The sequence below is a fragment of the Homarus americanus genome, unplaced genomic scaffold (assembly GCF_018991925.1).
Source record: "Homarus americanus isolate GMGI-L3 unplaced genomic scaffold, GMGI_Hamer_2.0 scaffold49667, whole genome shotgun sequence".
Taxonomy (NCBI): Eukaryota; Metazoa; Arthropoda; class Malacostraca; order Decapoda; family Nephropidae; genus Homarus; species Homarus americanus.
In genome coordinates this window covers 9,842,964-9,987,142 of record NW_024738608.1, presented here as the reverse complement: position 1 = coordinate 9,987,142, position 144,179 = coordinate 9,842,964, and the positions used below count along the sequence as shown (strand labels likewise).

The 144,179-nt window shown below is 40.3% G+C and overlaps 3 protein-coding genes across 3 annotated transcripts; 1 reads left to right on the top strand and 2 right to left on the bottom strand.

Annotated features, from left to right (window-relative positions):
- Positions 1 to 15,086: 15,086 nt before the first annotated feature.
- LOC121874272 lies at positions 15,087 to 32,992 on the bottom strand. Its single transcript, XM_042378380.1, has 9 exons — positions 32,580 to 32,992; positions 30,411 to 30,610; positions 29,492 to 29,622; positions 28,709 to 28,799; positions 26,722 to 26,875; positions 24,403 to 24,563; positions 22,980 to 23,159; positions 20,691 to 20,775; positions 15,087 to 19,464 (listed from the first exon to the last, which is right to left on the bottom strand). Exons 1-9 carry the CDS (start codon positions 32,767 to 32,769, stop codon positions 17,705 to 17,707), a joined length of 2,952 nt encoding a protein of 983 aa, XP_042234314.1. The 5' UTR covers positions 32,770 to 32,992; the 3' UTR covers positions 15,087 to 17,704.
- Positions 32,993 to 37,730: 4,738 nt separating this feature from the next.
- LOC121874273 (lysosomal aspartic protease-like) lies at positions 37,731 to 53,854 on the top strand. Its single transcript, XM_042378381.1, has 9 exons — positions 37,731 to 37,890; positions 39,363 to 39,489; positions 40,051 to 40,174; positions 42,198 to 42,316; positions 44,571 to 44,770; positions 45,227 to 45,349; positions 49,018 to 49,135; positions 50,011 to 50,139; positions 52,832 to 53,854. The coding sequence occupies exons 1-9, from the start codon at positions 37,835 to 37,837 to the stop codon at positions 52,991 to 52,993; spliced, it is 1,158 nt and encodes a 385-aa protein (XP_042234315.1). The 5' UTR covers positions 37,731 to 37,834; the 3' UTR covers positions 52,994 to 53,854.
- Positions 53,855 to 67,595: 13,741 nt separating this feature from the next.
- On the bottom strand, positions 67,596 to 122,431 carry LOC121874271 (protein Wnt-4-like). The gene is made up of 7 exons (XM_042378379.1): positions 121,172 to 122,431; positions 93,498 to 94,004; positions 89,612 to 89,757; positions 72,261 to 72,367; positions 71,317 to 71,466; positions 70,114 to 70,316; positions 67,596 to 69,793 (listed from the first exon to the last, which is right to left on the bottom strand). The coding sequence occupies exons 1-7, from the start codon at positions 121,243 to 121,245 to the stop codon at positions 69,523 to 69,525; spliced, it is 1,458 nt and encodes a 485-aa protein (XP_042234313.1). The 5' UTR covers positions 121,246 to 122,431; the 3' UTR covers positions 67,596 to 69,522.
- Positions 122,432 to 144,179: the final 21,748 nt, after the last annotated feature.

Below are 144,179 nucleotides of genomic sequence, written 5' to 3'. Positions count from 1 at the left end.
GAAAGTAGTTATCGACTTTTGAGAGTAGATTATCGGCTTTGGGAAATATTACCTAATTTTCTGAAGTAGATTATCATAGAAAACGGAAATTTGTATCACAGAAATGAAATATCTACTTTCTGGGAAAGTTGGTCATCTACTTATCATGAAAACGGGAAATTTGTATCATAGAAAATGGGAAATATCTACTTTCCGGGAAAGTTGGTTATCTACTTTTCGGAAAGTAGATTATCTACTTTCAGGAAAGTAGATGACCAACTTTCCCAGAAAGTAGATATTTCCCATTTTCTGTGATACAAATTTCCCGTTTTCTGATAATCGACTTCCGAAAAATTTGGTAATATTTTCACAAAAGTCGATAATCTACCTCCCAAAAAGTCGATAATCTACTTTCCGAAAAGTAGATAATCTACTTTCCGAAAAGTAGATGACCAACTTTCCCAGAAAGTAGATATTTCCCATTCTGTGATATTCCGTTTGAATTCGGTATAATTCCAAGTGTCTACTTTGAGTATAACCAATTATTTATCTAATTTCCCGATTTCCTATGATAATCTACTTCGAAATGGGTAGGAATTTCCCGAAAGGTCGATAATCTACCTCCCCAAAGGTCGATAATCTACTTTTCCGAAAAGTGAATAATCTACTTTCCCGAAAAAGTAGATAATAACTTTCGGAAAGTAGATATTTCCCATTTTCATGATACAAATTTTCCCGTTTTCTATGATAGTGAATGACCAACTTTCCCGAAGATAGATATTTCCATTTTTAATTTCCGTTTCTATGATATCTACCAAGAATTAGGTAAATTTCCCAAAGTCGATAATCTACCTCCCCAAAAAGTCGATAATCTACTTTCCCGAAAAGTAGATAATCTACTTTCCGAAAGTAGATAACCAACTTTCCCGGTATTTCCCATTTTCTATGATGCAAATTTCCGATTTTCTATGATAAGTAGATAACCAACTTTCCCGAAAGTGATACCATTTTCTGTGATACGTTTTCATAGATAATCTACTTCGAAAAATAGGTAACATTCCCCAAAAGTCGATAATCTTCCCCAAAAGTCGATAATCTACTTTCGAAAGTAGATAATCCTGGGAAGTAGACCAGAGAAAGTAGATATTTCCCATTTCAAATTTCCGTTTTTCTTGATAAGTGAATGACCTTTTCAGAATATTTCCCATTTTCTGTGATACAAATTTCCGGTTTCTATGATAATCTACTTCAGAAAATTGGTAACATTTCCCCAAAAGTCGATAATCTACTTCAAAAGTCGATAATCTTTCCCGAAATAGATAATCTACTTTTCGGGAAGTAAGATTTCCAATTCTTCATTATGACAAATTTCCGTTTTCTATGAAGTGAATGAACTCTTTCCCGAGAGGTATATTCCCATTTTCTGTGATACGCGGATAATCTCTTCGAAAAGAATAGTTAGGCCTCCAAAAGTCGATAATCCTCCGAAGTCGATATCTTCGAAGATAGATAATCTACTTCGGTAGCTTTTCCCGGAAAGTAGATATTTCCCATTTTCTATGATGCAAATTTCCCGTTTTCTATGATAAGTAGATAACCAACTTTCCCAGAAAGTAGATATTTCCCATTTTCTGTGATACAAATTTCCCGTTTTCTATGATAATCTACTTCGGAAAATTTGGTAATATTTCCACAAAAGTCGATAATATACTTTCCCGAAAAGTAGTTAATCTACTTTTCAGGAAAGTAGATAACCAACTTTCCCGGAAAGTAGATATTTCCCATTTTCTATGATACAAATTTCCCGTTTTCTATGATAAGTAGATGACCAACTTTCCCAGAAAGTAGATATTTCCCATTTTCTGTGATACAAATTTCCCGTTTTCTATGATAATCTACTTCAGAAAATTAGGTAAAATTTCCCCAAAAGTCGATAATCTACCTCCCCAAAAAGTCGATAATCTACTTTCCCGAAAAGTAGATAATCTACTTTCCCGAAAAGTAGATAATCTACTTTCCCGAAAAGTAGATAACCAACTTTCCCGGAAAGTAGATATTTCCCATTTTCTATGATACAAATTTCCCGTTTTCTAAGATAAGTAGATGACCAACTTTCCCAGAAAGTAGATATTTCCCATTTTCCGTGATACAAATTTCCCGTTTTCTATGATAATCTACTTAAGAAAATTAGGTAATATTTCCCCAAAAGTCGATAATCTACTTCCCCAAAAAGTCGATAATCTACTTTCCCGAAAAGTAGATAATCTACTTTTCGGGAAAGTAGATAACCAACTTTCCCGGAAAGTAGATATTTCCCATTTTCTATGATACAAATTTCCCGTTTTTTATGATAAGTAGATGACCAACTTACCCAGAAAGTAGATATTTCCCGTTTTCTGTGATACAAATTTCCCGTTTTCTATGATAATCTTCTTCAGAAAATTTGGTAATATTTCCCAAAAAGTCGATAATCTACTGTAGGTGTGCATGATCCAGGTGAGAAGGTTGGGTCATCTTACCCTGACCTGACTACCGACTGCTGTAATGCTTTTTGAAGATTAGTAGGGTCATTACCTGATACCTGACCATTGTGGACTTGATCTCACCCTCCTGTGTGTATATATATATATATATATATATATATATATATATATATATATATATATGAGGCATATATGGGATATATAGATATATAGATATAGGTATATATATATATAGAGATATATATATATATATATATATATATGGATATATAGATATAGTTATATATATATATATATATATATATATATATATATATATGGTGCAAGAGGAAGAGTGCCAACACCTTATTGTACTTCTTAGTCTCACTCACCCCCTGAAGATGTGAATTAAGCAGGAAAGCGCATGGGAACCCTGTGTTTTCTTTTTCCTTGTGGTTACTGCTATTACAATGCTTTTGAAGATTAGAAATAGCTAATTTGATACTCCGACCATTGTGGACTTGATTCACCTCCTGTATATATATATATATATATATATATATATATATATATATATATATATATATATATATATATATATATACCTTATTATGCACTTCTTAGTCTGTACTCACCCCTGAAGATGTGTGTTACACGAAAGTGCTTGGGAACTTCGTGTTTTCTTTTTCCTTGTGGTTATCAGCATATATATATATATATATATATAGTATTTATTTCCACAGGACCCCAGCACATGGATCACAGAGACCTATCCATGGCCCCCAGGCACACATGCTGGACCACAAGCCCTCTTATCCCTGCGGCCTGAAGATGTGGGCTATGATGCCTTGGCTCCAACTGTTGCCACAGCTACACAGGACAAGTTTAAGAGTGACAACCAGGGAGAAAATGACCCATTGGTAAGTAGTTTTATCATTATTTTGAACATAAAATCTTCACAAATTTGGGTTTTGTTTGGTTTGGTTAAGCTCTTCTCATAGGGTATTTTGTACTACACTTGGCCATTTAAATTATATCAAGACAGATGTTAAGCTGGGAATCATTAGTTTGTAGGTTTATATTTAAAATGTCTCGAAGTACTGTATACCACATGTGTTGAAGCCAGTTCCAAATCTGGTCAAACATTATTAAATCATCGTATTAATTTTATACTTTAAATTTACCTTCCTATTTACCTCACTTACATTACCGGTAAGTCTTGAATGACACCCTTTGTTCTGTCACTCTTGTCACAGTAGTTATGTTATGAGGCAAGCAGCCCGGTGTCACTTGTAATACAATAACAGTCACGGACTTGACAGCATATGATAATCCTGGTTGTGAACTGCTGCTCACATTTTTGTGAACTACCACACCAAATATAATTGGTCACCTGTTCATTCTGAACCCCTGGCTATGACAAGTCTTGGATACAAACTTTGGATCATGGCTGTACATAGATTGCAAGTATAATAGCCCTAAATAAGCATGCACTGTAAGTTGTATTTGTGCCGAATGATCTATGCATGATGTCACGGGTAATGCCAGAGCAAATCCTCAACTCCATCATCTTGGTTCTACTTTTGAGACCAAATTTCAAAGCTATCTACTCCTGCAAGCTTTGCCATTTGTAGTGGCTGTGAATACAGGCCAAAATTTAGCATAATTTTAGCAGATATGACAATCTAAAAATGGCATATAGACTGATCTACAAAATTATTCTTATATAGTTGAGCCATTGATATTTGAACAGTGTTTCTGCCAACCACACTGTCAGGGAGGGGTTAGCTGAATGCCCAGCTCTTCTGCTATTTGTGACAAATTATAACCATGGTAGATTGGTACCATAGTATACAGTATACAGTATCTAAAATCACCCTTAATAAAAATGACAATTATCTAACACAACGGTATTGCACTGCCCTGGTATAAAATCATCGAGCTGTGACACAAGAAACTTGATATAAAATCGTGATACCACAACAAAATCATGTCAATTTCTTAAAAAAAAAAAAAATCACACGGGAAAATGGAAACAACGGAGCACCTTAGCTTTCGTCTTTATTCAAGACATCTTCAGAGGCAACTGGATTACATGGACAGAGAGAGGCTTAAATATACAGGGTGACCTTATTAATCATGAGGTCAGGTCATAATGATGTCATCCACTAATCCCCACACCAACACACACGTAGAGGAGCTTAAGAGAAGTGGGTGACGTGACTAGTCAGGTCAGGTCAAAAATAAGGGACCCACTAAATAACTATCATACATCTAGATCAAAGGTTTTCAAAGCACTTTTAACCTTGGGTCTGTGACAAATAAATTTATGTAACATATTATCAGTTTTGAACTGACCATCACTAAGGTTTATTGATTTTAATTACTTAATCAAACTAGCTTCAACCAGAAGTCTTTCTGTGACACAAGATGATTTAAATACTTCTAAGCTTTTTTCCCAAGCAATGGGATGATTATTATTCCTAACATGAACGAACAAGGCACTGCTTTCAGATGCTGTTCTGATATTGTACTTATGTTGTTTGATTCTGAGCTGCAGTGTTTTTCCTGTCTGTCCTACATAATTACAATTACATTTGCTACATGGAATACAATAAGATCACCCTGTATATTTAAGCCTCTCTCTGTCCATGTAATCCAGTTGCCTCTGAAGATGTCTTGAATAAAGACGAAAGCTAAGGTGCTCCGTTGTTTCCCTTTTCCCGTGTTATTTTATCAAGATTTATCTTATCCACGTTTTCATTGTGGATCTACACGAGATATATATATATATATATATATATATATATATATATATATATATATATATATATATATATATATATATATATATATATATATATATGTGTATGTATATATATATATATATATATATATATATATATATATATATATATATATATATATATATATATATATATATATGTGTGTATATATATATATATATATATATATATATATATATATATATATATATATATATATATATATATATATATATATATATATATATATATATATATATATATATATATACAGTGGCCCCTCGGTTAACGAACTCAATCCGTTCAGAAGGTGGATTCGTTAACCGCGTTCGTTAACCGAAACCATTGTTTCAATGGGTTTTTGGGTAATTGGTTCCAGCTCACCGAAAATTTCCTAAATTCAACAAAAATGGTAGAAAAGTTCACTTACTTTGAGGTGTGTATGTAGAAGGCTCCTGGATGATGATGATGATGATGGGATTTAGAATGGGGGTGGAGGAGAAGGAAGAAGAGAAGGCATTGGGGTGGAAGAGAAGTCACCCCATGGTGCCATTTCACCCATAAAATTTTAGCTCTCTGGTTTAATTCAAGATTATTTTCTTTAAATCAATGCTGCACTGCATTATATATTGTCAATATATAAAATATATTTCAAAATGACCAATAATTTGCTTGGAAACACAGACAAAAAGCATTTAGTTGAAGAGAGTCTCAAGCAAGATGTTACCTCCAGTGAAAACAGAGAGAGACTGACGCCTGTTTGCTGTGTTAAGAGGCTGGATGCCGCGCATTAAACTAGTCACTTTACCTTCAATTTCGTTCAATAATTGTTAAAATGACTAAAAAATTGAATATTAAACTTTTAAAATTATTGAATAGTATAAACTTCTTGATATTTACTAAAATAGTAAGGAATTTAAGCCCTAGAACCGATTAATGTATTGGCGGACTGATACTAAAGCTGGTTGCCCGGTCAGTGCAAGCGAAAACATGTTGAGGTCGGTTCGTAAGAACTTCGTTAAGCGAATTTTTTTCGTTAACGAATTGAAGATCCTTATGGAAGGCAGTTCGTTAATCGAAATTACGTTAACCGAGGTGTTCGTTAAACGAGGGGTCACTGTATATATATATATATATATATATATATATATATATATATATATATATATATATATATATATATATATATATATATATATATATATACGGGCATAAAAGCTAGAGGTCGCATTCTGGATTGAACAAAAATAACAATTGTGTAATGATTATTAGTAATCGTGAAAATTAACATGACTAACATTTTAGAGGCATTAGATTGTGATGAAATTTGAATATTTTGATATAGGATACTCATGTACAGTCGGGGTCAAAAGTCTTGAACACTTAGCAATATCTGGCATCTACTTCTGAGTTATACATATATGATTGGGATATATTAATAACACTACTTACCTCACATTATGCCTGAACCACAAAATGGGATAAAACTCTCCTTAATACCTAAGATCTTAGGGTACTTACATGCCAAATACTGTCAATTGTTCAAGACTTTTAACCCTGACTGTACATCATATTTAATCATAATTAGTACTGGACATGTCTAAGAGATTATAGTAATCACCTTAACCTCATTTTCGGGCAAAAATAGATGCACGTGTTGGAAATAAAGATATGGTAATACAAACAAAGATTATTGTCAGCAAAATAATGTACACACAGGATCACATGAAATTTAATTAATGAGCCTGTCACTCACTGTTTAGAGCCCTCAGAATAACCAGTAATCTTGGAGGATATTTTTTTTCCCAGGCTATATTCATGGCTAAAATATTGTCAAATATTTATGCAAATGATGCCTTCCTGCATGAAAAGGGCTGGGAAATTATATGAAACCATCAAAAATAAAATAAACATATCCATTTTAGAGAGTACTGTACTGTATAAGTGAAAAGTGCAAATTTACTGTTGATTTCTCTTCGTGCTGTACCCACATCATTGCATCAGTCATTATAAAATGCACATGACAAGAAAGAGTAAATCATGAGGAAGACAATGGTGTGATCAGAAAAAAAGATATTGTAAAATGTAACAGAGTTACAGAATAAAAAGTAAAAATAAGTGATGGTTAGGCGCACAGTCGCCGAAATGTTTATACATTTTTTTCCTTGCTAGTTTTTTTGTTGAAATCTTTCGAAAGATATTCACTAACAATACGAGTCACAAGATCAGTATTGAAGAAAATCATAACACTTTTGCAATAAATAATCACAATCCCAAGAAAACAGGACATGTGCAAAACATAAATACAGTACAGGTAGTTTGATATTTATGGAAATATCCTGCAACAAACTGTATTAGTTTTCATGAACTAAAAAAAACTATCATACAATAATATCTATTAGTATGTTGCTAAACCATATGTTTGTCTTACACACTCACAAACTGTACAGAGAGAGGAGTTTGTTACTAAGCAAGAAAATAGCTCAGCAAATTATAATAATTTTTTGAAACATAAGTGATACTGTAGAGGCATCTTTATCTCTCCTCTACTTCTCCCACCCCAGCCTCCTTTCCTTTTGTTGCATCTTCTTCAAAGGCTTCCTTTTTGTAAGTGACACATCATATCACAGAATCAAAAATATATATTATTTGCATTGATGATTGTTCTTTCTATTATCGATATACAAATACTGGCAAAAACAAATACCTGTAATAGGAAACAACCCTATCACTCAGTTCCCTAGCCACACAAGAGTGCGACTTTGCTCCATGAACAAGGAAGGCTTGGTAGGGGGTAGCATTACACCTGAAGGCGACTGTACTGTAAACGAGTACAGTATATATGGTATACTGTACTGTAAACGAGTACAGTACATATAGTATATACTGTACTGTAAACGAGTACAGTATATATGGTATATACTGTACTGTAAACGAGTACAGTATATATGGTATATACAGTATACTAATTTCTACACTCTCTACTTAAGGTGTACTGTATCAACATTGCCACCCTTAACAGTGTGGAAATTACTTCACTTTCATTCTAGTTATGATTTCAGAAATGGAAAATCAGAATAAAAAAGAAAGACATTGGTTGTAACATTGAATGTTTTTTAAAGCATGCTACTTATTAATATATTATCCTTTTCCAGTTGAGCATGCTTATGAGACTGCAAGAAGCTGCCAATTATTCAAGCCCACAACAGGACTCTGACACGACATCACTTGACAATATGGAAAACCCTCTTGAGTCAACAATTTGAAATAATGTGCTGCTCTGTAAATGTGAAATGGATGACTAAAAGGACCTGATGGGTCAAAATAGATTTTAGTTTAGTTAATTCCAGGAGTCCTTAAATTTTTATTGACATAAAACGGGGCGAGTCCATTAACAGCTTGAGAAGTCACGGGTAATTATAGGGATCTAGTCAAGCCTGGTAATTTATTATCAGGAAGGAATATGGTAGTGCTGTAGGCACATGTTTTTGTAATGAAAATTGAGCCATCAAACATCTGATTAAGAATATTTTTTTTTTATCAGGAGTAAAGTGTAGCAGAATTGAGAGATATAGCAGGATGCAAGGTTAGTCAGTTTTGTCATTTATATTGTTGATGTTTGTAACTACTCGCTACAAGCTGTATGAAAATCAAGCGAACTCTTGTCTACTACACTGTAGTTTAAGATAGCCAGCATTTGCTAATTGTGTCCACTCATTTTGAGTATAGAGCATGGCATGGTTCCTACTCTGTACATTGTTGGCATCTATGCATGATGGGACCTGGACTGTGAGCTTACTATGATAGTATCAAGAGACTCACTGTTCCCCATCAGCATTCATATTTTATGAATTTATGGTAGCTCAAAGTAATTTTTTTTTCTTTTTTTCTCTCTAATGTTTGTGCTCGTTTATAATATATATGCTGTCCTGTAGGACAATTTATTTTAGATTTGATACAATTTTCAGAGCTCTGTATTACATTTTATGCACAAATATATTTGTGGAGGAATAGAACTTCCATATTCAGGTTCTTCCAGTTTTTTTTTTTTTTTTTTTTATAAAGAAGAATGTAAATACTTATGGGTGGGTAAAGTGCTGAAAGCTTTAATGTGGTGTAAATGTGTACTACTTGTGGTAGATTCATGTTTTTGATTGCTTAATGACATGAAGCTTCTGCAGATAAGATTTGGAGCTTGAATGACAATACAGTACTATAATAAATGCTCCACATTGTTCAGATCTTTGGTTTCTGACATGGTGTATAGAGATCTCTGTAAATGTTAATTTTAAACCAAAGCCAAGCATACCAGTGTCCTTAGCTTGTGTGCCTGAGAGCTAAAATAGCAGTAGCAATTATTGCTCCAAGGCATATGGATATAAAGTTATCTATTTTTCCCGTTTATTTCCCTTCTTCAAGCTCTTGAAATTGTGGCTTGATATTTTAGCCTTTATGCCCAAAGTTGCCAAATTCTATATTGTTACTGCCTTTCTCTTTTTTAAAATGATGTATATATTGTATATATTTGGTATGTGGAGTCTGACTTGCTGTTTGAAAACAGTTGCGTGTACTTTGCAATATACAATATTGAATGGACCATGTGTATGTTGTCAAGAATGTATAATTTAATACAGATTTTGATGGGGGTATTATGGGAAGTTTGTGATACCAACAACAATTTTTAATTATTGAGGGTGTTTGACAACCTTAACCTCCACATTGTAAGTAAAGCATTTTATTGGTGTTGATATCACAATGACCATGATAGAATCCACCATATGCAGGGATTCAACATTCATATTACCACCACACTTTTGTTAAATGTACATGGAGGAAGAGGCCACAGTTCCCTCATTTCCATTTTTATACATACAAAACAGCATTTTTAAATATATTTCTTTCAAAATATGCAGTTGTTTTATTCTCTCTCAAAACCAGTAATTCAATGAAGGCACAGAAGGGGATTTTTTTGGTTTACATTGTTTCATGTCTTATGTTGTTGAAAGCCCCCAACCAGGGCTGTGCAAACTGTGGCCTGAGAGCCACATGCGGCCCTCTGTCAATACGGCCCACTTCTGAAATTACCATGAACCCTGTCTGCGGCCCCCACACCCAAGGCTTAACATTCAATAGTGGGGTATGCTATAACGAACGGATCCTACTACGAATATTCCTATAACGAACGGTTTTACCTATAAAATTGAGAATGCTATAACGAACGAAACTCCTACAACGAACATTATTTAATTTTTTTTTACTAATTTATTGTTTTTTTATTACAAGAATTAATGATATTCTATATTTCAGGGGTTTAGATGCATATTTATGCACTTTTTTACAATTTTTACACTTTTATATTATATTTTTCAGTGTTAAGTGGTTGTATTTGGGGGCCTGGAACGGATTAATCCTATAACGAACAAGGTTCTAGAACAAATTAGATTCGTTATAGCATACCCCACTGTATATTGGCCTGCATGATCACCTCTACAACCTGTAAAGCAGGGGCGTACAAACTGTTTGCAGAGAGCCACGATAAAAACCATATGATGCATGATGGGCCATACACTCACTATATTGCTTTTAAAATTCAGACTTAATGATAAATTTAAAATCTAAAACAAAATTATTACAAGTGTTTGTTGACTGAATCGAGTTGTTAATGGGATGGGTCCTACTGATAGTTCCCGTGGCTGGCATAGAAGTGGTGCATGGCAGGCCAAAATCTTAGACAACTGGGGAAATCCTTAAGTTTACACACATGGAATTTCTCCATTCCTACCTGAAGAAACACATCCCTCCATGCGTGGTGGAAGATGTTCTCAACGGGCTGAGGCCCTCATACACCAGACCTGTACCAGTCATGCTGGAAGAAATTCCAGAGCTTTCTCAAGAAAATTCGTTGTCAGATGTGATGGAGGGAGTTGTCTTTCAATTCCTATCCTCCTTCACGAGAAAAGACAGGCGGTACTTCCCAACTCTTAACACTTAACTCTCTGGTCATGGTCTGACATCTCAACCCCTCATAGTCTTTTGAAGCAAATAGTGTTGTTTAGAATCTCACCCCTCGCAGTCTTTTGACACAGGTTGTGATGGTAACAGGAACTGTGTTTCACTTTTAGTAAACATTTGGAAGAGCAATCCAGACAAATTGCATCCTTAGAGACCTATTTACCAGTCTGTAAGGCTAGTGGGAGGAACTTAGGTGGTAGATAGGGACAGTCCACTGTACCAGCATTTCTGCTTATAGGAAGGGTGCTCTTAATGAGATATGGCTGAGCAGGAAGGGTTGGATCCTGCACTGGAGCAATCAGCGACGCAATCTGTGTCGAAAGACCACAAGAGGATTAACAGCACTGGCAGACCCCTTCCACTATGGATTCAGGATTACAGTGCACCAGCACTAGGTCCAACTTCTAAAGAGGAGCTTCTTTATTCAACATTTTCCACCACGCTCAGAATGCCCCTTCTGGTCCTTCCAGAAAGTTCTCTCCTTCCTTCAAAGGGCCAAGTTTTAGGGCAATTCCACAAAAGCAGACAGGCTTCACAAGACCCTGCTCCTCACTGCACTAAAGGGCTTATCAGCTGGCGACTTAAGCTCGCTACCCCAATTTGACCTGCTTTGCCATAAACCTGTTGCAGGTCCCCCATTCCTGAGGAAAAAAATGAGATAAGACCATAGACTTCATCTGGTAGTTCCCCTTGCATGGAAGAAAGAGTTTGGACACTGATTTCTGCCTTATAGCAGGCATACACGGCTACCTGGAGGCTACTAAAAGGGCATGACTACGAGTTGTGCACTCCTCCCCACATTGCTCTTATCATTAACCGAGTGATAGAGCAAGTAGATCCCAGCAAACTACCTAGGGCTCAAGAGGTCCAGGGGAAGGCAGAGACTGGGATAGGTGAATGAAATTAAAAACCGAATCCCAGAGATACAATATCTTGGAGGATTGGTAAAAACAGCCTGGAAACATTTAGAGTGGACAATTGTGGTTGCCTCTGATATGAGGACGGTACACTGATCGATTGATTGATTGATCGACTCGTCCATATAAGATGTTTGTGAAAGATTTTAAAAACATTTTCTCATTTATTAACAAAAAAGTATAAACATACACAATCATGTGCTAGAGTTCATCAAATACTCAAAATCTTTAGCAACAAGCAACCAGTGAATATAAAATGTGGCAATGATTCAAGGATTACGAATCTTTTAAACATAGGATAATTACTTACATAAAGAAGAGAGAGAAAATTAAACAAATTAAAGAGCTTCAATTATGCTAAATCATTCCCACAGTTTTATGAATACTGGCATATTAACACTATACATGGCCAAGCTTCTCACTTACAATATATATATATATATATATATATATATATATATATATATATATATATATATATATATATATATATATATATATATATATATATATATATATATATATATATATATATATATATATATAAGGGATACAAAACACATATTCCTTCTGATAATTCCCATTGAAACAATAGTGTTAAAACTATTCACAGTCCCATAGTTAACAAGTACATTACTGTCATGTGTTCAAAATAAAAAAAATGTAAATTCATATAAAAAAAAGCCAAATACCTGCTCTTATATCTTTCAATATTGAGATGTGATATTCTTGCCAGTTAAGATGGACACCTTAACGTACATACTCGCGTATACTGTAAACTGATCTCGTATATACATCCTAGTTCGATACCTGATTTTTTATATAAAAAGGCTTGAGTTTTTCACATACCTCTTGTATATAGCTTTTGAAAAATGCTATGGATAATCCTAGACACCAGATTCACACCAACGTGACTTGGCCGTAACCACCACCACCACAACAGTTGATGCTATGATATGAAAAATTTGACCAACTCTGAAAATGAATTCCTGCCAATTAACAACTCCTATGAGGAATAAGATAAAATAATATATATCAGTAAATGTGAGGAATACATTGAATAATACCAAGAAGTTAAAAAATAAACAAAAAATACTGTACAGGCCCCCCCAAGTTCGCGGATTTTTACTTCGCGGATGACACTGGATGTACCAAGAATGTCTGAGGGTAGTTTTAAAGTTGCCGGCATTTTTGAGGCTGGGACAAATTTATTAAAAATGTGACAGTCTACCCTCAAGTCCGTGCTCTATTACAGAACTACAGTACTATATTAATAGAGCAAGAACTTGAGGGTAGACTCGCATTTTAATAAATTTGTTTCGGAGAGGATTTTCCAATTATTATTTATTTGTACGTGTTTGTGTGTAGTAAGTGTGAGTGTGTATGTGTCTACACACATATACTGTACAATACTACAGGTAAAAGAAATAATTGTCTAAAGGGCAAACACAAAGGGAATACAGGAAACATTTCTTTGTACTGTACACAAGTAAAAGTGCAATCACCCCCTCCCCCCCCTGTCCGCAAATGTTATTCGCGGATTTGGCGATTAGTGGTCATGGCCATTTTGAGTACCTAACCCCTGCGAATTTGGGGGGCCCCCTGTATTACCATTTGGCTGCTGGACGATGGCATTTGTCAGTCGTTTCTCTCCACAGAAGACAGCTCAGAACAGCTGAAATCCTCACTTCCCCCTCTCAGTGTGAACTCTGAACACCTAAAATAATTATTCCCTTTTATCTTTTTGACCATATGATAATTATCATTACTTATTTTTTTGCACATTTTTTATGTAAGATTGTGTGGGCCTGGAGTGGTATGGATAGAGCTAAAAGGATGTGGTTATAGTGACAAGTCTTATTACAAATACAAAAATTATATATAAAATACTGAAAAACAAGCAACACTACAAAAAACGTAAGGAATATTATCACAGATGTAAAGTATCAGCCTACATAGTAAGTCAAAAGGATGAAGCAAACTCATAACTCCCTGTACCTCCTTTCCCAGTGTTCATAAACCATACCACCTACCTTTCTTATATTTTTGAACAACTGTGCTACTTCAAACATTTGTGTACAATCTAGTTGAAAAAAATGCAGCTAAAACCATTAAGGAAAGCTAAATGATAGTTTAACACACCTGCTATTTGCAGACTGCTTGGACTCAACACTCGCCAAAGAAACTCAGCCCAGCCGCTTAGCAATTGGGCTCCTACACTCTGCTATCTCCCCTATTCAGCCTGCTAACTCTCAAGTGCAAAGAAATGTTTATTCCCTTTATGCATTTGACCTTTTGATAATTATTTATTTTCATTCTTTTTGCACAATAAAGTATGTATGCAAGATTGTGCATGCATGGAACTACTTGTACTTAAAAAATACATGAATGTGTATCTACCAGAAATTACAAGTTGAAGAATAACCATAACACCTTGCAGCTCGGCCTGGTAGCAACAGGGCTTGAAGGAAGTGGCTACAGTGATGAGTCTAACTTAGCAACAATACTGCCACCAATGCTAACAGACGCATATCTTCATTTATATCAGGAATTTGTAGATTTAAGGCAGAAACATAGGATAATATATTTTCAGAATTCTTAAAGTGAGAAGTTATATGTGATAATGGAAGATTAAAAGATAATGGTAAGGTAATATCAAATGTATGTTATGCAGATGATACTGCTCTTATCACAGATAGTAAAGAAGCATTACAAAAATGCATTATCAGATTAGTGGAAAAAGGTGAAAATTATGGGTTAAGAGTTAATTCTCTAATGACTAAAGTAATTGTTTTCAAATTAGAAATAAATCTTAAAATAAAAAATATGGTAAACAACAGGGAACTTAAACAAGTCGAAAATTTTGTTCCAGTATTTGGGAAGTCGCATTAGCTGTGATGGTAGATGTATGGAAGAAATCAAAACAAGAATTGAGCAACCAAGCACAGCATTTAATAATCGAAAGACCTAATGAAAAGTCACATAACTTCAATTTGAGAAAAAAGCTGCTCAAAGGCTTTACCTGGCAAGGACTGATATATGGGTTAAAAGCGTGGACACTTTCAGCAGACACCAGAAAGAGGTTCGAGTCCTTTGCAATGTGGTGTTATAGGCAAATGTTAAGAAGAAGCTACACTGAGAGGAAAACAAATGAAGAAGTACTAAGATTAGTAAAAACTTCAAGAGAAATACTTAAAATGTACAGAAAAAGAAAATTTTGATAATTTGGTCAGATAATTAGGGATGAGGGGAGAACAGAAATATTAATGGGCAAAGTTGAGGGTAGGAGAGCCGGGGGAAAGCAGAAACTGGGTTAGGGAATGAAATTAATAAGAAGGCCCCCAGAGAGATACATAACCATAGAGGATTAAAAACAACCAGAAAAAGTTTAGAGTGGAGGAATGTGGTCGCCAACTCTGCATGATTTAGTGAATAAGGTTCTGCTTTTCATGCAGCAACATAAAGAGAGAATCTAGAAGTATGGTAGGCAAATCCAGGATAAAAGCACTTACTGGCAAAGTTAACCTACCACGAGCATGTACTGGGTAACTACTGGTCACCGTAAATGACCCACAAAAATGCAAAAATTTTAACAGCTCAAAAATACTATGCTTATATAGATTGACCCCCTACTTTGAGGAAAAACAAAAAACAAATCAAATAAACTCAAACTGTATTCGAGCATATACGTTAGGCATCATGAAGCTTCAGAGTAAGAGTGAGACCTACCCTTTGCACACCATACCAAATAACTGACCAACTTAGCTCAGCATCAAGCCATACTTTCTCTCAATGAATTACATGATAATTTTTTCACGCACAAACACCAGTAATACAGTATAAAAACATATCGTGCAAATGCCACTTCACCCTTGCCAAAAAGAGTAAAAATATATATACTGTATATTTTTACCGAAACAAACAAACAAACAATGATATCTCCATTAGCTGGAGCAATTGGTGCAGAGCACTTCTGAGAATGAAAGATTTGGGTAACGAAATGACTCTCAAAGCCGGAAAAAAATTCCCCCTTCCCTGGAATTTTCTAGGTAACGGAAAAATTTTCTCGGAAGTTCCAGAAAATACACCCTATTTTATCTCTCAAACCCGGAAAAAATCCCCCATCCCCGGAATTTTCCTTGCACCGGGAAAAATTTCTCAATTTTCTGGAAAATATACCCCTCGGAAAATCGTTCCTAAAGACAGAATTTTCCGAGAAAATTTCAATTCCGGCTATTGGAGATATTAACAGTACTGTAAATGTTTGAGACATATACCTGTAACCTAGAGTTCTCCAAGATTAAATTAAGTAGATATAAAAAAGTTACAGTATATTCATATTGTCAAATGTTCATCTGCTACATCCTTCTCACACGGTAAAATCTCCGTTAGCCGGAATCCCTCAAACCTGGAACTCTGACAGCCGGAATTATATTCATCTTGGAAAATCATTCCCAAAGCCAAAATTTTTGGGGAAATTATGGCTTTGGAAACAATTTTCCGATGGGCACATTTTCTGGAAAATTCCAAGAATTTTTTTCCAGTTCCCAGAATATTTGGGAAAATTCTGGGGATGGGGGATTTTTTTTATTTATTTTTTTCCGGGCACCAGAAAATGCCGGGGATGGGGCATATCTTTCCGAGTTCAAGAGATGATGTAATGCGCAATTTCTGGAACTTCCGAGATGGTTTTTCCATTACCCGGATAATTCCGGGGAAGAGGGATTTTTTTCCGGCTTTGAGAGTCGTCTCGTTACCCGGAAATCTCTCGTTCCTGGAAGTGCTCTGCACCAATTGTTCCAGCTATCAGAGATATCACTTAACACAGAGAATACCATTATAAACAAGGTGGTACATTATCTTTATTAAAAGTAAATAAAGCAAATTATGGATATTTATTAAAATAAAAAATTTAAATGATTCTTAATTTACCAAACAGAATTTTGGGATATATAAAATACTGTACTACGATAAGTGTTATGTACTGTACTTACAATAAGCTGGCAAGGAAAACCTTTGATCTCAATGCAGTACTGTAGCTGAAGAGAACACAAATGGTGGATAATAAAGTTTTTATAATTTTATTAGCAAGTTTTAACACAGAGCAGTGGTGATTATAAAACTACTAAGATAAACTGCATATCATAATGAAAGAGCTAATATAGCTGTAAATCTTCCTGATAAATGGACTTAATGTGTTCTACCATTAAGGGAATTCTTGATTCACTATTATGTTCAACATTAATTAAACACATTGCATTTATCAAATAAAATCTCCATTACCCATAAAGACAACCTAAAACATATGTTTTAAGGTTCACATTTTATACTTGGCATATAAGATTTCCCCAAGGTTGGGGGAAATATTTTATAAAGTTTCAAAGGTTGTCTTTTATGCCAGTATATACAGTAAGGAATTCTAATACTAAATCCTCAAATACAGTTCTAGAAATTTCTTTTTGAACGCAACTTCCCTCATAACGTATAAGACGCTTGCCAATAAGGCGCTCGTGATCCTGTGATGCTGAATACTACATCTGGGTTAACTTTATGCGTTTTCCTTTGAATTACTGAAAACCCATGCATAAACACGATACACACCATTTACTGGGTACCAATACCACTTGGCATCTCGATCAGAGTCTTTATCACAGATATTTTTACTGACAAGGTTTTCATCTACTTTCATTTGCAGCTTATTTCCCTGTTCACCATGATCCTCAATGATAAATTTTGTTTCAGTATGAAAGATCCAGCCAAGGCCAACAATATACCAAACTTGTGCAGTGAAAGACTTCGAGTTAGTTTCATTGTACATATCATTTGTGCTCTGTTTATCAGCATCATCTGCACTTGTGCTTCCATTTGTGCATACTTTGTTACCCGAATTCCATAAAGCTGAAATATTGGGAATATAAATCCATGAAGACCATGAGTTCAAAACTTCAGATTCATTTTCAGTGAAATTAGCTTCATTTCTTTGGTTGCTGTAAGCTGCAATATCTGCGTTTGTTGTGGTGCCTACCCCTTCTGGTGGCAATTCCAGTGTTCCTGAAGAAGACAATCCACCCGAGTCATGGGGAGGAGGAGGAGGCTGATCAGGAGGCTGTGAATCTTTATTTCCACTTTGTTTTTGTTCTCCCTTGTCTGAAGTTAACTGCAAGTCTTTTTCACCATTTGGTGTTGCTGAATCTTTTCCACGAGTTTCAGGATGTCTCGAGTTGTCAAGATCTTGCGAGTGTGTGTAGGATTTTGAGGATTCTGTACTTGCAGAATTTTGTTTATCAGTATCAGGTAGATCCTTTTCTTCATGTTCTGCATACACGCCCATGAGGCCTTTGCCGGTACGAAGGTCTTTGTCGGCCCGAAGGACATCTCTCATTGCCTGAAAAAGCATCTCAAGATGTTTTAGGGTCTTTTCATCTGCACCAGAATGATGATAATGGTCTCGGTGTGCTAATTCCTCCATTTTCTTCATGGACTTCTCTTTTTTTTTTAGTGCATGTTCCTGAAACAATTTTATCATATTCTTTATATCTTTTACTTTTGTCATGACTAAATTATGATTTCCAAAATCACTGCATGTGTCTGCTTTTATTTTCTCAATTTTCTTGAGCAAGAGAGACTCACTTTCTAGATCTGGAGCAACTACTTCCATTCCTTCTAATAAGTCCACTGCAACATTCTTGTTACCCAAATGTACATGAAGAACTCTGTCAGATGTAGATGAAGGCATTTTGCCAATCTTATCATTGTTTTTCATAAAAGTATCACTCTCCCTAACAGCAGGAATATCTTTCTCAACAGCCTCTTCACTTGTAATTATGACCTGTAAAGACATTTTGCTTGGTTCTTCCACATGTATCTCTGATTTATGATTGCTCTGTGTTGTTTTAAGGGACTCAAACAAGTCTTCCTTATGATACTTGGTACTTGATGAATCTTCCGTAATATCTTGAACTTTCACACTGTCTAGTATCTGAGTAACAGCTTTCAAACTTAAATCTTTGTCTGTTTGGATATCTAAATCTTTCCCGACTACTAAGTTTTCTTGATTACTTAGGAGTTCACATTTCAGCTCGCTGTCATCAACTTTCAATTCAGTATCTTCAGTTGAAGAGACAGATAATTCCAACTCTTTACTTATAGTAGCAGTGGGTTCTGAAGGTCTCTCTAAAATCGGTTCCCTCTTTGGCTTGGGATGCCTCAATTCTTTTGGAAGACTAACATAAACATCATCTCCCTTTTCATGAACTGCCTGAAGAGTGAGAGCAGCTTTATGAACTTTTCTCAAGAAGTTAGGAAATCCTGAAATTAGACGTTTTATTGAGAAATCATTCAGCTTAGAAAAAAGTACATGCAGGGTGACAATTAATTCATGGACACATTACAACTATTAACATTTCGATATGTCAAATGTAAATTTTTAGTGTTACAGGCAATGTTATGGACTAAGCTTTGTAACAATGAACCACACCATCACAACTGAAAAGAAAAGGAACATGGTGCGAAGAACCACTACTGTTGAGCTCTATTTTGTCAATAAATACTCTTTGTGGACAAGTTCCAAATGGAATTCAATACTGTGCTATGTTAAAGCACACAGGGCAACTGGCAGTGTAGCAGATACAAAAATGTCAGGGCAAAGTAAATCATTAAGAAATAAAAAAACAATTGAATGAGTGAGAGAATAAGTCCAACAGAGCCTACTAAAATGAAGTCTCAAGAGCTCAGCATTACCAGAAACTATGCATACAATTGTTAAGAAGGATATCAGTTCATACCCCTAAAAATTGCAAGTGATACAACAAGTGAGACTGGCAGTGTACGGTACACACAATCTGAAGAATTTAGTGACGTAAACCAAATCTCAGCAAAAACTTAATAATATCTGAAGAAGCACATTTTGACTTATTGGAATATGTCAACAAAGAGAACTGTCAGATATGGAACTGGATAAATCCTCATGAAATCCTTTACATTACATAGCCAGATAGTTGCCTTGTAGTTTACCATCACCAAATCTTCTGAAAATGAATGGAGGAAAACCATGAATGTGAATGGTAATTATTACAATACGCCAGGATAATTCACTGATTTTTATTTTGCGGTCCTCTATTATTCACGGAAGGCACCTGGATGTACCCAAGAATATCCAAGGGTAGTTTTAAAGTTGCCGGCATTTTTGCGGCCGGGGCAGGAAGCCATTTGCTCTAGTATTAGTAATTTCCTTTCCTGTACAGTATTGTATATATGTGTGTGTGTGTATTTGTAGACACACACTCACACAAAACACATTCAAATAAATAATAATGGGAAAAACCTCTCAAATAATCAGAAACAAATTTATCAAAAATGTGACAGTCTGCCCTCAAGTATACTCCGTGCTTAATTAATAGGAAAGCACGGTACTTAATTCCTTTCATTGCCTTTTTTCATCATCTGTACCTTCAACTATCAAAATTCATTTACACTTCCCTGTGTTTGGTATGGGCATAAGACTCAAGATATACAAAAAAAAATTTCATAATTACCAGTAGCAGCTATAAAATTTGTCAGTCTTTGTGGTAAGCTGGTTCCAGGGTTGTCAAAGTAGGTGAGGGTGTATTCAAGACCCGGCTGTGAAAATCAATTATGTATCATCAATTATTATTACTATTATAAACTTTCATAGTAATAATTCTCTTAAAAAGAAAGGATTCTCATCCGTCAAATACATGATGAATAGTTGTTCACATGCACTTACACTAAACCTTCACTAATTCAATACAGTACAGTACTCACAATTCAATATTTGTGGATAATCCAACATTATTTTCCCGGTAGAATTAGTGACAAGATTTCATAATTTGGGGGAAAAATATCAAATTATACATAACCTCACATAATCAGCCTCTTGATACCATACCCTATTTTTTCCATATGATACACTATTGAATTGAGTACAGTATTTGTGAATTCAAGATTTGTAACGATTTCGAAGAACGTAATCCTCACGAATACGTGTGTGTGTGTGTCCAGATATCCCTCGAGATACGAATGTTTATGATACAAAAGCTTCCCTGCTTATACGAATTTGGGTCCGGGCAAAAATTCAAATTGCACACCCCCAGGAGTCAACTGGGGTGGCCACATCCCCCTAGCACTTTCCTTACCAGGCTGAAGGTACAGGTACAGGTATTAATAAGCACAGATTATTACAGTAAAAAAATTTTTATTAAATAATAAATCAAAAACAAATTAAATATTACAATGGGAATGGCAGGCATGGGGAGGAGTAGAAGACGACGAACCTTTTTAGGGAGTATGCGGTCAGTTCCCCTCTCTCCCACCCTTTTGCTCCATACCGAATTTAATATTTTATCAATGATAAAACCTACTCCATAAGAGGCTGATCATATGAGAATATATAATAAATGTTGGAGGTGTGTGTATCACTGTATTGGCCCTTTTCTTGAAATGTATAAAATACATTAATGAAAATTAGAATCAATAGATTTATAAACTGCAAAAAGTTGGATAATCCATCATCGTTGCATTTTTCCTATAAATACTGTATACTTACATACTGTATATTCAAAAAATTCCCTGGAACTCTCTTGATTTTATACCTATTACTCATTAATGAGTCATCCATCTTGCGACAAGTTGATTTGTGTTTCATGAACTATACACATACAGTATATGTAATGATCTCTTGGTGAGGGGGGGGTGTGCAGTCAGTACCTCCTACAATACCATATGGACAGGACTGATTCCCGTCTGCTTACAGTTGCCATATAGGGATTTTTCTAAAGCAATTATCCAATAGTATTTGGGAAGCAATGAGTGGGTATTAGAGCTTATTGTATTGATTTTGTGTACATTAAAGCCTTGACTAATGATGGTTGTAGATGTAGTAAAATTAATGTAAAAAATACTGTATGTATCTTTTAATTACTGTCATGTAATGTATGTACAATAGAAGTGACCAATGAATTGGTAGAGAAATAAGTGAGTCTGCGCAGAAGGCCAACATATGTACGTATGCACTCGTGGAAACTGTGTCATTTATCTTATGTACACACACACACACACACACACAACCTCCCCCCACACACACATACATACATCCTTGATCACCGAAGGGTCAAGACGTACCTGGTGCTCCTCTGGGAGCAGCCAGGTCAACTGTTATGTTGGCCCATACCAACTCCCTCCCCTGAACCCTCCTCCCCACCGGAACATCAACAAGTTCTCGCCAGAAGTTACAATTTCATTTAGGAAAGGAATGGAACCAGTGTTGAACAGAGGTGAACAATGGTGAACAGTGCTTAAGTCAGTGAGAACAAGTTAACATTCACACAGTGTGGTCCCAGGTACCCAGTGATAACTGCCCGTGAGACCCAACAACAACCAGTGATGTGTTAATCCGTCTAAGATAGGAAGGCCTGGGACCACACCTCACTCCTATAACACCATCTGTGAGGGAATTACTACACCACGTCAGGTCCCTCATAACACCATCTTATAAGATAGTGATTAATTTGAATATAAACATGCTATAGTTTGCACTTGACAAAACATTTATTAATCATTTAGTATATTAATTTGAGTACATGTACAGTACGGCTTTGCCCTTAGGACAGTGTAACATAAGGCGCAAAATTGTAAATATGATGCGCCAGATTGACTCCCGCAAAATAGGAAAGATTCGCTTTAAATTAAAACTTTGTCCTTAATTGTGGGTGTCGCTTTAAATCAATAATCTTAAATTGAATCGCTTTAAATCGACGTCCTACTGTAAAAAAATTGGGGTTTGGCTGTACATATAAATATCATACCTTGTGAACATCTTCACGAGCCCTAATGACCATTGTTGACCAGTATTCATTCACACGATGAACACCTGCTTCTTCTGGTACATAGTCAGGTTTTATTGCTTCACTCATTATCACAACCTCCTTCTCTTCATTCACAGTGAAGCGGCGTTTAAATAAGTAGTCACGATTAGCGAAAAAATGCTGGAGGAAAAAAGAAACCTTGAGCAATAATCAACAGTGACAAACATAACTTATCCTTCTTTTAAAAATGCATGGCTTAATTAGAGATCATAATCTCTTATAAAAATATAAGACAAAAGATTCTTCAATTTGTCTTTCCAATAAAATTTAGAAAGATGATCATAGTAGCTTTCTCATTTATAATGCTAATCCTTCAGTGGCGTGTGCAACGACCAGTAACAGAAAGTGTACCCAATAGGGTAATATGCATTTTATTGCTAGGTGTGTGTGATGAAAGAAAATATGTACAGTTGCCCCCACATAAACATGCCACGGCATGGGAATGCGTGAGAACACAAGTATGAGATGTGGCTTTGCAGCACCGTAGTTATGGATGGAAAACCATGGATTACACTGTTTGTCGATTCCCTGTAGTTCAGTCCTAGTCACTCAGTCATGGTTACACAACAATGCTGCATAACAAACAAATAAAGCATCCATGTGATAAGTTTTTCAGCAATGATGTGTGGCCAAGCAAACAGGGTAATTTCACTGTTTCACACCCATTCATTCAGCCCTGACAATGGCGCTGCATTGCCACATCTCGTACCCAAGCCCTTACACACTCCCAGGCCATGGCATGTTCATATGGACGCAACTGTACATCAACTACAGTGCAGTATACTGTATGATAAACTTTCTGGAAATTTAAGCAAAGCTAATTTGTCTGCGAGATGAACACTCAGTTGTAATGACATTTATATAGTGATATCTCCGTTAGCTAGAACAATTGGTACAGAGCACTTCCTGGAATGAGAGATTTCCAGGTAACATGGCAACTCTTTCAAAGCCAGAAAAAAATCCCTCACCCCCGGAATTTTCCAGGTACTGGAAAAATTTTCTTGGAAGTCCGAGAAATTGCACATTACATCATCCCTCGAACCTGGAAAGAAATCCCCCATCCCCAGAATTTTTCAGAATAATGCATTTGAGAACGATTTTCCATGAAAATTCAATTCCAGCTATCAGAGAGTTCCGGTTAAGAGGCATACCGGCTAACGGAGATATTACTACACTGTATTCAGAAAATAATTGAGCGGTCACTCCGATTTTTTGGGGGGCATAAAATGCATCAATGTTTAAAAAGTTGGTGAAAAGATTGGTTGATTTTTTTAAATTCCTACACATTTAGCCTTTTACTCATTTAAATGTACAGTATCATGAAAAGAATAATTTAAAATTTCACAATATCTTTTATACTTACAGGGAATTTAACAAGCCAGTAAAGCAAATCAGAGTTACTGTCTTGATCTGAATCCAAAACACGCAGCTGAAGAGCAGTGTCATCCCAGTCTGTTCTGAAGTTACTGTTCAGCTGTACCTCCACAAAGGCACTGAGGCTTACATCATCATATGTACCATATACTGAGAAATATTAAAAATACACAATAAATAATACAAAAATATCCTATAAAGTATATATATGACAAATACTGTATACTACATGCACGTAAAAATCCATTTTCTGTGGTAACAATTACTTCCAGACTCTGCAGAAAAGAATGAACAATATCCCAAGATGCCAATTCATTATCAGTTTTGGGAAAATTATATATACAGTATTGAAGGGGTGTCTATTGTGCAAATGCTGATGATCTTGGTGTTGGCTGGATGGATACAGTATTACTGATGACCTGGGAAGGCAGCTGAGCCAACTAGAGCCCTACATCACAGCCACACATCCCATCCTTCTCCTGCACTCGAGAGATAATTGTTATCATAAAATATATATTTTTACACACTGTACAGTACATGTTAAGGTCATCGTTATTATCTGCAATGCATCATATAGGGCATTTTATTTACTTCTGAAAGCCATGTATTATACTGCTGTATTAAGAGTGTTTAACTAAGCTAAAAATAAATTAATTTTGTTGTGTTTTAGTTATCATACCTCACAAGATTGTTATGTGATGCAGTGGCAAGATGTTGACTCAAGATGCTTTAATTGTAGGAACACTGATATGTTTTGTATCCAAGAGTTTGATCTGATGTCAATGGAAAGAAGAAAATGTTAAATGAAGAAGTTTAGCATTTCTTCTTCAGTTAAAACCTCATCAAAAACCAAATCCAGTGAAAACAAAGCATCTCAAATGTCTGTGATAGTCGGAACATGCCTAAATTCCTTTAGTGATCGATGTAGATATTTGATTTCATTGGGAGTTAAAAGCTTGTGTTTACTGGTGTTGATTCATGTTGGGAATTTGGGGATACCGGTACCCAAAAATACGCATTGAAAAACAGCCGTAACACCTCACAGCTTGGCCCAGTAGCCTGGTGGTTGCAATGACGAGTCTAACCTGGCTACAATGCCATGATTAATCGCTATTAAGCATTATTATATCAGTAAACACTCATAATAACAATAAATCCAGTGAAATACGGGGGGGGAGGGAGGGGAATTAAGTGCAGACGACACTCGACTAGCAGTCATTTGACTCGCTCCCCTTACCCGCTCCCATTGTCCGGAATACGATTGAAATACGTATGGAAGAAATACTTATCTTTTAGTCTAATTTGATGACGGGCAGAGTGATAAACAAATTATATAAATGGCCTTGAGTTGCCAACTGTCTCCAGCAGTGTTCGAAGAATCTTGAACAAGACTGTACCTGTAAAAGTGTGTCAAGCAACATTGCGGCAAAGAGAAAGGGAAGAAAGATTATCAACTAAAGTAGGAGAGTTAATAAGACAAAAGGCCTTTGATGCCACCCTATCTAACAGTTGGACAGAAGAGGAGCCACCCCAGACATGAGAGCAGTACTCCAAGTTAGGACGAATGAGTCCCTTATATACTTGAACCAACTGCTCAGGAGTGAAGTAGCTACGACATCTGTACAGCATTCCCAGCTTTTGGGAGGCAGCTTTAGCAATGTTAAGGATGAGTGGCTTCCATGACATATTAGAGGAAATATTGAGGCCTAGCATACCTATTTTAGAATTTGGCAGAATGATTGCGTCCTGAAATGTGATCGGTGGGAGATCATCTAATTTGGAAATTGTAATTGGTAAATACTGTATTTTATTACCATTGAATTTAACCAAGTTTCTACCTCCCCATTCGGAGATGCTGCACAGATCCAGATCGATAGATGAAATGATATCAGCTCTAGAAACAGAATGGATAGAATTAGTCGTAGTGTGAAGTAAATCATTGATAAAAAGAAGGAAGAGAGTAGGTGAAAGAACAGAACCCTGTGGGACACCACTATTGATAGAGAAAGAGCGAGAGATCGGTGCCTCAACAACAACTGCCATGGATCATTTCTCAAGTACGCTAGAAATTAGAGAACACAGTGGGGTAGAGAAACCATAAGAGGGAAGTTTATAGAAAGCAATGACTTGTGCCATACCCTGTCACATGCTTTGGAGATGTCGAAGGCTACGACAAAAGTTTCCCCATAATTCCTAAGAGAGGATGACCAGAGATGGGTGCAGTAGGAGAGCAGATCACCAGTAGATCTTGCCTGGCAAAAGCCATACTGGTGATCTGACAAAAGAGAATTTTTTGGTTGTAACTCACCTTTGTAAGCATACAAATGCTTGTGAATGTGATGTCTCTGACGCCATACAATGTGATGCTCACGTTCAATAAATGGCTCCCAGGAATCATATACACGAGATGAGTTTGTATATCCTAAACTCCCACTACATTTGCAGTAATCTATATTGGCCATCTGAAAGCAAATACAATCACAAATTTTTAAAACGGAAACCATTTTGGGGGGTTAGTGTTTAAACAGCCATTTGTTAATCAGATTCTATTAGAACATTCCAATTGAGGTAAGCACTGAGTAAATTGAGTCGGGTAGCTTATTTTGATTCTCTTGCTTTCTGCCATGTTCTCCTTATCTAATTTTTATGTTTTTGTGTAATATTCAAGTTCCTAAATTGGTTTCATTTAATTCTCAGTCAGTCCATCCTGTTTTTCCATTTTTTCAATTATCTTTGGTTCCTACATATTATATGTTCCCTAGTTATTACCTATGTTTTCTTAAGTTTCCTAATACACTAATCCTCTATATTCCACAGCACACTATTCTACTTTTTTAGATTCACTGACATTCCCCCATGCTAATTAATGTTCTCATCCTCCTCCCTGTTTACTAATGTTTAATACAGTACACTTGGTCATTTACAGGAGCAAGTTAGTGATAGTTATTAGTTCATAACCAGGCTTAATTACAGCCTGCCTAAAAAAATTTGTTAAGAAAATAAAATCTGTCAATGGTTAATGAAAGCTTTGGCATAAACTATGAAATATTAAGGCTAAGATCAGAATTTACTATCAAGAATAACTCTACATCTTATGTCTCAAACAATGATGCCATTCATAATTGTACATAATGTATATGGAAAATAAGCTTTGTTATACACTGTACTCCTTCATTTAACAATGTTTTCCTAAGTTTTCTTTACGCTTGAAGATTTACATAAACAGCCGTCACCATGCACCTCATGCTGGCTAACAATAATATCCCGTTGTGGGTCGTTTGACCTGTGCCCGGGTGGGCTAATTCCCGTAAAAAAAAAAAATCACTTCAATATTATTTTAAGTTATTAAGTTCTTCACTCAAGATAAATTCAAACACAGCATCACTCAACCCACAGACTTGGTGCTTGCCTCAACAAGTACACCAAGATAAACTCTGAACTAGTTGACTATGACTAGGGATGTACCAGAAAGTAAATTTTATTATCTGACTAGATACCAGATTTGCAATAAGGTTTAAAAAATTCAGCCCAAATTATCTAGCTGGACAGTATACAGAAGTTTGTGTTGCCTTCTGTATAGAGTAAATAGGATCTGCTAACTGCAACCCTACATCTAAACTCATACAGTATTTTAATATCTTAGGTATCTTTCACTCATTTGGCCATTCATACGATTAAGTCTCTATTTATATTTTCGTCCATGAAGCATTCAAATTTACAAGAAATACAATTAACATTATCTACTCCACCATCATTCTTAAAATTAATGTTCCACAGCAGCCATGCTCCATTATGAAGGGACAGAGATAAAGATGATTTTTATAGCTATGGAGTCCAAAACTATAAAATCTTCTTTATCGCTTATCATACTCTTTATGTATACAGTGCTGTACTTTACTCTTTATATAAATCTTATATTTATTATCTTCTCAGGTATTTTTTTTATTTACTTGCCAAAGACAGGCTTTTGGTAAAGTCACAAAAATTGTTTTGTTTGGCTGCATTAGAATGTAGGCTAATAAGAAGCAGTGTCAAGGAGTGCCCTGGTGCACCTCTTGGCTTTCAAAGCATTCACATTGTAGGGTTGAAACCTGCTTCAAAAACCCTAGTTTGACTGAGCGAGTTTTCATTTGTCTAACATTTGCACTGTATCTACTGATCTAAAGCAGATAGCTTCATGGATAAGGCAGTTTTTCCAGGGAATGTTCTAGGAATCCCAAGCCACCTTTTGCATGATCAAGAGACTAAAAAATCATTAACTTCTAATAACTCACTATAGCAAACATATACATTACCTGTTGATCAATCACTTGTCTTTTCCTACAAGTTTCACATTCAACAGTAGCCCTGCACAGTTCTCCAACACTGTCAAGATCTTCAACAGCTCTGAAAATCAAAACATCATATGTTTATCAAGCAATACTGCATCTACCAGTGCTTAGTAAATCACTAAATAATCTATAAAACGATGCATGACACAATGTCTGATGAAAAATATTATAAGTTCAACAACCTCAAAGTTGTACAAGAACAAGAATTCACATTATACATTCCTTCCACATTGAAGCTGTAATTCTTTGTTTTATCATATACTGTACTGTAATGTACTTTGCACGGAAGAAAGAAAGGAAAAAGGGAATAAATCACACTGGAAGTAAAGAATAATAAGTACAGTACCCCTGAAAATTTTCTTTCAAAAGAATATGAGACATTAAAGCAATGTTAGATGTTTGTCTAGATAATAGAGATAGTGGGCAAGACCAAATAGTTACAGGGAGAAAAAAGGGGGAATACTTCCATGTAAAATTTTTTTTGGGAAAAGGAAGTGCTGTATGAGCAACTACAATACATACAGATTCAAAACACAGAAGGCAATATTGAATATATAAATCAACTGCAAAGTTTAAGTATATCAGAACCCGTATGTACACATATAAATCAATGTAAACGAAAGGCTAAAGACTGATACTGTACCGATGGAGTTCAACAGTGGATGTACAAAATACGAGTTATACATTACAGTACTGTACTTGTTAATACCAAAACCTCAATACACTTCATAATATTTGTACCCTTACCTCTGCAAACTTTCATCAGGTATCCTCTCCTTATTCCAGTTAAAATTTGAGAAGCAAACTGCAGAGAGAAGCATGTGCCGTCCCCGAGACATCAGTATTCGTCGAAAGTTTGCAAGCATAGCCCGAGCAGCCTTGAATAAGGATAGGGTAATAAAAATTATTTTAGTTGACAGAGGTGTGTGGAAAAGATGAAACACTAGAAATATAGTGAGAAAATATGAAAAACAAGGCAATATCATGGGATTTGCAAGAACATGTGATCAGGAGGAAGAACTGACAACAAGAGTAATGTAACGTATACTGTACTGATAGTGTTTTAGCTTACATCCAGTGCAATGTGTCATAGTGTATTTACAGCGTATCACAAAGCTTTTAAAATCTCATATGAGGCACACTATGTCCAAATGGTAATACTGTAATCAGAAATTAATCAAGTTTTCAAGAGTGGCTCAGGATGTCTGAGGACCAATAAGGTCTCCCAGTAGCTCTATGCAATGGTTCAATTACAATAAACTTCTTGCCACAAGGCAAAAATTTATCAACTTAAGGTTTCACAAAAATTATAATATTTACCAAATTTATTTTTTCCAGGATCTCCCATTTCAGCTGGTAGCAGATACAGATTAGGACAGATAACTATGAGGTATATAATAACTATCAGGTGGCTTAAGACAAATTTAAAAACCCTAGTACAGTATTAATAGCGAACTACAGTACTGTACATTCAAACGGACCCACCTGTACTGTACAGTAACCAGGTGCTAGTTTTGAACTTGTAAGAGAAAATAACTAATGAAATTGCTTTTATCATTTACTGTATTCAATTGATGATTACACATTTCAGCATAATCTACAGCATTATGATTCTTCTGTAGAAATATAAATACTGTACCTATATAATAAAAATAAAAGGTCTCACCTCTTCCCCCCACATGCGAGAATATGCAGAGTGAAGTTGCAGCCCACGGCGGAATTTTTGTGCTGCGTGGACCTCGCATTGTCGAACGATTGTGCGATAAAGATAACAAGTGATTTCCTTTAGCCTCTCCAGCACTTGTGACTGTCGGCTCTGACCCACCAATATCACAAGTAAGCTCCAACTCATCACCCCAGTACTCCCTGAAAATGGTGAATTATATTACAAACAACTTGATATTTTGCAAACTGCATCACATTTTTCCATCTGAGGAAAATATGTAGATCTTTTACAATCCTACATCTAAGTCCCTGATACAAATTAGAAGACGCCCATGGGTGAGATGGGTTAACATATGAGGGAGGTGGCCGTAACTATAAATTCAGTCTCATTGTGTGTGTGTGTGAACCAAATAACCAAAATAATAAAACATGCTTCTAAAATTCATTACTAACATATACAGTACTGTATAATAGACTGATTCTGAAAGCCTTTCTTAAAACTGAGACAAGAGTAGGTGGCTTCTGTTAAATAACCAGCTAAGCTTACAAGGTTGTACAGTAGCTAAAACAACTATCTGTGCAGGTGGGGGTCGATATGCTCCAAAACTTTACGTTGACTAGTGACAGCCCTCATATACCAAAATTTATCATCCATGGTCTCATATTGTTTCCCACAAAGTATGCACAGATAGTTGTTTTAGCTACTGTACATATTCTTAAATTAATGTTTGAAATGTTAAGTGTGGTAGTGGTTGGAACTAATTTAATTATTAATTTTAACCGATCTAAACACACAAATACACTAGAAAAGCATATTTTTTACTTTCTAACAGAGTTGTGTGCACTTATGCAAATTTACCCAAATAAAAAGTAAGATAATAGTAAAACAAATAACTACAGTAGTCCGAGGATTAGTCAATGTTAACCATCACTTGTTTTTGAGATAGCCCCCTTCACTACCATATTGGTTGAAAATGTAACACCCAAAGAACAACTGTAGTAAATATGGTCGGAATATATAAACATGCTCAGGTACATAAAAACATAAGAATGGAGGAAACTGCAGCGGGCCTATTGGCCCATACTGGGCAGTCCCATTTACACCCAACCCCTATTGCTCATATGAGCATCCAACCTATGTTTGAAGCTATCCAGCGTATTCGAGTTAATGATGATATTTGGTAACTTGTTCCATTCATCCACTACTCTGTTTCCAAACCAGTGTTTACCTATTTCGCGCCTAAATCTAAATTTGTCTAATTTAAAACCATTGTTACGAGTTCGCTCCTGGTTGGATAGTTTGAGTACCTTTGTAATGTCCCCTTTGTTCAACCCTGACTTCCATTTATACACCTCCATCATGTCGCCCCTCACTCTACTTCTCTCGAGGGAGTGCAAATTAAGATGCTTTAACCTGTCTCTGTACTCAAGGTTCCTAATGCCCGGGATTAGTCTTGTCATTCTCCTCTGAATTCTTTCCAAGGATTCTATATCCATTCTGCAATAAGGTGACCAGAATTGAACTGCGTAATCCAGGTGAGGTCTCACAAGCTCAAGATATAGTTTTAGGATGACCTCACTAGTCTTGTAACTAACACTCCTTTGTATGAACCCAAGTACTTTATTAGCCTTGTTACGAGCAAATACACATTGTTTACTTGGCTTAAGGTTCCTACTTATCATTACTCCTAAAGCTCTCTCGCAGTCGGATTTCTCAATGGCATCGTTGTTCATCTGGTATCTGGTTTCCCTGTTTACATCTCCTATACTGAGTACTTTACATTTGTCCACGTTGAATTTCATCTGCCATTTTTCAGACCATTCGAAAAAAATGTTTTGCTCCACCTTTACCCAATAAAGTAACAACCACATCTCTAACTCTCACTAAGCGCAACATAACCATAAACTTGAACCCTTAAATCGGTAAAATTGTCGTTTCGGTCATCCAACTATTTTAAGTTGTTCAAAACACAAAATAACCATTGGAAAAACATAAGTTCAATCTAACATAACCCATCCAAACCTAACTTAACCTGACCTGACCTTAACTTAAGACCCTATCAAATTCGCTGAATGACCTAAACTATAATACAGTACCCTTAAATCAGCAAATCTTAATATCTGTGATGGCATACAAGACCTAAAAGAAAAAATACTTGTAAATATTTACTTTTAGATCTTGTGGTGTGAAGTGCTTTAACTTGGTGAGAGGCAGATGAAGGCCCACGGACAGTTTGTCTTATGGCTACAGGTGGTCTGTGCCTGGGCCGCAACACCTGATGCCCAAAAGGCCTTCTACACACCGCTGCCAGGCCATTACGGTAAGCAGTGAGTAGGCCTGGCCAAGCACCAGTGATCATCCTGCACCCGCCGGCTCAACTCTCTTACCATATCATTAACAGCAATTCATCTGTAAGTTCTAACTGATTTCTTAAAGATGCTGTAAGCTACACCATCTTGAAGTGCTTGTCACTCTAGGCTAAGGGTTTGTTGGACAAGGTGTTATCCAGACCACACGACCGGTCACTGTTTGACTTTAACAACACCAACACGCAGACGACACGTGTCCGATACCACACCGGGAGACCTTCACCTTACTTAAACTACATTTTAATTGAGGTTAACACAAATTTTTAGTCAAATTAATTTGAAATTATTTTAAAAATAATTACTAGTTTTTTTTATAAACAGAATACTGCTTGTTCATCTTGACGGTTATATAGTATGAAATATAAGACAGTGACTGAGTAAATCGAACGCAGCCATTGTAAGAGAAGGCCGATATGAGTTAAACATTACAGTATTGTTTGTAATATGATTTTTACCTATTACATATTATTTAAAACCATAGATTACTAGTTTTAATTGTCCCGCTATTGAAGTTTTAGAAAATAGTCTTATAGACAGGAACTACGCAAATTATTTCCTTTGATGACAAACTATATACAGTAGTTTAAGAACGAAAGTTGATGCGAAATTATTTGGTCTTAATAAAAATTTATATTTAGTCATCCAGATGGTGTTCTTAGGGCCAACATTACTTAAATTTGCACATGAGGATAGATGAAGTGCCATTTCTTGGTATTTATTTTTCAAACTACAATATTGTCAATAGCAAAATGTATTCCTAAGCAGTAGGAATGGTTAAACTGTAAATGTCTATGAAAATAGTCTATGATAGGTTCACTAGGTGACGAGATAAGGAGACTTGACACACACACACACACTGCTGTTGCCAAGCTGGGTATGGCGGTCGGCGTCTAACCTAAATAGCCTTACAAGAGTGCAGATCTTTCTACAAATTAGGTAAAATAAACTACAGTATCTTTGATCGTGTCCATTCAGACTAACATGCAGTATGTCTGAATGATGGTAATTCTGCTTTAGATAAATCCTAGAAAGTAAGACCGGCATCAAAGATGCTAAATTTTGATAAGGTCAATTTCTCAAGACATTTATCAGCAATATTGTAAACCCTTTAAGGAGTACAGTAGTAATGCACATATATGAATTATAGTGCAGCACTTACGTTATTTTATTCTGGCTAACGCAAGACAAATTTTATTAGCTGTACTTTTTCACTTTATCCTCTTCGCCACTGATGGCTCCAGGATATTAGTCCAGTCAGGCTTTGCACTAACACTTTCGGAAATAAGTTATGGTGCTTGAAGTTTGACACAATTGTTTAACAGTTAGACATCAAAGCTTTCAAATTCACTTAGTGAATTTGAAAGTGAATTTCACGGTTAGACTTGATTTAGAGGAGTCGCCTGCTGGGGGGAGGGGGGGGTCCTTGTCCAAAATGGCCGTCAGTACACATGGGAAAACTAGTGTTCAATGCATTCACACTTTATCCTAACCTACTTAGTCAGAAGTATGTGCAATATGAGATTGTGGGGCAAGGGCGGATCCAGGTATATCAAAAGGGGGGTCCAAGAAGTTGTGGGTGGGGTAACATGGCGAGCGCAGCGAGCCCACCCATTTTTTGGGGGGTGGGGGGGTCTGTAAGTCTCCCCCTTCCCCCCGAATATTTTGTTTTGAAATTTGAGGCCATTTAGAAGCCATGCGCACATGATATTACGTTTACTTTTATTCTCTTCACCACTGATCGGCTCGTTAGCCGCTTGGGCGATCGGTCACGTCTCTGATTGGCAAGTACTGGGTGTGCACTGGCTCCTGAATGTATCTGAACCTGCTCCAGTGTTTATAAAGACTGGTCTTGAAAGAGCTCACACTCTGTGCCGTCACTACACTCTGGCATATTGTTCCAAGAGTTCACAACTCTCACTCCGAAAATGTTACACCTCAGTTTTTTTGACTTGCGGCTTCTCCAACCTTGAGCATTGACCCCTTGTGGGGCGAGCGTCCGCCAGCTCCAGGTAAGGACTCAATGTGGGTCAGTGCTGTATCAAACCGTCTGTCCTCAAACGCAGGTAGGTTAATCGCATCCTCTCTTGTGAACACGGAAGAAAAGAAACTGTTCAATGCCTCAGCTTTGTCCTGGTCAGAATGTGCGTAAATACCATTTTCAAGCCTCAGGTCCGACACTCCCTACTCGCGTTTTTAACTTCGACTTTGCATAGCGGTTAAACGCCTTTGGGTTTTACCAGACCTCGCTTGCAGCCAGCCTCTGGAACTCCTTTTCAGCCCTTTCTCTGACATTGATGTAGTCAATGAGATGCCAGTGTTTGGATCGTGGGTGTTGCCACGAACCCTTGAACAATGCGTTTATCATCATGAATTTGACGGTGATTCTATTGTGTTATGCTTATCATAGGAAAGGGAGGGAGGAATGTGGGTGAGGAGTGAAAGGAAGATTTGACATCGACGGAAGAAATATTTTAAATGGAGGAATTAATAATGAATTGACAGGCTATGATGAAGGCAAGGGGAGGAGGAATACAGGGAAAGTGGAGTGATATGGTACAGGAGGGTGGAGGGATTATTTGTCAGGCACTAGGGCGCTGGGTGGAGGGAATATTTGACAAGGAAGGTAAAGGGAAGATTTGGCTGATAGGATGGGCAGATTATATGATAGGGAGAAGGTGGGGGAATATCTGACAGCAGAGGGGATAATTGGCAGGGTGGATTCCATGTGTAGAGGGATGGTTGAATAGGGAGGATGGATCGAAAGGACAAAAACAGAGAATAAAACGAGAATGGGAAAGGGAGAAAAGAAAAAGGAATGAGAGAGAGAGAGAGAAAGCAGTATAATCATTCATAATCTGCCCAGGCGATAAGCATCTATCAGGAAGATAACGCAGATATCAAGATGACTTTGTTACTGATTGTACAGGATGACCTCTTGTGTTTACTGATTGTATTAGGATCACTTGTATTTACTGCTTAAACATAGGAGCTTTAGAGAAATTAATGTAGAATATATGTCATACAACATGGAATGTTCTTCGTATATAAAACACCTCTGATGTAAGAAAAAATATTAACTCAAACTAATCAAAATAATCCGGAGAGAGTTATACAAGTATAAGAGAGCAAAAACAAATCTTAATGTAAGAAAATTATAAACAATTTATCACAGTTACGTAATCAGAATGAACTTAGGAAATTCATACAAAATCTAAGACCTAAAATACTTCAGTTTGAGCGGTATTCATGAATATAGACAACATGCAATACCGATTAACAATATTCAAAAGAAACCAATTCACACAAGTTCGTATGTTAAAATATACTCACAAACCAATGATGATATGAAGAGACGTACTTCACTTGGCTCATGAAGGATATCACAATGCAAACGTCCAAAATGATGTCGAAATCCCAATGATACACTGCAGAAACGAAATATGCTCTAGTACTGTATAGCTCTACCTATTATAAAGAAAACTGATGATCGTTTTGAAAATTCGACACAAGATTCTTGTATCTGCCCCTCCAGCACTAGCAGCCAAACAATGCTGGATAACATACAAGCGTGCTTCAAAAATCATAAAATATTGTGTTGTAGGATTCGGTGGTAGGACGCACGAGTTAAGATAGACTGTGGGATACGACTTGTTTGGGTTCACACTCAGGATGGGATGGAGAAAGGAAACTCACAATGTGCTCCCTGTATACATATTGTATTGGATGTATAATGCAGCTTGGTGCTGGGAAGGCAGCATGGTTACAAGCGTTGAGTAGAGAGAGCTGGTTGGCGAGGGTGGTCAGAGGAGGACCAGCTTGTGGGTCGCCATGCTCGCCGGCGGGAGCGAGGGCCGCCAGGCAGGATGAGGAGGAGGTGTTGCTGGCTGGTTGGTGTAGGTCGAAAGAGAGAGGTCACCACGAGGTCAGGTCTTATATAGTGGAGGTAAGCGTGGCTTAATAGTTGACCTCCGTCATGTAAGGCGGCGCTGGTTGACCTAGACCACGAGGCATACATGGAGGAATTCGCGGGGTCGGCCACTCAGCGACAAACAGCGTTTGTAGGGGAGGTATCCACTACAAGACAATAGATGAATCAGGTATATAATTCAATTCATATACTGTACTGTCTATCTTAACTTGTGCGTCCTGCCACCGAATCCTACAACACAATATTTGATGATTTTTGAAGCATGCTTGTATGTGTCAGTCATTTCCATATATATATATATATATATATATATATATATATATATATATATATATATATATATATATATATATATATATATAATTAATAAATATTGAAGTGATAACCTTGGTAACATTATGAGATGTTCTTATTACCACCATGCTATTGTAGTATTCCAGATAATGCTAAATGTTACATAGTACTTCCTTGAGATAAATGTATAGTATATATCAGGTGCCTAAAAGAGAGCTCAGGTTCTCAACTGGCTCAGCCATGTTAATATTGTTATTATTATCCACTTTGCATCTGTGTTTTTCTGGCTAAATAAACTTTCAATTCATTTCAAAATGAGCCAACTCAACTTTGTTGATGTCATCCTCCTAGCCGAGACCGCAAGTGTTACCCGCCACTGGTGTTAAATTATGTAATGATACTTTTAGCTTTTTTATGATACACATTTTCCCAGAGAGAGATACATTAACCTGCGTTCTATCAACCTGGCAGTTGATACTCGTTATCAAAACTAATTCACTACTGTACTGTTGACTCATAATAAAAATGAATTAGTCTAAAAAGAATACGTTTTTGTGTTATGTAAGGAACGTTACGAAGTCGAGGAAATTTAATTATATTAATTACAAAAAGATCGATTACAGTATTTGACTGACAATAAGAGGCGCAAGCCGATCAGTGGCGAAGAGGATAAAAAAAAAAAATATAGCTTGTAAGATTATCACGAGACGCGCCTGTGAGTCACTGCACCCGTCACATGACCGTCCCCCAGCCCGGCTCCATCAGCTGACACCACAGCTTCACGACGCACTAGCTCACTGTCCTGCCACCAGAAGGGAGGACGCATCTGCACCATGAGACATTTAATTTTCCTAGTTATTGTGGCTCTTGCTACTGCGGAGTTACCCAGGTGAGAGAATTATATCTTTGTGTGGAAAAGGTTGGAGATGTTAAATAGATAACGTACTGTTCATTGCTATGGTAACTGTATCCAGGGAAGTACTGTACTGTCAACAAACATTCCTGGTGTTTTCCATTATTTCACTTCTGTTTGAGACTACAGTATACATAATAGATTTTATAGTCGCTAAAAACATTAAGAAAGATGCAGTATAGTGGTTGTCACACTGATAGTCGTAAATTTAACAAGGGTATTTTGTAGATGTTTATTGGTGACCAACCCAAGTCCACATGAGTACACCCAGCACTAGTACCCTTTGGCTCCCAGGTTAGATGCATAAATGCCTCTCTCGGGTGGCTTGAATTTCTTCCCCATATAGACCTGTAATGTCTTAATGAGTACGTATTTAGGGTCAAACTTACAGTATCTTAGAGGTGTATAGTGGGGGTTAAGGAAGTACAGAGTGAGCCAGTTTAGCAAAGCTGGATTTTTGTTGAACTAAAAAGTTAAAACTCTCAGACAAGATTTCCAGTTATTAGATCTTCAGAGCACACTAGGGAGCAGAACAGGTGGGGGGGTTACATTTTTTTTTAGGTCCAGTAGTTTATTTAAGATTTAGAGTTTTACAGTACAGTACTGTACAGGTTACAGTACTAATTTTGGTAATGTCTGAGAACAGCACTACCACAAGAGGTAGTAGTTGTTGTTGTTGTTGTTGTTCTATTTTGTTAATTTTTTCCACAGATGCTCATTGTGATTGTAAATAATAAAAACGAAACAATGCCCATAACCTAATAGAACCTGGCCTAAGCCAACCAAAGAAACCGAACTAACCCTACTTAACTTCCGAGCCAGAGGGCTATGTCCCCAGACTCCCCACCATAGTAAACAGAGTGTACTTATTTTGATGTCTGGCACAGTACCAATGAAAGCAACGTTGTTGAAGCATCATAGTGTAATTTTACGTTTTTTGTGGATGTGAGAGTATGCTCGGCCTGAGTGGGTCTGTTGTTAACAAACAGACAACATGTGACTCGGCAGATTTTCCGAGGAGTATTTATGGTAACCAATTAATTCATTCACATACAAAGCATACAGAGACATAATTTTAGTGTCATTTGATCAGTTTTTCACTGTTTTACCCTGCAATTTCCATCATCATTCATGTTCTGTCCACTACAGGTGATTTATGATTGTAGATATAGAAAAAAAAATACAATTAAAATAAACAGTTGCTGCCCCTTTAACATACTTGCTATAATGATAAAAACATGTGTTAAATGAATGAAATTAAAAAACTATTCTGGTGGTAGTGCTGTTCTCAGAAATTACCTTGATTTTTAGTGTACAGTACAGTACATGTACTGTATTTGTAAATTCAATTACCGTACTTTATAAATGAAGCATGTTGCAATACTGTACCACATAATATCCACAAATTCAGTTGAAAATATGAATTGATCATTTTTTCTCCCCATTAGGATCCCTCTTCATAAGATCAAGTCTGTCCGCCGTACTCTACAAGAAGTTGACACTGCTGTGACTCGGGCACACCGAAAATGGGGAAATCGAGGACCAATGCCAGAGCCTCTTTCAAACTACATGGATGTAATTTTTTTTTTTTTTTTTGTTGAATTCTTATTCAGTGCAGTATTTAAATTAGGATGATTTGGTTGGTAATACAGGGAACGCCCTTTGTATGTCAATTTATAGAAAACTTTTGTTTACAGGACTGCCCGGTAACCACCAAATTCCACTCCATCATGCACTTCTAATACAAAAAGAATGTAATATCCACCTTAGTCACCAGGGTTTATGACATTAGCTCAGATTACTGTAAACTTCATCTAGAATTACATTCCCTTAGGAAAACATTAAATCTCAATGGTTTCTTGCTTAACTTCATTGATACTTACAGAGTGAAACAACTGCAAATTACTGCACATTTGAAGATGCATTAACTTTTGCTAAAGAAATACTGTATGCAGTAAAGGTCCTACTAGTGCCCCTGGTTTTTAAGTACTGTGCAGATAGTACAGTAGTGTACCTGTATATCTTAATTTATTTTTTTTCAGTTTTAGTATAAATACAGTGTAAAGACTTAATTATTTTATTTTATTTGTTTTTCAAAATCAAAGGGAAATTTACTCAAATGTTGATTGTTTTCAGGCACAGTACTATGGACCCATTTCCATTGGCACTCCCCCACAATCCTTCAGAGTGGTCTTTGACACAGGGTCCTCCAATCTTTGGGTGCCTTCCAAGCAGTGTCACTACACAAATATTGCCTGTAGTAAGTAATAACAACTGTTCACTGATCTTTATTTGTGAAGTTCTTTTGACCGATAAGTCAGAGTAGTTTAGCAAAATATATTTTGTAAGCTTTTGTAAAATGTTAAGAATATTCTGGATGCTGGCATGAAAAACCATTTTATTCCCATATTTGTACAGCATGTGGCTAAATTTAAAGAGTTTACATTGCTCATGTCTATCATTGAAAAAGTTGGTCATTTCCATCCTGTGTGTGTGTGTTTGTGTACCTCCCTCTGGGGTAGGAACTCCAGTTGTCCTCCTACCTTCAACCATTCCTTTCCAGTTCATTATTGAAAACTAAATGAGAGATATGATGTGTGTTATTTTAACATTGTAATGGACAAGGACAATAAATGATGAATACAAAGGAACAAAGGCAAGTTTGAATTATGTTGCTCTTATCATATGTTTTGCTTGTTGTAAGAAGGGTTTTGGATGACCATATTCAGTTTAGTACTGTACTGTCATACCATAGTGGAAGCAGTAGTAGCAAATCCTAAACTTCAGGGACTTGTGGAGGGAAAGTGGGACAACTCACTAGTGCATACTGTATACAGTATAGTAATGACAATTATAGAGCACTTAAAAAAAATTACATATACGTCACCAACTTTTGTGTTTTTATTCTCTGGAAGGTAGTACAGTACAATACTGTACTTAACATGTTTGTAGCAAATTGATAACATATGGTACGGTACGTAACACTTGATAGTGGACTCCAGTGGCAGGATACAGGGGATGGAACACGTGATCATGAGAAGCCACAAAAGTTTTCTTCGTGTATTATAGTTTATTTAAAAGAGAAAAGTAGTAATTCTAAGTGTAAGGTGCTACATATAGTAACTGCAAAAATTAAAACGTACAGAGATATGTTAAATAGTAAGTAAAAGATATGATGTAATTTGGAGCTGTGACAGTAACTTGTGTGGCTTCCAGTGTCTGCACTTGGTATTGATTTTGGCTGAGTGTGGCCATGTAAGGAGTTCTGTATACAGTTGTTAATTTTTTTCAGCCTACATACTGTACTACAGTACAGTATACTGTATATGATTTACCTAAAAATACAAGTACAGTACTGTATATTGTACTTTGACTATAACACTAAGTATATTTAAAAATAATCATATTTTTAAAGTGGTGTACAATACTGTAATCATTTGGATTAAGCATACTCAACATGTATTAAATGATATTTTCAAAATGATGAAATTCATCCTAAAACAAGGTTACTTTAAGTTTGGATTCTAGAGAAGGCGTAACCTTAGTGGCATGACTCACATCCTGTACTGTACTGGATTGACAACATGTTTACTGTGGTTAAAACGATTCCTTGGGACATAATTAATATTTCTGAAACCAAGACAGAGATGTGGGTCAAGTACTGTGTACTGAATACTTGTTGGCTTGGAAAAACTTATATTTTTTAATAACCTTAAGCCGGGAAATGTTAATGATACAACTTTGATAACTGCAATGCTTGAATTTCACCTCGAGTGCAGTCTACTTTTCTTGTGCAGTAAACCTCTGCTTTCCAGTGCAGTATTACGCTATTTGTGTATCATGTTTGACAATTCTTAGGCAAGCGAATTATGGAATTACAATTTATTTTATCACTGGGATGTTTGAATTATTTAAGTCAGTGACTTTGTATCATCTCACTGAGGAATTGAGGTTTCATTTTCACTCTTGGCTGCAGCTATCTGGGTGTTTTGATCACATCAAAATTAGTGTTCCCCAACTTGAAATTTAGTTACAAAATATTTGTTTAATTTCAACTTGTAACATATACGGTAAGAACAAGAAAATGTTTTTATAAACATCTCGCATTATTATTCTTCAAATAATAATAATTTCTCACCAGCCAATCAGTCGGCTGGTTTTGCATAAAGTAGTTTTAGCTTTCCTGCCTTTTTTATACAGTATTGTTTTCTACTGTGAAGGAAAGTCTGCTCTATAAAATTTCTTATACGTACTGTATAATAATTTTACTGTCTTTATTCCAGTGATTCACAATAAGTATGATGCACGTAAATCTTCAACATATAAGAAAAATGGAACTGATTTTGCCATCCAGTATGGGTCTGGTTCACTCTCAGGATATTTGTCCACTGACACTGTAGCAGTAAGTATGAATGTCTTGTTTTTAAATGGCCAAGACTTTTGGTATATATAATAATTTTTTTGTTTTTTTTTCATAAGCACATTTACTGTACAATACTACAAAATTCAGGTCAGGCATTAGCTGTTGTAAAGTTTGCCCATGGAAATAGTGAAAAGACTGAACATATTCATTCAGTGCTATTGGGGTCAATGTGATTCAAGGCTTTCCAAGCAATGTTACTCAACTCGTTTCTGAACGGTTTGTAGTTCTACATCCGTGACCTTTGAGCATGAATGAGTAAGCAAGTTTTCGAATGATACATAATTAATATAGCTTAATGGATTTTTTTTTATATTGAAGTATCTAGTATACCATACAAGGATGACTCCCTCCCTCAATCCTACCCCTATCTCTAGCTGATATGGTGAGCAGGCATACCAATTTATGATGACGCACTGGGGATCATATCAAAGCATTTCATCTCACTTTTCAAATTGTAGCAGTATACAGTAATATCCCTGATAACCAGTACAATTGGTGTAGAATATTTCCATGTTTGAGAGATTTCTGGGCATTGAGAAATTAATTTCCCTGAAAAAAATCTTAGAACAAAGGATTTACAGAGTTTTCTGGCCATTGGTGACAGTTTCTGAGTCTAAACTACGCAACTGGCATGGAGCACCGTTGCAAAGGATGCTTCACTGCAATCGGACAGCCACAGAGCTGTATTCATTTTATTCATTTATGCAAACACTACTATATACGTGAAGTAGATTGTAAATAAACTAAATATACCACTGTATACACTATACTGTACACTCCAGCAAATCCTGTCTTATTGAGTTTGTGATACAGGCAAGCCAAATGCTGATATAATACAGAATTGCCTGCATTTGTCCTGTACCATGCACCAGGTTTTCTTTGACATATTTCACATCATAAATGGTAGACATATCCACTCCATATTCCCCCATTAACACTTTTACAGGCATATGTTTTTCTAGTTTGATCAGAATGTCTAATTTTTCTTTTATGGTCGTTTGTTTTTGCTGTGCCTCTCCTCTACCCCTTGGTGCTACTGTTTTTATCTGGAGCTTTCAGCATTGCACACATGTTGTATTCTGTACACACCCTCTACAGTCTACACCATAACCTACATTAGGCTTACACTGTTCACTCTACTATGTACAGTACTGTACTTGTACACTTACTGAATGTACAGTACTGTACAGGTGTACCCTGATAACCAATGCATATAAGGACCAGGAAAAGGCGTTGGTTAGTGAATCAATGATTATCGAAGCAATTAATCCCATAAGAGCATAAAAAATTCAGTGGGCTACGAACTGGCCAACGTCCCAAAACTTCCATCTACCTTTGATACAGTACATCTTTGTCGTACACACTATCAAGCAAGAAAATAAAGCAGACAAAGCAAACATAATAAGCCTTAACCCTTACGTCTCGGGTGACACTCCAGAACGCCAGACTAGCGCGCCCCGGGTGACGTTCCAGAATGCTCGCCTTTTCCCACCACTGTTTAAATGCCAGCCCGGGTTATCAGGTTTCATGGTGACTATTTGCCTGTCACGCCACAAGCTCGGTCACAGGGAAACTTCCTGAACGTAATTATCTACCTTTGTTTGTTTCACTTTCATTGTTTGTCCATTTTATCATGTTGTATCAAAGTCATATTGCTAAAAGAAGTTTAGTTGTATTGTAGTGTAGTATTACTGGAAAATACTGCTATGGTTATGTTATAAATGTATTTAATTGTGGAATTATTATTTTATGCATTACTTGCCGAGTACCGGTACTTTTTATGAAAATAATGCAAATAAAATATTCTAAATGAATTATTTATAGCAAATAAATATTATGATCAGTAAATATGTGTATTATTGGCCACCTCGGATACAAAGGTAAGCTACAAATAGCTGGTAAGTGAGTAGGTGACCACGAGCTGAGCTGACAAAAAACAACAGACTCCTGATATCCCTTCACATATATATAGATGATGTTAGTGCAGTATAGTTATGTTGACAGAAGATTATAAAATACTTGGAGATGATTCAGATGTTGTTTATGTATGAATATGGCCACAGCCTGTTAGATAAAAAAAAATCCCTGTGAAGCTGATTATGAGAGTGACCACATAATTTTAGGGTTAAGTACTAGGTGCTTAGTATTATTCAAGGTACTAAATAGGTACTCAAAATTACCCCAGGTGATAGGGGTAAGCCTTTCCTCTGATGACCCTAGTGTTGCTTTTCAGGTTGGTTCTTTGGCTGTGAGGCAACAGACTTTCGCAGAGGCTTTAAGTGAGCCCGGTTTGGCTTTTGTTGCTGCAAAGTTTGATGGTATTCTTGGAATGGGATTTGATAACATTGCTGTGGATGGTGTCACTCCAGTTTTCTACAATATGGTCAAGCAGAGCTTAATACCTGCTCCTGTCTTCAGTTTTTATCTCAACAGGTATAAAATTAGGAAACTTTGCTGTTGACTGGGAGAAATTTTGAAAGCATAATAAATTCATGTCCATGACAGCTTGGAATATTAATTTTTTTAATGTTGGAATACACGGAATTTGAATTGTGTACCGGTATGTGCTTTTTCATCCTCTGGCCAATTTTGCCTTAGGGTATCATCTGCAGATCTTTAGTATTCACTAGAAACTTGTCAGTGCTTTTGAGTTGCTTGTGTGTGGCCTTGCAAAAGTATTTCAATGTCGGTTAATATATCAGACAATCAGTTAATTGATTTTGATGAACTGTGGTTGATGGGACAGGACTTTAGTAAAGAAATTACTTAATTTGGATATAGTAGGTCACAGGTTTATAGTTAATTTTCTTTCTTTATAGGGAGTTTAGAAATATTTAAAGGTTTGTATTTTTAAACCTTGTATAAATTGGTTTGAACTTTCTTTCAAAGAGACCCATCTAGTCCTGAGGGTGGGGAGCTAATCCTTGGTGGCTCAGACCCTAATTACTACTCTGGAAACTTCACCTACATACCTGTGGATCGCAAGGGCTACTGGCAGATTAAGATGGATGGGTAAGTATGAGTAGTTAGTATTTTGCACTCTTTTGCTTTTCCTTGGGTGCCCTGTCACCCAAGGAAATTCCTATTCCCTTTAATGGAGTGGATGAAGTGGGGTTGTGATTTTTAGAGAAAAAATAAGACTTCTGTAATACATTGTACACCATATATTGTTGTGTCCTGTTTCATGTTTAAATGCACCAGTTGATATTACTGGACTGAATATGGAACACACCTTGGATGGGCCCCACTGATCGGGAAGGTTGTGGACCCCAGGGCAGACCTGATCACCATCAAACTACTGGGGCCTCAACTGATGTCATCGCAGTTACTAGAGGATTGTCTTTTTTTTTTACACTTCATTTTTCCAACATTTGTGGCCTGAGATCCAATTTTCCTTCTGTGAAGTACCATATATTACCTCTTCCCCCGACCTCTTACTACTATCTGAACTTCAACTGACCAAATGAGCTTCACCCAAACCTTTTCAAGTCTCCAACTACAACGTTATACCTCTTTCCATTCTAATGGAAGTGTATGCACCGACTGCAACACACGTACACCTATAGCTCGACTCAAGGATCTTGAATCTTCTCTTTATGATGTCATCTGGCTCAAAACATTTCTACCAACTATGACTATTTTCTTTGTTTCTTATACAGTTCTCCAAACTCTGCCAATTATTTGGAGCTCTTTGACTATCTCACTTCTTGCTACGAGTTGTTGCTATCTACACACCCTAACAGAGGGATCCTCTACCTAGGGAATTTCAATGTACATCACAGAGAGTGGCTTCGCTCTGCAAAGGATGACCCAGGTGGAGCCGAGGCACTCTTTCCTTGCTTAATGATCTATAACAAATAATTAAACCCCCTACACGTGTTCCTGATCGTCACCCATCAACTTATAACATTCTTGATCTTTGTTTTACCTCTAACCCCTCACACTATTCATACTCAATTTCTGCACCCTTATGGTCTTCTGATCACAATCTTATTTCTATTAAATCAAACTAGGCACGACCGCATTCCCCACCCCCCTTCTAAACGTCAACTATGGCACTATCGGAGGGCAAACTGGCAATCCTTGCGAGAATTCTTCTCTGACTTCCCTTGGGATGAATGTTGCTTTTCCACTCGGGACGCCTCAGTATGTGCTGACAGCATTGCTGGGGTTATACTGGGTGGTATGAGGGCTTTTATCCCATCTTCTACCAAAACTTTCACTTTGCAATTATGGTTTGATCGCTCCTGTTTCCGATTATTTGCGAAAGGAGTTTCCAATTATTTATTTGTATGTGTTTTGTGTGTCTACACACAAACACACATTTTTACAATACAGGTAAGGGAAATTACTGTCTCTAGAACAAATGGCTCCCTGTCCCAGCTGCAAAAATGATGGCAACTTTAAAACTACCCACAGACATTCTTGGGTACATCCAGGGTGTCATCCGAGAATAACCGAGAACCACAAAGTAAAAATCTGCCAACTTGGGGGGCGGGAGCTGTACTCTATAGTAACAAGCCAGCCTCTTCTCTAAGAGTGAAATATGGTACCACTGTGAGGTGGTGGCACAGGTATGGATTGGCAGCAGCATTTCTCCCAGATGATCAATATTTGAATTTCAAACGTCAACTTCAGTCATCATAAATGTATTATCATATGACTGTACATCTTTGGTTATCAATACTTGGTATATTTTGTTGTCTTATTCTATTAAGATTTTTTTTAACTGGGAATAGTCCACCCGGGCACAGGTTCATTGACCCACAACGGGGCTTATGGGGCAAAAAAAAAAATAAGAGTAAAAAGAAATTTAAAAGAAAAAGATTATATTAATCTACACCACGAAGATGCCGGAAAACCAGCTTTTTAAGTGAGATAGATCGTATGAGTATGGAAACACAGAAGAAGGCAGAGAATTCCACAGTTTGGCTGTGCGAGGAAAGAAGGATGCACTATAACGGGTTATTCTAGTGTGACCGACATCCACAGAGAAACTGTGGGCACCACGGGCAAGACGTGTGTTACGAGCCCATGGCCTTGCCGCCGGTACACAGGATGCCAAATCCACCGAACATTGCCCACAAAACTCTCATTTTTAAGCTTGCCAGCCATTTTAAAGTGAATTACAATATTTGTATAACGCGACTTGTTTGCTATAACGCGATTTTTGCTTACTATTTCTCCAATTTTGTGGTATTAACTGTGAATATGGTAAAGAAGAATATCTCCAAAAAGCTGATGATAGAATTCCCGGTGATTATCGTAAAAGAAAGGATATAACACTTGAAGAGAAGCGATGTTATCAACCTCAAAATCACCCTTCTCCCCCATCAAGTTACATTCATATTTTTTCAAGGTAAAGTGTTAAATTTACTGTATGATTTCATTATTAGATATGAATGTAACATTTATTTAGACTGTGCTATCCTTTGTGTTAGGCTAACTACTAAATTTTTTCGATTTCGAGTAATCTGCACCTAACCCTATTTTCTCCATAAGCCCTGTTATTTCTATTACGCGATTTTCTATAACACGATATTTTACAAGAACACAATTATCGCGTTATAGCAGAACTACCTGTAGGTTGTAAGTCGAGGAGTGGTTGTACTTTATGTAAAAGAAACACACTGCACATGTCTCGGTACCTTTACTGTCTCATTTTCCTCATCCCATCCATCATTTTCTTTATCACACAACATTTCAAATTCATATTCACTTATAACTGAACTAATGCTATTTTCTTCAGTAATCATAATTTCAATTGATATCAATGATTACCACCAATAAAAAGTTCTTAGTTGTGCACAATTCAAATAACACAATGGCTAAAATAACCCTGCCTTCTCACTTTCACACCTGCAGCGATTCGAATTACTGAATACTGTACACCTAAAAAGTAGATAAATCCAGTATCTTTTGTCCTATCTTCTCGTTTATTGGTTGATTTTGGCTATGGTGTAACAACATTCCAGACTCTGACGGCGATGATAACACTGGCCGAGCTGCTGCAGGCCAGCCAGCTTTCCCAGGCGCTTGCATTGTTTACGACTTTACATCACATTCGTGTAAACTTTGACAAAATCCAGGTGCATTACCTGAATATACCGTAACTGCATTTTTAACAACAAATATTACAAGTAATTGCTCTAGTAATGTTTGTAAGAAACCATAGTTAACACAAAGATATTTTAATGTTTTGATAGGTGGTGGTATGACTAGTATAAACACTGACCTTAGGCCGAGTTCATTAACAGTTATCCTTCTGGAAAAATGCCAGTTAGGTTAAAGTTGTTTGTGAGTGCTGGAAATTAAGTGACAGTATGGTAAAGTGAAAATCTAATGTTTGTGGTGGAGCGTACTTAGAGGTTGATATTTTATACCTGTTGTATAAGATATCTTCTACTGGGTGGCGAGTCGGCCAGTCAGGCAATCTGGCGACAGAATTACGTGCCACATCCTTGAATATTATTCTTCCTTTAGGATATTATTTCTCGTTTTCCCTTCTTTTAGTGTTCTTTTTCACCTAGCGAATGGGTTTTCAGGGACGCATCCTGATCGCTAAATGAGGGATACCTATAAAGGTGAAATTTGTTTAGAATGTATAATTGTATACCTATCATTTGTTCATTACATGGATTATAAAGATTATGGGAATTTATTGTCTTCTAATTTACCAGGATTCAGATGAATGGGGCAAGGGTACCTTTCTGTGAAGGTGGATGTGAAGCCATAGCCGACACAGGAACCTCCCTGATTGCTGCACCAGTAGAGGAAGCTCGTAGTATAAACAAGAAGGTACAGTACAGTTATCACTACATGTATTGTACAGTATTATACTCCATGTCATGATATCACTTCAGCAAGGATGCCACCCACTTAAATAAAAAAAATCAATACCTACTTTATTTATGTACAGTACAGCTTTGCCCCTAGGACAGTGTAGCATGCCCAAAGAAATATTAGGCGCAAAATTTTAAATATGATGCGCCAGATACTCGCGCAAAATAGGAAATATCCGCTTTAAATTGAAACATTGTCCTTAATTGTGGGTGTCGCTTTAAATCAATAATCTTAAATCAATTTGCGTTAAATCGACGTTCTACTGTACGAGTTTAAGCAAATTCATTTGTACAAAGAAATTAGAAAAAGTTGACAGTGGAATCTAATAATATTTATCTAAATTGTAAATAAGTACATACAGTACTGTATGGTGTAAATACAGTGGTCTCCAACCTGGCACGTAAACCATATTATGGAGCCCAACGGATTTATTAGAAAATTTTGAATTATTTGGGATTACTGTAAGAGTGAAATTAATGAAAATATGTAATAACTTGATACAAACTTTATATGTAGCTCATTTTAAGAATGATGCATAATCCAAAATTAATATAAAGAGTATGTAACTCGTAACAGTAGGACTTGTAAAACTTCAAATAACTGTATACTGTATATGATATTTTTTTCTTGAATGTGGATCCTAAGTTTTGGCACCCTCCACTATACTTATATTGATAAATGTGGCCCAGAGTCTACAAAAGGTTGGGGAACATTAGTATAAAAGAACTCTCACAGGAGAAAGAACTCTTAATATGTAGGGCTTCTTTGAACAACTCGGATCATATATTTTAAAGTTTTTAGGATCATTTTCTATATTTGTTTTCTTTCAGATTGGTGCAAAGCCAATTGCAGGTGGAGAATGGTCAGTGGACTGCAGTCTGATCCCTCACCTTCCAAAGATTTCATTTGTTCTCAATGGACAGCCTTTCACATTGGAGGGCAAAGATTACATTCTCAAGGTAAGTACTGTATGAGGATTCATGTCTTGAACATTTGTCCGAAGTAACTTAACAATCCCACCAAGGAAACCCTAAAGCCTTTGCACCCGATATGTAAGTCCAATGATATCACACTAGCTTGTGATGTAGGCATGTATTAGCCCCTGTCAAACAGATAGTAATACAGTAAAACTTAGTAATATCCCCCTAAACCTTGATAAAATGGACTTAAATATTTAAATATATCAGAATTCTCTTTTTCCAGACTAGAGATGCTCTGGTCACTAGAAATACTTAAAAAAATAAATAAAATAAATAAAAGGGGAAAATGGAATATTTTTTTTTATGAAATGAACAACACTTACTGAATACTGTACAGTGGTCTAATCAGATTTGCTGTAGACCTACTGAGAACTAAGACACGAGTATGTAAGCTGGTTGGGGCTGATCAGGTGCTGCCACATTCGTCAGGTTTGTTTATTTATTTATTGATTCAGTATTATATTCTCATGATTGGCCTCTCTTAGGGTTTATGGTTCATCAAGATTAATACAACATCTTCAGTAATAGAAAAAAATACAATACTGTATGTAATATGACTTGAAAATGAAAGGATAATGTGTATCAGAAGGTTATTTACTTAAGATGCATTCGTGTGAAAGCTTTCAGTAGACCAGCTTACAACAGGCATTACTATAACACAGTGTACGTATAGTGGTTTTAACATTAAGCGGATCCAGCGGTAGCACATGCTTTCAGAGAGCAGCTCAAACATGGGCTGATAAACAACCCGACAACAAATAACCCAAATTCCAGTGCCGAATGGTATTTTCTCGACATTGTCATGACAAAAACTTGCAGAGACCCTCGGCCAGATCGAAAGAATACACCAGGATTGGTTTGATGAAAATGACCCGGCAATCAATGTACCCGTCGATGATAAAAGTGCTGCATTAACTGACTGACAGAACAACCCTCGGTCTCAGACCAAAGCAGATGCCTTCCACAAGAAGAAAGCGGTTGCCCAGCGGGAACTTTGCAATCTAAAGAACGACTGGTTTAAAAATAAAGCATGTGAAACAAAAAATAGCAGATCAGCACAAGATGTACGAATTTTTCAATTCCACCAAAACATTTTATGGGCCAATCACTTGTGGCACAGCCCACCTCCGCTTATCCGATGGTAACAACCTGATTAAAGACGACGAAGGCATCCTTCAGCGCTGGAAAGAGCACTACCATTCACTGCTCAACGGAAACACCAATGTGGATGTCCTGACTACCCAGCTGGTCCCTCAGCATCCAGTGCTCACCCACCTCAGCTATCCTCCATCCCTGGATGAGGTAGCTACTGCCATCAAACAGATGAAAAATAACAAAGCCTCAGGGCCTGATGGAACCCCAGGCGACGTGTATAAAGCAGGAGGACCTCTGCTTACCAGCCGTCTCCACTCTCCTGGAGAATATATGGGAAAAAGAGGAAATCCCCCCCCTCCCACATATATTCGCTTTTTTTGGACTGGGATCTGCCCTAATTAGTCCGATTTATCGAGGTTCAACTGTACTTATATAAAAGTGGGCTACATACATTGTTTATATAATTCCATCACCCATGGTAACTAGACTATGAGCAGCGAGTAGTCATATTGTAATTGTACGCGTGACAGTGTTTTTCCACTGATCGCCCCCACACCTTGAATGTGTGGGTCATCAATTAAGTAGCCGGTTTCTGACCAGTCTGTACCAGTCTCTCGCCCATGTCAAAGGTGTTTTCACGAAGCTCATTATGCATACGCCTCATCCTTTATTAACGCTCACAGCATTAATTATAGTTATATCCTAGTTATTGTGCAGTAATTTATTTTACTATTAAATGGAGAAAGACCATTTGGGTTTCAAAACTTAACCCAAAAACATTCATTTATGTCACTTCTTGTGTACACTCGGAAAAAAAAATACCGTACAGGTGGGGTCCGATGATTTTCCAGCTGAATATTCCTGTTGTATTGCGAGTGTTTGCAGGCCGAAATTAGCTAGTTCATTGATAATATTGAATTACTGTACTTTGTTACAATATGACTGGAGAATGTTAGTATATCCAGAGAAGTTAAACTGTATGTTCTATTAAATGTTCCTCACACCGTGGACTACAGTAACCATGGAAGTGGATGAGTTACCATATAGGAGTGGATTATATGTTTGGCAGAATCAGTGGATATAGTAAAGGTATAAGATTATTTTGCACCCAAATTTTGAATCTATTTGTATTGCTACTTCACTTTGGGCTAATGCCACATTATGTCATTCTTTATTTGTATTGGAAAATATACCAAGCTGTTCCGAAACATATGAATAGCTCCACAGTTTCGCATGTCATCATAATGGAACCCGGCCCAACACTTCGTTTGTAGTGTCAGTTTGTTTTGCTCAGGAATAGTAACGGTAGTTTTCTACCGAGTGTACCTTTAATACTGACTACAGAATCTTCATCAGTGATTACAACAGGTAAACTGAAGGTAACAGGCAGGTCAAATGGTGATGTGATACAGATAACTGAAAATAGTGTGTGTTGTTGCAGTAGCTATTTGAATAATGTATTTTATGTAAATTATAAGTAAGTGTTTTTACTGATGGTTTTCAGGAACTGTTGGCTGTCCGTAATTTTTATGTAATCTAAAGGAAGATGTCTATTTATTCTTAAATTTCTTTGCAGGTGAGTGTGTTTGGAAGGGAAGAGTGTGTTTCTGGATTTATTGGACTTGATGTCCCACCTCCCATGGGCCCCCTCTGGATCTTAGGAGACACCTTCATTGGTCGTTTTTACACAGAATTTGATTTGGGAAACAATCGAGTTGGCTTTGCTATAGCCAAGTAGATGAAAGAGGATATACATACTGTAATGGGTAATGACAAGAAATAGTCAAGTTCAGTTGTAATGACCTGAGCAAATTTAATTTCAACTTTTGAACTAATTAATGTTTGATGCATTAGAAATTATGAATCTACAGCTGGAGTTGTACTGTTTATATATTTGGGAGGTATGATACCTATGTTAGACAAAATACAAAATTGAACATCTCGTACTGCTTGTTGAATGCTGAACACCAATTTATGATGTTGCTACTTGATGTAAAGTATTATCCCAACTTGTGGTATTAATTTATGCATTTACCTATAGTTAATTACCATTGATGAGCAAAGTTTACCACATTCCCTTAGGTTATCACAGTACAGTACATACTGAAGAATTTTAGAATTAACATATATACTGGTGTTTCATGTTAATAATACTCGATGTAATCTTAGAGAACTTGGGTAACTTTTTTTTTTTGCCTTTTTAAATGATTACAGGAATAAATATACCAATATAGCCTTGCCTGACATCACTTGCGTTAAGTTTATTAAAACCTGAGATGTGTCATTCTTTGCTGCCTGCTGTAAATTTTAGGTGGATCAAAATTTTAAGTTTCAATTTGCATTTGCATTGCTAAAGAAATGTTAGATTAATTAAATTGTGATGAAACGTGTAGGGCAACCTTACTACAGTCATTGTACCTCGGATGTGGATTATATCGTATGAGATTTTACTATATGTACTATTAAGGCCATATTGTTATGTTCCGAGTCTTGTAAAGTGTAATGTTTCAATTTCTAAATTTTTCTTTTAATACAAACCAAAAAAATTTGTTTGATCCATGACAAATAATAAAATATATGATATAAACCATAAAAATAAGTTAGCACATTTTATATTCCTGTTATTGAAAAAATAAAATAAGAACTCTGCAATGAAACTTATGGAATAATCCCTTTTGTTGGTGCGACTATTATGGGCATGAACTACAGGTATACTGAAATTAAATTAACTTGGCAGCTATGCCCTGCCCCTGAGCATGACAGGGTGAACATGATTGGTTGGCGGTGGGTGGAGTGCCTGGGAAGTTAAACCCTTCACTACAGGGACACCACTTTTAATTTCTTTCTTGGCTAACACCAGATGATTTTATTCAGCACAGAGGGGACCCTGTACACAAATGGTTAAGTCATATTGGTCACAATTCCCAGATGAAATCCCTGTGGAAACCTTTCTCTTTGTATAATTTAATGGTTATAAACAATATCCTAAGGTTATTTAGATGGTCAAACCAAATACTGAAATTGTGCATTTCATATTAGTCACTTTAAAAATGATTTTTTTTTTCGGGAATTAGCCCACCCAGGCACAGGTCATTGACCCACATCGGGGCCTGGGGGGCGAAAATGTAATAATAATAATAATAATAATAATAATAATAATAATAATAATAATAATAATAATAATAATAAAGAACCACAAAAATACAAAATGAAAAAAAAATCAAAAGTGAGGAACAATATATGTATGTTGTGTTGTTAATAGTAAGAGAACCAATTGAGACCCTGCAATTGTGTGTAAATGAAGCAGAAAGTCAGATCAGCAACCTGGGACTTGGTCACAATTTTCGTGATGCCATGTGGCAGCAAGATCTACCATAGACAACACATTATGCTTCCAATATCTTCCCAGGCGGTAGTACCTCCCTGTTTGGTAGCTGCCTATTACCTGAATTAGACCACCGATTTATCAGTATATCATGTTGTTGGGTTAGGAGTCATGTTGATGACACGGATTCCAGATGAACATAACACCGAAAGTTGATCATCACTTTGTATCACTTTTTACTTTCTCTAATATTTCCATTATTAAGAAGCTCAAAGCACTAATTTTTGCCTCTTCACTTTTGGACATAGAGTATGCCGTATCGGTCAGGTGCGGGTAGTGCCGTGTTGCATCTCTAACAAAGCGTGGTGGCACTTGGGCTTTCGTTGCCGAGCGGCTGCAATTGGACAGTGATTGCGTAAGAGCATCAAGATCGTCTTAGTGATGTGAAACTAAATCAATGTAGGATTTTTAATGTTATTCGCAATTATATATTGAAAAATAACTCTACTGACTGGAGAAATAGGCCAGGAGGTATGCAACCACAAAATCATTGTCATATGACAAGATTTATTCAAAAAATTTTATACGAGTTGCATTCATGGCTGTGATTGACCATCAAAAGGCTGATCAGAGTAGTATTGTGCACTTTAGCTTAGACAGTCCATAGTGATAAAAGGCTGAAAATAAATTGAAGTGAAAAACAAACGATCAGGCACTGGTGCCTGGAAGTAACCAAGACATATTATTGGTGCCACAAAGAAAGTTTTTCTTTTGTGTGTGTTCTCGAAGGCTGTAATTGTGCTTACGATCCACCATTCAAAGGGAGATACAGTGAACATAGTAATAATACATAGAGATAATTCGGTGATGAGAAATGGAAAAGAGAACATAAGTAAATAATAGTTAAAAATAAAACAAAACGAGCCTAACTGTATTGAACGGCATTATTGCCGCCACACAAAGTATTTTTTTCTGTGTTTTCTAGAGGACTGTGATTGTGCAAATGATCCACCATTCATACGGAGATACAGTGTACATGGTGATAGCACATAGCGATATCAACAACTCGTCGAGAAGAACTTAAAAAAAAATTGAAAACAAGTCGAACAGTCTTGGACGGCAACACCGGACGAAAGAGGGTGCCAGCGAAGTCAAGACCGGCAGGGCAGCGTGTTTTTTTTTTTTATAAATAATATTAGTCTGCCACAATACCCTCATCACTCCCACATCTAAGTTCACTTAGATTACAATTAGTGGGTGTGATTATAAAGGAAGTCATCCCAGTGAGGGGTAAATTTCTTCATCAGAATAAAGTGGAAGATTACGAAGGTGACATCATTCCTTTCCCCCCAACACACCAGACATGAGGCCTACTGTGGGAACACTGCCGAGTCGTGGAGCTTTAAAAGGCCATTGACACATACGCCTTGACAGAAAGGCACAAAAGCACTTATCATAGCAACGCTAATAAGTATCATTAAACTAAGTAGAATTAGATCACATCGTAAACTGGGCTTAAGACTTAAGAAGATTCTTACAGAGTCTGGACATCCCCCTCACTAGCTCCCCTCCGGATTGATAATGGCGACAGCTGTCAAGCACTGCATGCCCCATAGGTGTAAGTATATAAAAGGAAGATGACAGTTTGTGACAGGACACGTATAGACTTGGGGAACCAGGGGTTAAAACCCCAGGGTCACCAAGTAGCTTGCCGACATGCAATTACTGCAAGGGGACGGCAAAAAGGTTGTTGCTGTTACTGCCCTGACTGCATAACCAAAGTAACAAGGCTATTGTAGATCATCATAAAGGAATGAGAAACTTAAGAGACGAAAATAGATGAAGCTGGAGCCATGCTGGTTGCCAAACTAGAGCAAACTAAGACGAGGAGGTAACGGCTAGAATGAAGGGAGTAGTGAAGAAGTTTTGCTCAGGCTTTAGCAGGACCACAGAAGGTGACGGAGAGTATTGAAGGATCCGAACAGGTCCTTCAGCAACTAGGGACTCTGCAGAAGTGTGTTGAAAAGATGGCAGCTAGCAGACTGATAGGGGCGAAGAGGAACAATGGGAACGGTTCGAGCGCAGGATCAACATAATAGTGGAGTCCCCGAGAGCCAGTCAGAGGAAGCTGAGAGTAGGAAAACACATGATACGTAGCAGGGCGAGAGCTTTTGTACAGAGCCAGCCAGAGCTCGAGAGAGCCAGCCACGGTTGGCACCCCATCCTGAGACAGATGTACCCCATCCCTAGCATAAAGGTCCCTTCTGCCGTAAAAGTTGTCCCAGTTGTCAATGAATGGGACGGATATTCTCTTGCAATATGTCAAGACGGCCGTTGACACCAACTGTCCTTGACAACCATTCATTACCAACTCTCCTAGGTAGGACACCACATAGGATAGGGATCCCTCCCTTCACCCTAATACAGTCAATAGCTGTCTTGAACTTATCAAGGAGCTCCTCACTCCTACACCAGCAAATATCATTGCCTCCTGCACTGAGGCAGATAATGGGTATGTTCCCATTCCCAGACAAGACATTGTCCATCCTGCCAACTTTATCTTCCACTCCAGCTCCTGGTAAGCACACCCTCATCGTATTTTTATTTCTACCACAAAAAGCTCTATCCAGGTACCGTACCTGGGAATCACCAACAATTAAGGTTTTCATACCTTCTCTGTCACCCCTGTCGCTTTTGTCGTTTCCTTGGTGTCCTTTCTCACCACCAGTTTGGTCATTCCTCTCCTCACAACCTTCCATTCATCTGTCTACATCAGACACAGGCTATCCTTGTCTCATATCTTCTTCCTTCATCCTCACAATCACTTCCTTTAATTTCAAGTTTTCGTCCTTTACCTTCACTAACTCAGCCACTAGCTCGGCTCTCAGAAGGGCACAGCCCTGCTCACAAGTAGCACTAGCCATTACTGACAATTAATCCCCGTGAGCTAAGTCTGCTGTGAACCTTCCTCTAGCGAGGTCAGAACACACCCTGCAAGGTGAGATAACAAGAGTTATGACCACGTGACAAGGGTTACCTCCACTGACACCGTTTAGATGGACGTAAGTGATCTGCGAGTTGATATAATAAATTTGATTGTTTTAAGATGTTCATTTAACTTTTCCCAGATAAAAATCCCAGCAAGCAAATTTCTTCCAACAAATTGTCAGGGTAAGTCCAATAAAAGAAAATATCCAGATAGGTAAATTTCAAGTCACTTGTCTGAGACAAGTAAATGTTCCAGTAGGTTGATAAGGTAAAGTATATTTTCAACTCTCGGAGCAGAAAAATGGCTTTCACCATTAAATAATCTATGCATAATCATGGTATTAACCATCACGTTTAGAACCATCCTAAATTCTACAGCGGATGCACTCTGTGTATGGCCACCACTTCAACCAATCACCTCGACTCAGCTAGGTGGACAGCCCACCTATTATTACTCCCTACTACTTTACTTCCCGTTTCTAATCTTTCCTTCTCTCTTTCCTCTCCTCTCTCATAGCAAAGTCATTTACCACTTTATTTCATCATCATAGGAGAGAAGTCGCCCGTTTCTGCACAGACTGTTCAGTACAAGCCTAGTGACAGCTAAAGAACATGTGTTCAAGTATTGTGGAATTGGTACTTTTTTATTTTTATCCTCTTCGCCACTGTTCGGCTCGTTAGCCGCTTGGGCGGATGGTCGCGTCTCTTGTTACTCACTGTTGGCAAGTACTGGGCATGTACTGTTTCCTGTATCCAAACCCACTCCAGTGTTGGCCAAGTCTGGTCTTGAAACAGCTAACACTCGGTGCCGTCAAAGCACTCTCTGGCAGGTTGTTCAAGAGTTCACAATTCTCACTCCGAAAAAGTTAGCCCTCACAGTTTTCTGGACTTTTAGCTTTTTCAACCTTGAGCTGTAGCCCCTTGTGGGGCGGCGTCCGCCAGCTCCAGGTATGGACACTCGACTGAGTAGTACTCTCGAGATATTTATACACCTCAATTAGGTCACCCCTTGCCTGCCTGTAGTATAAGCTAGGCAGTTGCAGGCGCTCAAATCTCTGGATAGCCGAGGTGCCAAAATGCAGGCACTAGTCCGGTGGCCCACCTTTAGACATTTCCAATTAACGGACAGTCCCTAGCATATCTCGGGGGCCAAACGGAGAAGCACCTTACTCTTGAAGATCGTTAACAGGGACTGTCTAAATATCTGAACGACCTTCTTAAAAGACCTAATAATTTAGTTGTTTGATTCACCTTCTCACAATGGCCCGAGAACTTCAGTTAATTGTCATCATACACACCCAGGTCCTTTTAACATTGTCTCCATTAATGCAATTTATTCATCCCGTTGGGACATGATGCGCCTCCTTACCGTTGGTACGACCCAGGTGCATCTTCTTCCACTTCATGACATTGAATCTTAGCAGCCATTTTCTCGACCATTCTTGAAGCTCGGAGATCTTTCTGCAGCTCTTTGCAGTCGGTTGGTATCATCCGCAAACATTTGTATGGAGGAGTGTACAGCTTCCAGCATGTCATTTATGATACAAACAACAATGGGCCCAATGCACTGCCTTGTGGTACCCCGCTTGTCAAAGGTACACAACGATTTTGTACCATTAATCACCACACACTGCCTCCGGTCATGCAGAAAGTTTTCTGATCCACGCTAGGACACTTTCCCAAATCCCGTAACCTTCCAGTTTAATTCTCAGCTTTTCACGGGGTATGCTGTCGTTAATCTTGGCAAAATCAAGGTATATCTTGTCGATATTGCCACGGTGTTCCAGAATTTGGGTCCAAACATCCAGTACCTTGAGTAATTGTGTTAAACAGGAGCGTCCCGGCATAAAGCCGTTTTGGCACTCCTTTACAAGGTAGTTTCGTGGTAGATGTTCTATCATGGCATCTCTTATAATGCTCTCAAGTACTTTACATACTATGCTGGTCAGGCTCACTGGTCTATAATTATTCGTTGAGTGACGATCGCCCTTGAAAAAACTACACAAGGCATTTTCCAAATACTGGAGACCCTTTGATCATCCAGGCATCTACAGAACACGATACTTAGGGGCTCAGCATGCTCGTGAGTGATATAAAGTGAAAAGACTAAGGAATTGTACACTGGTAGTGTGCCGACTGTATTCGAAGCGAGAAGTTCAGTTGTAAGGACAAATCCTGTGAACAGTTTTGTGAAGATTTTGTGATTATTAAAGAAGACTACTGTTCACAAGTGTGTTCCTGTGACGGTGGAAATCTACCTGCCTGTTTGTCTGCACACTGATACCGATCGTCGGGAAATTAACGGAGACTGAGGCGGGAGAGCTAGTCGTAATTCGAAGACACATGTGATATATCTACTGCTTCTGTATAAACGACATGACCGTTGGTAACCAGCGGTGGAAGCTGGTAAGCGGCGAAAGGGGATGGTAACACTGGAATTGTTGTGAGCGATATAAAGTGAAAAGACTAAGGAATTGTACACTGGTAGTGTGCTGACTGTACATATTCGACGTAAGAAGTCCAGTTGTGAAGACATACCCTGTGAACAGTGTTATGAAGATTTAGTGACTTAAAAGGCTACAGTTCACAAGTGTGTTTGAGAACTGGTGGAAATCTATCTAATTAGTATAGGTTTTGAATGTTTTCTTGGGTAATTAAACTAAACTATCCAAAAGTAACGATTTTTCGACAGGCTCAAAAATGACCTTAACTATTACCCAGTGTTGGGCTCACAGCCACAACGGGGTCTCATAAGAACATAAGAATGGAGGAAACTGCAGCCGGCCTCTTAGCCCATACTAGGCAGCCCCGTATATCCGTCCAACCTATATTTGAAGCGACCCAGCGTGTTCGAGTTAATGATAATGCTTCATGTTCCGTAACTTGTTCCACTCATCCACTACTCTATTTCCAAACCAGTGTTCCCTATCTCGCTATCAAATCTAAATTTATTTTTTAACCATTGCTATGAGTTCGCTACTGGTTGGATATATCTAGTACCTTTGTTATCTCACATTTGTTTAACCCTGACTTCCATTTATACACCTCAATCATACCGCGCCTCACTCTACGTCTCTCAAAGGAGTGCAAATTCAGATGCTTTAATCTGGCCCTATACTCAAGATTCCCAATGGCGGGATTAGTCTTGAATTCCTCCTCCGAATGCTTTCTAGGGATTCGATATCCATTATGTAGTACAATAACACTACGTGACTGTATAGTGGTTATTGGTGTTATTATCACCCCTTCAGTTACGCCGGGGAGTATCACGACTATAGTAACCCTACCGTAGCTGCGAATAGCAGTTGTGGATGTTACACTCAAGATTTTGAGTGGAACATTACCGAACGGTAATGTTCCACGCAATAACCAGCAGCATACGCCAGCGTCCAACAGCGTCTACACCCGTCAGCACGTAGTAACCACCAGCAAAAGCATTCAGCAACAGCAGTGCCCGTCAGTCAGCAGCGGTCATCCAGCTGCACTAGCCGTGCACACTACACATTCTGGCGTGCCGGCACGTGTCACAACTCACAAGTTCACTGTTGGGCTTCGAGGTGTGTGATTGAAGCCTCGATTCACGCACACTGAACCAAGAACTATCAGAATTCCGGTTTACTAACGAAGATTAAACATTATTACTCAATCATTAGCGAGAAATTAACAGCTTTCAGTGAGGATAATCAATCACATAACTTAACCAAGTGAAATCATTGAGAAGTCGATTCAAAGTCATGACGTCATCAGTCGGGAGGGTTAAACGAGGTATTTGGATAATCAATTGGCTGTTTTGTATGCCTGTATTTGTCATTTACATGGCCGGCTCTAGCTTCTGAGGGGCCTTATGCAAAATAATGGTTGGGGCTCCATTCCTTATACAACCCTCCCATCATGCCCAGTCCCTCACCCACATACAGTATGTTCCTGATTTTCTGAGACCATCATCTTCATAAAATATAACAGGAAGGTAAATCAGTATCAGTTGCCGGGTTTTTATAAACAAACCGCCAAGCCCAGTGTTATGGGACACACTTGTCTAAGAGTTGTTAAAATGTTCCACATAATGAAAAAAAACAAGATAAGATAAACGGGAATATTCATAATACTCTAAAAACTGCTGTGATATATTAAATATTAAAACATATTTACACTCTATACACAAAAAGGTGAAAACGAAAGTACATCAACTATAATTGAGAACTAGCACATGGAATAAGTGTTACGCATCACAATACACACTATAAATGGGTCCGACTAATTACCCAAATGAACCCAAATGTACCCGCAATGAAGTCAAATAATGGTCCTACATGAATAAATCGGACTGCCAATCACTTCTTGACTAGTATTTGGTGTCACAAAAAATTGGTAAACTTAATTTAATCTGAGTTAATAGATCGAGTGCATGTACCTAACCTAACCTAACTCAGATTAAATTAAGTTTACCAATTTTTTGTGACTTTGACACCAAATACTAATCAAGAAGTGTGTAGTGGACGTCTCCCCTACAAACTGCGTAGCAGCCACCACCTGCTATCACATTCCAACGTGCCGTTGCCTAGCAACCAAGCGAGAGCTGTCCCCAGATGTTACTGTATCTTAGCAACGGAACTAGTCACCGGCGACTTCTCGGGTTTTCCCAACATGACTCATAGAGGACTGGCGGCTGCTGCTGGGTGTATATAAGCTCTGTCTCTCCATTGAGAATTCATTCTGACCATTCTTCTTGAACCAGCAACACCTCCTCCTCCTCCTCCGCCGCTGCCTGGCTGCCTTAGCTCCTCCTCGCCTGCCTGGCGGTCCTCGCTCCCGCCAGCGAGCATGGCGACCCACCAGCTGTCCTTCTCTGAGCTTCCTCACCAACCAACTCTCATTCTGCCCATTTTCCTGAACAAGCAACACCTCCTCCAGCAAGCTCCTAGCTGTTAACATTTATTTCAACCAGGAGGCCAGCAACAGGCAACATCTTCTCTAACGAAGCTCCTGCACATCTACCTCCTTCAACACGCTACTCACCGAACGTCTTCTACTGAGCAGCTCCCCACCACACGGCATCTCCAGCACCAGACTGTCTATCATATAACTTATATTATATAAGAAAACCACATTAGAGTTTCTATCCATCCTGAGTGCTAGACAACATTAATATCTCGATACCCCTACAAGTGATTCACAGCCCGATTTACGCTTGTATGACCATCATTTGACTTCATTGTGGCTACATTTGGGTTCATTTGGGTAATTAGTGGGACCGCTATACTATAAATATATTCCTAATACATGTAAACAAAGTAAACTTAGCTGTGAGGTGACCACTCGGTCGCACAAACACAAAACGCTCAGAACACCAGATACCCGTACACAGCGCAGGGCGGAGACGGTCAGGAAGGTGAGTGAGTCTCAGCCTCTGGTGCACCGGACAGAGTTGCCAGGTTGTTTATTACTCACTACAAGAATGTAAACATTAACACAAATAATACTTAATTTACAAGACAACAATGTACTATATAACCTACAACAATACATATTACAACAAAACATAATACAAACCTAACATAACACATGCTAAATGAGAAAGAATAAACATAATGAATAACTCGTTCCTTAAACGAGGTGACTACCTGGTTGCCATCACACCTTCCACCTTAGATAAAATTACTAGGTTAATTTTACAAGAATGAGTATACTGTATATACTATTCGCAAATTACACTGGACATACAGTCAGCTAAAAGGTTGACCTTCCCTTTTACTCGTATGTGTCGTATTTCTAGGTTAAATTGCTGCAACATGAGTGACCATCGCATAAGTCTCTGATTTCGATTTTTCATCGTCCAAAAATTTGAGTGGGTTGTAATCGCTATACACAATCACTGGTTGAGCAGCATGACACAAATATACGTTAAACTTTTCTAAAGCAATCATCAGTGCAAGCAATTCTTTTTCAATTGTTGAATAGTTTTTCTGGTGTTTCTTGACTTTTGGAAGATAAATAACACACAGGGTGGAGTATGTTATCAGCAGATCCAGTTTGTAGTAATACAGCACCGGTTCCACTATCACTGGCGTCAATGTGCAGACAAAACTGATTTTCAAAATCAGGGGTGTGTAACACAGGAGCACTGGACAGCAGCGACTGGACTCGCTCGAAAGATGTTTGATACTCTGAGGTCCACTTGAACCGTTTCCTAGGGCTGGCTAGGTTTGTGAGGAGCGCTGTTATTTGTCCAAAGTTTGGGCCAAACTTGCTGTAATATCAAACCATTCCCAGGAAACGTAGTAGAGATGTGCTGTCTGAATGCCTTGGGAACTGCTGAATGGCTTCCATCTTCGCATCGACAGGTGCGAGTGAACCTTGGCTAACGACATGACCAAGCAAGAGCCACAGTGGTATGTCCAAACTCAGTCTTGGCGAGATTAACAGTCAACTCCGCATCTTCCAACCTAATGAAGAGGGCCCTCAATTTTGGCACGTGTTCTTCCCAACTGGATGATACCACCACCAAGTCATCAAGATATGCTTGTACCCCTTCTAAACCTGTGATGACAGAGTTGACGAGGCGCTGGGAGGTGGCAGTGGCGTTACGCATGCCAAACGTCATGGCACAATACTGGTAAAGGCCATCTGGAATCAAGAACGCGGATATTCTCTTTGCCCTCTCCGTCAACTCCACCTGATAGTAACCTTTGAGTAAATCCAACTTCGTGACGAATTCTGCTTGGCCGATACCGTCGATAATATCATCCAGTCTGGGCAGTGGAAAACTGTCCGGAAGGGTGATAGCGTTGACCTTGCGGTAATCAGTGGAAAGCCTTTGACTACAGTCAGGCTTTGGCACCAGCAAGCACGGCGACGATCATTCACTGTTGGTCGGCTCCGCCAAACAATTTACGAGAAGGAAGTCCACCTCCTCTCGCAGCTTCACCTTCGTGGGGTTCATCCGGTAATAGGGTTGTTTGACAGGAGCCGCACTGTCAACCAGGAGGACATTGTGTTGGACGATCCGGCAGATCCCTCGGAAGTCGTCGAGTAAACCCTTCAACTCCAAGGACTGCAATGGCGTCAGATGCTGCAATTTAAACTCAATATTAGCCACAACGCCACTATTACGCAACTTGACAGGATTTGTCCAGGCAGTAATCTTCAGGCACAACTTCATTGTCTGGCACTTGATCCTGGATTAGTACTGCCTCTGATTCTCTAATGTGATGTGGATTTAACAGATTAACGTGAACCAGACGCTCAGTTCTCTCTAGTTTCCATCACATTAGATGGCTGAAACGCACTCTTCTGCGGTTTTGATATGCATACGCCACACGACACATCAGAATTGACATACAAATCTACTAAACAAATATATTGTATTCGGGAGGGGCTACCCTAAGTGATGGGGGCCCTGTGCAGCCTTACAGACCGTACTTAGCTGGTGCCGGTCCTGATAATACAACATATACCAAATTTATTTCCTTCGGGATCTTCACTTAGATGTTTGCTTTAATACAAGGCAGTGGCTAAATTACCGGTCACGGCAATAGCTGACAAAATGTTTTAACGTTTTATTTTGTAACCTGTATTATAACAATAACCATGCTTATTTAGCATCCCTTGTCTGGCTTCTATTATGAGGTTCCTTAGGCCCAATCCAAGAGTTTTACTATGATGTAAACAAACACATATCTGCCACATCTTACAAAACGCGGTAACCAGTTAACAGATGTACATGGGATGTGAGAAAAAAACGAAGTCAGTATCGTAATGGTACTTTAAATGGCTAAGGAAACTAAATTTTGGAAGAGTAGTGATAAGATATTTGACCCAAAATATCAATTAAGCATTATGGAAATATGACCCCTCTCCAACTTGATTGTGGGGTAAAAACACGCAACAAACTGACCAAACCAAATGTAACGAAACCTGACCTAATATAACCTAAAGTGGCAGCACACTTTCTTCCAAACATGTTGCCCGTTTTGCTAGCCGCTGAGCTTTTGCTGGCCGGGTTAGTGCGCAAATGAGCTTCATATTAGGTGTTAAGTATTCATGAAAAAATTGAAATAAATCACGAAACAATAATAATTTAAAATGACATATAAAACGGTGACATGTTTCTATTTATTCGTCACTTTAAATTTTTTTGGTGTCATTAAATCATTATTCAGAGTCTTCTTTGACAAGCCAGCCGCCGCCACTTTTAAAGAAAGTTTACGACGCATTCATTATATTTTCTTTAGCTTTTGCAGACGCCTCACTTGGTTCAGCAATTATTGAAGAACAATCCTGCAAGGCCTCAACTGTAGTAACGAGATCCATGGCGAACCTCGTCTAGACGTTTTGTTGTGGTTTTCGTTGAGTTGGGCAGAAGCGCCAACAAAACATCCCAGTGTGATGCAAACGTCTCTGTTTTGCTGGCCGGACCGTGTTTGCCAAACATGTTGGGAGGAAAAGTGCCCAGAGTGCAGCCGCTTTAACCTAAACTTACCTAATTATCAAGGCGATTTCTTTTTCTAGAAGATTTTGGGTGGTTTCATGCAAAACCAAACGTGTCTGTCTTCAGGGTTAATGACAATCTGCACCACACTTTAGAGTTTAAGAAGTCTGCAGAACATCATAGGCCTTGAAAATATCAACTGAGAGAGACTTCATTTTCAAAAACACGTTGAATGATTTGTCATTCTGAGAGAGAACACCTTCACACAGAGAAGCCATCTTACAACTGACCAATTCGAATTCAAAACAGGGGCGGATCCAGGGATATCAAAAGGGGGTCCAAGAGTTTGTGGGTGGGGGGACATGGTGAGCACAGTGAGCCCACCCAACTGGGGAGGGGATGGGAGGGGGGGGGGGACTGTAAACCCCCCCCCTTCCAGATTTTTGTTTGAAATCTGACCAAATATCATGACCAATTTGAAGCCATTTTGAAACCATGTGCACTTGACATTAGGAGATATTCTGAGGTCAATAGTAATTACTTTTTACTATACAAAAGCGCCTAGGTACAATACTGCATTACAGAAAAGGTATTGGAATTTTCTGATGAAAAAAAGGGGTCAGGAACCCCAGGACCCCCCCTCCCCGTCCCTGCAAAAGCTTGATCATGCACTGGAGTATCATGTGAATTTTCTTGTAAACTGTAGCCAATCAATTGTTTTTGTGGTTATATGCGTTTCCAGCACCCCAAAATCCATAAAGGGAAAACCATTTTATCTCCAAAGCACAAAATTTGTAGACCAGTGAATCAAGAAGTGAAGGAAACTGGAGAAATATGTAGTATCATTAAAGTAAATGCAAATGGAGAGAAATTGATAGAATGTGCGTCGAGAATGAGTTGATAGTAGAGAATGTGTAATTAAAAAAGATAATAAATCCAAAAGTGGAGACGGTAGAGAGGTGTTAGGGTATGTATGTGTAAGAAATTAGAATGCTATGGAAGTTGACGGATGTAAATATTCAACGAAAAACGGTGCAAGGGGTGACTGTCCACGACTTGGCAGGATATCGATTAGTAGAGAATGAAAAAATTCAGTTTGAAAGAAGTTCAGAGTAAGTCTATGAGCTGAAAGTAAGATAATGTAAGTGGAAAATTCAAAGAAATGATCGAGACAGTGAGTACAAGTAAAAAGAGACGGGGATGAATGGGAACAGTTAAAAATGTAGTATGCGACGGTGCAGCTAAACCGTGTGGGTAAAAGAAAAAGGAAATGAAAAAAAGAAGAAGAAACAGTGATGGGACGAAAGATATATAAAGTTCCTATTAGAGAAAAGGAATACATCAATTTGCATATAATAATTCATTTCACCCTGTCTCTTGGTTAATTATAATACCCGAGTAAATATTCCACTTCTTCAGTGCCAAGTTGAACGCTTTCTCATCTTATCAACATCCAGATAACAGCGTTTGCAGCTAATGAGTTAAAATCATCAAGTCCTCATCAAATCACAGTAAAGTTGCTCGCTTACCATCCAGACACCTCCAGCGGACCCTTGGCGAAATTTTTATTTATTTAGTACTGTATAGTGAAAAGTGCACATTTATTGTAATTTATTGTATTCAAGAACAGTAGGCTCGTAATTTAGTCATTTTGCACTAACAGCAAGGAGGTTCTGACAGATTCAGTGCCTTGGGTCGCTAGGTTAGTGAGATCAGTGCAGAGAAAAGCATATTATGAAATTTTAAGTACCTATAAAACACGTTGACACACACACACACACAAAATAAACATACACAGGAAAAACAAGGCAAACACACAGGCAGATACACTTCAGCACACACAAATACTCGTAAATGCACCAACATCACAAAAACACAAAGGGACAAAAACATATAAATATAAACAGACATGTTATTGACATATATACAAACATACAGATACACAAACAAAGCATGAACATTGGTAGAGACAAAAATCCAAATAGGTAATGTACGGTTCTCTTCCCCAATCACTCTCTCTCTCTCTCACACACACACACAATCATTTCTGCTATATTCACTGAAGTAAAAGAATACTTATTCATTTGCGAATTTGTATGTTTGGAACATTGCTTTTCTTTATATTAATCGCGGATGGAGCTTTATTTTTTAATGTAAATCTTAGTTAATAAATAAATCCTGTACAGTATTTCACATTATCATCCAACAGACAATGAGGAAAATAACTCAATAATTATTTCTGATCGACATTTTACAGTGATACAGAGCAAAAAAGGAACATTTCTTATACGGTCAAAATAATCCTATGATACAATAAATAAACACTATGCAACATTTACTGTTTATACACAACTAAGATTATCTCATAAAAATGGACAAAATGACTGTAGAACATAAAAAAAAGTTTAAAATACATTTAAAATAGTAAAAAAGAAAAAAGACCTCCACAGTGGTATTCAATGTACACAAACACACACTATAGGACTGGTGGGTGCGACCTATCAGTGAATAAAAGCCTATTTCTTTCTTGTAAATTATTGCTTTTCTGCTTATTCATCTTTGATTTGTTTTAGGAAATATTTATTTATTTTTTTACTAATTTGTATTATCTTTTCTGTTGGCTGCACTGTGTTCGCTCTAAACAAGGGAGTTTGAATGAAATTTATTTAAATGTGGAGTTCTTTTTTTGTACGGATACAGAATACCGTTCTTTTACGTCAACTGCAATTAATTCTATACAGTATATCGTTCATTTACGTTCACTGTAATCAATTTCATACAGTATGTCGTGTATTTTACGTTCACTGCAACGAATTCCATTGTCGTCTGATCCAGTTCTTGGCGATTCATTCATTGATAAAATTAAGTTCAAGACACTGACATTCACACCTATTTTTCACAAGCAAATACAACACTTCCACATTGAAACAGTTTATAAAATATACAATCCATAAAGTTTTGTTGTACAGTATTTTATGTAATATAAACAAATTCTTTTCTGGAAAATTCGTCATCACTCACGGCTCAAAGGCTTGTGGGTTACAACATTCCAGTTTGTGCTCGTCATTATGCGGATTACCTTAGCTTCAAGTCATCAACAGTTTCCAGCAACACAAAACAAGCACACATGTTTACAATGCATCTTATGTCTATGGTCTTGTATAGCATTCAATTGCCTTCACTGCTGAGGTCTGTCAACACATCCTTCCCACATAATCAACAATGGTCCAGCCATATATCATCTTATTTTTTACAGTATTATGCAGCATATTTCCAGTGCTGCCACACATTGTTGTACATCAAGTTTTCTGACTCGAGCAGCTGAGAGGACACTTCGCTTCCTGTAGTTCAAGTAATTTCCTTGTAAAAAAAAAGTACCCATAGTAACTATATAATGAAGGCCCTTATGAGATCAACACAAAAGACTTCATAATTATGCCAATCATTCCTGAGTCTACAGTATTACAAAGAAGGTGTGACTCCAGAACAAACGTGTAGCGACGTCAGGTCTTGTTATTCTCGGCCTTCATTTGCAAACAGAAATCCACTTCTCCACGGAGCAGTCGTGACAGCTGACCTTACAGCACCACTTGAAGCGGCAGTGACACTTGCTGGTGGCTGTCTCCCGCCTCTGGTCGTACCCCCTCCCGCAGCAGAGTGTGTCGCACGAGTCTGGTCCCGTGGAGGTCCTATTGCAGTGCCGACCCCTCGTCCCCGCTACGTCCAAACGACCATCCACATCACAAAACGTCGGCGACTTCTCTACATAGAGCAGCGGCGAGTCCGGACTGATCTCTCTGTGCGAGGGAGGAGATATTTAGGCTTCACACATTAAAGCTGTCATGAAGGAAGGCAGGAACTGTGACGTAAACTGTTTGCAGGAAGTGAGAGAAAAATAGAGAGATACAGAGTAGAGTATTAACGTGGAACAACTGACAGTGAAGGGATGAAGGAAGACAATAACCTGGAGGCCTGCCAAGGAAATAGTAATTCGAATTGTTGCAATATACCAGTAATCTTAATGTTACCCTTACTGAGGATTATTTTTATTATACTTTTTACCACCCCAGAGTCTATGGCACCATTACAACGACCAGTAGACGGTAGCGGCACTTACCTTCTGACAGGCCGATACTTGCGGGCAGTGTTGGCGGAGTTGCCGAAGACCTCGACGGCTGCGGATTTGGCCTCGCGGTACTTCTTCTTGAGCATGTCGCCCACCCGCCGGAAGTCTGGGGCCGCCTTCCAGCAGGTCCTCACCTCACATGACCCGGACATACCGTGACACTTACACCGCACCTCACGGTTCCTCCTCACCACCTAGGGGAGGGAAGGAGGATAAGCAGATTGGTCGAGGAAGGAGAAGCGGAAGAGTTGAGATACATAAAGGGAAGAGAGAGAGAGAGAAAGTGAGAGATATACTATCACATAATATTAGACTTTATATTTCATAAAAGCATTTTTTTTTACGGGGAATAGCGACAAAATATCAGTAAACATTAAAAATAAAAAAATAAAAATGATATTAATCTACACCACGAAGATGCCGGAAAACCAGCTTTTTGAAGTGAGACAGATTGTATGAGTATGGAAACACAAAAGGCAGAGCATTCCACAGTTTAGCTGTGTGGAGAAAGAAGGATGTACTATAACGGGTTATTCTAGTTTGACCGACATCCACAGAGAAACGGTGGGCACCGCGGGCAAGACGCGTGTTACAAGCCCACGGCCTTGCCGGCGGTACACAGAACGCCAAATCCATTGAACATTGCCCGTTAAAGTACCTGTAAAAGAGAGAGAGAGTGAAACAACATTGCGGCGAAGAGGAAGGGAAGAAAGATTATCAACTAAAGGAGGAAAGTTAATAAGACTAAATGCCTTTGATTCCACCCTATCTAGTAGTTGGGCAGAAGAAGAGCCACCCCAGATATGAGAGCAGTACTCCAAGTTAGGACGAATGAATCCCTTATATACTTGAAGCAACTGCTCAGGAGTGAAGTAGCTACGGCACCTGTACAGCATTCCCAGAAAACATGACCAACTTCTTCACCTTACCTCACCCGCCCCTACTTTTCTTCACCTCCAACCATCCCCTCTTTTCTTACCTCCCTTCATCTTCCTCCACTAACACCATCGTCTTCCCTCACCTTCCCCATCCTCTTCCTTTGCCTCTAACCACCCCCCCCCCCGTTTATTTCCCTGTATTTTCATTATCTTCAGTTCCTCTACCTTCCCCTCACTACCCTTCCGTCTCCCTCCACTGCCTAGTGCCTACCTCAACCCTTCCTCATTCTCACTTCCCCCTCTCCCTCACACTCACCTTCCTGCCGACCTCGTTATTGTAGAGGTGTGTGAAGGAGATCATGTCCTTGGCTCGCTCCCTCACATCCAGGAACTTGCGGGAGTAACGAGCCCCAAATCTGGTGTTGTCGTGGCATCCGCTCCACTTCCACGCTCTCTTGCCACGAACCTGCCGGAGACCACGAAGGAGGGTTATAATTTGGGGAAAGGAGAGAAGGGAAGGAGGGGGTTATACCTTGTACGGGAGGGAGAGAAGGAGGGGAGGGAATAAAGTAGGGTAAAATCTTGTGATGTGGGAAGGAGAGAAAGGAAGGAGGCAGACGTAGATAGTGGGAAGGAAAATTGATAAAGAAGGAAGATAACGTAGGGAAGGAGACTTATAACCAAAGTTAAAAACATATACGCAAGGGTTGTCCTTGTGTGTGTGAGAGAGAGAGAGAGAGAGAGAGAGAGAGAGAGAGAGAGAGATACAAATAAGAAGCAAAATTACCAGTTACTGTTCTCCCCTTTTATCTCATTATGTTATTAAATAAATCTGTCCTTCCATATAATCAATCATCAGGTACTGAGCTCACACACACTATTCAAAGTAACTGAAGCTAAATTCTTCGGAGATAATTGTATGTGAAACTGTATTCTTTAAAGCTCATTATAAGTGAAACTACACACTTTTCAAGACCATTAAGTTAAGCTGTACTTTATTGTACTGTACTTTAAGGACTGAAGATTGTGAAAGACGTGATGGATTTCCTCTTAGCCTTTCAATATACTGATTTTTTGATGTGATGATTTTTCAACTTGTCAATATAGCGAGGATTTTTTTTTCTATTTTTTTTATGTAGTGATGAATATCTTTATTTTATTTTTATATTACAAAGCAAAACCTACTAATGAAGACCTCGACTGTCTGTGGGAAGATAATGGACCTCAAATGACTAGGCAGGACAGAACAAGACGTCTCACCATGCCGCAGGAGCAGTTATAGAGGCGACCAGCTGCGCAGGCGCGGGCTACACTGTGAGTCACTCCCGCTGCTGTGATGGCGTGTCCGAATGCGCTCTCGCTGTAACCTGAAAGACGACGTTGATGTTAAGACTGTTAGTTATGTATTAATGCATTTCAACAACAAAGGTGCTTAAATGCGTATTCTAAATTAGTAAATGCTGATCACAGGAAGATTAGCGACCCTTAACATTATTTCGCCTGATGATTAAACACCCTTCTCGTGAGCCGTCAACACCCTAAATCTCTTTTTCTTTACAACAACAACTGGCCATAAATCCTTTTATACTGTGAACGAGAGGGAATCAGAAACCCCTAACTGAAGCAAAAGGAAAAACTGGGATAATACAACTGGCGGTCAAACAGAATTACAACTTTTGACTTGAGTGTAAGGAGAGAAATTATGGTGTTTGGGCGAGTGTGTGTGTGTGTGTGTGTGTGTGTGTGTGTTGTATCGAAAAAGAGCGAGTGAGAGAGAAATTGGGTGGTCCACTCTTACTCCAACCATTCATCATGAACAACACATCAAAGCTGCCGTGTTGTCATTCATAAAGGTGATAGAGGAGTCCTGGAGTTATGTTCCAATGATTACCTTCTCTCTCTAACATTATCAAGAGCTGGGTCATAACATTCTCCCTACCCACACACTTATCCTCCCCTAAACACCTACCCTCCCCCACCCCCTCCCCTAAACACCTACCTCTCCTAACCTCCCCTAAACACCTCTCCCCACCCCTCCCCTAAACACCACCCTCCCTACCCCCTTCCCTAAAACACCTACTCTCCCACCCCCACCCTAAACACCACCCTCCCACTTTTCCCCCACACACCCCACCCTCCCCCCCCTCCCCTAAACACCTACCCTCCCCCACCACCACCCAAACACCTATCCCACCCCTACCTAAACACCCACCTCCCCCACCCCCCTACCTAAACACCTACCCCCTACCCCCTCCCCTAAACACCTACCCTCCCCCACCCCCTCCCCTAAACACCTACTCTCCCCTACCCCCCTCCCCTAAACACCTACCCCTCCACCCCCTTCCTCCACATACACGCCCTGTTAGCCAATGAAAGCCGTTTAGGGCGGGGCGAATACTGATAACACAAACAGATATGATATCAACCAGCCAATGAGAACGATTAAGAGTACCTGATATACCAAAGCTCGTCACCCAATCACAGAGAAGCATTACAGGTACTATAAATTACCTACTGTGAAATAATTAATCAGAAGATATAATTATACGTTACTCCAAGAAATATGCAAATCAGTTCAACAAATAAATAAATAAATCAGACTGCCACTGCCAAAAAATAATTACAGTGTACCAGAGATAAGTCAAGTGATATATTGTTGTTGTTTTTCTTTTATTGTTGTTTTTTTTATCTACTGTTAACTGTGTATATAGATTTATCTTTCTCCAACGTGGACTGTTATTGTGCCGAAATTAATTTATTATTATTATTATTATTATTATTATTATTATTATTATTATTATTATTATTATTATTATTATTATTGAAATTATTTATCATTAGTTATATTATGTTATTTCTATTCACCATCATCTCTCTCTCTCCTGTGTACACGAGGCAGTTCAGGGCGGCTGCCGAATGTGTGTGTATGTCAGGTTACAGCAACTCAGTGTATGTCGGTAATATATTATATCAGCTGGCATAATCTTGGCATAGAGACTGACCTTGATACACCCTCAGGAGACAAAGGTTAAAGGTGAGTTGGTAAGTCAATTTTTACGATACTACTGTACTGGGTGTTGATAGGAGTGAAATTATTCTCGTTATGTCCGCAGAGTTTCACACAATATATTATAACTGCTGAGGAAATTTCATGAGGCTATTGTAATCACCCAACTGGCAGATAATTATTGTTTTTCTTAACTTCATATCAAACCCTGGAATATTCAGTTGTGTTTTTTTTAACCTTCAAAATTCCTTCACAAAAATCTAAATAAATCTAGTTGAAGTGTTGTCAACAAGTCTTGTTTTATCTTAGTATTTACCATTGTTATTTTATTTCTATCTAGAACATATCGGTCTATCTAAATTCAAAATCCTACCACCTGACCCACTCCTATCCTACCACCTGACCCACTCCTATCCTACCACCTGACCCATCCCTATCCTACCACCTGACCCACTCCTATCCTACCACCTGACCCACTCCTATCCTACCACTTGACCCACTCCTATCCTACCACCTGACCCAATTCCCTATCCTACCACCTGACCCACCCCTATCCACCACCTGACCCACTCCTATCCTACCACCTGACCCACCCCTATCCTACCACCTGACCCACCCCTATCCTACCACCTGACCCACTCCTATCCTACCACCTGACCCACCCCTATCCTACCACCTGACCCACTCCTATCCTGCCACCTGACCCACCGCTGCCCCACCACCCACAGGCCGCCCTTTACTTGAGAGTACTATGGTCGGCTTTGCTAATTGATAGAGTCATTACCACCCCACTGGCGTCCTGACCACTGGCCACCCAGGAGACTCCTCCTCCCCGTCCCTTCCACCAGGAGACTCCTCCGTCCCGTCCACCAGAAGACTCCTCCGCCCCGTCCTGGCTACCAGGAGACTCCTCCGTCCCGTCCACCAGGAGACTCTTCCGTCCCGTCCCGTCCCGTTCCGTCCACCAGGAGACTCCCCTGACCCGCCCGGACCACCAGGAGACTCCCCCAACCCGCCCCGACCACCAGGAGACTCCTCCGCCCCGACCACCGGGAGACTCCCCCGCCCCGACCACCGGGAGACTCCCCCGCCCCAGCAGGAGGTTCACCAACACAATCTCCCACTCCCTCACCCCTCCCACCCCACCCCACCCCCCGGGCAGACAATCCTGGTCAATTAAAGGTTTCTTACTATTCCCAGGTGGTTCTCTCTGCCTCTCCTCGCGGTGGGTTTCTTTTGCATACCCGAGCGGGAACTATGGATTAGGGACGGTCGCCAGGGTGTATGGTGTGAGGGAAGGACACCCGCCAGGCTGCTCACCACCATCACCACTTTCAAAGCTCAATCATTCCCCTCGACCCCCAACGAGTGGTGGGGGTGAGGAGGAGTGGGGAGGTAGAGGGAGGCAGAGGTGGGGAGGTGAGGGAAGCAGGGGAACACTAGGGTGGGGAGGTAAGGGGGCATGGATGGGGGAAGAGAGAGGCAAAAATGGGGAGGTGAAAGAGGCAGGGGTGGAGAGGTGACGGAGGCAAGGGTGGAAGAGGCAGGGGAAGACGGTGGTGAAGAGGTGTGGAAGGCAGGTTGGGGAGGTGAGGTGAGGTGAGGGTGGCAGGGGAAGGAAGGAGTGAGGAAGGTGAGGGAGACAGGCGCGGGGAGGTGAGAGAGGCAGGGGTGGGAAGGTGAGGGGGTGGGTATGGTGGCACAAAACTATTAGATATAAACAAAAAAACCCGGAATCAGACCAAACGTTTGTTATAGAAACGCGGTGGTGTACACTGGTGAGGTATGTGGTTAGCTTAACTTAGTTAGGATAGGGTTAGGTTAGGTTAGGTTAGGTTAGGTTAGGTTAGGTTAGGTTACCTTTGATTAGGTTAGTTTAGGAATACGTTTAAGTTACGCTCATATCACATTAAATTAGTGCAAGTCAGCTTAGGTAAAGCATACGACAGATTTGACTAAATTCCGGTTCCGGGTCTGAGTATTAGCAAATCCTGCCGTGGTGCCTGAGTGGCGAGCCAGCCAAGTAGCCTCGTGGTGGTGCGGTGTGGAGGCTAAGATCATTTATTAGTGTAATGGACGGAGTTATATTGACCGCCTCTGAATATGTGAGTAAGGCGAGCCAGTGGACCGAGCGAGAGAAGACCACTGATGAAGATGGATAGGCAAGAGGTAGAAAGGGTTAATACCTGAAGGATGTGTTGATTCTGATAGTGATGTGAGCTTAGGACGATGTGTGAAGGATGTGTTAGGTTGAGTCTGGTTTATGTGTGAGTTTAGGGTGATGTGTAAAGGAAGTAAGTTAATTCTTATTTTTCTTGTTAATAATCGAATGTGTGTGTGTGTGTGTGTGTGTGTGTGTGTGTGTGTGTGTGTGTGTGTGTGCGCGTTTATGTGTGTGTGTGTGTGTGTGTTACTCTCTAAAGCAGGTGTTGACGTCATCCATACCCACCAGAAGGCTCACCAAGAGGGCCCCTCCACACTCCACACACGACCTCACAAGCCTCATGGCGGGTGATTTACGGAGGTGAATTAATAAGCACACAACCGGTTCAGGGAAATGAAAACATTACAGAAGCAGAGGTAAGGTAGGAGCGATGTAAGTAATGGCCGCCCACCTACCTGAGAGCCGGGAGATGTGTTAAGGCTCCCGGCTTATAAAGACGTAACAGAACCAGAAGTGGCTCTGTAAAGTCGCGCTCCCTTGGTCGCACTAGAAACTCTGACACACACACGCACACACGCACGAACAAAATGATGGCCGTCGGGATATAAAAGGAGCTACGGTAACACTACGATCATTGTCACCGTTTAGCAAGGTGTCGCGGGTAGCCTCGTCCCAGTACACCAACCCCACAGTGGTCACCGCCTGCCAGTATCTCACAACTCACATGTCATGCAGGGTCTCTAGGGGAGTGTTCCTGGCCCTCACGTGTTCCAGGCTTGCTATGACATGTCACTGAGGAACGGGCGTAAATCCTCTTACGGGTGTTAATAGAGCTATAAAGGCCGTCTTGTCGCGGTCTCCTTTCGCGTCGCCATCAATTTCCTTCTCCTCTGGTGCGCGACACACTTCACATTTTACAGATTTAGTTTTTTTTCATTTATCTGAGTTACAGTGTCAATATAAGTTATATTAGCAGGAGCAATACTGTACCATATTTGAAAACTGGATCAACGATTTTTTTAATATATTTTTTTAACCCCTTCACTACTGGGACACCACTTTTAATACTTTATTTGGTTAAAGACAGACGATTTCATTCAGCTCAGAGGGGTCCTCATACACAATGAGTTAGTAGACTATCTGCACCAATAGGAATATCACAAGTACACAAACGCACTTGAGGGTATTATTGCTTTCTACCATTTATGGATTTAGCCCAGTCTTAAAAAACCCATAACCAATATCATGGTGACTGAAAATGATAAGGAATGAAAACAAAACAGAACAAAACAACAACAATGGCAAAAACAGACGAATTTTTCTTTCATTTATCCAAAAATAATCAAAATGTTGCCAATATCGCCAGACACAAGGCTAGACGGCGCGCAACTGGAGGTATAGTCCATTACCAACACACGGTATATCAGCTCTATAAGGAACTATTTAACAATAAACTAACCTTCAAATTAACTAACAAAGGATTAAGTGAACGTAGAGTGAGTGTCGACCCCCCTGTGAGTTTGCTGATTGTTTCTCATAGATAAGACAAGAGTTAGTTACTTCGTTCACTTAATACTGACCTCGAAGTCTTGTTCTAACTCGGGTCTATAGGCTCGGCTATCCAGTACATACCGTTTGGGCTTGATTATGGGAGTTGAAAGATTGTGCTATTCAGATAGACATGACAATGAAATATATTTTACGAGCAAACTGTATTGGATATAACAAAGAAGTTTTATAAATAATCAAATTATGTTTGTGTACAGGATTAGTTTAGGTGTGTAGTGTCTATGCCTTTGTTTACTTTATGCTCGTAAGACCATGGACGAAGCACTTCCGCTGGCAGCGAATGTCAACACGGAGAGGACGACACCACGTCTAGGTTCTACGCCGGAAAATACAAAATATGTGACGCGAGTGAACACGGTGGCTGCTAAGGATATAAAGTTTGGTGATAGACCTTGCCAACGAGAAGGGGGGTGGGGGGCAGAAGGGTGTGGCAACTATCTTGGCAGGACGCACTAAGAAGCAGGGGAGAAGGTTACCTTGACAACGGCACCAGCCTCCCCCTCTTCCTTGATGCTTACGTTGCTCCTCGATATGGAGTTCCCACTTCAGAGGTGAGGAGGAGGTGCAAGGGTCGAGGGGGGATAAACATGAGTTCCCAAGACCTGGGTACGTATAAAGAATATATAAAACATACCATGGTACAAATAATGTTAAGTATATACAGTACATGTATCTCACACGCGAGAAACAAGCAACAACAGGGGTGACAGAGGGCGCCAAAGGGGATGGCAGGGAGCGGCAGCAGGGGGTGGCAGAGGGTGGCAACAGGAGGTTGTAGAGGGCGACAGCAGGGGATGGTAGAGACAACAGAGCGACAACAGGGGGTGGCAGAGGGTGGCAGCAGGAGGTGGCAGAGAGCAACAACAGGGGTGACAGAGGGCGGCAAAAGGGGATGGCAGGGAGCGGCAGCAGGAGGTGGTAGAGGGCGACAGCAGGGGATGGTAGAGAACAACGACAGGGGGTGACAGAGAGCGACAACAGGGGGTGGCAGAGGGTGGCAGCAGGAGGTGGCAGAGAGCAACAACAGTGGCGGCAGGCGGGCAGGCAGGTAGCAGCAACAGGTGTGGACACTAGCACACAGGTAAGGCGAGAGTTCACTTCAACAAACTCAATATTCCAGCTCTCACTGACGCGTTCAAGTGGTAAGCCGATCACCAGACGCATTTTATTAACTCTCTTTCTCTCCTCTGTCTCTGTCTGTCTCTTCATATTCCGTTTTATACACCTGTCTGTCTTTTAGGTCTCCGTCTCTCTGTCTTTAACCTTTCATTTCCACACACAGCTTTACTGTCAGTGTATACGTGATTGAAGTTTCTATTTTTAAACGCTACAGGATGTTCCATATGTCAACAATTTAGTTTTCAAACAGGAATTAGTGTTTTATATGTAGCATTAGCATGATGATATGATGTTGCATTCAGGGAGAGAGAGAGAGAGGAAGGTTCTCTATTGATCATGAGAGGTCAAAGGTCAAGTTATTAATGCTAAAAACAGAATATCAGTTGCCATGTGATAACGCCATCTCACAACCCGCACGTCCAGAAATGAGGTTGTTTTGTGTCCCCTTATTAACAATGTTGATTAATTCTCTTCAGACTATAAATATACAACTACAAATACCTTTCAAATTTCTCTTACCTGTGTTCTTATTTATTATACTTTTTTTGAATATCTTTGAGTTATTATTTATTATCATATCTATTGTTTATCAAATGAAGGTCGTCTTTTATTTAGTGTAATATTCAAGTGATTAATGTATGACAGGAGGCTGACCATGACCGCCGCCATACTGCCAGCGGGAGTATCAGTGACATTCTATTATTTATCTACCAGCAGCGGCCGTCCATAAGACAGAGGACCTCTACTGCCCTTCACCTGTCACTGTCTACCCCACGGCCTGGATAGTCGCCATTACTCGCCACTAGTCCTTCATTTCACGGATGAGTCGCCATTACTCGACATTCGTTCTTCACTTTATGGGAGAATCGTCCTTACTCGTCACTCGTTCTTACTTCATGAGAGTCATCATTACTCGCCACTCGGTCTTACTTCATGAGAGTCATCATTACTCGCCACTCGTTCTTCACTTCATGGGACAACCGCCATTACTCGCCAGCTACTAAATAACGCGTCGCTCATAACCCAATCTACATGCGTGAAATGCAAATGGCGGCGATTATGACTCTGGGTCGGGTTGATACATAGTGTAATTATCATCACCACAGGAGGCGCCCAGAGACACTGCATCTGGATACTGTGGAGAGATGCAGGGATTAGGACACTGGAGGGATAGAGGGATTAGGACACTGATTGAGATACTGTACAGGTACTCGGGCACTCAATGGGGGGAAGGCCTCGTTGTCATCATGGTATGGTTAATGACTCTACTCCATTAGGCCAGGTAGTATACGATACAAAAAATCAAACCCGAGACCTCAAGGTGAAGCAAACTAGCAGGTGTGTTAACGACGTCCAAGCCACCACCAACACACCTGTATTTACCTCTATATTCACTGACAAGACCTGATGAGTGGAGTCTGCATTAATCCACATATCTATCTCACTCCTTACCTTCACTCATCACCTTAAACGAGTAGACAACTTCAACTCGATCCAATCAACCTGATTCGAATAGGATAGCAAGACCTGACCCGCACGACGTACCCAGCAAGGTCACTGAGGTGCTTGCCGACCCGGACTAGGAGAGTTGCACTAATAATGTAAACTGCGGTACTCTCCTTGAAGTGTTAAACTGGGGAAGTCTCTAAAGCCTTTGTCACCAGTTAGATTGAATAGGGAAGAGCAAAGTTGGCGTGACGACTATCGCCGAGTGTCAGCTGGAGAGGCTGAAGCAAAGTGACCGATTGATCCTGAAATCTAGATGGAGACCTGTGGCTGGCGGCGAGTGTGTACTGAATGAGAAAACGCGAATTGGAAATAGATCTCCCGGACCTACAGTAGAGGATAATATTTACATCTACAGTAGTGTCTCTCTTCTGAGAGTGACGTGTGGGACGGCAAGGGATAGACGAAAGATTTGTCCCTAACCACACTGAGGACCGAGGCTCAGTGATGTACAACACCCACAAAAGGTGTGAGCAGTAATGGGAGCGCCAGGCCGAGGACATGTAGTGTGGCGACACGCGAGGGAGAGGAGGAAACAACGCAAGGCACGAGCAGTGTTTAAGGCAGCGCTAGTGAGTGTCGTCACCAGCGAACAACAACATAAAACTGACAATTAAAATATTTGTGAATGAATATAGGAAAAATATTCAAGGATAAATAAGTCACAGGAAAAAGAGAATTTTAAGCTAACCTTACCGAACTTTATTAGACTATTCGAAAACTGTGACTATATCCCGTTACTTTTTTTTTCCAAGACAAAACTGACTTTTCTTTGACATTTTTTCTGCGACTTATACAGCACACGGAGTGACAGGCTACTTTATTTTATTTCCTCATTAGTTTTCCTCTACTATCATTGGTCATATCAAAGGCATTTCTATTACCTGTAACTAAACTGTAGCCATTTTCACTTTATTACCCCTGGTTATTACTTAAGTGAGAGGCAATATGGGTAACATCACACGAAAATTTAACCTTTCCGAAAAAAATAATAATAGTTACAACGAGAGTAAGTATACACAGAAACGGGGCGTTTATTCACAGTGGTGGGGTGTGTATTCACAGAAGCAGAGGGATGGATATACCGTATTACATACAGCCAACGCGCCGTGAAACTTCAGTGCGAGGCAACGTTGGTGTTGGAAGAATACCCTCACCATGGCAACGCTCCCTGCTCCTCCACGTCAACATGTAAACAAGATCAGGGGGGAGGTGTGTTGCCATGGTCGCTTGTGAAGGCTGGGGATATTCCCTAATCAACTAGTGATATCTTGATCCACACCGAGTTGTTCTGTGATATTAACTCTATATATGATTCTACCCAAATTTACAAGGGAAGTAAGAGGTACACCCAAAGGCTATTTCCTTTTCATCAGTACGACGTAGCACGGGGGATGTTTTAGTTAAGACAACCGCGATGATGAATGGTGCAAAATATGGCTCAATGTCTTTAAAATTCGCTAAAAGACAAATATAAACTTCGCCAGACATTAACAGACATTAACAGCCCATACCATAATAAGGTTCTTAGGCAAATGTGTACTGTGAATGATGCTTCTTAACAACAGTGAGTTAATAGAGCTGAACAGACCACCAACTGTGTTAACAATTACATAGCTCAGTCAGCAGTTGAGACAGGACAGGAGTAGTGGTAGTATAGTAGTAATAGTAGTCGTAGCAATAGCTGTAGCTGGTGGTGGTGGTAGCGGGAGGGAGTGGTGGTGATGATGGTAGGGAGTGGTGGTGATGATGGTAGGGAGTGGTGGTGATGATGGTAGGGAGTGGTGGTGATGATGGTAGGGAGTGGTGGTGATGATGGTAGGGAGTGGTGGTGATGGTGGTAGGGAGTGGTGGTGATGATGGTAGGGAGTGGTGGTGATGATGGTAGAAGTGGTGAGTATCATTAAGAGTGGTGGTGTGTGGTGGTGTGAGTCGTGGTGGTGGGGTGAAGGATGTAGTGTTGGATGATGATAGTGGTGGTGGAGGGGTGAGTGGTGATGGGTGATGATGAGTAGTGGTAGGTGGTGAGTGGTGGTAGGGTGAGATGATGAAGGGTTGTGAGTGGTGATGAGTAGTTGTGATAAGTGGTGGTGATGAGTGGTGGCGATGAGAGGTGGTGATGATGAGTGGTGGTGATGAGTAATGGGTGATGGGTGGTGGTGATAGGTGATGGTGGTGAAAATAGGTGGTGATGATATGTGGTGGTGATGAGCGGTGATGATGATAGGTGGTGGTGATGGGTAGTGGTGATGAGTGATGGTGGGTGGTGGTAAGTGTCTCGCCTGCCCGGCCCGCGCTAAATAATAGCTTTCTGTAAAATGACATAATTAGCACGAAGATCTTTATTGCCCTACAGGTAAGCTGGGCCACAAATTAGCGCCGTGAATGTGTGAGGGAAAATGTGGAAAATGAGTGGTTTTATTGCGGTAATTTAGGCTTATTCGCACGTACACTCCTCTTAATACAACCTTGTTTTTCCCAATGAACATTCCTACCACCAGCGTCTGAGCAGTGGACAGTGGGGCCGCCATAAAGGTAGGGTGGTTGGTGGTGGTTGTGATGGTGGTGGTGTGGTAGTGGTGGTGGTTGTGATGATGGTGGTGTGGTAGTGGTGGTGGATGTACTGACGGTGTTGATGTTAGTGGCTGTAGTGGTAATAAAAATAATATCTGTAGCAGTAAATACAGTTCTTATAAATGGATCTGGAGGAGATTAGTGGTCAATGCAACGTCACACACACACACACACACACACACACACACACACACACACACACACATACGTTGCAACTACGATCCAACAAGACTTAAACCTTTCTGAAGTAACTAATGTAAATACATCTTGTAACTTCATTTAAATAATAACAAAAAGTTATTCGTATCCCCATCATCAATAACTTGCTGTAGGTCCGAGAGCACAAGTACAGTGGTAGATGTACAGTGCAGCTTCATAGTGTTCAGTCAGCACACCAGGGTTGCCGCTCCAGTGTGTACAAGGTCAGGCTATAATTATACTGTAATCTATAGTCTACAGTTAAGAACACGACTTGGGAGGTAACACACAACAAAACTTATATGGGTAAAGTAATTACACTGCCAAATAATATAACAGCCTAAATATAATCGTAGTATCAAGGAATATAATCATTGTGTCAAGATAAAATAATCACAGTCTAATTACAATCGCAGTATCAAGGTAGTATAACCACAATGTCAAGGTAAAATAATCATAGTGTCTAGGTAAAATTATAAGTTTCTAGCCAAAATAATCAGACTTAGTATAATCATAGTATAAAGGTAACATAATCAAAGTCTCAAGGTAAAATAATCACAGCATTAAAAATCATAATCATGGTCGCAAGGTAAAATAATCATTCTTATTATTATCACAGTCTCAGTAAATCTCAAACGGTGACAATTTTCGAATAAATGAAAATTGTGTTAAGGTTCTCCAAGAAAATAAAAATAAAAATAATAATAGCAAAATAATAATTTTCTCCAATATGTCCGGTTTTCTCGCTACACAGACCTTCCCCTGACTCGGTGTCAATTGTTTACTCTCATACAAATAAGACTATAATTACGACCTTCCAGGATATGGCAGGTGACATTATGAGAGATGAAATATTCAGGGGTAGAGGGAGGGAGAGGAAGGGCGTCCCGAGCACCATGATAAAGGTCAGTGTGGAGAGGGGGACACGTACCCGGGATGACACCACCAGCATAACACATCATTCTCTAATAATTCCTTTTGCTTATATTTAGTCAGGCCAATTTCCACCTTAAACTGACTTGACTGATGGATGTTTTCATGTGGAGCTCAAGACTCATGAGTGAGAGACACCCGTCAGTAAGACGTGATTTTTTTTCCAGGTGCAGCTTGACGAAACAAACGATCAAATCTTAGTTGCAAATGTATTTTATCTGTTATCTATTTTTTCTGATTATTTTGTTTCGTTTAGGCTGTTTACTGTCCGTATATCATTCAAATAAATGTAAAAATAAGAACAAATTGATTGGAAGCCAGCGACTAACACGAGTGTGAAACGAAGGGGAGTAATTCCAGAAATTGTTGACAGGAGCGCCGGACAGATACTGTATTTCAACATGACGTGGACTGACGTCAGAAGAGGAGGCTAGCCGGCGCCTGTGGTGGTGGTGTTGGTGCAGCTTTGACAAGAACTAATAATAACACGAGATATTCATCATGACACCTGAGCCCCACCCGGAGCTACGTGACACACTCCACTCAAAAATCTAAATTCATTACAACGTGACGTATTACACCTAATAAAAGACAAATATAACTCTTTAGTCAACATACGTTCAGCTAAACATATTCTTCATATAATACAAGAACACCTGCAACTTAACTCTTCATAAATTCACTGCCAAGAGGTATCAAACAGCAGTATCTTAGAGGCACCCGAGGAAGACATTCACACAACCCCGTATAAGGCAGGCTGGGGAGTTAACACGCGCATTCTATGTCAACAAACCACTTATAGGGCTGGGCTGCACGGGCTTTGTCTGGCAATACGCTGGGATCAATAAAATGGTGTGATGTTGACGATACACTGCAGGAGTGACACAAGCGCCATACACCCACTTGGATATACGAACAAGAGAGAGAGAGAGAGAGAGAGAGAGAGAGAGAGAGAGAGAGAGAGAGAGAGAGAGAGGTCAAAGTTCAATCAACATCCTATCTTGTCACTCCGAACATCTATCAATATCAAAATCACTGACTACAAAATAAAGGCCATGCATGAGAGCAGTAAAGTCTAGGTTTTATATTAACAGTAACGTCCACTACCTCTCTGTTATAAATTTTCGTCAGTGTTCAGTAATTAAAAACAGCACTTTTATATAATTTATCAATGTAACTTCGGAGAACATATTACCAAAGTCGATTATAAGAGTGATGACGCCTGCCTGTTGCTGGTGTGATATTCTCCTCGATTTAATAACTTCTGCGGTTATTTCATTTTCCATTAAAGGATATTACTTACGTGTGTTTCATAGGTCGCGCACCATACACAAATTTATTTACAGTATATATGTTTTCAGGTGAGGGAATATTGGTAGCTGAGGACCTGTCAAAACCGCTGCAGAGGTTCCCAGAACTCATACCCGTCTTTCACCTCACCTGCCCTACGTCTTCACTTATTTTCACAATTAATCGACCATAAAACCGAGGTTAACTTCACCCACTTAGACCACACAGTTCTTTCAGAGCCAGTAACACATGCCATTTATAGGGTATGCATTTGTTTGCATACACAATTACTCACAGGGAAAAGTGGTGTTGATTCTCATTCTGACGAGGAATAATTAACATTTAATCAATCAAATGATATTACGGCGCCTTCAAGACTTAACGTGTCAATTTGGAAGATAATATCAGGGTAGGATGGACGCTGGGAGTGGGTGGAGGAGAGGTTAAGATGGAGGGTAGGGGGAGGGTAAGATGGAAGGCAGGGCAGGGTGGGGTAAGGTAGGGGAGAGGTCCTTAGCCCATCACAGCAAAATACATATTATCTCTGACCCTCCCCTCCTTAGCGACCCTCCGCCTACAGGTTCACGCCCCACACAGCTCACGTATGATGAATGATGTGTGGGATAATTTCGTCTTATTATTCAATGAGTGTTTCTTACATTCCATCTAACTAGTAACACTTTCCTCTTATGAACAAGGACTTGGCTTATCTGTTTTACGTTGACTTATAATATCTATTTCACACTATCTGTTTCACCCATTGTAAATTAAGGAAAAATATCAGTTGACAAGGTAAAAAATAATAATTTGACGTGATGATTAACAGTAAATAATATCAACCGGCTAAAACAAAAAACAACGAATCTATAAATAAAGAAACCAACGTCCAGTCTCAGGTGATGTGAAGGTAAACACAAGCGAGATATAATGATTACCTGAGGAACACATCTTACCTGGTATCTCACGAAGCCGGGTCATTATATCAGATTTGGTGAGCTATTAAGATTACCTCACCGATTGAGAGAGGAGATATATCGCCCATCTCTCTTCACGGACCAGACCCACGAAATCATAAGGTATAGGGATTACTTGCTGGATTAATTTACACATTCTTCTGCGCCTTTTATTCTTAGTTACTGTTTTGGGTGTGTCTTTTACGGGCTACATTAAAAAGATTTCTTCAGTGTAACCTGTATATATATCTGTATCAGTGTGTATAAACCGACTATATTAAAAACCTTTCTAGTCTATGAGAGATTGACTTTAGACAGTGTGGGTAGTCTATGTTCTTTATTTTGTCTTTGTTTGTGCTTTTACACGACAATATTTCAGTGTATAAAAAAATAAGCCTTAAAATTCCTTCCTAATTGTTGGCTCATTCTTCCGTCTTGATTGTCTTGACCAAACCTCATGTTAACTCTTATGCCAGAGCTCTTCATCAGAGTTATTGTGGAAATGTTTGATCTCCGATTCTTTGTGAGGTGGGTTAATGAGGGGTGGGTTAGTGAGGGGTGGGTTAGTGAGGGGTGGAAGGAAGAGGGGTTAGGTGAGGGGGAAGTAGTGAGGGGTGGGTTAGTGAGGGGTGGGTTAGTGAGGGTGGGTTATGAGGGGTGGTTAGTGAGGGTGGGTTAGTGAGGGTGGGTTAGTGATGGTGGGTTAGTGAGGGGTGGGTTAGGATGGGTGGGTTAGTGAGGGGTGGGGTTAGTGAGGGTGGGTTAGTGAGGGGTGGGTTAGTGAGAGGTGGGTTAGTGAGGGGTGGGTTAGAGAGGGGTATGTTGTGAGAAGTGGATAGTGAAGGATGGGGAGTAAGGAGTAGGCATTAAGGGGTGGGTATTGAGGGGTGGGCAGTGACGGATGGGCAGGAAGGAGTGGGCAGGCTGGGGGTGGGCCACACTCTGTCAACACTACCATGGTCGATGCCTCGCCTGGACAATGGTATAATTAGCGGGTTCGACCAGACAGTCACACCGTTCACCCTCCTCTCTCCACCCACGTACAGTCTGCACCGAGAAGTATTGACCCACGTACAGTCTGTACAGTCTGCACCGAGAAGTATTGACCCACGTACAGTCTGCACCGAGAAGTATTGACCCACATACAGTCTACACCGAGAAGTATTGACCCACGTACAGTCTACATCGAGAAGTATTGACCCGCGTACAGTCTACACCGAGAAGTATTGACCCGCGTACAGTCTACACCGAGAAGTATTGACCCACGTACAGTCTACACCGAGAAGTATTGACCCACGTACAGTCTACACAGAGAAGTATTGACCCACGTACAGTCTACACAGAGAAGTATTAACCCACGTACAGTCTACACCGAGAAGTATTGACCCACGTACAGTCTACACCGAGAAGTATTGACCCACGTACAGTCTACACCGAGAAGTATTGACCCACGTACAGTCTACACCGCTATGAACAAACGGACAAACGAATCCTCTCAGCCAGATCGTCTCGGAGTGTTAAGTCTCTTCAGCGTCACGAGAAGCTTGCAGGCGTTCGAAGCTAAACTCAAAAAACTCCAGTTTCTAAGTTGATTTGGTACAAACTTGTCATTATTAGAAAACCAATTATTACGGTATATATATAGGATAATTCTTACCTATATCTTAAAAGTCTCAAATTAGCTCATTACTCACGTCGCTAAGGATGAAATTACCACAATCAATCAATCATTTTTACCGTAAGGAGTTTTAGCAGATGGTGAAAATGTAAGGAAAAATACAGTCCTACAGAAAGTAAAATTGTTGTATTATTTATCCTGTAACACAAGCGGCTTTAAAAAAAAATCGAGTCCTTTTATGTATGAAACCTAGACTATGGAAAACTGAAGAAGAACTCGACACTAAACTGAGAAACACAAGATGAGAACCATAAGTATAACACAACACCTCCTCAAGTCACACTGAGAAACATTAAAACACAATTTTGCGGAACACTGGTGACTAAACACTTCCTAATGAGAAAAAGTAGGGAGCATGACGCCATAGTGGGAACCATTAAGTCAAAATGTTACAGTTAAGAGAAAATAACATATAAACAATAACTTAACTAACTACGTAAATCAACTTAACACTAACTAAACCAACCACCTGCTTAGGAAGGTCCATGGGCTATGATACTTAAAAACATCCCTAAGTTAAATTTTCCTCGTAAGTAAATATATGAGAACATTTTCAATAACCAGAAATAAAACACAAAATTAAAAGATCTAATATGGCATTAAATTTACACCAAAATTCTTAATGAGATTCGAAATTAACTTCCGGAATTGGTTTATATTCGGGTAACAGAGAGAGAGAGAGACAGGTCGAGCCGCTGTAAGGGGCCGCTATAGTACAAGGTGTGGTGTGCTACTGTGCTACCTACCTTCGGTTAAATTATACAGTTGCTTCACTTGACGACCTTTTAGTGCCTCCGACGGCGAAAGGTCTTACTATTGGTGGTAACTATTGTAAGTACAGTAGGTGTCTGTGTTTATGTATGTATGTATGCGTATGTATGTATGTATGCATATGTGTGCAGGTATGCGTATATGTACATGTATATATGTGTGTATTATGCATCTTTGTAGAAGTATCTATACATATTTACATACTAAATATATATGTAGGTGAGCAAAACTAATATTAAAGACACAGAGACGCGGTGGGGACAGGGAGGGGCGGGGGGGTGGGTAGGGGTGTAGGGTAGGGGTAGGGGTGAGGGATGTGGGGTAGGGGTGGGGTAGGGGGGTGGGTTCTAGGACGGCATGTGACCCAAATCACCAGAGGTCCTCTACTGAAGGCCAGCATCGAGTTAACATGGTAAAGCCTGTGACAGCGTGACCTCCGCCTTTGACTAATCTCAATCAAAATCAACAGGTCAACAGCCATGGCTCCTGGAAACGAAATCTCAGAGTTTGGAGGGAGTAAGTGAAAGCGTTTGACAGTAAGAGCACTAACACACACACACACACACGCTGATAACCAACCTGTCAACATAAAAAGGTGGAATTCATCTAGTAATAAGGATTTCGGGAATAATGTATACACAATAAACAATTAGCTGATACGAAGTTGAAGACCGTCGTTGCGCAGTAATAACATCATAACAACAACAACTGACTCCTCCACTGAGAGAGCTTTTCCCTCACGGTGCTGCCAAGGTGTAGATTAGTTCAGCATAACGCAATTTCGATCAGGTATATGACTCACCTTTTTCTTATCGGATTTTAAAGTAATAAATGTTAAAACACACGTACCTCTACCCATGATGGCGGCTGTGTGGGGGTTGTTGGTGGGAGTGAGGAGGGCGGTACAGTTCCAGCGGTGGTTGGCAAACTGTCGCCTACATTCCCTTACCGCCATGCCCAGCCCGATGGCCGCCGCCCCCGCTATGTCCGTCGTGCTGTGGGTTAAAGAAGATACTTAAATAAAGTATTATAATAAAAAGTCTTGCTTATATATAAGTCTTCTTACTAAAATGTAAAGCCTTATTTATGTATCTTTAAAACATAAGATACTCGTAAAATTAATATATAATGCGCTTTATTTTTTTTCGTCATAAGGGACTAAAAATCGATATAACTGAACTATACCCAAATTATTACAGACTTGCCCCTAATACACACAAGACATATAAACCCCAAATACTCATCACCAGGCGAGTATTTAGTCATCACGCCTTAATGTTCACTGGTCTTTACTTCCAAGAAATAACCTCCAATCTCTCGTGGCCAGATAGCAACACAAGAGATGAATATATTAGTAAGGTACATTAACAGAGACGTAGAATAATACGTGTAATGAAGGAGAGCGTTATGAGGTGTCCTTGTGATACACCACAAGTATGTATCTACACTGTTAATATGATTACTACACTGTGAGGTGCATGTGAGTCACACACACACACACACACACACACATACACACGCACACACACACACACACATACACACACACACACACACACACACACACACACACACACACACACACACACACACACACACACACACACACACACACACCACTCATACACACACACAAACACTCATACATACACACAAACACTCACACACACACACACACACACACACACACACACACACACACACACTCCACTCTATACACACACACAAACACTCATACACACACAAACACTCACACACACACACACACACACACACACACAAACACACACACACACAAACACTCACACACACAAACACTCATACACATACGTACACAAACACTCATACACACACACACACACACACACACACACACACAAACACTCATACACACACACACACACACACACACACACACACACACACACACACACACACACACACATACCACTCATACAATCATACACAGACACACACCACTCATACACACAACATAGTGTACAGTAATTGAATGACTAACTACAGTAGAGAGTTAAACTAATCATGTCAAACAGCTACTGTGGGTCACCAGGGTGAGTTAAGGCACCCTAAAGGTTCCTTAAATTACTAAAGAACTTTTTTTAGAAGTGTATTGAAGACTCATTAAAACCGAATTTCAGAAATATTTTGAAAGCTACCTACAACAACAGTATTTCAGCGGTATATTGAAGACCTTGTGTTTGAGCAGTGTGTTGAAGGCTCCTTAACATACACACACACCAGCCAATTATTACCACAAGCTAACACAACTTACCAGCTCGTAGCCATGATGACCCACCTTGATAATTGTGTTCCAACATGGAGAACCGTATCGAGTAGTCAGTTTATCCCTGCCAGGCGGGACGGAGGCCGGTGTAGCTCAAGTTTATGACTGCACGCTCCCCGTTGCATAATCAACAATAGTAATGGCGTGCAGCAGCCCTCTCCCTCCCTACCCCCTGCATCCTCAGCTTCTTAATTAGTGCTTATTCTAAGTACCCTTCCAGCATGCCAAGTACTGCCTGGATACCTTCCTCAGAGCCCAGCTGGGTGTGTGTACGTGTGTGTCTTTTTGTGTACGTGTATGTATGTGCATATGTGTGCGTCTTGGTTTGTTAGTGCGTTTAAGTGTGTGCGTGTGCGAAAATGTGCTTGGTCATAGCAGTGATATTGCCCCCCCCCCACCCCCCCAAAAAAAATCGATAAAATCAACGTTTATGGAACATGAAAGTAAGCACAAGGGGCACCAGAAGCAAGGAAACATAACTGAAGGACCGCCTCTTGGGACTGAGGAACACAGGAACCATTACTCAACCACCTGCAGGATTAGTGGAGGGAGGGAAGAGTGTACTGTATCTCTTGAGAGAGGTGGAGAAGGGTGGAGGAGGTGAGGCGGTGGGTGGGGAGGGAGGGAGGGAGGTCAGGGCGCCCCAAGGAGCAACACGCCCCTGGCTCCACTACTTCATTAATGAGTGAGTGTTCAGCATGCTAAGGGACCACAGGCCACAGTGGGTAAACTACAACCTTAAGTGCTCGCTCTCATCAACTTCTATTTAAGGATAAGTGTGAGATGATCTCTTAACAAGAGGTGACATGGAGACGCCCAGCCTACACCTTACAAGTTGTGGATGGTCGTGAAAGAGGAACAAACAGGCAGCGAGCGTCCAAATAAGAGGACTAAGAACTTCCTCTGCCAAGCACATACAGAACCCGACCTCGCCAGGACCTATGTGGGCAGACGTTTAATAAGGGTCGGCAAGATATAACCTATCGTAAGTTGTGCACAAGATGATTATTAACGAATGGCAATCGTGGGTTAAGTTTTAATAATCGTATATCAGTGTTATCTTCTTGTGCAGTAAGTGTATTCAAGGCTCATTAACCAAGAGGGAAGAGTGAATTTAATCCTCTGAATGACGGCAGGAATTTAACTCTACGTCAGTTTATCAGGAGTGAACACGAGAGTAAACTGGTCCCTCTGGATATATAAGAAAGGATTAGTTAAGGAGGGAAGAAGGGTTTAAATCTCTTGAGCGCCTGTAAAGACTCACCTCCCGCAAGTGTATGGCAAGAGCTGGTTGAAGAGGTAGAGGAGAATGAATGAATGAAAGGAACAAGGTCTAGTGAGTACAGGAGAGCGACACACGGCTCTGTATCTGCCAACCCTCCACTCGCCTCGCTGACTATTATAACAAGAGGTCGTGCTGTGACAGTCTGACTCTACACGTGCAGTTTGCTCCAGTGGGCACGTAAGAGGTACGGAGGATAGTGAGTGGGCACGTGAAGACCAAGGAGGAATGTCACTGGGCAGGTGAGAGGGGGTACCGAGCACTTAAGGGGTTAGGGAGAGGGTTACAGGGCACGGGAGGAGGAGAAGGAGAGGTCTGGGCAGAGAATTACGCCACTTGGTATTGTCCTCAGTCCTAGTTCCAGAGTTGTTCCTTCATGCTTTTCTACTCAAGGGACTAAACAGTAAATGGATAATATTAAGAGAAACTTTGTTGATCGCTGAGAACTATACTCGTGGGTCATGACAAGTAAACAATAACACGGCACGAGTCATACTTTCAAGTAACTATTAAGTTACATGATTTAAACCCGATGTAGATACCGTGCACCTGTAAGACAGCGCCAACACGCGGTGAAATGCTGAACCTATAATTACAGTCATTTGTATTGTAAAGATGAATTTAGGTTTTCATTATATATACCCTGGGGCCCAAGGGTTATCCTTGATGAAACTTGATAAATGGCGACTCTGGCCCGAAGGGGGGACTAATTTAAGGGGTATTGGAGAGTAATTGAAGCACAGGTAAAGTTCGTTAACTATTTCTTTACCTTGATGACTTAAGTCTATCAAATAACGATAATGGTAACAGACGATGATGCAGTCTTAGACATCACCTTGAGTATAGTAAAGACACCCGTGGCAGCAGGGTCACTTGTATTACTTATTCTTGCACATTATAATTATAAAGCAGTTCACTTATACTGGAGATATAAAAATAACTGAGACTGCTTAACCTACTTTAGCGTGCTATCCAGGTGTGTTAGTGACTCACCGTGTACAGGTGTGTTAGTATGTCGCCATGTACAGGTGTGTTGGTGACTCACCGTGTACAGGTGTGTTAGTACTTACCGTGTGCAGGTGTGTTAGTAATTCGCCATGTACAAGTGTGTTAGTGACTCACCGTGTACAGGTGTGTTAGTGACTCACCGTGTACAGATGTGCAGCTGTGGTCGACTGAGGCCGGCCAGGGTGCGACACACGTCAGGGTCGAGGGGTTGGTCCCACACGCTGGCGTCCCACGGCGGTACGAAGGTCCGGTTGATCACGTCATTGGGCGACGACCCTATCACCGGGTACCCGTAGTTCGGATACCCGACCACCGGATTCTGCTGATATCTGATTTGCGGCACAGTGTCCATTGGATAACCGATATTATTTCCGGATAAACGAACACCCCCGAGGCCGTTGATTCTGTAGCCGTTCTGGGTGTCTTGAGAGTAACTATCCGTGGCTCTGGAGTGCCCACCAGTATACCCGTTGTCATTACCAAGGTACCCGACGTGCTGCTGCGGGTATTGAGGCGCTGGTTCTCTCCAGGTAGTGGGGTAACCTGGGTAACGGGAGACATACCCTCCCTGGTATGAGGTGGGTAGCTTCTGGTATTTCTTGGGGTAGCCCGGCGGTACACGAACATGCACGCCCTCATAGCCGCGTCTGAGGAACACAGATATATATTAATACAGTTGTATAAATCAAAGCCAAATACACTTAAGACTTAACATACATAAGAGAAATACATTAAACAAAGGCGTTTTGAATCTTTAATAAACTAAAACGTTTTCCGGAAAAGTTTCACGTCTCTATGATTCTCGTGCTGTCCCCTGCTGGCCGAAAACAGCAACACCAGGTAAAAATAACAACACCAGGTAGACGACAACACCAGGTAGACGACAACACCAGGTAGACGACAACACCAGGTAGACGACAACACCAGGTAGACGACAACAACAACAGGTAGACGTCCACGACCAGAGAAACGACTCGTACAACCATGACGAATCTCTTATTATCGCCAGTGTGAACCAGATGTTGGACGAGAGGAACCCCTAGACCACCACCACGGCGTCTACCACACACCCACCACGCCCACCCCACACCCATCACGCCCACCCCACACCCCCGTCCCGCCTACTAAAACCCACCTAAGGTATCTAGACGCCCTTCAGCCACACCTAAACGCCTCCACAAGGACCCAGGATCCCCCGCCAAGTCGTGGTAGAGGGGTCGAGCCGTCCATTAGTCTCAGGGATATAAGTATCGAGGGGCTGAGAGTGTTAAGCCTAATAACATTTGTCTGATATATCTCTTAATTGAGATCTGAGTCTGTCGGTTGGTTGGTCGGTTGGTCGGTCGGTCTGTCTCAGTTGGTCGGTCGGTCTGTTGGTCGGTCGGTCTGTCGGTTGGTCGGTTGGTTTGTCGGTCTGTCGGTTGGTTGGTTGCTTGGTTGGTCGGTCGGTTGGTTTGTTGGTCAGTCTGTCGGTTGATCCGTCTGTCGGTCGGTCGGTCGGTCGGTCAGGGGGAGGGAGAGCTGGGAGGGAGGGAGGAATATACTGTAGGTGTTGGTGTGACCGTGGACGTGTCAGTTTGTAGTGGACGCTGACAACCTCACGGCAGTCAGTCACCTGCACTAACATGTTATGGTGACAACAATGTGACAACACTACTGTGACTGGTGGGCGGGGCAGGGATGGTGGGTGGCGGGGCTGGGATGGTGGGCGGCGGAATAAGGGATGGTGGGTGGTGGGGTAGGGATGGTTGACGACGGGCTGGGATGGTGGGGCAGAGGTGTAGGGATGGTGGTGGCGGGGCAGGGGATGGTGGGCGGGCAGGGGACGGTGGGTGGCGGGGCTGGGATGGTGGGTGGCGGGGCTGATGGTGGGTGGCGGAATAAGGATGGGGTGGTGGGGTAGGGATGGTTGACGACGGGCTGGGATGGTGGGCAGCGGTGTAGGGATGGTGGGCGGCGGGCAGGGATGGTGGGCGGCGGGGAGGACGGTGGGTGGCGGGGCTGATGGTGGGTGGCGGAATAAGGGATGGTGGTGGTGGGGGTAGGGATGGTTGACGACGGGCTGATGGTGGGCGGCGGCAGGGATGGTGGGCGGCGGGGCAGGAATGGTTGTGTTTATCGACTGATGTTTGCGCTTAGTCGCCCCATCTCCCTTGCACCCCCCACATCTGTCTCTACCGGATGGGTGTGTGTACAGCCAACCCGCCCGCCGCCCACACTACAAATATGTAACTTGTGACACACACATACACATACAAAGCCTATTCATACACACACACACACACATAAATACACACATGCACACAAACATACACTTGCTTCAACACTTATACAAATGCTTCAGATGGTAACCAAGTCAGGTGTTTTACTTAGGTACAGGTGTGTGACGCTGATGTCATGTGTTTGTCAGGCTCGTGTTGTGTCTCGTATTCAACAGGTAATGAGTATCGTACAATAATCTGCCACATGTATGTCACGGTTGTCACATATATGTCTCGTGTTACATATGTGTCATGTTCCTATTGGGGTTATGTCACCAATGTTGTTATTTGTCACGTGTTATGTCAGGTATTCATCATATTTTTGTCACATGTTCATTATGGTTCTGTCACGTGTGGGTCATGAGTGTTTGGACTAAGTCATGTCGTAGTCAGGTGTATGGAATAAATGTCACACGCTTCATTTGTTTCTGCAGGTGTGTAAGTCACGTGTGGGAAATATGACTGTCACATATTTGGTCAGTCGTTAGTCAGCGATGTGTTGCACGTATGAGGTTATTAGATTAATTAATTGGCTGTAGTGTAATTTAGTTCAGTCGTAAAGAGATTCATCAATTTAACGCTGTGGAAGGTTGCGTCTTGCACCTCTCTTACCAGTTGTATTCACTGTAAAACTAAAATGAAAATAATAATTGAAGAGAGAAAGTCTACACATGCGCACTGTTAGAACAACTTATCCTAAACCAAACTTTATAAATACGTAAATATATAATAAAGAAATTAACTTATAAAATTAGGTTAATAAATAAATACTGTATGTAACAATTCCGCAGTGAACAGTAATGCCGAGCTGCTGACCCTGACGAACTGTTTCCCGTCGGGTTTTGTGCGCCTGTGCAGTGGTGCCTACCTCGTGATGACTAGGCAGTTAGGGGCTCGGGTGCTGCTAAATAACCAGTTAAGGGTTCCATCCAATGACTGGGTCTTAGCATGGCTCAATTATAGGCATTAGTGGCTACAATTCTTGAGTGTTATTCATATGATAATGTTCGTAACCCTTCCACCAGCTGTCTCCAGTGTTACCACATCCCACTCGCCCTCGTACCCTCTCCCAACACTACCAGATTTTCGTTCATTTATCAAACCAAAACAAAATACTACGAATACATTTGCCAATACACAACAGAGACCTCGAAATAATTTATATACACATAACATCATACACTTAATACGCATAAATAAGAAAACACGTAGGTAGGTAGACAAATGTGAGTTGGCTACACTGTGGGGCCATACTTGCTGTAATGACTATAATTAAGTGAGTGACATTTCAGGGGAGTTGGCGGTGAGGAGTTGTTACGCCATTATTGGTAATTTGTGGTTCCTTAAGTTTGAATAATTAAATAAGGTAGAGGCCGGCCCGTCACCTCCTCCTCCTCCCCTTCCCACCTCCATCACTCATCCAAACGTCAGGCGGTGAGGGAGGGAGGGAAGGGGAGGGAAGGAAGGGGAGGGAAGGAAGGGGAGGGGAGGGAGGGAAAGAAGGGGAGGGGAGGGATGGAAGGAAGGGGAGGGAGAGAAGAAGGAGGAGGCAAAAAGAGGGAGGGAGATAGAAAGTGAGGAATAAAGTGTTTGTTGGGGTAAATATGGGGGAGCAAGAGAAGGAAATAACGAGGAGATGGGGTAGAAAATAGACCAGGAAGAACAGGAGGAGAAAGAAAAAGAGAATGAGTCAAAGGTTAGAAGACATAGAGGAGGAGGAGGAAAGGAAGACATGGAGGAGGAGGAGGAAAACATAAAATAAGGTGAAAAAGAAAAGAGAATAATAAGATGATGAAATAAATGTAGAAGAAAGACAAGAGGAACAAATTTAAGCCCTGTAATTATATACGAACGACACATAAGGTTATAATGATACAGGGTCAGCTAAAAGGATGTCCCCAGATAGAATAAAAAGTCGATATTCTTTTTCCATCACCCTGTATAATAGTATATAGATATATTAAAGGGGATTTTATTTTTTACTGTTATTACTCAGATATAAATAAGATTTGTATTTAATTTTCTACGTTTAGTGAGAATTTTCTTGGGTTCTCGTTAATTCAACATGTGTATTAGCGTTTATTAGCGCGCACACACACACATACATACATACATACATACATACATACATACATACATACATACATACATACATACATACCGTGGCGGTGTTCAGGTGAGATTATCAGTGTTTGAGCAAGTGAGTAATTATTTGCCGGTGAAAGTGAATGTTTGTGTATGTTATCATGGCTGTGTGTGTGTGTGTGTGTGTGTGTGTGTGTGTGTGTGTGTTGCGTGCTGCTTTACATCAACACCTCACCCTGCATTACCCTCTGTTGGTCCACGCAGTTAAACACGTCTCACCCCACATATTAACATGCCGGAACACACTGTTAGTCGCGCCACACACACACACACACACAAAAGTACAAGTTCACACACTGGAGGAACCACCTGAAGATTAACCTCCCCTTCAGATTATTTCACCTGATAATTAACCACCTTAAAATTACCCGGGGAGTTAGGTTAGGTTAGCGTTAGGTTAGGTTAGCATTAGGTTAAGTTAGGTTAGCGTTTAGTTAGGTTAGGTTAGCATTAGGTTAGGTTAGCGTTAGGAATAGGTTAAGGGAGGCTAATCTTCACGTGATCCCATGCTTCTATTAAAAGATTCTAGTGACTATATATAAGAAAATAGACTGTGAACACGTACAGTAAAGTGGTCTGACTAATCCAACTAACGCTCGCCACGATAGTTAAACTTTCCTGTGGCGAACATAACTTATTTTATATTCGCCATTGAGGTGAGAAAATGACTTATTGATTTGTATGATGTCTAATGGCTGAGCGATGGCTAAACCCAGTGTATTATGTTGAGTCGTGTTATATTCAGCCACTGTGGTTAAAATATAAGAAAATGAACTTAAACGGGGTTGTTAAACTGTATGAACTACAATATGTTATAATTTATTATGATTGTGAAAATACGAAGCTTGGACTACAGTAAATACTTCTATTATTCTTTTTGTTAAGGTAAAATAATAAAAACAATAGCTTTCCCTTCACACCCAAAAACAAAAGACAGTTTATTCTTTAAAATAGATGAATAAACGCGAATAAATTAATTATCACCAACACTAAGAATAATCAATTGATATGAAAAGAAACCTTGCAGTGTCTCTATTGAACCGTTGTGTTTATTGGGTTATTAACAAGACCAATGGCTTTATCTAACAAACAATTATAACAACAAAAACTGATCTTTATATACGTATACCTGTACTGCTTCCTTGGACTATTACAGAAATATAAAACATTAATGGATACGGAATGACTGTTTATGACAAAGAATTGATAGATATTTGAAAGCTGCCAACAAGGTAGTCTATTCTGACGTAATAAAAGTGTTTGAGAGTTTGTACAGCCTCTAGTCCAGCCCCAAGGCCTATCTCAAGCTCAGCCCCAAGACCCCTCACTAGGGCGGTGTCACTGACCGTCTCACAACCAATGTAGTCAATGGCCTCACGTCAGGGAAGGGTTGACGGAGGTAAAATATACCTTCCTCCCCCACCTGCCCGACAAATGGCACCCCTTCACGCTCTTCCTTCCTCTTCACGCCCCCTCCTTCCTCTTCACGCCTCCTTCTTTTTCATGCCCCATCCTACCCTCTCCCCACCCCTCCCACTCTCTCCACGTCCCACTTACCCCCCTATACACCCCTCCACGCCCCTCCTAAACACCCCTCCACGCCCCTCCTAAAGACACTGCTTCCAAGTTGAGACAAAATAATAATAATAACATACACTGTACATAAAGTATCAAAATCATGAATGAGTTTACGAGTGTTGCATTGACCACCATGGTAATGTATAGTCAAATGAGAGTCTTGGTATTTATGTCATGGTTAGTTGTACAGTAGTTCATGGTAGCAGTCTTTGTGTTCTGGTTCGTCTGGGTAAATTGATATACATGTAATTTTAGCGGAGAGACTTAATGAAATATTCAGCGTCATGTACTGTATTAAATGATGGTATATTGAGGTGAGTGACCCAACACAATGCCACACGTTGCAACCTACACACATACACAGAGACACACACACAAACAGACACGCATGCATACATACAGGCACGCATACACACATAAAGGCACGCATACACGCATGAAGGCACGAATACACATATACAGGCACGCATACACATATGCAGGCAAGAATACACGCACGCACGCATACACACATAAAGGCACGCATACACGCATGAAGGCACGAATACACATATACAGGCACGCATACACATATGCAGGCAAGAATACACGCACGCACACCTTTCACAACATTTTCCCTTGGTAGTCAACATCTTTTAAATAATAATAATAATAATAATAATAATAAACGGTTTATTGAAAGAGCTTGGCAGCCAGAAGGCGGCGCGCGCGCGCGCGTGTGTGCGTGTGCGTGTGTGTGTGTGTGTTTACATTTTATTACTGGACTACCACTTCGATCAATATGTTATTACTATTATTGTTGTGTAAAACTTATATACATTTTCAGTCAGTTTTAGTACTTAATCTACTATGTGACCTTAACTGAAATTATTATTATCATCATTATCATCATCATCATCATCATCATCATCATCATTATTATTATTATTATTATTATTATCATTATTAATATTATTATCATCATCATTATTATTATTATCGTCCTTATCATCAGTACTGTGCCACCTGTCTCTTTCTACAGGTAGGGACTATTAACACTTTCCCCATACAACAAGACAAACATTCTAAATCCAATAATCATAATAATAATCCTAAAATATAACCAAAAATAATCATCATTCATCTTTTAAACTATGTGAGTAATTTCTTAACCCCGAGCAACATGTTTACACGAGCTAATTGTGAAATAACTGAGAAAGGAACAAACCCTTGACAGATCCAATCACCCGTGTGGGGATGAGTTGACTGTTTCCTAGATCAAACGTGTGTGTGTGTGTGTGTGTATATACCTCCTAAAATGTATATAGGAAGAAATGTATTTAATTACTAACTTTCCCTCCGCTATCCTTATCTTCTCTTATTACACTAACCTAACCTAACCTAACCTAACCAAACCTAACCTAACCTAACCAAACCTTACCTAACCTAACCTAACCTAACCTAACCTAACCAAACCTAACCTAATCTTTGCGTGTATTAAAAATCTACTACCTCCATCGCTGCCTCTCCACCACCTACCTCCTACACATTTATCTCTTTATCAACTTCTACTTTCCCTCAATCATCAATTAATTTATCTCCTCACCTGTATTTCCACCTCCCCCCCTTACCTGGCGTACCTCCCCCCTTACCTGGCGTACCTCACCTTCTCCAGCACCACCGTGGGAACCTGACCCACCACCACACACCTCCACACTCTCTCTCCATCATTCCCTACACGAAGATGACGAGCAGGTATGTTGGAGGTATGTTGGAGGTATGTTGGAGGTATGTTGTCTTGAGGGAAGTTGAGGGTCTAGTGTCCAACATGTTTACTTCCTACACTACGGCCCAGGAGAGTCAGAATGATGGTGAAGTGTGGTGAGGGTAATGGTGAAGATGGTGAAGGTAATGATAGTGATAGTGAAGCTGGCATCTAAGCGGTTGTCTTTGCTGATGATGAGGACATATAAGCCAGTCACTGTCCTCCATACAGTGAATCATATACACAATAATACCTTTAACTTGTGTCATTTCTCGCTAAATTTAATCATCCTAACTGACCTAACTGATGGATATATTTCGTCAGTAATAAACTTTTCTAGACACAGGGCTTAAATTGATAAAGTTTCTCACGATATCACCGATTGGCGTTTTTTTTTTTAATCCTGACTCATTCGTCTTGTGAGGCTCGTATCGACTTTCCAATAATTATCGTTGGTTTAGTCTAAATGTGTCTAGATGACATTCGTATTTTTGTATCGATGTTCTTTGTATAGAAATAACACGACATTTGGGTTATACGTTCACCGCTTCCTCCAGCTAAAACTAAGATTCATTACATGTCCCAAGTCTCGGGTCAGGTGAGCATAGCCGTCCATAACTTATTACACCTGATGATTAAACACCTTTATAGACTACCTAGGGGGAGAGGCTAGGTGTCTAATCTTTACGTGATCAAAGTAAAGCTACTGCTGAGAGTGTATCATGACGCTGGGTGATCAAAGTAAAGCTACTGCTGAGAGTGTATCATGACGCTGGGTGATCAAAGTAAAGCTACTGCTGAGAGTGTATCATGACGCTGGGTGATCAAAGTAAAGCTACTGCTGAGAGTGTATCATGACGCTGGGTGTGGGTACTTGGTGAGGACCCAACGTACACACACACAGGCTATAGCTGAAGGTTGTCTGTGTGTTCATCATGCTGAGAATTATAGGCATTTGTTTACATGATATTCTTCCTCTTGACTACAAATTAATTCATTTTAGTGTTTTTTTATAGTTTGCTTAATAATCTATGTTTATTACACACAGTAAGTTAGATCACCTGAAGATTAGCCACTCCCAGCTTATTTCACCTCAAGATTAGCCACCCCAACACTAACCTAACCTAACCTAACCTCCCAAGTGGCATCAGGATGTTTAATCATTGGGTAAAATAAGCTGGAGGGGTTTAATCTTCAAGGGAACCAAGTAAGACAATGAACTATGTCACCCTTCACGGATGGCGAGTCTTCAAGAGGCCAGCGGCGAAAACTGGTGCCCGGGCTGAAGAACTCCAGCTATGGCGGCCGTGTGAGGAAGCTGAGGACTCCATCACATCTGTAGCTCAACACACGTGGGTATAAGATGGAAATAGTTAAGATGATGGAGAAGGTTGTATCAAGATGAAGCTCGTCCAGTACCGAGTCTAAATAACACCAATACCAGAGACCAGCCAAGACACGCGCACGGACCAAGAAGAAACAAAACACCATCTCACTGCGTGTTGTGGGCGGGTAGTAACAGCTGCCCTCAACAGGTAGTCAAGTGTCCAAACGTGTTGTTATTCAAGAGACAGCTGGCAAACACTGGCCGCAGATTACAATGCCATTAGGATCATAGACATGTGAACATCTTAAGGTATGTATAGTAAGGACCGCTCGACTTAGCTTCCCGTAACAATATATTAAGAAAAGAACATCTCAGCAGTGACGTAGAGAAACCTCGTACAGATTCGCCATAAAAAGTCAAAATTATCTTAGTCGATACAAAGGGTTTTACAAGAGAGAAGTACACCCAATAATTCTTCCGTACAATAAATCAGAATCATATATTTCAAAACTATAGGTAACACTAATATTACCTGGAGGAGAAAGTTACCTGGGGTGGAAAGTTACCTGGGGTGGAAAGTTACCTGGGGTGGAAAGTTACCTGGGGTGGAAAGTTACCTGGGGTGGAAAGTTACCTGGGGTGGAAAGTTACCTGGGGTGGAAAGTTACCTGGGGTGGAAAGTTACCTGGGGTGGAAAGTTACCTGGGGTGGAAAGTTACCTGGGGTGGAAAGTTACCTGGGGTGGAAAGTTACCTGTTAAAAAAGTTACCTGAGTAGGAAGGTACCTTATACACTAATTACCAACAGACTATGAATAATTCTTGCGCATTATTTATCACACACGAGAGCTTTTCTATTGTAGTAAGTTACGTGATGAATAATACATTGACGTAGACTTGGCCATCTGTCTCCCTGTTACCTGGCCACACTATACACCCCCTGGCCACACTATACACCCCCTGGCCACACTATACACCCCCTGGCCACACTATACACTCCCTGACCACATTACCTACATTCTACCAGGCAACACACACCTATTCAAGCACACAATATAAAAACCACACACAAACAATTACAAATCAACACACACACACACACACACACACACACACAGTTACAGTTACATCAGTCGCCACAGTAACAGATTATTTGGGTCCAGATTCACCTGCCTTAAAAATGTCACTAATACTTATATTAAATAAAATAATAAATTTAATAAATATATGATAAATAAACATAATATCAAAACGAACAGTTGATTAATAATAATAATAATAATAATAATAATAATAATAATAATAATAATAATAATAATAATAATAATAATAATAATAATAATAATAATACCTGGATCAACAATTAGTATGACCTAATATCTACAAGAGACGTTTGAATTCAAACTTAAACTCCAAAAAACTCTTAAAATTATTTTTCATGAAAATAGAAAAAAAAAATAGTCACTACATAAAGACTTCAGGAAAAAAAATACCAAATTTTAAAATCTCTTTGGAAAAATCATAAGATTACTTAAATTTTAAATAAATTTGTCTTTGAAAACTTTTTTGTAAATTAAATGAAAAATTACAAGCAAATTCAATTGGAATACCGTCCTACTATGCTGATGGTTGGCGACCACAGTCCTCCACTCTAAACGTTCTCGGGCTGTTTTTACCAATCCCAGTTTTTAATTTCAGTCATCCACCCTCGTCTCTGCCTTCCCCCGGCTCTCCTACCCTCAACTATTATTATCTCCTCATCCCTAATTATATGATCAAAATATCTCATTTTTCTTTTTCTGTACATTTCAAGTATTTTTCTTGGGGTTTTTACTAATCTTAGTACTTCTTCATTTGTTTTCCTGTCAGTGTAGCTTCTTCTTAACATTCACCTATAACACTACATTTCAAAGGACTCCAAACTCTTTCTGGTGCCTGCTGAGTGTCCACGCTTCTGACCCATACACCAGTCTTGCCAGATAAAGCCTTTCAGCAGCCTTTTTCTTAAATTGAAGTTAATGTCACCTTTTTCAATAAGTCTTCAACAATATTAAAAGCTGGGTTCACTTGACCTATTCTTATTATGATTTCGGTCGCACATCAACCATCACAGATAATTAACGTTAAAAATATCAAAGAAAAAATATGAAATAACATTCAATACAATTTCTGGTGGAATGTATTCATATTAAGAAATACTCTGATAAAGCTCATTCTTGTAAACTGTATAGGAAACTACGGGCTAATATTCCCGCTTCTTTTCTCAGCCAAACGATGAAGAAACTCATTGGCTATAACACGTAAGAGAGGTTTTAATTCCTGTTGGAAGATATTCAAGACACAAACAAATGGGTCTTATAAAACTATTAAACGGTGATCAGAGGGAACAGCGGGAAGCCTCACCTGTGTCCACCACCACTACGATGGCTCTCTTAATTGTCAACATTACGGTGTAGAATTTTTACGAGTAGCGAGAGGGAGTAATGGGGTGTAGCCGCTCCCTCGTTCCTTGCGTGTCGGGGCCGGGACGTGACTCTCCTCCAGGAATCCCACACATTTACCCTCCTCCGCCTTGCTTTCTTTTTCGTTCTATATATATACGCCGATGTAAATGCAAAAATAATGTTCGATCACAAATTACATTATTATTCAATACAGAACTAAATCTAATTCGTTCTCTTAATCTCATTAATTTTTTTTTAGAATAATCAGGGCGGTTACTCTCCAGGACTGGCTACAGAATACCATGGGGAAAATATTTGAGCTTCTTGTCATTTGGTGTCGTCCACCACAAAAAACTATACTGCGGATTTTATTATCACTTAAACACAGAGTGACGACACCCGCACTCCTAACATTATCTCATATAATGGAAATATTCCTTAATTTATCGTAAAATTCAAGGTATACACGAGATCAAAATGTTCTTAACGATAAAAGAAATTGTTTTATTTGTATCTGTAGCCACGTCTCTAAACATGTAATTCTCGAACCTGTGAATATATAGTTTATTATACATTAATAATACTACACTACTGGTTAATATCATAATAATAATAATGAGAATAATAATAACAATAAAGATCAAGAGAGAGAGATGCTGGCTGGTCCCTCACAGGTCCAGACACCAACACGACCACTTTTTTTGACCTGCAGGATGATCTTTGAACGCCGCCCGTGACCCTAACATCTGACACGTAGCCCTCACCTTAGGACACGATACACATTTGTCCACTTCTATCCAGAATTCTTTCCAATGTTCAGAAGATATGATCCAGCCACGACAGACGGAACAAACAGAGTAATGGCTAGATGAATCCAGAAGACTTTGAGTAGCATAAAATGATGACTTGTTTTAATGACCACAACCACGGGACTGTAAAATTTAGATATGTCAAAAGTACAACTGATGAGACCTGGTGTGTATTCCTATGAGAACTATACATCATTAAGGCAGAAACCAAATACATCAAAGAACTGAGTCGATTTATACATGCTGGGGTTGAGGTGAAGAACTTTGACGCCAGGAAGACAAAGACACCAGACAGAGTTGAAGGCGTCATCAAGGCGAGGAAGCAACGAGGAAGGGATGAGTCACACTAAACCGAGAGTTAAGTTTGACATAGGGAGAGGCTGATAAAAATATAGTGTACTCTGTGTTGATTTGTCGTCCGCAAACAGTAAAAGATTAAGTAAGTCTTGGCTCAGCAACATCCCAGAAAGAGAGTTATTATTATATTTCGTCTTGAGGGGAACAGTTACTATACTTGTGAAAAGTTGGGGCGTAATTAAGAAGGGTCGGCGCAGGAGAGCTTCAGGGCGAGGACTCTCCATCACTCAACACAGTCAAAGAGAAGGATGGATGTTGACGGTTGGGAGAAGTTGAAATTCAAGTAATCCAGTTTCGAGGGAGGTGACAACAGGACGAGAAGCAGCTGCGGGACAACACTGTATAATGAGGAGACAAGTGATCAAAGATGGTGGCGACAAGACCTATGATGATGGTGATGATGGTGACGATGAGGGACACCAACAGGAACAAGAACACACTGGCAATTGTTGAGAATAAACAGAGGCCGTTAACATGTAGTCTGTGGGTGAGGCGGACACCAAGCTCACACTGAACCACGAAGACAAAACCTAATACAAGAGAACCTGTCAAAATAGACTGGCAAGAGAGACAAATCACAACATATTTATAAAGACGTCAGTAGGTGATTTACTACTTAAACGTTATGTTAAAACTTTTATTAATTTGATTTTATAATAGTTTGATGTTACTTCCAACTCCTTCCTCGAAAACACACGAAAAGATTCTCTCTTTTTCCTTCTCTTCATTTATTTTATTAAACGACACCCACAATTATTAAACTGACACACCCACAATATTCTTAACTCTGTCCTTAGTACAGTATTACCAGTCAAGTCACTAATGAAAAAACCTTCGCAACCTTCAAAATCTTGTGATGACAATATGTTGACCAAGAGTTTTTTCTTCAGTGGAAATATTGCCGCCTTGAGAACACTGTAATCATCTGAACACTTTGCTTGTTATCCTGAACTGAGGTTGTCAAAATATTATCATCAACAACGCAGTGTAATATTCGTATTATTCTGAATGGCCAAACACCATCATAAACATATTGTTACCATCACCATCATACTTCCATCGTCCAAGTATTGTAATCAGCCAAAGTTTGTGCATATCAACATTTTTTTTTTTATCTTCGAACATAAACCGACCATTCAACCGCTCCTGGTTAAAGAAGTTGACAAAAACAGACAAGAAGAGAGTACACTTTACACAATTAGAATGTTTAAAATAATTAATAAAAAATTTCGCTACTCCACACCGCAAGGCTGATTCACTTGATCTTAGAAGAGAATAAAGGTTAATTCTCGCGTAAAAACGAGTTACCCGCTCGCTGGGCTAACAGATTTTTTTCTCTGCCAACAAGGCACTCAGTGACCAAGCCACGTACGGAGCTGGAGGCGCAGCTACTAAGTTCCAAGTGTCAAGCATAAAGCACACCGGGTAACTTAGGATGTGCAGCTGTGCAGCTGTATGCATAAACAATATGATTCATGAAACATCCAGGTGTATATCATGACCCCAGGTGACCCAGAGGTATGATGCAGGCGAGGTGAGCGTCGGCACCTGGGCGTGTGGACAGGTAATGTGGTGGTAACAATAACAGGATCAGTGTTCGGGTAAGACTTACAGCCTACTGTACGTGGTGGGCCTGGTTGGGTCTGTGATAAGACGTGCTAATACTCCAGAGAGACGGCGTCAGCAAGCTAAACCCTCGGTAATGATATGCCATTAGCCATTCATATGCAGTCTTGTTCCCCTTCCTCTGGTGAACCATGTTTTTCTGCATACTAAACTTCACATTGTGTACATATATATAAATATATATATATATATATATATATATATATATATATATATATATATATATATATATATATATATATATATATATATATATATATATATATATATATATATATATATATATATATATTCTAACAAACTTTTTCCCTGAAGACGCGTATCAATGTCTTAGATAACGATCGCAAAAATATCAAGAATACATTAGATTTAATACAACATGTAGTGAAGCCTCGACAGCTTCTTGTGGCCACACGGCTACATTCCTAAGTACATTCCCACCCCTCCACGACCCTCTGTCCGACATACCACGGTTCGGTAGCTGACCACTGGCCTATTACTTATCACAAGTATATCCGCCAAGATTTCAAACCGAGAAAAAACTAAGACAAAAAATGGTATCTTTCTGCGAATATCTCGAAAAATTATGAAATCGCAACTCGAGGGATTTTCCTCGTGACAGGTATTTCAGTAACGCAAAGAATCGGAGTGATTCGAATTCCCAATCCGTACACCTCCCCAAGATGTTATTATATACAACTATTGAACGCCGCGGTGACCTATACTAAGGGTAATGAATTATAAATGTGTCTGGAAGGTAATCGTGAAATGTCATGGGAGACGCTTCACGTTCCATCCACTGGCGACACAAACCCTTGCCTTAGGTGCAAATCTGCTAATGATGTAAACAGCTTAATACCTTACAAGCTCTGCCAGTGGTACAGTCCGTTGTATCGGTTACTGATATGACATCGAATATTTCCTCACAAGATCTACCAATGATACAGTATGTTGTATTTACCCGCGAGATCCGCTAATGATACACTGTGGAATTTCCTGAATGGTCTGCCAGCAAATAAATTTCCAGAGTTTTACATTCATAGACGATAAACAGTATTTTTTTTCTTACAAGATGTGATAGTTTATTGCATCAAAAGATTTATCAGTTATTCAGATTATGAAATTTACACGCAAGAGTTACTGAAGATATAATTAACTTTTTTCTTTGAATGATCCATCAACTGAACCAGGTATTATCTTTACACGCCACAGTTGCCTCCTGTCATAATAAAGGTTCTTATGAACATTATATCCTAATTATAAAGATGCTACGAAACTTAAACTATTCCAGGAGCATAATTATTCACTTACCCAGATTAATTAGTCACGTAATTATAAAAATTACGTTGACACAAAAGAACAAGGAGAAGCAGACAATAAAAAAAATAAATAAAATACCTCAACAAAATTAGAAATATTTCTCCTGCTTCTACACCAACAAGTTTCTATGAAATTTTTTTTACGTAATTATAGATAACAAAATAATGTTAACCGCCACAAACGTCCATTAATAAGTTTTCTGACAATTTTCAACTCACTCGTAAAAGATGTGTTTATGCCACATTAACGTCACACAACACACGGTCTGGCTCTGTGTGTGACTTAATTCTAGCTGTGAGGAAAAAATAATGTAATAAATGATGGAGGAATTATTTAAACACAGAGACACACAAGACGTTCAACAATGATTACTGTAGAAATTTAATTAAAACATTTGTTTGACCATAAAGGTAAAATTACGTTGTATCACTAAAATATTTGTGATAAAAGTTGAATTGTAATAACGTAGGACATAAAAAAATACAAGATGATCATTAAAGCATTTGGTGCAGAATAGTGATTACTGTACACGTATAAAAATTATTATTAGTCTACTCCTCGCAGAGCCTATCTTAAACTACTGTCTGTACGAGACTATTTCCCATGGTCCCCCACTTCAAATGGTTGGGCTACGTTGTACATATAACAACTGGTGCCCATTTGACCTAAAACTGATTATATAAAAAAAAATGGTCAACATTTTGCTCAACTTCGTGTTTTATAAAGTCTACTGCCAATATTTTGACAGTGTTAACTATTGTCACTGATACTGTGGTTAGGGTATAAACCTCGGGGCAGACTCAACAAAGGTTCGTCAGATGAATATTCCTCATAAACTTGAAGACTTATGACTGCAGTTAACTAGTTAAGCTAAAACATATGAGAAGCGTTTGAACAGCCTCAAAATTAGCGTTCGAAAAAAGTTCAATAATAACCTCCAAATTAGACCGACACGACTCTAATAAGTGAATCTATAAATCTTAGTATTATTATTTTTGAGGCCAGATTTAATGACAAAGATATATATACTGTGACCATCACTAACTTATGACAACAATAAAAGACTCCAGCGAACACAACCTAAAATCAAGACCTCAGTCAACTTGGGTACTAACTTAAAAACAATTACTGATTTTTTAGAGTAGAATAATATCTCATAATTTTTAAATGTTCATGTGATAGTGTAATAACTAGCCCTGTTACGCGTTTAAAGACCTTAGTTGTTGAAGGCAGTAATAACTTAAATTATAAATTATATAAAATAACACTAAATAGATCTATGAGGACTGGTTTTTGTAATGCTAATATTTAATTGACTCTGAACGTATCACCTGTACTGGGTGTATAGTGACCCCGGTACTGTACTGTAGTCTAGATGAAACAACCTGTACTGGGTGTATAGTGACCCCGGTACTGTACTGTAGTCTAGATGAAACAACCTGTACTGGGTGTATAGTGACCCCGGTACTGTACTGTAGTCTAGATGAAACAACCTGTACTGGGTGTATAGTGACCCCGGTACTGTACTGTAAGTACTTGATACCTGTACTAGTGTACTGGTGACCCCGGTACTGTACTGTAGTCTGATGAAACAACCTGTACTGGGTGTATAGTGACCCCGGTACTGTACTGTAGTCTAGATGAAACAACCTGTACTGGGTGTATAGTGACCCCGGTACTGTACTGTAGTCTTGATGAAACAACACTGTACTGGGTGTATAGTGACACAATTTTTTGTACTGTAGTCTAGATACTGTGATGCTGTAGTCTAGATGAAACAACCTGTACTGGGTGTATAGTAGTGACCTGGCACTGTCGAATGAAATTGCTTCTTTGGGTGTGCAAGTGCTAACTGTAGTCTGGTACTGTGCTGTAACTGTAGATGAATTATTATAGTGAACCACTGTATCTGGATGGTGTATAGTGACTACCCGGTACATAGTGACCCCTGTGCTGTCATGATGCAGATAAACAACCTGTACTGGGTGTATAGTGACCTTGAGTACTGTACTGTAGTCTAGATGAAACAACCTGTACTGAGTTATAGACCCTGTACTGTAGTAGATGGAAACAACCTGTACTGGGTGCATAAGTGTACTGTCTAGATGAAACAACCTGTACTGGGTGTATAAACAGACCCAGTACACTGTAGTCTGATGAAAAAACCTGTACTGGGTGTATAGTGACTGTAGTACTGTACTAGCAATGACTAGTCTACTTGGTGTATGGAAATCTAGAGAAACAACCTGTACTGGGTGTATATAGTGACCCCCGGTACTGTCTGTAGTCTAGATGAAACAACCTGTACTGGGTGTATAGTGACCCCGGTACTGTACTGTAGTCTAGATGAAACAACCTGTACTGGTTGTATAGTGACCCCGGTACTGTGGTCTAGATGAAACAACCTGTACTGGGTGTATAGTGACCCCAGAGCAACCTGTACTGGGTGTATAGTGAGTTTGTACTGTAATCTAGAGAAACAACCAGGGTGTATAGTGACTGGTACTGGATGAAACAACACCACTGTGCTGGTGTATAGTGTACTGTACTGTAATCAATGAAACAGCCTGCTACACCGGGTGTATAGTGATGCTGTACACTGTGAGTCTAGATGAACCTGTACAACAGTACTGTACTGCCAATTAGATGAAACAACCTGTACTGGGTGTATGCGGTACTGTACTGTAGTCTAGATGAAACAAACACCGAGACAGAAACACCATATTTTGTTTTTTGTTGATTTATCAGTTCCAGAAATTATGATCTGGTGAACGGGGTTTAATAACCTTGGCAGTTGAAATATTTAAGACTTATAAGAATAAAGAAAACAATAAAAAACAACTCCTCCTGACATAAACAAGTTAAGGTTATAAAGGCGCTGCTTATAACCCCAAATAACTGTATAGCTCGTGTGGTCATACAAATCCTTATAAATAAAGGCAATGATTCTTTAAGTTATGAGATAAGAATTAAATAGATAGTTGGAGTGCCATTAATAATATCACTAAACTCAATAATCACTAGAGTTACGAGAACAATCAATTGACAGATGTCTTACCTTTAAAACCCATTAATCAAGAGAATAATCCCTATAATTAAGATAGAAATAAATTTACAGTTAGTGTGCCAATAAAATCTCAATAAAGTCAATATCTTTTGGTACGGCCACAAAATAATATTACATTTGACGAATCCTTAAAACCCCAAACAGGCAATAGTTCATTTGGTATACTGTAAAGGTGTAAATAGAAAAAAAAATAAATAGAAAATTATACCACATACCGTATATTCAAGAACACATTATTGTCATTATTATTATCATTATTATTTTTATTATTATTATTATTATTATTAGTAGTAGTAGTAGTATTTAATTTATATAACAGCCGGGAGGACCAATAGGCCTAAGTGGTTTTCTTGGCACCGTATCTATAAAATATTCCAGAGTTGAGAGGTCGTATGGAATGTTCAGTCGTTGCCCGGCTCTCGTACTGCTCCATACACTCCTTATGTAAAGTTTAATAGTTGTCTAGTGTATGGATGTGTGTATGTGTTTACAGATCGTAGTTGTTGAAATACATAAATATAATACACAGACAAAAAAAAAACATACACACGCATTGTTATTTATGTCAAACAATCGACTTACAACTGGTATTATGGTTTGACTATTTGCTTGAAAATATACACAAACGTTAGAGCAATAATGATAAAGTATTTTTATTTTTTCAAAGCGTACCGTTTGATGTTAAACGTGTTAGTGTGGTAAAATATATTTGTTTTAAATCACTTTATATCAATTATCACTTTACTCTAGCTAAAAAAAAAGACGATTGACTCCCTGGTATCATTAAGAGATCGGAATTATCAGATAATCATCAATATCAACAAATTACATTACTTTGGATAAATAAGTAAGTATAAATGCTGACGGCACAGCTTGTCATAAACTAAGGACATGTTCTTAGAAATATATTATAAGAAGGATCTGATGTTATTTTTCTATGGACAAGAGACAAGCAAGTGTGGATCAATATCTTACTAATGGGTAGGCAGTTTTTTTTGGCTAAGCATTAAAGTCGGAAGTTCAAAGAGGGTGTGAAGAGACTTGAGCATGAAGGAAGACGAGACTTGAATACAGATTTCTTTAGACAGTAATTAAAGTCCAGCTCATTAATTTCTTTATAATCAGATATATAGACATTCGGTTTCAGAAACTAAATGAACCGACCAAGATGTTGTTAATTAAATCGGTTTATTTGGCCGGCGTCTGGTTTAAATTGAAAACCCTGTTGGGAAGAATTATATATCTGTTGTAAGGGTCAAGTTCACAGGTGTGTGTGTGTATAAAGAAGACGTATATTGTACTGTGTCTATGATGGAACAACAGTATCTTAACAATGTGACCACCCAAGAACTATACCCCACTAATGCTGATGTGGTAAATATTCAGTATAGGACAACTACAGAACTCTATATTCATTCGGGTCAATATTCGTCTTAGGTCCGCCGTCGACTTTATGGACAAAATTGTGTTTTACCTGTATATTTACATTTGTTTTTGTATGAACTTCACATTCATTTCTTGGCCAAATTAACTATAAGGGAGATACAACTCCTCCCTTATGAGTCAACCTAGAAAGCTGATTTCACACAAATTTTCGTACCTCAAATCACAGACTGAAGAAAAATCCTATGTGGCTTGTGGCCACTTCGTGGGGTATAAACTAATATCGCACAAGAAGTTACAACAAAACTCAGAAAAGAAGAATTTTCCCAATAAATACTATAGAATAAACTCGATTTTTTTAGAACTAAGAGATGTATCCCAAGTATTAAATCGTAGGCAGTTCTTAAGCCAATATTTACCTTGATATGTACATTAGGCGAGAGAAAAAAAAAGGATTTTGTATAATTTTCTTCGTAAATACAGTATATGTTTATCAAGTTAATTTAACTTACCGATTTCACGTGAGAAAATACAATTTACATCGCTGTGGGCAAGGCTTTGAAGTAGAGGTAAGTTATGTGATAAAAACACGCAAAAAAACCTCGCCAAACCAAACCTAACGAAACGTGACCTAACCTAATCTAATACATCTGTCTCCGCGATTTTGGGTCTTTTCGTGAAGAAAAAAAATCACGGTAATGGCAGTCTGCAATACACCTTGGACACGTTACAGGGTGAAATTGTATTTGTTGCCACCAACCGAATCTCGGAAATTTTATATTTACAATCAAAAGTTCAGATAATTTTAAGACACCTTTCTTTTATGACGTTTCCCTCGTAAACGACCTACTGCATAATATGCCGAGGGGTTAAGGGGACGGAACCCCCCCGGTTAGGTTAGGTTAGGTCGTTTACGAGGGAAACTTCATAAAAGAAAGGTGTCTTAAAATTATCTGAACTTTTGATTGTAAAGATAAAATTTCCGAGATTCGGTTGGTGGCAACAAATACAATTTTACCCTTTACAGAAGTTACAGAACACCATAGGTCTTGAAAATGTCAACTGGTTAGGCGTTATTTACAAAAATACGTTGAATGGTTTGTAATTCTGAGAAAAACCACCACCCTTCACACAGAGACGCCATCTTATAACTGAGAAAGTCTAACTCAATAGCTATAAAGTATTCTTATTATTTTGTTCTCTCTCCTTATATGCCAACAACATAAGAGTTCTATGGTAATCTTCTACTGAATCTTAACCGCCAGATATCCTCGTATTATTACGGTAAAACCAATTGTTTCATATTATTAGCGTTGTCACATTTCCCGACAAGAAAATTATGATGCTGTAACTTGCGTGTTAACATTTGTTTAAATATTCTTCAGATTACTGTCATTTACGATCGTTTGGACAAGGATATGTTCGCTTTGTTCTTATTTATGGACAATAAATTGTTTTCCTCTTTTTTACCTCTAGACAAGAATATACTCATTTTTGTCTTCATACACAAGCAGATGTTTATTGCTTTCCTGCTACTGTTAATATGGTAGAATTATATGCTTAAAAAAAGACTTGTTCATTTGAATCTGTAATTTTCTGTTAAAATACAAAATGATGGATATATAATTTGTTGTTTGTATAAAGAGCATTTTATTTCTTTAAATATACATCACATAGACAGTGTGTGTGTGTGTGTGTGTGTGTGTGTGTGTGTCCGGTTACCTTGCCGAAGAATATTAACCGGTATATAAATTGATCCGGAAATTACTTTTGGTGATGTACACAATAATCCCTGAACGGCTGTGTCCGGCAGAGCCTACAGTGTTCATCCGGCAATGTATAATTTAGTTCGTCTAGTTTCTACCCGGCTTCTACCAGGCAGTATCGGATAACCTACTCGGTACTCTCTCCCTGGCTACCTATTAAACTAGAAGGTATCCGGTACTCTCTCTGGTATTCTGAACTATATCGATTGGGTAGAGTGTTCAGTAGTGTGTGTAAGTAATCTACCTGCTTGTTTTGTACCATCTACCCGGTATTGTATGAGATACGTATATTTATAAAATCTACCCGGTATTTGTCCTTAACTAACTGGGAAATACTCAAGCTTCTAACTGGTAACTGTCACTAATCTTCCCGGTAAATAACTCCTTATCTACTGGGTATGTGTTCAGTAATCTACCCGGCACCTGTTCCTTATCTACCCGGTAAATTATTCCTTGTCTATCGGGTATGTGCTCAGCGATCTACCTGGTAACGTGTCCGGCAGTTTAATTAGCCGCTGCGTGTCCAGGTGTATAGACCGCGTGTCCACCAGCCTAGTAAACTGTGTCCAAGAATCTGTGTATAGTATTTCCTCTGGCTACCTGCCTGATAGAGTGTTCATGAGCTATTAGTAAAAGCATTTAGATATTTTTACCACAATCGTACACATAAATCAGTTTACCAAGGCGTCTAAGAGTGTATCTGGTACAGTATACCCAACACTATACTTGATGGACACAGTACCGAGGTGTAACTGGTGAGTGTATATCCAAAGAAAAATTACCCGTAAATATATCCGGCAGCCCTGGCGACCATACAGGGTGTATCCGGCAGCCCTGGCGACCATACAGGGTGTATCCGGCAGCCCTGGCGACCATACAGGGTGTATCCTGCAGCCCTGGCGACCACACAGGGTGTATCCTGCAGCCCTGGCGACCATACAGGGTGTATCCGGCAGCCCTGGCGACCATACAGGGTGTATACAGGGTGTATCCGGCAGCCCTGGCGACCATACATACAATGTATCCGGCAGCCCTGGCGACCATACAGGGTGTATCCGGCAGCCCTGGCGACCATACAGGGTGTATCCGGCAGCCCTGGCGACCATACAGGGTGTATCCGGCAGCCCTGGCGACCATACAGGGTGTATCCGGCAGCCCTGGCGACCATACAGGGTGTATCCTGCAGCCCTGGCGACCATACAGGGTGTATCCGGCAGCCCTGGCGACCATACAGGGTGGCAGCCCTGGCGACCATACAGGGTGTATCCGGCAGCCCTGGCGACCATACAGGGTCGGCGACGACACAGGTATATCCGGCAATGGCGACGACACAGGGTGTATCCGGCAATCCTGGCGACGACACAGGGTGTATCAGGCAATCCCGGCGACGACACAGGGTGTATTTGGCAACCCTGGCGACGACACAGGGTATATCCGCAACCTGGCGACGACACAGGGTGAGGCAACCCTGGCGACGACACAGGTATATCCGGCAATCCTGGCGACGACACAGGGTGTATTTGGCAACCCTGGCGCGACACAGGGTATATCCGGCAACCCTCGACACAGGGTGCCGACACAGGGTATATCCGGCAAACACATTTGGCGACGACACAGGTGTATCCGGCAATCCTGGCGACGACACAGGGTGTATCCGGCAACCCTGGCGACGACACAGGGTATATCTGGCAGCCCTGGCGACGACACAGGGTATATCTGGCAATGGCGAACACAGGGTATATCTGGCAGCCCTGGCGACGACACAGGGTATATCTGGCACCCTGGCGACGACACAGGGTATATCTGGCAGCCCTGGCGACGACACAGAGGGTATATCTCCGACGACACAGGGTATATCGCAGCCCTGGCGACGACACAGGTATATCTGGCAGCCCTGGCGACGACACAGGGTGTATCGGCAACCCTGGCGACGACACAGAGTATATCTGGCAGCCCTGGCGACGACACAGGGTATATCTGGCAACCCTGGCGACGACACAGAGTATATCTGGCAGCCCTGGCGACGACACAGAGTATATCCGGCAACCCTGGCGACGACACAGAGTATATCTGGCAGCCCTGGCGACGACACAGGGTATATCTGGCAACCCTGGCGACGACACAGAGTATATCTGGCAGCCCTGGCGACGACACAGGGTATATCCGGCAGCCCTGGCGACGACACAGGGTGTAATCCTGTACTCTACACTCGTCTCCTACCTCGTGTTTTTGTTTATTTACCTTCATAAATAATTAACGTACTCTCTCTCTCCACCTTTTTTGTGGGTGCCAACTTTACCTTGGTCGTATACCACCACTCAGGAATAATTTTCATACACAGAAACATTTGTGTCGCCGTCACTCACCCCCAAATAAAAAACAACATTCATACGTTATACTTTTCGCCTCAAAACAAAACGTTGACTGAATTCATTACACATATCGTTTCGTGCACCGAGTGCCGAGTATTTGTGGACCTGGTATTGTGGCACACATATGTATATGGCGTTTAGTGAGTGCCAGTTATTATATGACTGGTGATTTGACTTCGTTATATTGAGCCTCTGGAACTGTTGATCGTTATGACATCTACGGTATGATAGTACAGTTTATAACACACACACACACACACACACACACACACACACACACACACACACACACACGCGCCATAGGTATATTTATTTCACAACCTACCCCATATTTAAGGTAAGGTTGGCTGCAGAATCTCTAGCACACTTGGGTTAACTCGTCAATGTTTTACTGTCAGTATATCAAGCACAATGCTGCCTAAAGCGTTTCCCTCCGCCCCTGTATCGATCCTTGCATACAAACTGCCACTCAGCCACAACACACCTGTAATGTCACACTGCTCAACCTTGTAAAAACATAAAAGCACCTCTCTTTATATCGTGGAGCTGAGCAGAAGAATAACAGGCTAAAAAAGGGAGAATTTTGATGCACATGTACCATAAGAGTGAAGAATGCAGTAAGAGGTGGAGAGTACAACAATAGTGTGACTCGTATGAAGTCTTGGAATGCACTATTGTTCACGTTAATAGTAAGGGGGGGGGGGTTACGCTCCCTCCCTGGACCGCCACGATTGCACACCTAACACGCAAAATTGTTACAATTACCTTTAATAGTTTTACGGGTGCTGCTGAAAGTTTTACGCTCTCGTGTCCTTGGGTAATTAGTCAAATGAGACTCCAGTACTTTCGAGAAACGTACGCAAGACTTAACTCACGGAGTTCTCCTAAAAACACTCGTAAATATTGTGGTATACAAAAATTATAATTTGTCGTATATAATTTACATGTACTTAGCAACAAATACATTGATTTTCTGATAAATATATAACGTGGAGCAGAGCAGCACAAGTTCCCCAGACACTTCACCCTAATACAAGACAGGTAAAGACAGGTTGGAAAACGATATACGATAATAAAATTCCGGTTCGATTACCCTTCAATTATTCAGGTGATCGATTCCTCAGGTTGAGAGTATCGCTGTTGCCTTCCCAGAACACCGATGGTTATGGTTTAACTATAACAGTGTTCAGTGATGACAGGTGGCACACACACACACACACACACACACACACACACACACACACACACACACACACACACACACACACACACACACACACACACACACACACACACACACACACACACACGCCCTTACATATGATCATTACATTAATTTCTAATGAGTGGTTTCGATTATTATGTATATATATATATATATATATATATATATATATATATATATATATATATATATATATATATATATATATATATTTATATATACACACAAGAGTATAGTTTATGTGTGCGTATGTGTGTAAGCTCCTACACACCATAGTCCTGTAAACACAAGTATACTGTAGCGAGTATGAGACCTGTCATTACAACACCTCCCCCTCACCTCACCTCACACGTGACATGCAACCCCTACACTCCTTCCTCCACCCTATAAATGGTAAGTGTTAATACATTATACATGAGAGTCACACGGAGGAATATGCGTGACAGCGGTGAGGGAGGGAAGGGGTGGGGGGGGAGGAAAGTATAAGACTTGTATTGATTCATTTTCAGAAGTGATCATCATCTTAAAAGTGTGTAGAATCAATATACGTCAGTGATGTAGACACACGCAACGCCTCAACACGTGTCACACGCAAATCAAGGATAATATATATATATATATATATATATATATATATATATATATATATATATATATATATATATATATATATATATATATATATATATATATATATATATATATATATATATATATATATATACTGTAATAAATATTTTTATACCTTATGAAACATCCGTAAGGTCAAAGTACTGAAAATAATAAGTTCAGCAGCAGGAAATTTTTACAGAAGCGACACATCACAACAGCAACACAGAAGTGACACATCACAACAGCAACACAGAAGTGACACATCACAACAGCAACACAGAAGGACACATCACAACAGCAACACAGAAGTGACACATCACAACAGCAACACAGAAGGACACATCACCAGCAACACAGAAGACACATCACAACAGCAACACAGAAGGACACATCACAACAGCAACACAGAAGTGACACATCACAACAGCAACACAGAAGTGACACATCACAACAGCAACACAGAAGCGACACATCACAACAGCAACACAGAAGTGACACATCACAACAGCAACACAGAAGTGACACATCACAACAGCAACACAGAAGTGACACATCACAACAGCAACACAGAAGTGACACATCACAACAGCAACACAGAAGCGACACATCACAACAGCAACACAGAAGTGACACATCACAACAGCAACACAGAAGCGACACATCACAACAGCAACACAGAAGTGACACATCACAACAGCAACACAGAAGTGACACATCACAACAGCAACACAGAAGCGACACATCACAACAGCAACACAGAAGTGACACATCACAACAGCAACACAGAAGTGACACATCACAACAGCAACACACAAACGACACATCACAATAAGAATTATCTCCAATATTTCTTGTATATAAATATTTTTATAGACAAATAATATTCACAATATTACCAAAATAATTACTATACACATTACAATAAATACATGACTAATATTCGCATAGTGACTAAATCATCTTTAACTTAAAAAAACGTAAGTGAAAAAAAAATATTGAATAAGATACAAAATCCTCCAGTTGACAAGCACAGAAAACGCGAATCACACACCAAGATGCGTACACACACACAGGTACACACACACACAGGTACACACACACACACACACACAACAGTCATCCTACATTATGTTAATATTCTCAATATCTCCCTTTCCTCTAGTATTACACACTACCATTCTATTTTTATCAGTGTCATATTATTTACCCGTGTCATATTATTTTCCCCGTCATTCTATTTTACTATTTTCCCCGTGTCATCTACTTTTAACCATCTGTCTATTCTAGTACTATACCATTTATCTACCATCTACTTGACAGCATCTACCTACCATTCACCTGATTCTTTAATTACACTACACATCTACCATCTACCTGACACCACCTGACTACCTGACACAATCTAACTATCTATCTATCTACCCTAGTATTCCACCCTCTATCTATCATACATCTTACTATCTACACCTTCAGTCTACCATCTACACCCCCAGTCTACCATCTACACCCTCAGTCTACCATCTACACCCTCAGTCTACCATCTACACCCTCAGTCTACCATCTACACCCTCAGTCTACCATCTACACCCCTCAGTCTACCATCTACACCCTCAGTCTACCATCTACACCCTCAGTCTACCATCTACACCCTCAGTCTACCATCTACACCCTCAGTCTACCATCTACACCCTCAGTCTACCATCTACACCCTCAGTCTACCATCTACACCCTCAGTCTACCATCTACACCCCGTCTATGGCAACAATAATAGATACTCACGCGGGGAAGATTATGGCGAGGGAGACGAGTATGGCAACGACCACAGGGAAGTGCCAGCTTGGTGGGGGTGCCATGGTCAGACGCGGCGGCTCACCAGTGCCGCTCTGGCCACGACCCGACCACGACCACACTGCCTACAACTCTATGACACATGGTAGAGCAACACGACCTCGTGGGGGCCGACCACGACTATGTCATCTGTCTGGTGTGTCGTCCACGTGTTAGTCTGCTCTCTTTATCTCTCGTTTATCGCATGCGTTCACTTTTCTTAATCTGTTTCAGGTTTTTCTACATATATCTTTTCTCTCTTAGGTAGTTTATCTGTTTAATTTGAGTTTACATTTCAGTGGTTAAACTTTCTTGATGGTTTATTCATTATAATGGTTTATGTGTGCCAATAGTTCCCCCGTTGTTAATATAGTTGACACAATAACAAACTAACCACTGTTGTGTTCCTGAGGTGATCGATGTTTAGAGCCATTTGTTTATTTTTATAATTCCAGATGAGTCACCACGTGTAGGAGCTGCTGCCTCGCTTCACTGCCCCTGATCATCACTGTTGTAACACGCTGGTAGTGCTGTGGTAGGTGTTCACTACTAATTGTTGTAGTAGGCTGGTAGTAATGGTAGTGGTGGTGGCAGGCGTTCACCACTGCCTGGGTCACCACTTGTAGTAGTAGTAGTGGCAGTGGTAGTAGTAGTGGTGGTGGTGGATGTGGTGGTAGCTGTTCACCACTACCTGGGTCACCACTTGACGCCAGCCGACGTAACCCACCACGATCAATCTCACTCGATACGTCTAAATTTTTCACATGACGAGCGTCTGGGGGCGTTGAGAGAGGCCCGGCGTGGAGTCAAGACAATGACACACACATACACACACACACACACACACTCACACACACTCTACACCTCCCCCCTCCCTCTCTCTCTACTTCTCTCTCCTTTACTTGACACTTTTTTTGTATCTAACTCACTGGTGGCGTGGCTCCATCACGCGCAAATATTGACCTCTCCGCACATGCGAGGCGTCGCGTATAAATACAATAAATAGAACACCTCAAGAGGTAAATACGCCAGCGTACACCTGGCCGCCCTCCTGTGGTCAACACTCACCCCGTCTCCTGTCACCAGTGTACTAATGGTGCGAGGCGGGAGTGAGTGGTGTTGTGGTAGTGTAAGTGGTGAAGCGACGGTGTGTGGCGGTGGGCTGGTGTGGCGGCCGCGTTTGATGAAGAGAGAATGTTGTACCCTTGTAAGTTCACCAGGTGAGGGCTGCTGCCGCTGCTGCTGCTGCTGCGTGCGCTCCGCGTGAGTTACTTCGGCGCACGCAACTCTCTCACCTTACACCGACGATCTTTTATCTTGCTAGTAAATTCTGAAGTGTTAATAGTGTAAATAGGACTCGTCAACAACAATATGGCACAATGAAAGGAAATAAATAACGTTGCATGGCAATAACGAGAGAAATACGCTTACAGTTATACGTTCCGTGACTCCAGGTGGGCAAAAAGAATTACTCCGATTGGCTACTGAGGCTTCACTGGAAGGCTGAGCCGACCAATCAACGCGAAGGGGGCTGCCCAGGAGTTCCACGCCCAGTGTTACCAAGGCCTGCTGGCGGGGAGTCCCTGAAATACGATGTAAATGGCTTTATTACTCTTAGCGCGCCATCGTGTTGTCACTCGATTGATGAAAACATAATAACATTAATGAACAAATCTGAATGCTTCAAAGATTATGTGATGACATTTTACTGTTAAGCTGACAACTACTGCGGTATATACGAGGCGCTGAGGGAACCGCCCACGGACTCTTAGCAATGCTGTAACACACGCCCACCAACGCCCACACTCAACACCACCGTCACTTTCATTCAACGACTAATTTTCAACATAGAGCCTAACCTCTCTTGTATAACCATCCATACGCTCAAATAAAGGCAGCACAAGCGTCATGGGCCGCCACAACACAGTTCCCGCTACCACCTTCCTTGTAGCGCGGTCTTGTCCCCCCGTGGGATGCTGGCAGTGGTGTTCCCGCGCAGATGTCGTACTTTTAGGGCCAGTCCTATTGACCACCCAAGTCGTCTGCATAATTGCCCGCTATAAGAACGAGTCATTCAGCAGCCGCCCGCATAGATTATAGATGATAGATAATTAGGTGGAAATGATAGATAGTGGTCATTTTTTTTTTCGCTAAGAAGGGGAAGAGAAGGAGAGAGAAGGGGAGAGTCGAGATGGGTAGAATAGTTCGTGGGAGCAGAACCCTCGTCGGGGGCAGTGAAGGTTGATTTCGTCTCACAGCCACGAGGCCCTCAGTACACACCAAGTCAATGACGAGTTATCTTACATTTTTCTACATGTTGGAACACTGTCCAGATACAGGAAATAACTTCACGGTTTTGTTCTCTTCATTACATCAGGGATCACCTCCATACATCTTGGAGGAGGAACACCCGCCAGGTGCAGGAGGATGTGGTGTGTGGTGTCACGTGATCTTCTGTGTGGTGTGTATGGGGGTTTTGGTTCACGTGTCTTGTACTAGCTGTGATTCACGTGTCATATGACAGTCGGGTGTAGTATCATATGAGCTGTTGCCACTTGTCATAGCAGTTGTGATCCATTTTTCATTTGACATTTGGGGCCCATTTGTCATATGATACTCGGGGCCATTTGTTATATGACACTTGGAGCCCACTTGTCATATGACACTTCGGGTTCACTTGTCATATGACACTTCGGGTCCACTTGTCAAATGACACTTCGGGTCCACTTGTCATATGACACTTGCGCCCCACTTGTAATATGAAACTTGGGGCCCACTTGTTATATGAAACTTGGGGCCCACTTATCATATGCAACTTGGGGTCCACTTGTCATATGACACTTGGGGCCCACTTGTCACATGACACTTGGGGTCCACTTGTCACATGACACTTGGGGTCCACTTGTCACATGACACTTGGGGTCCACTTGTCATATGACACTTGGGGTCCACTTGTCACATGACACTTGGGGTCCACTTGTCACATGACACTTGGGGTCCACTTGTCACATGACACTTGGGGTCCACTTGTCACATGACACTTGGGGCCCACTTGTCATATGACAGAAGTGATGGTAGAGGCTCTGGGCCCCAGCACCGCCACTAGGGCCAGACGTTCTCCCCCTCGCCCGGCAATGTCACGCTTATGGAAATTACACAGACTATCACTCGCCCGCCGTTCTGCCCGCAGTGGCGCTAGTACTGCCTCAACACCTAGGGGGAGGGAGGGAGGGGTGAGCGAGGGGAGGGAAGAGGGAAGGGGTAAGAAAAGGGAGGGGAGGGAAGGGGTGAGGGAAGGAAATGTGTGAGTGGGCGTACCTCATTGCTGTGTCAAGGCGAGACAAGACCGGTGAATAAATTGTCATATCTCTCACACACCTGCCACATATTTCACACACCTGAGACACCTTACACATACCTGACACACATGACACACCTCACTCATACCTGACACACATCACACACCTCACTCATACCTGACACACATCACACACTAGACACACATCACACACACACACACACACACACACACACACACACACACACACACACACACACCTGCCACATCTCTCACACCTGACTCACCTCTCACACACCTGACACACCTCTTACACACCTGACACATTTTTCACAAACCTGCCATCTCTCACACACCTAACACACCTTTAACATATCCGATACACCAATCTCTAACACACACACACACACACACACACACACACACACACACACACACACACACACACACACACACACACACACACGAAAATACTTTAAATAAAAATAAAAACTTATCTGAAACATTGACTCCACAATCTTACTGTATATATAATGCATGGAGGACACTGACGACTAATACATGTTTAATGCTCTTGAAACTACCTACTGAAGCGTCTGTCCTTGGTTATGTTCCCTATATTTAATACTCAAGCCCTGGAGAATGGTAACATGTACTCACTATTACTGTCTTGGGTAACATGTACTCACTATCACTGTCTTGGAGAATTGTAACATGTACTCACTATTACTGTCTTGGGTAACATGTACTCACTATTACTGTCTTGGAGAATTGTAACATGTACTCACTATTACTGTCTTGGGTAACATGTACTCACTATCACTGTCTTGGAGAATGGTAACATGTACTCACTATTACTGTCTTGGGTAACATGTACTCACTATCACTGTCTTGGAGAATGGTAACATGTACTCACTATTACTGTCTTGGATAACATGTACTCACTATCACTGTATTAGAGAATGGTAACATGTACTCACTATTACTGTCTTGGGTAACATGTACTCACTATCACAGTCTTGGATAACATGTACTCACTATTACTGTATTAGAGAATGGTAACATGTACTCACTATCACTGTCTTGGAGAATTGTAACATGTACTCACTATTACTGTCTTGGGGTAACATGTACTCACTATCACTGTCTTGGATAACATGTACTCACTATCACTGTCTTGGAGAATTGTAACATGTACTCACTATTACTGTCTTGGGTAACATGTACTCACTATTACTGTCTTGGGTAACATGTACTCACTATTTCTGTCTTGGATAACATGTACTCACTATCACTGTATTAGAGAATGGTAACATGTACTCAGCCTTAGAAATGCTCAAATGCAGTTACCTATATTCAAGGTCTTAAAATACCTAAAAATACGCTTACAAATTCTCATTGTCTAAGAAAATGCCATAATATCCTTAAGCATACTCCCTCTAGCCCTTCCTTCATTCCTTCCTTCCTTCCTTCCTTCCTTCCTTCCTTCCTTCCTTCCTACCTTCCTTCCTTACTGACTGACTGACTAACTGACTGGACTGGACTGACTGGACTGGACTGACTGACTGACATAAGAGTTTCCTCCACTCACCCTCAGCTCAAGGAAGGATACCAGAGGCCATTCCAGGTTAAATTAAAATCACGGAGTCATATTTACCGACAATAAAATAACAATGATTTTTTTTTTAGAATTATAAGGAAATATTTAGGGCAACGGGATGCTCTTAGTATGTATGTATGTATGTATGTATGTATGTATGTATGTATGTATGTATATTCAATATCCCCTCGAGAATAACAAAAAACCAAAACAAAAGCAAACAAGAAAAACAAATAAAAACAAACGAAGAAACATACCAACACTCGCCAGGAGACAGCGGAGTCCCTCAAGGTATGTAACGCCACTGGGACCCACGGCATTAGGACTGACCCTTATCTCAGCTGGTCCTAAGTGGCTGACCTGTAGTTTGGGGGATATTAAGTAATCGGTCTGTTTTTTAGGCAATTACTTATCTCCCTGTGGTAATATGATCAGTTACTCTCCCTGTGGTGGTATGATCAGTTACTCTCCCTGTGGTGGTATGATCAGTTACTCTCCCTGTGGTGGTATGATCAGTTACTCTCCCTGTGGTGGTATGATCAGTTACTCTCCCTGTGGTGGTATGATCAGTTACTCTCCCTGTGGTAATACATTATAATTACAGATACACAAACACTCACACGCAGAAAGACGCACAGACATACACAAAAGAACGTATAAACACGCACAAACACACACGCACACACACATCGGAACGAATGTGTATAAGGTCCTGTACATACATCCGTTTTGATTGTAAATACATGCAATCTGCCCCCTACACACACACCTACACGCACTAGTCATTACACACACCCTACACACACACACCTACACGCACTAGTCATTACACACACCCTACACACACACACCTACACGCACTAGTCATTACACATACCCTACACACACACACACACACCTACACTACAGTCATTACACACACCTACACGCACTAGTCATTACACACACCCTACACACACACACCTACACCCACTAGTCATTACACACACCCTACACGCACTAGTCATTACACATACCCTACACACACACACACACACACTGCACTAGTCATTACACATACCCTACACACACACACCTACACGCACTAGTCATTACACATACCCTACACACACACACACACACGCACTAGTCATTACACACACCCTACACACACACACCTACACGCACTAGTCATTACACATACCCCTGCACACACACACCTACACGCACTAGTCATTACACACCCCTACACACACACACACACACCTACACGCACTAGTCATTACACACACCCCTCACACACACCTACACGCACTAGCTGACTACACACCCTACACACACACACCTACACGCACTAGTCATTACACATACCCTACACACACACACCTACACGCACTAGTCATTACACACACCCTCACACACACACACCTACACGCACTAGTCATTACACATACCCTACACACACACACCTACACGCACTAGTCATTACACATACCCTACACACACACACCTACACGCACTAGTCATTACACACTACCCTACACACACACACCTACACGCACTAGTCATTACACATACCCTACACACACACACCTACACGCACTAGTCATTACACATACCCTACACACACACACCTCACACGCACTAGTCATTACACATACCCCACACACACACACCTACACGCACTAGCTACTACACATACCCTACACACACACACCTACACGCACTAGTCATTACACATACCCTACACACACACACCTACACGCACTAGTCATTACACATACCCTACACACACACACCTACACGCACTAGTCATTACACATACCCTACACACACACACCTACACGCACTAGTCATTACACATACCCTACACACACACACCTACACGCACTAGTCATTACACATACCCTACACACACACACCTACACGCACTAGTCATTACACATACCCTACACACACACACACACCCTACACGCACTAGTCATTACACATACCCTACACACACACACCTACACGCACTAGTCATTACACATACCCTACACACACACACACACCTACACGCACTAGTCATTACACATACCCTACACACACACCTACACGCACTAGTCATTACACACACCCTACACACACACACCTACACGCACTAGTCATTACACACACCTACACAACACCACACGCACTAGTCATTACACACACCCTACACACACACACACCTACAAGCACTAGTCATTACACATACCCTACACACACACCTACACGCACTCATTACACATACCCCACACACACACCTACACGACTAGTCATTACACATACCCTACACACACACACCACACGCACTAGTCATTACACACACCCCTACACACACACACCCTACACGCACTAGTCATTACACATACCCTACACACACACACCTACACGCACTAGTCATTACACACCCTACACACACACACACCTACACGCACTAGTCATTACACACACCCTACACACACCCACTAGAATTTCCGACTCGGCAGCTGAAAAAACTTAGATGACGTATTTTATGACGTAAGCGATTAAATAGTGACGTCACCAAATGAAACAGTCAAAAAGTAAACAAAGCAATGACAGAGGCCCAATACCACTACACATAGGCCTATATATATTAATCACTTCGGTATACGTTCTTTGTGTTAATTGGTGGGGTTATAGAGGGGGACTAATTTATACACGAGTTTACATCAATTTGTCTCTATTTTTCACTTGTTATACTCTTATCCAATGGGCTGTTGGTGGTGTTTAAGAGTAACCAAGTCTTATCTGATTCTGTTGATGTATGTTAAGGTTGACGAAGTTCTTGATAATAGACAAAGTTTTTATTTTATTACTATTCATCTAACTTGATCTACGCTGCTGTGGTTATACTAGAATTAATAAGACAAGGATAAAACACATAGTAACTCTAACAGCATAGTGGAGTTTTATACAGGTTAAAAGTATAATCAACACACCTGAAGAAGCTGTGAAGGTATTTACTGTTTAATCTTGACATCATCAGAAACACGGTCGATTACGATGGCTGTAAGTATCATCTTAACCCAAGGATCAAATCAAAGGGTGAGGGAGGCCGGGCTGAGGGAGTTAACCCGCCAATTGAAGTAAACAAAAAAACCACGACATGAATGATAGACAAAACGTGCTAGTGTTGTCAATATAATTATTTCCTCTCCGTAATAATACACCCGATGGTTAACCCACATTCAGACAGCTTAAGTTAGGTGTTATGAAAGGTTTATTACATCAAGGCAGGTGTTAAGCTAGGTAAAGTTAAAGGATATCTGAATGAGTTTTTTTTCATTAATACAAAAACGTAGGGAGAGATCAGACAAGGATCGTCATCACCAAAGCGTTCTCCCTGTCCAAGATTGAGAATATAAACAGGAAAAACATGTGGCCTCCAAGACACCACTGTAGGAGATGGTAGACTAGTGTTGATGGCACTATTAGGTGTAGCTCATCAAGACACTGACTGTGGAAGGATTTATACAACAGAGAAAGAGACCAGGTATGTTACTGAGGCAGAATGATGGAAGTATTCTGTTTTGATCATTGTTGTTGATTGTTTTGATGACTTTTACCTTTAATGAATCGACGCCGGGAAGTGCCATAACACCACAACACACCCACCCACACCACACCACACCACACCACACCACACCCACACCACACCACACCACACCACACCACACCCACACACCACACCCACCCACACCCACCACACCACACCACACCACCACACCACACCCACTCACACCACACCACACCCACACACACCCACACCACACCACACCACACCACACCACACCACACCACACCACACCACATCACATCACACCCTAATAGACTGATTTTACTGAAATTCACCAAATTCACTATAATATGGAGAGTCGAAATAAGATGACAGTAAGGAGGGATGGGGATCTATGTGTCTGAGTTCAATGACATTAAAGAGTGTGACGATTGATCCTCCAGCCACAAACATTTCAAGAATTAAATTGAAGGTGTTGTTGTATTGTTTTGACACTTGTACGCATCACCATTAGTTTGGTCAGTAAACGTAGCCCTTCACTAGTGCGTTTACAGGGGCTCGTCATGTAAACATTCTACAAATCATTACACTGAAATATTTGTTTTACTATTGTTTTAATTACATTCCACAGTATGTTTACTATTGCTAGTTTCCTTCTGTCGAATGTAAACAAACAACGCTGCCACACTGCACTAAACCTACCTAGCCCTGTAAACGCACTAGTGAAGGGGACTGTCCGTCTGCCACTTCCCTGATGATTCTTACTAGTTGTGTGTTGACTAAGACAGCTTGGTGGTGGTAAGGGGTGTTTGGTACGAGCTAGTGTTGGTTTAGCTTCAGTCAATTGTAGTTAGTTTAGGTTAATCTACCAGCTATGCATTTTACTAATAGCTTAATCTACCAGTGCTGAAAATCAACCCCTCGCCGCTGTATGATCCTAATAAATAATAATAATAATAATAATAATAATAATAATAATAATAATAATAATAATACAAAATTAAATCATGAAAAATTAAATAAATCATGAAAGAAAATAATAATAAAATATATCATAGAGAAAAAAAAAGACAAAAGAAAATCCCAAACACCTCGATAACAAAAGATTAAAAGTAAAAAAAAAAGAAGAGATGACGTTACCAAACTCTCAACACCTGCTATTTCCAGCCAATTTTCACCCTGCGACCATAACCCAATTGAGAGAGAAATTGCCAATTATACACCAGCAACGATATATGGGGAGGGGGGTAATGGGGGAGGTGGGGGGCTAAGGTGTGACAGAATGAGGGAGGGAGGGAATGGGGTGTAGGAGAGAGACAGAGACAGAGAGAGAGAGAGACTTAAGGCGCCACCAGCTGTGTTGTGATATGTATTGATCTACAGAATGTTGACCAAGTTTAAGATTAATGTAATGCATACACACACACACACACACACACACACACACACTCACGTACACATTCAAGTATACGCACACACGTACACGTATACACACACTCATACGAATTCACACACACATACATATTTATACATACGCACACACACACACACACACACTTATAAACATATATATCTACAGTCATATCCAGGTATATTAGTGATGTATTTACACTCTACGTTAGTCTCCGTCCACCTGTTTTATGGCTCCGTCCACCTGTTTTATGGCCTCAATAACTTACTAACAACGTGTAATTCAACGATTTTTTGTTGTAATAAATGTTCTGTGTGTACTTTAGTGTACCAATTGGCAGCCTAACCTAACTTGACTTAACTTAACTTAACCTAACCTAACCCAACCAAACCCAATCATACCTAACTTAACCCAACCTTACTTAACCTAGCCTAGCTTAGCCGAACTCGACCTAATTGGGTTTAATCTGACCTAGTATTTCACCTAACCTAACCTAACCACGAGAATGACAGACATAGGCTACTTATTAATTCATCTCAACCTTCACATGTAAGTTTACTTCATGGACGTGTAAGTCAGCCTGTGCCACCCCTTACTGACCTGACTGAGTGTGTTTTTCCCCTTTTCGATCGATTCTTTATCCTCCCCTTCTTTCCTCTTTAATTTCGACATTTTATCGTTTTATTTCACTGTTATCGCTTCTCCCATCATCATCTTTCTCCTCCTGCGTTTTCTTCATACTTCTTATCTCCTCTTGTCATCTCTACTACCCTCCCGCCTCTCACTTTCTCTCATCCTAGTTCCTCCCTAAACTTCCTCCTTCTAATATTTCAAACTTTTATTCCATCATCTTCTCTATTCTTCTGAAGGCTTTATTTTGTCATTTCCTCCCTCTTAAATTTCAACTATCTACTCCCTTCTTCTTCTTCATCTTTCTGCCCCTCCTTCTTCCTTTCTTTCTGCCCCTCCCTCTTCCTTTCCTTCTGCCCCTCCCTCGGGTTGCTCCTCACATAGACTCTGTGTATGTATGTATGTATGTGTGTGTGTGTGTGTGTGTGTGTGTGTGTGTGTGTGTGTGTGTGTGTGTGTGTGTGTGGGGTCCGGGGGAGCCAGCGTGTTATCTGCATATTGTGACCACACAACACCCCGTAACCCGACCCACACCCGATCCTAACCCATCCTCTATTGACTATCGACGAGTGAAGGGGAATCGGATACCTTATATTTTAGTGAAGATGAATCTTATCCACATATATATCTACGGTCTATTTTTTTATGCCAACGATGTTTTTTTTCAGAAGACCTTGAGAATCCTCCCAAGTTTACGCCACAGTATATAGTAAAAAAAACTACGAAGAACTTAGGTGGATTCGTTAATTAACATGTCGAATGGTGGTAGGGAGGACTCTGGCTGTGTGCCTTACAAACGAACAGGCATAAAAGAAGATAGAAAAGACCGAGCACATTAAAAGTGACAAGGGTAAAACTCCGTCAAACAATAGCACGTAGGCGGAGGCTTGGTCGTGGTCCTCTCGTCTCCCACCCCCCTCAGACCACCGCAGTTCTCCGGCCTCTTTTCTTTACGAGCCATTACGTAGGCATTTAGCAGGCAACAAAAGACTCCCGGGGAACCGCTAGTGTTATCACTGCTTAGTGCTCTTAATGGTTACTCCAGACCCTAGTTATGGCCTCTTGCGTTAGCCCTCACCTTTCACCAGGTAGTCCTAAGGTTTGTTTTCTTAATCTATCTCTTGTCTCTAATTTAAAATATTTAAGATGTCGACTTTAACTCCTGACTGAAGGGAAACGTTTTAATTTATATCTCCTGAGCCAATTCAACGGTTCTCTGTAGTTCCCAAATCCATTAAAACGTTTACTACAGCTCCTGAGTCAAGGCAAACGTTTACTACAGCTCCTGAGTCAAGGCAAACGTTTAGTACAGCTCCTGAGTCAAGGCAAACGTTTACTACAGCTCCTGAGTCAAGGCAAACGTTTACTACAGCTCCTGAGTCAAGGCAAACGTTTACTACAGCTCCTGAGTCAAGTCAACATGGAGAATAAGAGGACATTAATCACACATACACGAGAAGGTAAAGACCAAGAGACAGCTATGGATATACAGCACGCAGATGACTGTCCTTACGATAATAATCCAAAGAGTATAGGCTGTAGCGGGCTGGGAAGATGTGTAGGGGGCTGGGAGGAGGTGTAGGGGCTGGGGAGGAGGAGTGTGGGGGGCTGGGAGGAGGTGTAGGGGGCTGGGAGGAGGTGTGGGGCTGGGAGGCTGGGGAGGGGCTGGGGAGGAGGGAGGCGTGGGGGGCTGGGAGGAGGCGTGGGGGCTGGGAGGAGAGGGAGGGTGTGGGGGCTGGGGAGGTGTGGGGCTGGGGAGGGAGGCGTGGGGGCTGGGAGGAGGTGTAGGGGCAGGATTCACCATAGACGAGTAACAGAAGGACTGAAGGACGCGGTGGATGATGATGTACTAAAAGATACTAATTATGGGAGAAATGGATATGTTGAAGAAAGCCGTGTGTTGCAACTGCAGGGATTGAAAGGAGTGGATGATAGATCGTGTTTCATTGGTGTACTGACCAGTGATAGAAGACAGAATGGAAAAGATGTGGATTGTCTGAAATGAAGAGTTGTGGGAAGGAGGAATTGATGGATTGATTGTTGATATGGAGAATAGCCTTAGATTGTATTGTGTTTAATAGTGATGAGGAAGTCTGTGAATGGTTAGGTTAGGTTAGGTTAATTCTGTGAAAGTTAGGTTAGGTTAGACTTGATTAGGTTGGCCTTGATTAGGTTAGGTTTGGTTAGGTTAGGATAAGGCTGTGAACGGTTATCATTCTCTAAGTAAAGGCTAAAATACTCCCAGGACGAAAACTTAACCCATTTAGGACGAATGACTGCCTTCATGTTCCTAGGCCGACTATAAAAGCTCCAGAAATAACTTCAAATGATCCATGGTTGACTGCAAAAAGCTTCAAGGCCGACTTCAAATACTCTGAGAACGATTACAAATGCTCCGAACCGATTTCAAAACCTCTGAGAACGATTACAAATGCTCCGAACCGACTTCACACTTTGAGAACGAGTACATATGCTCCGTGGCCGACTTCAAATACTCTGAGAACGAGTACATATGCTCCGAACCGACTTCACATACTTTAAGAATGAGTAAAAATGCTCTGAGGCCGACTACAAATGCCCAGAAAATTTATACAAATGCTCCGAGATTAATTACACACTACTCCGAAAATGATTATAATTATTCTTCAGTCAGGTTTTACCCACAAGAGAAGGACTGACACAACACTAAAGATGGTTGATAATAACTCAGAAAAGCCTCAAATGCCCCCGTGAAGTCTGCCTCAGCTGTGCCCAATCAGATCACTACCTGCTGGGCATCTCAGTCTCCCGGGGTAGTTGTGTGGCCTGGAGATGACACCTTGGTATGTTACGTCCAGTTCTGCTCAGGTGGAGAGATGGTGTGTGTGTGTGTGTGTGTGTGCGTGTGTGTGTGTGTGTGTGTTAATGAAGAAAAAGGTAGTAGTAGGAGAAAGGCATAAGACGAAGAGAAAAGAATTAGGCTAGAGAGAGAGAGAGAGAGAGAGAGAGAGAGAGATAACCATCCCGTTGACTGATGCATGTCACCTAAAGGACCTCTCCCTGGACCACCTCATATAAAAACACCTTCACTCCATCACTACAACAGACTGGAGAATTATCTCAACAACGTCGCCAGTCACTCAAGTTTCCTCCACCTCTATTCACCATCATAATTGAGTCTTAATAATGGGACCAAACGTTTCTTAGAAAAATGTTTTGGAAGGGAATGACGCTGCAGAGTGTAATCACCTAGTTAAAACTATTTATTACAGAGAGAGAGAGAGAGAGAGAGAGAGAGAGAGAGAGAGAGAGAGAGAGATATATAAGAGTTTTCGTCTCGCCAGAAACAAGCATTTGATTTCTTCGCTAAAGGGCAGGTAGTCCTTGCATTAACAGTAAATAATAAAGTAAATAATAATAATAATAATAATAATAATAAATAACAGTAAATAATAATAATAATAATAATAATAATAATAATAATAATAATAATAATAATAATAATAATAATAATAATATCTATAAAAAGTCTAAAAAAAAACACATTCAGGAACCACTAACAGCGTCCCGGAAGCTGTGCCACCACCATCAACCTCACCTAAACATCTGTTACTTGGTCTCTGTGTACCAACACCCGCCTCTGTTAGCCCCACCACGGTCAAGATGGCTATCACCTCCCGACGGCTGCCTCACGTCGCCAGAGTGGCCTCCTTCACTCAGTACTACCTCCGCCCCAAGGCCTCTGAATGGTAGGTTGAGGAAGGCAGCTTCCGTCAAGGGCCTCAGCGGAAGTGTGAGCATCTCTCGCCATCTTCAGACGCTGGTTTAACGGGTCTGAGGAAGATGAGGATATAAGGATTTCTCGCACCATCTTAAGGCGCGACAGTTTCATGCTCCACAGAGGATGAGCCGCTGGGTATCTCTCCCCATCTTAACACCCACCAAATAGAATTAAATCACAGGGAGGTGACAATATAAATATCTCTCACCATCTTTGAGACACTGGTTTACTGGTTAGCAGCACATGGTTAATATATAATTGTACCCAGTATCAGTAGACCAACCAAATATCCACCAACTTATAAATTGGTGAGATACACTTAATCTAACTCACCCCGTCTGATATAAGTGAACAGAGGCTCAAGTAGCACAAGACTCACCACCCTCCACCACTACGGTCCTCAGTCATCCCCAAGACACACAAAAAATTCTTGATCTGCTTAAAGTGTAATTGGTAGAATCAGACGTGAAAGGAACCACAACCATTAACATATCTGTAAAGCTACCACCACGACACTTGCTAGACCACCACGACACTTGCTAGACCACCACGACACTTGCTAGACCACCACTCCTAACATATCTGCAATGGATCACCACCACCAACACACCTGTACAAAACCACCGCCACATCTGTAGGGGACCACAACCACCACCACCAACACACCTGTAGGGGCCAGCCGTCATGGTGTAATTAAAAATTGCACCTGCCCTGCCAGCATGTAATTAGGCACGAAGGACAGGTAAGAGTGGCTACACCAAATATGTTACTGATATACGGCTCTTAATGCTGGGTTATTAGATAAAAAATCTGGATAATTAAAATCTTTTGTTTCGACTGATTCGCTAATACCTGCCACTCTGTCTCCTGGTGAAGGGAAAACACGGGAAAGTATTATTTTTTGTGATGGGAGGAAAATACTACGAGTTTATACAGGCCACCCACGAGACCATGTCCTCGCTAAGGTGTCATTGACGTTTTCACTTCCAGTTTGTTTCTTTCACATTAAGACATTCCTGAAAACAGAATACCCTAATATTTCCGTATTAGAACACGAAAACTACACGAAGGGGAGGTGGTGGTGAGGAGGGAGATGGTGGTGAGGAGGGAGGTGGTGGTGAGGGGGGAGATGGTGGTGAGGAGGGAGGTGGTGGTGAAGAGGGAGATGGTGGTGAGGAGGGTGAGGTGGTTGTGTGAGGAGGAGGTGGTGAGGGGAGGTGAAGGTGATGGTGAGGGGGAGGTGGTGGTGAGGAGGGAGATGGTGTGAGGAGGTGGTGGTGAGGAGGGAGGTGATGGTGAGGGGGAGGTGGTGGTGAGGAGGGAGATGGTGAGGGGAGGGAGGTGGTGGTGAGGAGGAGATGGTAGGAGGAGGGAGGTGGTGGTGAGGAGGGAGGTGGTGGTGAGGAGGGAGATGGTGGTGAGGAGGTGGTGGTGGTGAGGAGGGATTATGAGGTGGTGGTGAGCAAGAATGAGGTGGTGTAGACTTAAGAGCACGTCAACAGAACATACCTTGAACCCAACAGTGGCTGACCTCAAGCGTTGTTCTTGCCTGAGAGAAAAAACGAAAAAAGTAAACATAAATATAAGAGGCTGTTTCTTTGTCATGCATTAAATAAGTGATAAATAAGTTCAAATTTGACCATAGAGTAAAACAACACCCTTGGGATAGCCTTATATTGCCCTTACTGTATAACACGACCCTTGGGAAAGCTTGACCCCTACAGGTGAGTGACATCACAATGAACACGCAACTCACCCTCCTGTTTGTATACAACCATCGCCATCAAGGTATAATTAATTGGTTGGCACATAAGAGGCGCCACCCTGAACACAAACAGTTCATTGTTACTGACGTACGACACATTCTCCCTCATTAGTTATCATCCAGGAGTAGCTGTAGAAGGAACCTGAAACTACAAGTCGGCTTCCTCCTCTTCAGGTGTTTATCATATTCCACCTCCAGGAACGACTCAGGTGTAAATAATAAAGTGATATGAAGCTTTCTAATGACTAATGGGCATTGGAGTTAAGGATTCACTTTATATACTAATTTAAACAAGGTGGGGGTATATGAAAGTATATCGGGGTTATAAAGAATTATATGGGGGAATTTTCCTAAGTGTTGCCTTTTCACTGGACGAGTTATGGGAAAGGAAGAGAGATAAGAAGTAACTAAGAGATAAAAATTAACCAAGAGAGAAAAAATATCCAAATGCCGAAAATCAACAAAACAAGGTAATCTTAATATAGAAAATGTATTATAACCTCAATAAATAATAAAACTAATAAATCACAATATAACCCTAAATAAACACCATATAATCTGGTTTAAGTTATTACAATGGATTATTATTTACTACCGCTAAACTAATGACTTTGTAAACCGTATATATGAACAGTGGATTATCCGTACTTATTGCTGCTGGTATAGTCATTCAAAAAATAAAAAATAAATAAAAACATTCTCAACAATATACAGAAAACTTTAGTGCAACTTAATTTAATTTTTTTGTGTATATATAAAGTAAAGTAATAATATATTTTTTTCGTGGTGTTACATCATGTGATTTGTTTTTATAAGGACAAGTTCAAGGTTTAAACGATTTTCTTATTTTCTTAGATATTATTGTTTATCTAGACATCAATTTCTTAAGCAGGTAAATTGTAAAAAATATTACTAATAATACACAAATAATTCCAACAGCTCAAACACTATGAATCCTTCCGTCGTGACTGGTGAGTGGTCGTGAGGGACGTGACGATTATATTTACTGCCTTGAGGATGTGAAGGAAAGGATCACCTGAAGATTAGCCCTCCAGCATATTTCACCTGATGATTTAGCACATTAACGTTACCCGTGGATTGGATTGGGTTGGGTTAGGTTAGGCTGGGTTTGGTTAGGTTAGATTAGGCTTGGTTTGGTTTGGTTAAGTAGTTAATGTCAGGTTAAATAAGTTAGAGAGGCTAATGTTCAAGATAATTTAATTAGCGTTTCTTACACACGAGGCGATGGTAAACACATTATCTTAATCAAATTCTTAAACCACCGAACCAGAGTTGTTCTTTTTAATCCTATTCATTAACTTCCACCAACAGTATCTTTTAGGGTTGAAGAAGATGGAAGTTCATTTATCCTTTTTCGTTGTAGAGCTGCAACCCGGGGATGACTGTGTGTGTGTGGTCCTTTTCAACGATTCACAGTGAGAAGGTCGACCACTATAACACACTAACACAGTGTGGCGTCTGGCTAAAAATTTAACGACAGTGTTGCCACCTTTAGTTCCTTGTATCATTTACCACTACTGTAAATATTCCCAGAATTAAAGTTAATACTACCACCCGTAGGTTCTTGCAATGTTTCTTTTGTTGCAGTCTTGCTGGAGTAGAACCAACGTTGTCATCTGCAGGTCCGTGAATATTACCTTTTGTTGAAATTTTTTCCGGAAATGGCGGCAATATTGTCAACTGAAGGTCCTCGTATTAATCTTTATGATATCAAATAATACCTAAATGGGAAGAAAATTACCATTTGTCAATAAATTTCATGTTTGTTCTTTAGCTGCCGGTGTTGACGGTACGTAAACAAAATGTATTATTACAGGCCTCATGATACACTGCTCTTGGTGATTGAACAAAAATCAACACTGCCATCTGCAAGTCCTCGCATTTCTCGTTCATTTCTTTGTTTCTCTTTCTCATTCTCTCCTTTCTCATTTATGCCTCACTCTCACCATAGCCAAGACGTATGACTGTGGCTCTACACTTCCTTATACAAGATGACTCCGGTAGCAGCTATTGTACTCTTGTTTGTTGCAGTTCAGCGCACCGACGTCACCTACAGCAGAAGTTATGTTATACCTCAGCGTTGTGGCCGTCGTAAGCTTTAAAAATTCTGTTCTTTTTCGACCCCGTGACAATTAATCCCTATATCTTTATTTCCCCTAAGATTAACCTAACCTAACCCAATCCCCCAGGTGTTGTCAAGGTGTTTGATCATCAGTTGAAATATGTTGGGGGATAACCTCCAGGAAATTAATCTTTTTGTATCTAAGTCATATTTCAATGATAACTCGTCCAATTTATCTTCATTCTCATAAGCAACATCTTCATCCATACCTGGAGAATAAATTGTCATCACACAGGACTTTGTCGGCTGCGGTACAGGTATTAAATATTTTAATAACAGTTATACATTGAATTTGTTGATATCTAGTCATTAAATCGACCCCTTTAACTATAAGCTGAAGACTGGGAATTCTCGATAATAAATAAGAAAACTTGCACACACAAAGAAGCAGAAGTCACAATCATTGATACACCCACACACACCCACACACACCCACACACACCCACACACACCCACATACACCCACATACACCCACGACTCAGGAAGACAGTCATGAACCTGAAGAGTCTGGTCTAGTTCCTCTTACCTCCAGAGACAAGGAGTATCATAGACTGAACATATTTACCTGAGCCACCTGAAGATAAGGCACCCCAGATTACTTCACCTGATGCTTAACCAACTTGTAATGCTGACCTAACCTAACCTATCACAACTTAGCTTATCCTAACCTAACCAAAGCCCCCAGTGTGGCATCAGGGTGTTTAATCTACAGATGAAATACATTGGCGTGTCTAATCTTCAGGTGATCTGATGTTCTGAAAGGAGTTAAAACTTGGATATTAATAACAAGTTAAGAAGAGAACTTAACCCTTTGATCTCAGGTGTCGTGTTTTTGTGGTGGTGGTGTGAAGGTGGGTCGGGGCGGCTCACATTAGCCATGCCTCAGGTTAACGCTAATTCACTGCTTATTGCCATATGCAGATTAACCGCAACTAACGCACCTGTACCGCCAGTTCATAAAACAGTTATCTTTATCGCACACCGCCATTATACCATACTACCAATTCCACTTATTATTTGTGATGGGTAAGTATAATGTAGTTGGGCCGTGGTTCAGGGGGCGGCCATCCTGCCTTGGTATTACTTGCCAATCTGCGTTAATGTATGAGATGGTGGTGCCTCTAATGTGTTTACCGAGAGACGCTAACATTTATAATTCGACGGTAGGTTAGGACGCATTAACTGGCAATGTAAGTATTATGTTCGTTCATAATGTGGATTAACATTCACCAGACGGATTAAGGAGAAAAATATCCACTATGTCCCCGTCAGCGTTATCTGGCGTGTTTATCTTGTGTGGATATTGTTTACAGGTTTAGTTATCTTGTAATAAGTTTTAAAAGTTCATTAAATATCTGTATATATGTGACTAAGATACATATACTACTGGCTGATGATAAATAGTTAATGTGTGTGGACGAAGTCTGTGTGTAAAACAAATTCATTAATACAAATCATGCTTCTAAAGATTAACAAATAGGCGGCAGATTGAAGACATAGACGGAAAAACAACCACACAGGCAAACAAAACTACACTGCAAACAACTTAAAACAAGAGACACAGCAACACACAACCAAAAAACACCATCATACAAACATAAGTGCAGACATAAAGTACAGAATCTCCTTAAAAAAAAGTGTCGTAGTTTTAGGGAGACCGAGTGTTAGGGAGGTAAGGGGGAGGGAGGTAAGGGGAGGGAGGTAAGGGGGAGGGAGGTAAGGGGGAGGGAGGTAAGAGGGAGGGGAGGTCTACTAGGCGACTATAGAAGGGGTTGACATACACCTTCTGAGGGGAAGAGTGAACAAGGTGACGGTATTTCCTGCTTCTCCTCCGTTACGTGTGTGTGTGTGTGTGTGTATAGACGATGTATGTGTGCGTGCGTGCGTGTGTGTGTGTGTGTGTGTGTGTGTGTGTGTGTGTGTGTGTGTGTGTGTAGACGATGTATATATGTGTGTGTACATATATATGGGCGAGTGTATAACTTATGTGTGTATGTGTGTGTGCATGTAATGATGTATGGAAGTATGTATGTATGCATGGAAGGATAAGATATTCTTGTTACAATACTTAAAAAAACTTGCCTAAAAGGAAAATACTTACCCAAACATTCCTCAGCAAATAAACGTACAGTACAGTCCATCAGTAAACAAAAAATGCAAAAAAACACAACACAAAAATATGACACAACCTCAAGACTGTAACTCAACAACACAAAAGTCAATATCCACAAAGCCAAAGATGTGAACTAAAGCTTTTAATAAGTAATAGTAAAGGTTAACGTTGTGGCCTAATACCTGTGGTAACGCGTGACACTGGCCAGGTAAGTCTTAATAATTCCAGGTAGACGTTGACAGTGTGTGGGGGCAGATACCGGGAACACGTGGGCCCAGGGTACAGAGCTGAGACGATTACTGGCTCCTTCATTATTTATATCACACAGGTAATAAAGACATTAGGGGATTAAATGGTGTTGCTTTCTGTGTGTGGGTGTGTGTGTAGGTGTGTGTCTGTGTGTGGGTGTGTGTGGGTGTGTGTGTCTGTGTGTGGGTGTGTGTAGGTGGGTGTAGAAGTGTCTGAGAGTATGCAAGTGTGTGTGTGTGTGTCTATGTACGGTATGTGTATATATCTAGTTCCTCCCGTCTTTATTCTCTCTCTACTGGTCTTCTGGTCTACTGGTCTTCTGGTCTACTGGTCTACTGGTCTTCTGGTCTTTTCAAACAAAATAAAGATACAAACATTAGTTAGGTATCCACCGCCTAAAAAAGCGAACACACACACACCACACCACACCACACCACACCACACCACACCACACCATACCATACCATACCATACCATACCATACCATACCTACATACATATATAAATATATATATACATACATACATATACATACATACATACATATATACATACATACATACATATATACATACATACATACATATATACATACATACATACATTCATACATACATACATACATACATACATACATACATACATACATACATACATACATACATACATACATACATTACATGAAAATGGACAAAGGAAAAAATACTAGTGAGTAAAACGAATAAATTTAAAATTATAAATGAAGTAGATAATAAATACGAACAAAGACCAACAACAACAACTAATGTAAAAAAAAAACTTGGGCAAACATTCCTGAGGAAAACAAATTTAAACAATAAATTAGATTTAGTTCTGCCAGGACCATAAACACAGTGAGAGATCACCAGATAATGATGGTCGGTGGGGGAGGGGCAGTTAGTAATAGAGGAGGAGGTCGGAGGGTTTGTGGAGGAGGAGGAGGAGGGTTTTGTGGAGGAGGAGGAGGAGGTCGAGCAGGGTCTTGTGGAGGAGGAGGAGGTCGGGCAGTTAATAATGAAGGAGGAGGTCAGGGAGGGTTGTGTGGAGGAGGAGGTCGAGAGGAAGAGGTCGGGTAGTACAAGAAGGAGGAAGAGGAGGAAAAGGAGGAGGAAGAAGCAATGACGGAGGAAAGGAAAAAAAGGAAGAGGAAGAGAAAGAAGAGGAGGAGGAAAAGGAAGAGGATGAGAGGGAAGAGAAGGAAGAAGAGGAGGAGAGGGAGGAAGAAGAAGAGGAGGAGGAGGAGGTCGGGGCCAGTGTCAGCGTGTGAGGTCGCCACTACAAAAGGAGGTTCCGGTGCTGCTCTTTTCTTTACTTTGACGTCTTAATTATCACTGTGGGTCGCTCCATCTTCGACTCCCCTCTCCTCCCACTCCCTCCCTCCTCTCCCCCTCATCCCCTTCTCCATCTCCCACTTCCTCTCTCTCCCCCACCCCCCCCATCCCCTCTCCCTCCTTCCCCATCTCTCTATTGTTCCTCTGCGCCCCGACACTAGCCACACCCGGAACTAACCTTTATTATTCGAGGTACTGAGGTTGGGATTGACTAAGTATGAGGCAAAGGGGCGGTCATACTAGTCAAGGTTATCGTCGGGGTGGAAGTGATCGTAGGGGGATGGGTAGAGGCTATCGTAAATGAGTGATTTTAAAACGGTTATTGTGGGTTATTGTAAAGATGTTGTGGGGGTCTTTAGTAAGAGAAAGGTGGATGTTATCGTAAGAGAGAGGTGGATGTTATCGTAAGAGAGAGGTGGATGTTATCGTAAGGGAGAGGTGGATGTTATCGTAAGAGAGAGGTGGATGTTATCGTAAGAGAGAGGTGGATGTTATCGTAAGGGAGAAAAATATTATAATGGGATCTTGGTCAAGTCCACTCAGCACTTACTTTCAACCTCACGAGCACCAGTCAGCAACACCTACTTCACCTACTTGTAACCTCACACACTCACACACACACACACACACCATCTGCAACACTTAGTCTGTATAACCCGTCTGTAACAACCACTTACATACCCCCTCCAGCTCTCTTCTACACCGCTCTGCCCTTAACTCTCCGCTACTCTAGTCATTTGCATGATCTAGTAGCAAAAAATTGTCCGCAACAGCCGGTAGCAACACACGGAGGCGAAAATGACCTATAATAAAGAACTGCAACACTTCTCTGAGATACCCACAGCAAAATTGAACCTGCAACAACTAGAGAGAATATTTTTATCGTAACTATTGCAACACTTTCTGCAACATCTTCTCACTGTATTACATCTGCAACATCCCGAAGAAATATTTATTTTCTCATTCGCTTTGCATGTCTTTTCTGCACGAGTCGTCTGCAACACTTTTCATCAGCAAGAGGTTTCCGCAACACTCCCTTATAAAAAACACACTTGCAACACTCCCCTACAACACTCCTCTACAACACACGAGCAGGA

Excerpts from the sequence above, each read along its gene's own strand:
- LOC121874273 (XM_042378381.1), top strand. The coding sequence starts at position 37,835 with ATGAGACATTTAATTTTCCTAGTTATTGTGGCTCTTGCTACTGCGGAG. Across the intron at positions 37,891-39,362 it reads GCTACTGCGGAGTTACCCAG|GATCCCTCTTCATAAGATCA; the intron begins GTGAGAGAATTA and ends TCTCCCCATTAG. Across the intron at positions 50,140-52,831 it reads GCAAAGATTACATTCTCAAG|GTGAGTGTGTTTGGAAGGGA; the intron begins GTAAGTACTGTA and ends ATTTCTTTGCAG.
- LOC121874272 (XM_042378380.1), bottom strand. The coding sequence starts at position 32,769 with ATGATCACTGGTGCTTGGCCAGGCCTACTCACTGCTTACCGTAATGGC. Across the intron at positions 30,611-32,579 it reads TCACACCACAAGATCTAAAA|GGAGTACTGGGGTGATGAGT; the intron begins GTAAATATTTAC and ends CACCATTTTCAG. Across the intron at positions 28,800-29,491 it reads CCTGATGAAAGTTTGCAGAG|AGCTGTTGAAGATCTTGACA; the intron begins GTAAGGGTACAA and ends TTTGATTTTCAG.
- LOC121874271 (XM_042378379.1), bottom strand. The coding sequence starts at position 121,245 with ATGGCACCCCCACCAAGCTGGCACTTCCCTGTGGTCGTTGCCATACTC. Across the intron at positions 94,005-121,171 it reads CTCGCCATAATCTTCCCCGC|ACGCGGCTATGAGGGCGTGC; the intron begins GTGAGTATCTAT and ends TGTGTTCCTCAG. Across the intron at positions 72,368-89,611 it reads AGCCGCCATCATGGGTAGAG|GTTACAGCGAGAGCGCATTC; the intron begins GTACGTGTGTTT and ends GTCGTCTTTCAG.